The sequence below is a fragment of the Stenella coeruleoalba genome, assembly GCF_951394435.1.
Source record: "Stenella coeruleoalba genome assembly, chromosome: 6".
NCBI lineage: Eukaryota > Metazoa > Chordata > Mammalia > Artiodactyla > Delphinidae > Stenella > Stenella coeruleoalba.
This window is the reverse complement of record NC_137151.1, coordinates 35,111,435-35,255,613: the sequence shown is the minus strand read 5'-3', so window position 1 is coordinate 35,255,613 and position 144,179 is coordinate 35,111,435. Positions and strand designations below refer to the sequence as shown.

The 144,179-nt window shown below is 38.8% G+C and overlaps 1 protein-coding gene across 1 annotated transcript; it reads left to right on the top strand.

Annotated features, from left to right (window-relative positions):
* The first annotated feature begins 73,760 nt into the window (after positions 1-73,760).
* DARS1 (aspartyl-tRNA synthetase 1) lies at positions 73,761-141,055 on the top strand. Its single transcript, XM_079925346.1, has 16 exons — positions 73,761-73,964; positions 75,972-76,029; positions 79,538-79,630; positions 91,152-91,254; positions 111,254-111,356; positions 114,839-114,919; positions 115,917-115,976; positions 117,492-117,603; positions 118,468-118,602; positions 120,720-120,867; positions 133,540-133,686; positions 135,228-135,270; positions 136,654-136,734; positions 138,137-138,248; positions 138,437-138,508; positions 140,425-141,055. The coding sequence occupies exons 1-16, from the start codon at positions 73,899-73,901 to the stop codon at positions 140,514-140,516; spliced, it is 1,506 nt and encodes a 501-aa protein (XP_079781472.1). The 5' UTR covers positions 73,761-73,898; the 3' UTR covers positions 140,517-141,055.
* Positions 141,056-144,179: the final 3,124 nt, after the last annotated feature.

The window sequence follows — 144,179 nt, the reverse complement described above, 5'->3', positions numbered from 1 at the left end:
TTGTCCCCATTTTACAGATAAGAAAATGCATCTGCAGCAGGTACGGGACTTTGTGTACTTCGGCAAAGGAATGATGTGGCAGTCATGAGCTCTTGCGTGCAGAATAAACTGTAGCCCTTGTCAAATTTGATGTTGTTGCGCTATGTAATTACTGGGGCTTTAATAGCCTAAGGCTTCAATCCATCCAGTCATTATGTCAATGCCTACTGGTATTGTAGCTACTCCCTTAACTTTCTTCAAAAACAGAGTTTTCATTGCTTCATAGAGAACTCACTAGAAGACAGATGTCTCATTGGACCCAGATCACCCATTTTGCACACAAAAATATGTTAGCCATCCATCTTCTTGGGCCTAAGGAAGGGCTGGGACTTAGAGAGGGCAAATCAGAGGCACTTGGCGGCAGCAGCAGGACACAAGCCATAAATAGATGCAGGGGGAGTGGAAAGACGGTGCCCCTTTAGCCACAGTGCCTCTCTGCCCTTTCATTCTACTTCTGACCATCCTGCTGGCCTGGCCAAAACAATCATTCTTCAAGGTCCAGCTTAGTCCTATATCTCCAGGGAAGCCCTCCTGGACAAGGGCAGCCCACACTGGTTCCTTATCACATTGACCCTTACCGTTGTATAATTGGTTCACATTCTTCTCTGTCTCTCTCTCTCCTTCTCTCTTTGGCCAATGAACTTCCAAAAGACAGGAATATTTTATACTTATGTATACCTAATAACAATTATTATAAAACTCTTTGGAGTGCCAATTGTTTCCTGGCTTAAGAATATGGAGGGAAACATATGGAGGAGACCATATGGAGAAAGAGAGGTCTTTATCATGGCAACCCTACCATGATAGGAAGCAGATGGTGTTGCTTGGGGACTGTATGACTACAAGCAATCTTCCAGCCATAGAAGGGGCAATATTCCTTCCTTCTATTCCAAGCACAAAATAATAGGGACATCTAAGAGATCTTCAAATGCCTTCATACCCTGGTTTACAGGAGGTTCAGCAGGACCCATTATTAGATTGTATCTGATAAGAGGAATTAAACACAAGGAATTAAACAAAGGTAGTAGACTGAGAGGATTAAGAACATGGACTCTGGAGCCAGATTGCCTGGAATCAAAGGCCAGCTCTGCCACTTACTAGCTGAGATACCTTCAGCGAGCTATTTAATCTCTCCATGCCTCTGTTTCTTAAGCTGGAAAATCAGGGTGATAATAATATCATGTGTCCCTTAGGTTGCTATGAGCTTTAAATATACTTCTATTCATAAAGCACTTAGAACAGTGCCTCATACAAAGTGGCACGATAGAAGTGTTTGCTACTATTTTTCATGTCCCTACCCTCTCTTCTAATGTGTTTTTTTTTTTTTTCCTAAAAGAATAGGGCTTTCATTCAGACTGTTTAACTTTAGTTTTTCATACCATGGTTTGGGTCCAACAGGCTTCCTTAACGTATATGAATCATTTTTGCAAAAATGATCAGCAGAAATGCCTTTCAGCCTGGCATAATGGAAGGAGTCTGGCAGACCTGAGTTCAAATGCCAGTGCTACTCCCTAGCATTTCTGAGTGTCAATTTTTCTATCTGTAAAAGGGAACTAATAATACTTTCTTCATATCATTGTTATAAACATTAGAAATAACGCTGGATAGTAATCAATTGACACATAGTAGGCACTCAATGATAGCAATTTTTATCGTCATTCTCATTAGCATGAATTGTGTTTCTCTCATGTTTCATAGAGTACTAAGCAAACTGCTAGAACTTATTTTTAAAAGATAGTTATTACTTATATTCTTGAGGTTTTAAAATTTTCTACAAAAGAACTCACAGCTTCTCTTATGAAAGCTAACAGGGGCTCTATAAACATGTTATCATGTAATTCTAACGCTTCCTACCAATTAACAATGATATGATAGAGAAATCTAAAAATAATTTTTAAACCGCTTTAATGAGGTATTATTGACACATTAAAAGCTGTACATATTTAATGTATACAACTTGATGAGTTTAGCAATAAGTATACACCCATGGAACCATCACCACAATCTACGCCATAAACATAGCCATCACTTCCCACAGTTTCCTCCTGCCCCCTCTAAAAACAATTTTTTGCATCCTGTTTATATTTTAAACAAATCTCTATGTTTCATTATAATATATGCATTGGAACATGATTGTAAAACCATTTTCAAAAAAGAAAGTCTTGGTTTCAGTACTATCCTTAAAATGGTTATCATATTATAGGCAGTGGCAGGCATCACTATTTTAAATGAGAAACCAAGTACCAAAGGATATAGTGGGAGCTTGTTCAGGATGTACATTGCCTACAGAAAACATTGTGGTGAAAAAGCAATTACTCAAAAGGCTTTTGAAGTTACAAGGGATTTGTTCCCTGGAAATCATTTTCAGAGTTTAAAAGAAAATTTTTTTCCTAATGAACAGCCTTACCTTTATTTGGAAGACTCAATACAATCATGGCATGTTAGAGCTGTAAGGAATCATTCTAAAGGTAATTTTAGGACAGTTGCCCCACTCTAGATTAGCCACTCAGACCCAGGGAGGTGATGAAAGTAGCTCAGGATCAGTCTTTTATTATCTTTCCTACAACTGGTCAACCCTGGACCAGAGTTCTTACATTTGCACTAAACTCAAGAGCTACTGCATCTCTTCTCTGACTGCAAATTTAGATAAATGTGGGAACTGACATACACGCACCCAAGGGGAGAGAATTTATACCTCTGTGGGTACATGAGGCTAGCGAGAAAAAAGGTAAAAGGGTAGCATGATTGAGAAATATTCCTTTAACGTAATTTTGTTTTACCAATGACTCGGACTGCCCATCATTTTTTGACATTATTATCTAAAAACTATCTAGCCAAAAACTCATTTTTTGGTGAAGCCTAAGAGGCTTTGACTAATCAAACATACAAACTCACCAGAAGGCACACACTGAGACCTCACATCAGGTCAGGCAGATTACAGGAAGAACCCCTGAGCAGAGTTGTATTAGTCAATCTGATATATATGGTTATTATGCACGTTTATGGAAAGCCCCGTTATTCACAGCAACTCAAACAGACCAAATCCTTCACAGATGCTGGTGTACAAATTCTGTTCTCAAGTGGACTTACACTGTCCCTCTTGAAGCTACTGAGCGTTCTGCCTCCCAGAGGGAACCAGCAAGTACCCAATGTGGGCAGCTTGAAAATGGCTTTGAACAGGTGCTTCCACAGTCTCTTTTCAATTCCATTTTTCTTGGACTTTGTAAAGGGCTATCAGACACCAGGATGAGAGACACGATGCAAATACAAAACCAGATTTATTCCCCCATTGTCCTGATGTGACCTTCTTCACTGAATATTCCATCTTGTGTATGGAAGCTACCCTCCTCCACAGATTATGTAAAAGTTATTTGGGGAAGGGTGTTGTTGTCAAGGCTGAAGTTGTTTTATAGGTTGGAGAGAGTGACTCACTAAAATTCTTGTTAGAGTCCTGCTCTTGTAGCCTCCTCAGTCTCCTGGGAATAGGGAAGGGAAATGGAAACGATCACCTCAAGGTACCCCAGTTTCCTCGGTGCATTTTCCTCATCATTATTTTCTAGTTATGTTAACTGTGGGGTGTTTTTTTTGGGAATTTATTATTATTTTTTTATACAGCAGGTTCTTATTAGTTATCTATTTTATACATATTAGTGTATATATGTCAATCCCAATCTCCCAATTCATCCCAAAACACCACCACCCCTCCCCAACTGTGGGTTATTTTGAAATATTCATCTCCTACTTTTCTGTGTCTCCTATTAATTAGCTCTATTGTTATTTCACTGTTCATTAGCACCTCCACAAGAGAAGACAGGAAGGGAAATGAAACTCACCTGTAATCAGACAATACCAAGAAGATATTTGATTTGGTCAATACTGGAGGAAAAAGAACCATAGAACAAAGTGACTTTAGAAATCATCCCTTTGTAGTGGTTAAGATGGCTTAAGATGGACTTTTGCTGCAAGGAAGAGAAAACCTGACTTTGCTGAAGAATTAAATTTGACCTTAAGAACTAAAGACATGTGATTTACTTCATATGCACTAAGTCCCCTACATAGGAACCTTCAAGTTCCAAACTTTCAAAAATGCAAACACGGAGCTTACTAACGAAGACCTGATGGACTTGGAGGCCCCGAGAAAGGACAAAGACAAGAGGAAGAAGTAATTGAAGAACCGAAGAGATTCACGATGCAGTAAATGGCAAGGGGATTTCTTTATTTGAGGAGGCACAGGACCCGAATGCAGAACAGTAGCAGATTGTGTTAGTTGGGTACCGAGGCTAACTTTGTTGGACTTAAAAACAAATTGGTCTTACAAACGCGCTCTCGGAACAGAACTCGTTTGTACGTAGGAGACTTACTGTAATAAGAAGTCCATCGGTGAACAGTTCCAAGGTTGATGCAACAGGCCAAGGGCCAGCCTCTTCCCATCTCCAGGCCCCGCCATCCTCAGAGGGTTGGCTTCTCATACTCATGCTTGTTTACACATGGAGGCAAAACAGTTGTCACAATTCCAGGCGTCTCTTTCCCCCACAAATGCTTTCAAGGCAGGAAGCAGAAGGCAGGGAACAGGCTTTCTCCCCATGTCTCTGCCACTTTCTCTAGGAAAAGAACCCTTCTCAGAAATGCTCCAGGACTTCCCAGGTGGCACAGTGGTTAAGAATCCACCTGCCAATGCAGGGGACATGGGTTCGATCCCTGCTCCGGGAAGATCCCACATGCTGCGGAGCAACTAAGCCCGTGCACCGCAACTACTGAGCCCGTGTCCACAACTACTGAAGCTCTTGCGCCTAGAACCCGTGCTCCGCAACGAGAAGCCACTGCAATAAGAAACACGCACACCGCAACAAAGAGTAGCCCCTGTTCGCCCAACTACAGAAAGCTCGCGTGCAGCAATGAAGACCCAACACAACCAAAAAATTAAAAAATAATTAATTAATTAATTAAGAAAAAAAAAGGAAACAGGTCACATGAGCCAGGCCTAGCTGCAAGGGAGGCTAAGTGAAGTCATATTTCATCTTCCAGTCTCTATTCCATACTGAGAAGTAGACAAGGAAAGGGGGGTTTGAAATGATTACAGGGTTAGCCAATCAATAGTATCTGCCGTAGGAGAAAACCATCTTATTTGTCAAATAAGACAATTGAGACCAAGAGAATTTAAGAAACTTACATTTAACATTTTTTGAGTATCCAGTGGATGCTGGACCCAAAGCATTTTTTTGCCAAAGCAAAAAGCTGGGTCAGCCTGACCTGCAGTTCTATGCACGTGTATTAGGTCACACCACAGAGGAGAGGACAGTGCACACTGGTGAGAGAAGCAAGCAAGTTTTCTGCATTAGGTAGATGAAATTACTTTTTTTAAAATGGTGAGGTGTTACTTGATTCTTCTTGAAGAGTATAGACACAAACACCTCTAGGGAATGCCCTGGCCGCCCAGTGGTTAGGACTCCACACTTTCACTGCTGAGGGCCTGGGATCTATCCCTGGTTGGGGAACTAAGATCCCACAAGCCATGGCGTGGCAAAAAATAAATAAATAAAAGATATATTGGAGGAAATTTTGAAACTGCTGGCTAGTAGTAGTACATTGGGATCTATGATCCCTGTGTATTAATGACCATTGTCAACATTGATGCACCTTTAAGATTTGGGGGAATTAAATGTAAATTTCTTCTGTAACAGGTATCCACAAAAAATTGAGAATCTACCATTCAAAAGACTACAAAATAAAAATATGAAAACACTTCACTGTTTTGGAAACATTTTTATCAACCCTGATTTCATGAATGAAGAAGCTAAAGGTAAACAAATTTCAATGACTTGTGTTAAGTTTCAAGGAGACTCAATGACACAGTGCAGATCAGTGATCAATGTCATTTTTGTATGAGCTCATGCAGTAGAGCTTAAGTCATACAATTAAATAAAAATACATATTTTATTTTTCTGGATCATGTCAGCTCTGTCTAATTTCCCAGACAATTCAGGCAAAGGCGGGGACATTCACTTGAATCACCTTTGGAATTCACAAAGTTAAGACTATTTCCTTAATGACCTGGATAACTATAGCTATTGTCCTATTCACTATGGAACTACAAATAGCTTTACATGGAGACTTCTCATGACAACTGTAAATTGTCTAATTTGTAGCTTACATATGGAAATGAGAGTTTCAAAATCATACTCTGGTATGAATATTAACAACCCCAAATTACCAACACAAGCTTTGGCCTAAATAAATGGTCACAATAACCCTACACATCGAGGGCACTGACACAGGTCCCATGACCTAGAAGTGTCCTTATATCCTCCAAGGGAAGGGGGGGATGGTGTCACAAGGTTGAGGATCTGAGAGCCAAAAAAGACCAAGTCCAGGCCAGATCAGGAGCAAATGGGTGGGTCTCTATCTCTGCTCAGACTACAGGCAGTTCCCAAGAGATCCTGTGTGATTACAAGCAACTACAGTAGCAAAATCATTGGCCTTCTACTCCACGGAAATTTTCTCCCACCTTGGGCAGGGCTTGGAGTGAAGGGGGATTTCACTCTCTTCACCCTATTCCCCGACTAAGATGTTGTCTGGTCTAACCAAGCCCAGTTTTTGGAGAAAGACAGAGACCTCTTTGTTATATCCAGGGGAAATCCACATTAGATTTAGCATGGAGGTCCATTTTTTTACTAATTATGTCACTGTGTAATTCTATGCATATGAAGAAACCCCAGAAAAATATGAATTTATAATCATGGTCTTGTTCTGTTGCATACAAATGTTTTTTGTTCCCTAATTCAAACTATTTACTGTAGAGAGATAGTCAATGTTAGGGACAGGAGGGGCTCTAGAGATGATCTACTTAGACTCCATCCTTCAACAGAACAAAACAAGATGCCCTAACGGTGCTAAGAAAACAGCCACGCCAGAACTATAATCCAGAGCTCCTAACTCTTTGATTTTCTTATGTAAGAGATAAAATGCCGCCTTCTCTTCTGTGGCTCTGTTCCAGATCACCCATCGTGGGAGACATGTCCTTTCCTAGAATCCAGAATGTATCTTACTGTGAACAAACAGTTTTATAAATAGTAGTTGGTAAAGGTGAAATCATACTACTACTTCAGATATGTTGTGGTATTTTGTGGGCTTACTAGTCAACCTAATTATTACTATTTCTATGGGGAAAAAATGTATTGAAGGTTCTAAATAACCAACTTGCACATGCTATTTTGGAATAAGGACAGTTCATAAATAGCCTAAGGCTAAAAGCCCTTTAATATAGTTCTTGGAAGTTCTTGCCTCTCGCAGACACCCCGTGACTCTGAGGTGGCAGCAACGATTGGTAGGGAGTTCCCCAGGCATCTTCACTGGGGTCTCTTCTACTTGTGCCCTTCCAAGTGTCAGAATGGCTGCACCTCCTGCAGCAGCTGCGGCACGTCTCCATACCTATCACGGAGGTTCCCTGAGGTACACAGTGCTGGTGCGGTGGACATGGAGATGCACCACCCAGATCCCCATCAAGGAGGGACTTGCCACCCAGCTGCAAGGAGCGTGGCTGGTAGATGGTCTCCTGCTGTCAGCTTCTCCAAGGCCAGCTTCATCTAGCCCGAGACTGTGCCTTCCTGGCACAGTCTGAGTCTAGTGACTGAGGGAGGCAGCAGGATAAAGGCCAGACATACAGATGGGCAATACTGTCTCCAGAGCCCCCCCAGTGGGCTGGCCAAGGTTCTGTTGGGCCTGCACTGCAGTTCAACATTTTCTTCTGCCCAATGCTCTTACCCACCCCCTGCCCTTCTTTTGATGGGTGTTTATTTGTTTTATAAAATACTTTCTTTTTTATAATAGTTTTTAATGTATGGAAAAATTGATAAGATAGTAGAGAGTTCTTATATTCCCCATACCTGGTTTTCTCTATCACTAACATCTTATATTAGTATGATATAGCTTTCACAATTAATGTATCAATACTGATACATTACTATTAACAAAAGTCCATAGTTTTAGATTTCCTTAGTTTGTACCTAATATCCTTTTTCTGTTCCAGGATTACAGCCAGGATACCATTTTAATCCTAGTAAATAACTTGCATCCCAAATTCTATTTTATATGTTTCCAGAAAATCTAATCTGTGATAGTTGGTTGCCTATTCAACAGTCATTCTCCCTTTTTCTTGCTAATATCATTTCAATTTCTTACCAGCAACAGTGGGCCCAGCCTCAGGACATGAATCACAATGGTTCTAATCCAGTAGGGTAATCGCAATCTAATTTGCTGGTGACTGACCCAGGGGTGGTCATGTGAGCCAATCATGACCAATGAAACACAAGGAGACTTCTGCCAGGGGCTTTCTGGGAAGATTTTCCACCCTGATAGAAATTATCATAAAAGTTCAAGGAGAAGGGTTTGTTGTTTTGTTTTGTTTTGTTTTGTTTACTCCACTTCTCTCCCTATCTACTGAAGATTCTGTCCTGTAAGGCAAAAAGGCAATGTAGAGGGCAAAGGCTCCTGGATCTTTCTTGACATCATGAAGCTGCAGAACCAACACTGGAACTGGAATTCTTGTTACATAAATAATAAACGTCCTTACGTTTAAGACACTGCCAGTTGAGTTTTCTGTTCCTTGCAGCTGAAAGTATTTCTAACATGCACTCACTCAGGGTGGCCCAAGAAAATGCCTTATTATAAGGATTCACATGGCTAACAAGGAGATAGAATCTCATAAAACTTTAATAACAGGTCCAGGCCTCACAGAGCCTGAATTAAACAGTAGTTCTGATAGGAATCCTCCCTTGCAATTTTAGAGGTCTTTATGCCAGCACTTGACTCTATGTATCTTTTCTCTTCCTCACAAATACAGCTCACTTAGGGCATCTTAAGTCTCTCTTAATTTAATGATCTTTCAGCTTCAGCTCCCACTCAAAATTCTCAATATATCTCTGTTGAAAATCTTCACGGAGAGAATATAATTGACCCAGCACATCTTTTTCTTCCAGGTCATACTACAGGTCACTGGCCAGTCTACAGATTGTCTTTGGCATGTCCAATCAACTATGCTTGGAGGATCAAGGTCACATGGTATAAAATCAAGCCATATAGAGCTGCCCCTTCAAGAGGACTGTGCATGGGACAGTGGGTTGGTCAGGCACAGTGACACATGGGGTCTGGCAGAGCAGCAGCTGGGAGCAGAAAGTTAGCGATATCAATGCCCTGCACTCTTATCCCTCATCTCCGTCCCTCCCCACCAAATTAGTCCAGTTCTAAGACTTTTTGTTTGTAAATTACTGGAAACCTTCCTATCTCACACAAATAAAAGACAAGATGTCTCCAAATAAACTTTGGTTATTACTACTAGGAAAGTCAGCAAGCAAGCAAGAGGGAGAAGGAAGGGAGGGAGGGAGGGAGGAAAGAGAAAAAGAAAGAACAGAGCAAGGGGCTATTGTCTTTGACAGGCAAACACAAGTGTCGATGACAAAGACTTGGCACATGAGCAAGAGAGGGAGACAGAAAGCACAGCCATGGACGAATGAGGTCCAAGTCAGCTTCCAACTCAGCCCAGAACCAATGGAAAACAGAGACGGTTTCATGGAAGAGAGAAATTTTAATGGGTGACATAAACTAGACTAATCCAACAGGCTCCTGCGGTACAATTCTGACCCATGGAACGCATTCCATGGATTCAGCCGTACCATGGGTCATACCATTCTTCCCACAAGAGTGTCATCTCCTTTCCCTGACATCGGCATTGTGATACATTTTTACTGCACATCTCATCAGAGAGGCCCAAATTAATTCCATTTACAGAAAGGCAAAAGTACCCAATTTACCCCTGAGAATAAGACATACAACAGGAAACACCGGCCCAATGTATCTAAAAGCACAGATTGAACTATGAAAATGGGATTTTACTCCATGACTACCAGAGGTTTCTTGCAAGCATTTGCTTTGCAGAAACCTTGGCTTTCATTCTTCTCTTGATTTTTTTAAGCTGGTCTTTGAACACGACTCAGTAGGTAGTTGGCCCTTTTGATGTTTGGCACTGGCATAAAAAGGATGAGTTATTTAATTTTCTGCAAAGGCAACTAAGCCTGTTCCGTATGTAAAAAGGCAAGCCATTCAGGCATATGTGAAAGCCTTTCTTCTTTGAAGGTTCAAAGTTAACATGTCAACTGAATTCCAAGGAATTGTGCACCAGACCCTGAAATGTAGAAACTTAAGTCAGGCAATTTGAAGTACAGCGTTAAAGCAATAATCAGGAACATTAAGAGGAACTGAAGGACTGCTCGTGGTAGAAAAATGATTTTTCTTTTTTGTCCTCAATTATCTAGGTTGGCTGTCTTCTTACCAAAGAGAATACTGGCAATCCAAAGGAAAATCCAAAAGGAACTGGAGTTTGCTATGCCCACAAAAGCAAGACAAATTAGAACTCTGGCTTGATTTATAGGATAGAACACAGACTAGTGGGAAGGGTTCCTTTAGCCTGAATGGTCCAGATTGGTCACTTGCATGCAATTGAGTTGATGTGTTGTGATACACAAATTTTTATTTGTGTATAAACAAGGCTTGAGGGGAAGCGAACAGCACTCAACAAACGTATTTTTTTTTTAAGGATATTTTTGATGTGGACAATTTTTTAAGTCTTTATTGAATGTGTTACAACATTGCTTCTGTTTTATGTTTTGGTTTTTTGGCCGCAAGGTATGTGGGATCTTAGCTCCCCGACCAGGGATCGAACCCGCACCCCCTGCATTGGATGGCGAAGTCCTAACCACTGGATCACCAGGGAAGCCCCTCAACAAACTTATTGAATGCCTATATGAGCTAGGTTGTGTGGTAAGTGCCGGGAATACAGAAATGAAAAAGACAAACATCCACCAAAAAACCTATTTCGTGAAAGAAGTGTAAAAAGGATAAAGCGGAAATAAATTAAAATAGATGTCCATAGAGTTTACGGATTTGGAGGATGGTTAGGCACCTTGAGTTTTATGAGCTTTCCAAAGCCTCCAGCCTACCTGAATCCAATCCAATCACCTTAACATGAAACTAAAGACCTTCTACAATTTGGTCTCAAATACTTTTCTATTCTTCTCCCCTACCAAACGTCTTCAGCCCCACATCATGCATTTTGGGGTAAACACAACTGTTTTCAAATGCACTGTAACTCTATAGTTTCAGTCAAGCCATTCTCTCAACCTGGAATATTCTCCCTGCCTGCATTCCTCATGTCTCCCTTTCTCCCTGCCACTGTTCCTTCTGCCTTACCACTCCTGCCGGACTGCTGAAGCCCACTGTTTTTAGCCTAATTAAATGCTAAAGCCTCCATGAAGAATATCACTGATTCCTCTTGATCCAATTTCCATGCACCCTTCTGGGCTCCTATTACATTTTGTTTATGCCTCTAGATTGGTGGATACTATTTATACCTAGCATTACAGTCATAAACATAGCTACATCCCTCACTAGATTGTTGTTTTTCTGCAGGGAGTCATGGTCTTATTCATTTCTATAATCCTGCTAGACTACAGAAATAAGTCTCAAACACCATGTCTGAGTACTTACACCAAGCAAGTACTCACACATGTTCTTTAATGTACTGAACTGAGTTGAAGAAGGACAAACAAGATGCATGAATGGGTTCTTAAATAAGCAGAGCCAGTTTGTACAGTCCAAATGGCCTATGAAAAATCATGTACGCCTTTTTTTAGTATCTTTTGTTATTTCCCATATCAGCAGGTTGCTTTTTCCATGGGTTTCCCCCCGAGACTTCTGTATTTCTTGATATTTCTCATTTTTAAAACTTATTTTTGTTCTGAACCAGTCTTCCTTTGTGTCTCTATCTGTACCAGGAAGTCAGGCCACTTCAGGAAAGCATGGACCAGTACACGCTGACAGAACTTCCTTATCATCAGAGCATGCCCCTGCCCCAGACATGTCAAGGAAATGTACATTCTGAAGGAACGTTCACAAGACCGTCAGCTGGATGGGGTTTCTTTATTCCAGAGCATGTCGGTCAGGTACAGGAGGCAAGGCATACGGACAGACAAACCTCAAATAAGGAGCTTCCCATTTGCAACCAAAACTGATTAGATCTCTGCGCTAATTTTAGTTAATTCTTCCAAAGACTAAAAGAGGAAAACAAGGTCTAGAGAGAGGACTGTTTTATGTCAAGAACTGTAAGAATTCAGGATAGACAGAGGAGAAGGAGAAGGGACAACAGGGAAGGTGTCCCTTAAATGAATCAAGTTGCTTCTGGCTTCATGGACTTTTGAGGTTTCAAGGAGAAGGTGGTCAACACTACTATTGGCAGCTCAGAGACAGGGTCACTCATTCAATCAACCGTTCAATAAATATTTGCTGAGTGTCTACTAGGTGGCAGGACTGTTTATAGAACTGAGGAGAGAAGACATGGTCTCTGCTCGCAATGAGCTTTCAGTCTAGTGAGGAGGCCGGATCTTAAATAAGCAATTGCACAATTAATTGTGAGAAGTAGTACTATAGGAAGTGTAGGGTGCTATGAGAATGTATAATGGGGGTGTGTAATCTAGTCTGTGAGGTCAAGGAATGTGGCTCTGTGGAAATGACACTGAAGGGCTCAGGAAGACAAGTGGTATTTGCCAGGTAAAAAAGTAAAGAGAAAGTATTTCAAGCAGAGAGAATGTGAACATAGATGTAATCAGGCCTGGAAGTCAAAATAGGAAGGGTAGACTTGAGGGATGAGAAAAATGGGGTGTGGACTTATATACTGGTAGAACCCTTCTCTGACTGTGCCCACTAACCAGTCTCCCTATGGTGTGTTCTTATAGCACCCTGTCTCTGTCCTCCAGAGTTCATAATTGTGTGTAAGATTTGTGTGTGAGAGTGTGTTTGTGTGTGTGTGTAAGATCAATGAGGGTGAGAATCATTTTATGCTTTATTCACTATTGTAAGCTTGGTGCCACCACAGAACCTAGAACATCGTATGCACTCAATAAGTATTTCTGGAGTGAATGAATGACCAAATGAATAAATGATTGGTATAGTAGTAAAAACACCTCAGAGTGTTGAGTTCCAATTCTGGTTCCAGCACTAACTCTCTATTGATCTTGGATATTTCATTTAACCTCTTTAGAATCCATTTTTTTTTTCCATGAGCAAAATTAAAATGTTGAATGACATCACCTACAAACTCTTTTCCAATTCAAAATTCAAATGTGCCCTGTTCCCACAGGTTTTATTTTTTTGTTCCTTTTCTTGTTTTCATATTTTCCACTAAATAGTGTATGTTTTTCCTCCATACTTATTTATCTGCCTGTTCACAGGCAAAGCCCAGCATTCCAGGTGCTGCCACATAAAGTTAGAATTTGAAAGTTTATCAGACCCTGGTCAATGGAAGCAAATTCTGAAGAGCTGGCCTTTCCTCTACCCCAAATTATTTGGGTTATCAAAAGACTAATATCAAAGCTGATTACTAAGAGGTTCCCAGCCAAGTAGGCCTTTGATTTTCTTTTCCTACTTACACACTAAGATAACGTTAGTTAAAAAAACAAAATTCAAAAGCTCTTTTCACTTATATTTTTGGCTCTTCCAGTAAAACAGACTATCTAAAATGAATTAACTACCAGAGGGGTACCATTACCCCTACTATATCCTATGCTGAAACACACACATACATAGGCAGGATAGAGTCCCAGCAAGGTGCATTTTTTCCCTAGAATTAACATGATTCAATTTCAGGGGTTTATTAACATGTGGTTTTTAAAATGCCTGTCTTAAAAATGAATGTGTATAAGATAGCATATTTATTTTTATATCTGAAAAATATCCCAGTTAATAACCTAAAGTATCCCTAGTGGCAACAGTTGAAATAGCTTATGCTTTCACTACACTGATTATAACAGAAGGAGAGAATATGTTAAGTGCCTAGTTATTTACACTAATCGTGGTCATAATAATATCAAAAAGTTGAATTATGATATTTTAAATACCTAGTCAACTCTACCATTCTTTGGGTATATAAAGCTCTTTTCAGCAGAGAACAAGATTATTTTTTAAATTGGTTTGGAATCCTCTGAAACACTGTTCCTATTTCTCTTGAGTGTTTCCACCCATGAAACTCAAGACATAAATCTACTGCAATTTGCACAAAGAACATCTAACATATAACCGTGTATCAGAAGGAGGAGAGCCTATTCAGGAGAATATGTCTCTTTCCTCTCAGAAAAGAGAGGGGTATATCAGATCTAGTCTTCAAGCCTGCCTCTTAATTATTCTGCCTGAAGTATTTGTTCCTTATGCAAGTAAAGACTGCTTTATTTAACTCAGGATGATCATATTATGAACGCAGAAAGTAATGGCTATTCTGGTTACTTGAAATGACCAAAGACAAGCCTTGGGTGCATAATCTAATAATAGAATAAAAAATATAGTAAAGGGGAGTGCTCAGGTGGGACTTTTATCAATTTTGTGAGAAGTGGTAACATGCCAAAGCTTAATAACAATGTGCTGAAAAGGACAACATCTTAGTAAAATAAAGTGGCATCCATCCTAGTAGAATTCATCTGTTTAGTCCACAGGAAGATTTGTGAGAGCTTAAGCAATTGTCTTCTTGCCAAGAAAACTGGCTTTGTGGTCCAGTTGTTTTCCCATAGAAAAGGGCTTTTATTTTGTATCAAGATAATTTTTATATATTGATATTTCATATATTACAAATTTTAAAATTATTTATTTCTCTTTTGAATCTTACAGAAATACACTTCTAAAATAGTTTAATTGAGATATAATTCACATACCATACAATTCACCCATGTAAAGTGTGCAGTTCAATGGCTTTTAGCATATTGAGTCATGCATCAATCACCGCTGTCAATTTCAGAACACATTTATTACCCCCAAAAGAAACCGTCCATCCCTTAGCCATCACCTCACAATCTTCCCATTCCCTCAAGCCCTAGGCAACCACCAGTATACTTTCTGTCTCTATAGAATTGCCTATTCTGGTTATTTCATATAAATGGAATCATACAATCTGTGGTCTTTTGTGACTGACTGGCTTCTTACACTTTGTGTGTGTGTGTGTGTGTGTGTGTGTGTGTGTGTGTGTGTGTGTATATATATTTTTTTTTTTTTTTTTTTTTTTTTTCGGTACGCGGGACCCTCACTGTTGTGGCCTCTCCCGTTGCGGAGCACAGGCTCCGGATGCGCAGGCTCAGCGGCCATGGCTCACGGGCCCAGCCGCTCCGCGGCATGTGGGATCCTCCCGGACCGGGGCACGAACCCGTGTCCCCTACATCGGCAGGCGGACTCTCAACCACTGCGCCACCAGGGAAGCCCTCAGTATATATTTTTAAGGATCATCCACATTGCAGCAAGTATCAGTACTTTATTTTTTTATATATATAAATTTATTTATTTCATTTTCGGCTGCGTTGGGTCTTTGTTGCTGTATGCAGGCTTTCTCTAGTTGTGGCGAGCGTGGGGCTACTCTTCGTTGCAGTGTGCAGGCTTATTGCGGTGGCTTCTCTTGTTGCGGAGCACGGGCTCTAGGCGCGCGGGCTTCATTGGTTGTAGCACATGGGCTCAGTAGTTGTGGTTCACGGGCTTAGTTGCTCTGCAGCATGTGGGATCTTCCCAGACCAGGGCTCAAACCCGTGTCCCCTGAATTGGCAAGCAGATTCTTTTTTTTTTTTTTTTTCACTAGGGCCTCTCACCATTGTGGCCTCTCCCACTGTGGAGCAGAGGCTCCGGACGCGCAGGCTCAGCGGCCATGGCTCACGGGCCCAGCCACTCCGCGGCATGTGGGATCCTCCCGGACCGCGGCACAAACCCGTGTCCCCTGCATCGGCAGGCGGACTCTCAACCACTGTGCCACCAGGGAAGACCGGCAAGCAGATTCTTAACCACTGTGCCACCAGGGAAGCCCAGTACTTTATTTTTATTGGAGAATAATGTTCCATTGTATGGATATACCACATTTTATTTATCCACTCATCAGTTGATGGGCATTTGAGTTCTTTTCACTTTTGGAATATAATGACTAATGCTGCTATAAACATTCATATACAAGTTTTTGTGAGGACATATGTTTCATTTCTCTTGGGTTTGTCTATAGCCAGAAGTGGAATTACTAGATCATATGGTAACTCTAGGTTTAGCCATTTGAGAAACTGCCAGACTGTTCACCAAAGAAGTTGCATCATTTTATATTCCCACTAGAAGTGTATGAGAGTTCCAATTTCTCTACATCTTTGTCAATACTTTTTATTATCTTTTTTAATACAGCCATCCTAGTGGGTATGAAGTGGTATCTCATGATGGTTTTGATTTGCATTTCCCTAATGACTAATTATGTCGAACATCTTTTCATGTGTTTATTGACCATTTGTATATCTTCTTTAGAGAACTATCTATTCATATCCTTTGCCCGTTTTTATTTTTATTTTATTTTATTTATTTATTTATTTTTGGTTGCACTGGGTCTTCGTTGCTGCGCACGGACTTTCTCTGGTTGCGTCGAGTGGGGGGGCTACTCTTCGTTGCGGTGTGTGGGCTTTTCATTGTGGTGGCTTCTCTTGTTGCAGAGCATGGGTACTAGGCATGCAGGCTTCAGTAGTTGTGGCAGGCAGGCTCAGTAGTTGTGGCGCATGGACTTAGCTGCTCTGCGGCATGTGGGATCCTCCCGGACCAGGGCTCAAACCCGTGTCCCCTGCATTGGCAGGCGGATTCCCAACCACTGCCCCACCAGGGAAGTCCCCCTTTGCCCATTTTTAAATTGGGTTATTTGTCTTTCTGAGTTGTAATAGATATATAATTTTAAAGGAAACTCAATATGTAAAAACACAAATTAACAACTCAATACACATATCTTGATCACCTGCTATGTGCAGTTTAGGGCAGTGTCACGTGCAGAAAGCAAGGAAAAGATGCGTCAAGAAGCTTACAATTATTAAGTCGGGGGAGTGAGACAAATCCACTAGTAAAGGAAAATCATATCAAGTTAGAAAATCAGAAAGGGCTTCGTGGAAAAGTTGGTGGTTATAATGGAACTTCTAAAGTGAGAATTTTGAAAGACAGAGAAATGGGGAGGGCATTTCAGGCAGAGGGAACAGCACAAGACGGGGCACGGGGTACTGGTGTTCAAGTCATGATAGGAGAACAGCAAGCAGTTGTTTGGCTAGAAAATAGAATGAGTAAAAGGCTAGATGATGAGGCTGGGAGAGGTTAGATAGGACCACATTTTAGAGGCTTAAAAACCAGGTTGAGGGGTCTGTGTTCAAATCCCTAAATCAGTGGTTCTCAACTGAGAGCAAGTTTGGTCCCTAAGAAATATTGGCAATATGCGGAGACATTTTTGATTGTCACAACTAGTGGCACTATTATTAGTGGGTAGAGGCCAGGAATGGTGGTAAACATCCTCCAATGCACTCCAGCCCCCTCCAACAAGAACTACTGGCCACAAATGTCAATAGTGCTGAGGTAAGCCCTATGATTACCTCAACTTACCACTTTGAGAGAGTTTTCATGTTGCAGTACACAGAGAATGATCCCAGCAGAGCCCAGTGACTCCCCCACCCCATCAAGTTGAGAAGATGAAGCTGAAACTCTGGGGGGATCAAGATAGCCAGAGTTCCTAATACAGAAGAGAGGAGAACTACACAGAGAGAGAACTCTAGAGATAGGCAGAGGGTTCCCCTTGAGAACTCAGCTAAGTACTGCTAAGCACATGCATATGAGGAAGACCCAAGTTCAAGCCAGGGGAAAGAGCCACCTGAAAGGATTAAAGGGAACAATGCCTAGTGTTCACATAGGGTAGAGAATAGTGCCTGTTATCACCACCAAAAGGCAAGACCTCATGATTCACACTATTCCCACCCAACAAGGTAAAATTCACAATGTCTGGCATCCAGTCAAAAATTACCACACATTTAAAGAAGCAGGAAAATACAACCCATGATGAGGAGAAAATAAAACCAATCAGTTGAAACACAGACCTTAAAATTATCAGACAATGATATTAAAACAAACATTATAACTGTATTCCACATTGCAGAAAGTTAGGTAGAGTCATGGAAGATATACGTAAAAAATAAATAAAACGTCTAGAAATGAAAATTGCAATGTCTGAAATGAAAATATACTGGATGGGATTAAGAGCTGAGGAATGGCAGAAGAAAAGAGTAGTCAACTTGAAGACATAGTGATAGAAACTATAGAAAATGAAATGCAGAGAGAAAAAAACTTAAAAAGAAAGAAAGGAATGAAGGAAAGGGAACCAATGAGCTGTAGGACAATTTCAAGGGGCATAATATACATGTAATTGGAGTCCCTCAAATGGTTTATAGAAAAAAATTTCTGAATAAGTTATAGACAAAATTTTTCCAAATTTGATGAAAAATTATAGAATCACAGATCCAAGACTCTCAAGAAACCCCAAGCATAAGAAACAAAGAAAACTATAACAAGACACATGATAATCAATTGCTCAAAACCAGTGATTAAGGAACAAATCATTTAAAAATCAGAGAAAAAAACCACATTATACACAGAGGAACAAAGATAAGGGTGGCAGCAGATCTTTCATTAGAAGCAATGCAAACGAGAAGACAGTGAAGCAACATCTTTAATGAACTGGGAAGAAAAAAACAAAAACCTGTCAACCTAGCATTCTATACCCAGGGAAAATATCTTTCTAAACAAAGGCAAACTTTTTAAAAAGTTAAACCTAAAAAAGCTGAAAGAATTAATTACCAGTTACCCATGAAGTGGTATAGCATTATTTGAAAGTGGACTTAGATTAGTTTTAAAGAAATATTGCAAACCCTAGGGCAACCACTTAAAAAGTTATTTAAGGAAGTATAATTGATATGCTTAGAGAGAAGAAGAAATGGAATCACATTAAATGCTCAATGAAAGCCAGAGAAGGCAGAAAAAGAGAAAGATAAATGGGATGGAAAAAGATACACCATGCTAATGCTAATCAAAAGAAAGTTGTATTAACTAGATTAATTTCAGACAATGCAGACTTCAGAACAAGGAAAATTTTCAGGACTAAAGAGGAGCATGACATAATGATAAATCAGTCAATTCTCCAAGAAGATATAGCAATCCTTAACATGGATACTCCTAACAACAGAGCATCGTAACACATGAGGCAAAAACTGGTAGAATTGCAAGGAGAAACAGACAAATGTGATAGCTGGAGACTTCAACACCCATCTTTCAGTAATTGACACATCCAGCAGGTAGAAAATCGGTGAGAATATAGTTGAACTAAATAGTACCATCAATCAACTGGATCTAATCAACATTTATAGAATATTTCATCCAACAGTTACCAAATACATATTCTTCTCAAGCTCACATGGAATATTCACCAAGATAGACCACATTCTGGGCCATAAAACACACCTAAAGAAATTTTAAAAAGTAGAAATCATATAAAGTGTGTTCTCAGACCACAGTGGAATTAAATTAGAAATCAGTAACAGAGAGATAGCTGGAAAATCTGAAAATATTTGGAAATTAAACAAGACACTTCTAAAAAGACTAATCATACCAAGTGTTTGTGATGTGCACAACTAGATCTCTTATACGCTGCTAATGGGAAGGTAAAATAGTACAAGCACCTTGGAAAACAGTTTGAGTTTCTTAAAAAGTTAGACATAGACCTGCCACATGACCTACCCATTCCACTCCTAAATATTTACCCAAGAAAAGTGAAAGCATATATTTATATAGAGACTTATACATGAATATTTATAGCAGCTTTATTTGTAATTGTCAAAAACTGGAAACAACTCAAATATCCTTCAACAGGTGTATGCATAAATGACTGTGGTATATCCATACAATAGAATGCTCCTCAGCAATAAAGAGGAATGAATTATTGATGAACGGTACAATCTGTGTAAGTCTCAAAATAATTCCTGAGTAAAAGAAGCTAGACAAAACAAGACCGCATATTGTACGGTAACTTGATGTAAAATACTACAGAATGCAAACTAATTTAGAGCGACAGAAAGCAAATCAGTAGTTACCAGGTGATGTTGGGTAGGAGGGTGCAGGCAGAAACTTTTGGGAGTAATAAATAGGGAATATGTTCATTATCTTGACTGTGGCAGTGGTTACATGGGTGTATACCTAAGTCAAAACTTATTAAATTTTATATTTAAATATGCGCAGTTTATTATATGTCAATTATACCTCAAGAAAGCTGTTTTTAAAATGTATATAATGCAAAGGTTCGGGAAAAACTGAATTCACATAATGTAATTATTTCTTTTGCCCTGAACCAGATTAAGGCATTTTCTAATCTAAGTGTCTTTTTTTTTTTTTTTGGCCGCGCTGCGCGGCACGTAGGATCTTAGATCTCCCATCAGGGATCGAACCCAAAGCCCCTGCACGGGAAGCATGGAGTTTTCTAAGTGTCTTTTACTGGTTAGTTCACCTGGCTATCACAAATCACTGAAATCTAAGAGCATAAATGATAAACCAACTTCATTGCAGCCCATCTCATTCTGTTTTGTTCCATGAATTATTCTTTCAGCAAGCAAATATGTGCTTGGCTGTGAGGGTAGCAAGGTGAGAGTATGTGGAAAGAAGAGTCTCAAAATAAATGATGGTAGGTCAGGAACATTATCTTCTTATATGAAAGACAGCACACTAAAATCTGTTTAGTTGTTTTGCAGCTGCTTAAAACAAGTGAGGCCTTCTAGGGCTCTAAAAAAGCAAATGAGCAAATATTACCCATTCTCTAAGACACTATCTGAGTATCATGAGGTTCACTTTGTATAACTATGTTTTAGATTCTGGGCATGTGGACCTTTACTTGCTTTCATGGCAGACCTAAGTTCCTTTGCAGGTTTTCCCTGGAGATCTGTTGATGACCTCTTTCATTATGGGATTCTCGACCAAAGGGCAGTTTACCAAGCATTTAACTTGCTTCAGCCTGTCACCTGTACATAACATTGAGTTAATCATATTTAAGTCTACACTACTACACTGAGAAGGAAGAGAGGAAGATAAATATATTTTTATAAATACTTAGTAAATAAGGTGACGATACTAAATAAAGCTATGCTTGTAAAAGTTTCTTTTCTTACAGGTAACATGAATAGCATCTCTCCAAAGAACCAGCTTCTTCGTTTCTCTCTTCCATGAGTTGGCTTTTCTTTCTTGGCACCTCTGAAATGAGTGTCCACTGAGAGGTACAATTACAGCCTTGTAGATTCTGTCTATGACAGTGAACACTCTTCACTCTGAACTTGGATTTAACGTGTTGTTGGAACCTCTCACACGGACTGTATCAGAGTGTACTCAGCATCGTTAGTTCTAATTTTTCGTGCATAGATCATTTCTCCCCAACAAAAATTATGAGTTAACTGAAGAGACTGTATCTGCCTCTTTGAGTCTCGAGATTGAATGTATCTAACACTTAGTATTGTTACTTTAAAAAAATCTTCTTCAGAGGTTACATATAAAAGGGACAGTAGAATTTGAGCAGATTATATCATCTTACACCAACATGTATGGAGCACTGCCCCCTTGATGCCTAGTACTGTGCTAGATCTGCAGGAAATACAAGGATATGTCAGGTCATCACAGAAGTTGAACGAGGTTAGATTCAAGAGGGCCTCCCGGTACAAGGCCAAGGGGCTTGGACAGGATAGGGAACCATTAAAGGTCTTTAAGCGGGAGTAAGACAAAATGAAAGACCGTTTTCAGGAAGAATTACCTGACAGAATGATATAGGATGAATAAATTCAGGACAAACTAGAGGCAAAAAGACTAATTTGCCTCTAGTTAAGGCAAATAGTAGGTAAAGATTGAAGCTGTTCAGCTGTGAGATTAAGATGGAGCGGAATGGAAGCAGTTCAGGGAGAAAGGACAACCACGAGCAGAAGGCTTGATAATGGAAACACAACATCCATTAGTTGAGTCCTAAGTATTTTTTCTCTGTTATTTTTATTTTTTACTTATATATCTCTCTTCTTCCAAAATAGAATTTCAGGGAGTTTACTTCTTCTTCTTCCAAAATAGAATTTCAGGGAGTTTACAAAACTTCATGCAGGATGACATAAAATTTAAAATAAGTTGGTCACAAAATTGGAACAAAGGAATGATTATGGTTAGAAAATAAGATAAAGCTAAGGGTAAATTTGTTATACAAAATGCATGCTGTGAGGAGGACACAGTTGGATACTTGAATCATTGTGCAAATAAAGGTAAAAAATAAAGATAGAAAAACACACAAATTCTCAGGATAAGCCCAATAGTTTCTGATACCAAGAACAGAGAAAAATTTCCCTTTGAGGTCTGTAGACAGAAGATACTATGCTTGCTCTTTGGTGAGCAATAACTGTCCTTAACAATATTCTTAGAGTAAAAACATCTAGTAATATAAGCATTGGTATAACACAGGAGGAAAAAAGTCAAAATTAGTGAAAATAATGGCAGTGAGAAGCTCCAAAGCAACAGGATGTGTTTTTGGCTAGTCTGTCTTAATTTGGGGATGGATTTTTTTTAATCTCTAGATGTCATGTTCCCCAAAATATGACCTATATACCATCAATATAAACTGGGGTACTTCATAAAAATGTAGACTCCTGGACCTCCCCCAAGATGTAATGAATCACAATCTTTTGGGAAGGGGCCTCAGGAATTTAATTTTTTTGAAAAACTTCCCAAGTAATTCTTTTTTTTTTTTTTTTTGATATCTAAGAAGTGGATTTATTTAGAGAGACGCACATTCCATAGACAGAATGTGGTCTGTCTCAAAAGGCAAGAACAGCCTTGGGAGAAACACACTCTACAGAGCTTCCCAAGTAATTCTGATGCACACTGATGTTTGAGAACCTCTGACTCGAGCCAAGCTTTTCAATCTATGTGTAGACACGTTACAGGGTATGAATTCAGCAAGCCATGATAAATGTTTTTTAAAATGAAATACAAAGTAGAACAGACTAGAATATATCAGAGTGACCCAAGTTTTAAGTATATGGAATTAGAGTAAGTATTCTTCAGGGTAAATTTTTGAATATACACATATTATTATATGAAATAAATATAACAATGTAATAAATAAGATATATGTTTGTATATGTATATAAATATATGTTACATATATATAGCATAGTGACTATTATATACATCTATGACATCATGATATATATAATTGTCTTAGAGTCACTATGTGTTTTTTCATAAATATACTAGTTAGAGGAATTCTTCAGACAACATTCCCTCTGGATTGTTTTCTCCACTCAGTTTTCATTAAGCTCTGAGCAGCAATGAGTCTGAACTCATACCCGACAGAAGGACCCTGTAGCCAGGTAGGTGTCATGTGTCCTAAACTGTTAGCCCAGCTGGGTAGAAGTGAGTTACATCCGTGAGGAGTTGAGAAGTTAGACAAGAACTAGAAACTAAATAGAAGGCCAGAGACCTCAACCATCTCCCTGAAGGCCAGACCAAGTGTCTCCTCAAGATATAATTGGGGTCCATCTAAAACAGAGGTAGAACGAGCAGGTCTGGGTTCCTCTCTGCAGCTGAACAGTTCTTCTCGTATCTGACCTCCTTCTCTTTCTCTTCCTATGTACAATCTCCCCTCCTACTCAGGAGAGATCTCATCTCTGTGAATCTAGGGCCTTAAAGTTGAGGCATCTATTCCCTGCCATATTTCAAGGCCAAGCTGAAGTTCCACCTTCTCGATGGAAAAGTGGTCCCACTTTGTGGTCCCAAACCACAGTCAGGGTTCCTTTCTCTGAATTTCTACACTCATTTATTCATTATCACAATTTGTCTTTTGTGAATTCATGCATCCACTCAAAACAAATGTTTATTAACCACCTATTATGTGTCGGGTTCTGTGAGGGTAGAAAATTTACATGGCTTTGAACTCTCCACAGCCCTCAGGACAATGACTTGCATATAGTAAGTACTCAACATACATTGTTGACTAAAATGCATTTTTGCTTCCTAATACTTTTTTCTTTTTCTTTTTCTTTCTAATAGTAAGAATAGATGCACAGAAAGAACATGAAAATTTGTAGCAAATTGCACGGCAGGTAGCTGTGCTCACTTTTTCATACCTTTACAATACAAGGCTGCTCTTGTGTGTACAGATGTGACCTTCTTAAATCATATTTCACCAAATTAAAAACATTTATCAGGAATGTATCTGAATACATTCTAAGCATCATTTATCCTAAAAAAGCAAGTCAATTGAATTCATAATGAAATCTTTCATTTGTTTCAATTTGATCTACCTGAGATGCTTAAATGGATACATAATATACTCACTTCTCCCTAGGAATATCCTAAACCAAAAGCTAAGAGTGTCTTGCTCCCCAGAAAAAGAAAAACAAATATCGTATATTAACGCATATATGTGGAATCTAGAAAAATGGTACAGATGAACCTGTTTGCAAGGCACAGACGTAGAGAACAAATGTACGGACACCAAGGGGGGAGAGCACGGGGTGGGGGGTGGAGGGTGGGATGAATTGGGTGATTGGGATTGACATATATACACTAACATGTATAAAACAGATAACTAATAAGAACCTGCTGTATAGCACAGGGAACTCCACTTGACTGTACAGTAGAAACTAACACAACATTGTAAAACAACTACACCCCAATTTAGAAAAAAAAAAGTGGAGCTGGAATAACTGGATAATCTCACGAAAAAAAAAAAAAAGAATGACTTGTTCCTTTCTGTGTTAAACAAGCTTTAGGAGTGGAAGTATTGCCTTTATGCATTTTTAAGCAATCAAAATATCTTCATGGGGGCTTCCCTGGTGGCGCAGTGGTTGAGAGTCCGCCTGCCGATGCAGGGGACACGGGTTCGTGCCCCAGTCCGGGAAGATCCCACATGCCGCGGAGCGGCTGGGCCTGTGAGCCATGGCCGCTGAGCCTGTGCGTCCGGAGCCTGTGCTCCGCAACGCGAGAGGCCAGAACAGTGAGAGGCCCGCGTACCGCAAAAAAAAAAAAAAAAATTTTCATGGGATGAAAAAAATTTTTACAGAATTTCTATGGTTGAATAATTTGAAACAGCTAGGAAACTGGATCCATTAAACCCACTTACAATAAAGCTTTTAAAATACACAATAATATATGATAATTGTAATTTTTGAAAATGTAGCTTTTATTATTTATTTAAAAATCTAACAAATCACCTATAACCCTGTCACCTATGAATTAGTACTTGGAAAATATCCTGCTAGGTCTGTTTTAAGAAGTCTTTAGCTTATCAGTTATCTATGAGAAATCTTTGAATTTACTAGCCTTAAGGATGGGACTTTGTCACCCAGCCTTAGACACAGTAGTAGAATCGAATAGAAGAAAACAATGTGGAACAGGGAGTCTTTCCAAAGAAAATTCATCATATATCTTTCTTAATGAACCTATTAAAATGGGGGAGAGAAATTGTTAACAAAAGGTAACTTTATCACCAAGGCAAGATATGCTATTATTGCCTTAATAACCAAATTACTCTCCGACATTACTTTCACTCGAGAATGTTATATGCTTAATAAGAAGTGCCAGGATGGGATGTGCTCAGCATTTTCACACTCATTTACTACAGTACCTCAGAGCATTATAGAATGTTCACTTGAAATGTAATTTTCCAGCTAAGTTACAGCTTTGCGAGTTAGGGAAACTCAAACTCTCGATTTTGTCCTAGAGATTTTGAAGTTTTATGTTATTATGACTATCTCACATGCCAAGGTAAAGCCAACAGTGTTAACTTACACCCAAGAGAACAGAGTGAAACTACAATCACTGACTGACAACTGACTTACAATAAAAAATCTCCACAGACTTAAACGGCTGCTTTAAAGGAGACATAACTAACGTCAGTACTGGAGAGATGAAAGCAACTCGATCCCTGCGTATTCATGTCAGTATGTCAATGCATATCTATCTGACTATGATGACAATATAAAAATGGAAGAAGGTCAGGATATCTAAGCATGGCATTAAAGTCTAGACCAAATCTGATCGAAGATCAAAGATACTGTAACTACCAGTCTTAACCGCATTCTGTTAAGTTTAATTACAGTTGAACTCATAATTTATTTCCAAGATCTCCAAGACATCCTGGCTAGTACTCTGGAATTTTTTACGTAACCATACAGGGATTGAGATATTTTAAGATTCTAAGCCTATAACAGTGTATTTGTAGATAATTATATGCTGTGGGATGTATAATATGATTCCCTGTTCTTTTGATAACACAGGCACCCGTTGAATGAGAGCCTGAGTGAAAACAGTAATTCAAAGTTTCCTTCCTTTGTGATTTTTTGGTCTAAATCTCACCATTACTTTTTCATTGTTTGGACCTTATTGTATTAAAAGGCAGGGCAAGCCTGATAAGAGCAAAGGAAAGGCTTAACACAGTTTGGAGAAGGCAGCATGGATTTCCTCCAGAACAGGGACCCACCCTAGGGGCCTGGAACCATGGGAATTTCCTACTGAAGGATGTAGCAGTCTATAGCTTAATTTTCACCCTAAGATTAATGGGACCTGGGATATGGAACATTCTCCAGCTCTGGGTAAAATCAAATACCACAAGTTAGAAGTTCAGGTGCATTTCTCTTTTTTATGGATACCAGTATATTGTCAAAGAGACTCACAGACTACATGAGGGAGAAAAAAAATGTTTTTCCTGCAATTCCTATGAACTGTGAAGAATTGAAATTATATGCTTGAGGACAGCAGCAGCACAGAGACTCAGAAGAAAAAAAAAAAAAACACAACTTTTAAGCTACTTCTGAAAACTGATGAATGTCACATATTATGCTCACAGGATATCCTATCCAAAAGGATTTGCTTCTTTCAACTGTCCTGCAACTCACAGCTGTGACTGTCACATTCTTGAGGTGAAGCTATGCTCCATGTCCACTTAAGCTTGATCTGCCTATGAAAGCTGCCAACCACAAATATGCAGGCACTGGAGCATTCTGTCCTCCCATCACTACCACAAACACTTGGATTAGTGCTTGATTTATTAAAGTGATAAGTGATTCTACTACAGCAGTGGTTCTCAAACGGGGCTGGTTTTACCTCCTCGGGGACGTTAGGCGATGTCTGGAAACATTTTTAAGGGTCACAACCTGGGGGGGTTGGGGTGGGTGTTGCTATTGGCAACCAGTGAGTAGAGACCAGAGATGTTGCTAAACATCCTACAAAGCACAGAACAGCCCTTCCACAGCAAAGAATTATCGTGCCCAAAACACGATACCTAATGGTACCTAAGTCGAGATACTCTGAACTAGAGTTTTCTTTTTCTCACAACTGCTCCATGGAGATGAGCATGGATGTGGGTACGTAAGGATGGTAGACGAATGTATTTGCTCCCTTATTTCTCCATCCCTCAAAACACTCTTCTCTACCTTTGTGTAACTGGTCACCATTCAGCTTTCACCAAAATCTATGGCTTCTAACTGAAAGACACCAAGGGTCACTTTTAGCACAAAACAAATGTTTCTCTCTTCCAGGAGCCAAATGGTCTGTGCTAACTTTTCAAGTGTCTTCAACTCTTTTGATGAATTGAGGTTCTTCTCTAGCTGGTGAAGAAAAACAACATGGATAATGGTCTCTGCAGCTGTTGGGAGGTTTGTGTGTTGTGTTTTTTGTTTGTTTGGGGTTTTTTTTGTCTAGATTAGCTGCCCCAGCTACATTAATTCATGCACTTGACCAAGCAAAATGCCTCATTCCTAAAATAGGGTAGTCAAAGAAACCAGATTAACCTGGAAGGAAACATGAAACTGTGGGAAAGAAGATAAGGCTGACCACCCAATCACCTCATTTTCAGAAGAATCAAAGTCTTGCACTGCCAAGGCCACCTGCTAAAGTCCAGAAAAAGAAACACTGGAAGAAGAAAGAAATGCTGATGAGGATGCAATGATATAGGCCAAACTAGAAATAGAGGTTGGGGGGGTCAAGGGAGAGCACATTCTTTTCCCATAACTATTGATACTTCGTAACCATGCTCCCAAATAGAGGCATTTGCATGCCTTCTGTTAAAAGCATTAAAGGATAACCCATGTCCTCCCTTGGTTACAGAGCTCATAGCCCTGTTCTAATCAAAAGGAAGATAACTCTACTTCCAGGAATGTTTGAGTCTGGAAGCAGTGGTCTAAATGACCAGTAAGTCCCTATCTGTTATCACCCTTCACATAGAACACTATGTGCCTGTGTTGCAGAGAATATAGTGTGAGGGGAAAAAGCCAAGCCTTTACCAAAACCCATATACTCTTTTGGGAGGAATGGACTTGAACTTATATTTAGGCTGAGCGACATAAAGGTGGGTCCTGTGCTCCAATAGGTTTTCCAGTATCTATCTCAAAGCCCACCATTAGCCATCCATCCTCCTTGCTAATTACACTCCAGCTACATAAGGAAGTGTGGTTTTTCACACTTGGGATTCTGTTTCCTGGCCTCTTTCCCTTTATCACGCTCTTCCTCACCATCAATCCCACTTTTGTCTTCCTTTCTTTAAGATTAGGCTCAGGTCCCATTTTTAGGGAACTTCCCTATGACCCTACTCTCACCCTTTTTCTGTGCTTCTATGACAACCAGTTAATATCAGCATCATTCTATATAGGCCATTTTCCCGTCTATTCATATTTCCAGTGGATATCAAAAGTTTAGTGCGCAAAATATTCACTTGAGGAATTTGCTAAAAATACAGATTCCCTTGCTCTATGCAGAGATTTGTGTGTGTGTGTGTGTGTGGTATGCAGGCCTCTCACTGCCGTGGCCTCTCCCATTGCAGAGCACAGGCTCTGGACGCGCAAGCTCAGCAGCCATGGCCCACGGGCCCAGCCGCTTCACGGCATGTGGGATCCTCCCGGCCCGGAGCATGAACCCGTGTCCCCTGCATCGGCAGGCAGATTCCCAACCACTGCCCCACCAGGGAAGCCCTATGCAGAGATTTTTGAATCAGTAAGTGTAGGAGAGACCCAGGAGACTGCATCTGTAAATAAAAACCTTCCCTAGTGATCCTGATGCTGGTGTCTACCAACAACACTGGAGAACTCAGCCATGTCTGCACTCCAAGCCCCTTAACAATGAGTCTAGAAGCCATCTTTAATTCTTCTTCATATCCCCAGCACCAATCCAGGGCCAATCCATGGCACAGGGAAAATCCATGTTTCAAAAAGTTGTTGAGAGACTTCCCTGGTGGTCCAGTGGTAAAGAATCGCCTTACAATGCAGGGGACGTGGGTTCAATCCCTGGTCAGGGAACTAAGATCCCACATGTCGCGGGGCAACTAAGCCCACTCGCCACAACTACTGAATCACGCGCCTCAACTAGAGAGACTGTGTGCCACAAACTACAGAGCCCATGCACCCTGGAACGTGCGGGCCACAACTACAGAGCCCACGCACCCTGGAGCCTGCAAGCCACAACTAGAGAGAAGCCTGCGCACCTCAAGGAAGAGCCCGCGCATCGCAAGGAAAGATCCCGCGTGCTTCAACTAAGACCCAACGCAGCCAAAAATAACTTAAATAAATAAATCTTTTTTAAAAAAAAAACAAGTTTTTGAATAGATAAGTCCTGAAACATCTCTGGTTGAGAAAAACAAACATCAAATAAATTTTTTATATGGAGTAGTTGTGAGTGTGAGGCCAGGAAAAAAAATTAGATGAAAGGAGTAATGGAAAATCCCTGAAGTCAATTTCCAGTTGCTCCATATTTTGCCAAGAAACATTACTGCAAGTCTCTTCTTCACTTTTAGCATCAATTCCCATTACTGAGCTTCCCTCTGCTCACCATGCCTGGTGTTACACCAATCAGCTACCTGTGGACTTTTATATCATCTTTATACTGCATCCCACACCCTTCTAGTACTGCAGTCAGGAAGAATGTGTGCTTACGTTAAATGCCCTCCTGTACTTTCTGATCATCCATTCTTAATCGGTAGTGCCCAACCTGAGACAGAAAGTTTTAAATCTCAATTCGAAAGAAGACAAGAAAAGGGTCTCATAATATCATACCACTTTTAGACAAAGACAAAGAATAGTCTGTAGTCGAATAACTAGTAAAATCAGGACAGAAATACAGCTCTGGTGTGTAAAGCAAAGTTTTGTGTGTGCTCTATTAGGTATAGATGTTAGTCATACTAGGAAAGAAAAAAAAAAGAAGTGTGTGTGTATATACGTGGGTGTTCAGTTAAAAATGAGCTTGCCAAAAAAAAAAAAAAATGAGCTTGCCAAGAATTTTCTAGTTTCGTATTAGAGCAAAATAGATTTGATTCTTTGTCCTGGTGTCTCCCATCTTGGTTCAATGGGAGTCGAAAATATTTTTCACCCAACCCTCAGGGTCAGAGTTCTCTGTTACTGGAATGCTATTTTGTTTTCAGGCTGTTTTATGTTAACGGCTTGATTGCCAATATGGTGGTGTAGCAAGGATTTTCATTTTGGAAATCTTAGTACCATATGTCAATAAATACTAAGAAAAATATTCCTTTATGTCTCCTATACACGCGCGCACACACACACACACACACACACACACACACACACACTCTACCAACTCTGGTTTACTCCCCCCACCATAACAAATCCCTTTCCAAACATTCCATCTAAAAAGCTTGCCATTTAAATATGTCTAAATAAACTTTTAGGGTTTCCCTGGCGGCACAGTGGTTGAGAGTCCGCCTGCCGATGCAGGGGACACGGCTTCATGCCCCGGTCCGGGAAGATCCCACATGCCGCGGAGCAGCTGGGCCTGTGAGCCATGGCCGCTGAGCCTGCACATCCGGAGCCTGTGCTCTGCAACGGGAGAGGCCACAACAGTGAGAGGCCCGTGTACCGCAATAAATAAATAAATAAGTAAACTTTTTATTTTGGAATAATCTTAGATTTATAGAAAAGTTTCAAAGAAACTCCAGAGAATTCTCATATACCCTTCATCAATTTTTCCTAATGTTAACATCTTTCATAACCTTGGTCCATTTGTCTAAACCAGGGGATGACAAACTGTAGCAGCCTGCTGGCCAAATCCAGCCTGCTGCCTGTTTTTGTAGGGCCTGCAAGCAAAGAAGAGTTTTTATATTTTTAAATGTTGAAAAAATCAAAGGAAGAATAACATTCCATGACACATGAAAAGTATATGAAATTCAAAATTTAGTGTCCATAAATAAAATTTTATGGGAACACAGCCACGCCCATTCTTGTACATATTGTTTATAGACCTTTACCACTATTAGGGCAGAGTTAACTGGTTGCAACAGGAGACCAGAGAACCCTCAAAGCTCAAAGTTTTACTTTCTGATCTTTTACAGAAAAGTTTGCTGACTCTTGGTCAGATCTAAGAAATTAACATTGTTACATTACTATTAAATAAACCACAGACTTTTAATCACTAGTTCTTCCACTAATGTTTCACAATGCAATCCAGGATACCACACTGCATTTAGCAAACACTTTTTAATAGTGAGCGTCTCTTTACCCACCAGGTGCATGATCCTACTTTGGAAAATATTCCGGCCTAACAAATGGATTTCAGCTGGCCACTGTTTGTTTTTGTTGTTTGTTTGGGATTGCCTACATGCTTTACACAATAGGCAGACAATTTAACGCAACATCTGGGCTAGGAAAGCTGTGAACTCCAAGGTGGAGGAAGAGCTATATTTGTTCACGCGGTCCATGTGCTGGGGCAAGGCAGGGTACTAACTCCGGCCCCTCAAAAAGCAGGCTCCCAGGGCTTTCCTGGTGGCGCAGTGGTTGAGAGTCCGCCTGACGATGCAGGGGACACGGGTTCGTGCCCGGGAAGATCCCACATGCCACAGAGCGGCTGGGCCCGTGAGCCATGGCCGCTGAGCCTGCGCGTCTGGAGCCTGTGCTCCGCGGCGGGGGAGGCCACAGCAGTGAGAGGCCCGCGTACCGCAAAAAAAAAAAAAAAAAAGCAGGCTCCCAGTGTTCCCCCTCGTATGGTGTGAGGCCTCCTCCCACGCAATCCCTGCCCCAGCTCCCTGTCCTTTGTTTCCTCTTCCACAAGCCTGGCCTGTGAACAGCGCGTCTCTCCCTTTCACCCGGCTGCCGGCTCTTTCAATGGGCTCCGCAGGCACAGGCGGGCGGCGTCCGGTTGCCGGGCAACGGCCAGAACGGCAGCACACGTTGCCGCCAGGGCCGAGACACATCCGCACTAGCCCGTCTGCGCCGCGAGCCTGTGGCCTGATTTCTCCTTCTCCATTGTTGTAGCGAACACAAAAGACTACAACTCCAGTATAGTCACGGGGCTTGCATTAAATTACGCGCCAGGCCATTCTTTGGACCACAGCCTTTGTGGGCTGGGATGCGTCCCCTCCCGATGCCAGAACTCCACGCCTGTCACTCGCAGGCTGAAGCGCTTCGCGAGCGTGGGCGAGTTGTCTCCCTCCCTCCCTTCGCCACATCCGCCCACCGACCGCCTTTGTTCCTTTCAGCTGGCGGCCAGGCTCTCGTTTGCCTTTTGGCTGGCATGACATCACTCCAGCGGCGGTCTTGGGCATTCCTCACCACTCGCTTCCTTCTCTCTCAAGTTAAGCGTCGCATATAAAAATCCCAGGCCTATTTGGTCCTCTACTCTTATCTCTTTCTCAACCATCTCCCCACGCCCCCATTCCTCTCTCTCAAGTTCTTGAGGCTGCTGTTGCCATGGCACTCAATTTAAGAGATGAAGGGAGCTTTTCTCTGCTGTCTGCCAAACTCTCCAAACTTCAGAGGCTTAAGTCAGTGCTGAGTCCTTGGGATTTGCCAACGCTCCCCTGTGCTACAGTCTGAAGAGAGTTAACGTTTAATTCACTGCCTCTATTCCCGGATCCAAAATTCGGTGGTGAATGGGGAAGAGAAATTTTAAGTCACGCTTAGGAGCAATTGCATGTAAAAGCTGGAAGGGGTCTCCTCCAAAGGAAGAACATTCCAAGATATGAATTTATTTTTCCTCAACAGTGTAAGATGGACAAAGTGCATCTCATTAGCTATTTAATACCAACTCTTAGTTGCTGAGGGAGAAGTGCATGAAGGTAACGCTAACCTTTCCAGCTTTTTTTAATACTACTGTGTGAAATGCCTGTTGTTCAGCTAGGGTTCCCAATTAACCCTAGGGTCCCTTCCGCAGCACCTTCCCAGGTCAGGAGTGGAGGCAGGCACTTGTCCTAAATCTCAGCACACTGGTTAATGACAGTGTGGGGATCCAGATGTACCTTGCACCTGCACCCTCCGGACATCTTTGTGTTTCTCTCATTATTCCCACTCCCTTCCCCATAATATTTTGCTAAGACCCAGGCACAACGAAATAAGGTAAGTCATGAGAGGGATTCAACCTATACAGTTACAACTTACTTTTTTTTTTTTTTTTTTTTTTTTGCGGTACGCGGGCCTGTCACTGTTGTGGCCTCTCCCGTTGCGGAGCACAGGCTCCGGACGCGCAGGCTCAGCGGCCATGGCTCACGGGCCCAGCCTCTCCACGGCATGTGGGATCTTCCCGGACCGGGGCACGAACCCGCGTCCCCTGCATCGGCAGGCGGACTCTCAACCACTGCGCCACCAGGGAAGCCCTACAACTTACTTTTAATACAGAATTCATATTATGGGGGTGGAAGGGAGAGAGCAAAAGCCTGTATGTCCTTAATATATTTTAACTTTTTCAGTTGGATGTCAAACTTCAGCTACCATAAGTTAATCAAGCAGGGATGATGTGCAACTATTTGTCAACTGATGTGGCACAAGCACTGACCCATCAGAACAGACGCCCTAGCAATGAGCATGGACCCCGGCCAGTAGCCTGCATGGGTATGAAGCCACTGAACACTACTGCTGACACCCACGAGGATCACAAATCCATGCCAAGCAACTGAGTGGGGGGTGAGGGGAGTTCCAAAAGGCAAAGCATTGTCTTTCCCTCCAGTTATTCATTATTTGGTTTGAAAAAAATGAAACTAGCATACATGAAATGATACCAATTGATAGAAGACAATAAAATTAACTATTCATAGCTTGGAATTTTTCTTAGTAATAATAATAGCTAAATTTTTACAACAGCCCTATGAAGTTATTGGTACTATTATTCTCCCCATTTTACATACATGAAATGTAAAGAATTATGAGGTACTTCTCTCTCCAGAAAAAGAAGAGGGAGACACTTATTAATTGCCTGCAGTGTTTCAGGTATGGTTCCAGGCAATACAGTCACTCATACAGATGACCACACTGTAGAAACCTGGATTTAGTAGCTATGTGCAGGACAAATAGGAGGGAAAAAATGAGGCAGTCAAGGTCACTGGGTAGGAGAAGTTTGGAAGAACCTAAGTCAAAGGCTGTAAGAAGGAAACCAGGGTGATGGAGTAAACTAGCTTCAGTTACCTAGCAAATTCAGGAGAACAAATATAGGATAAGCATGTTTTGAAGAAAAAAAGAAAAGGGATGTCAGGGGTATGAAGGAGCTCTGGGAGGAGGGGCCTCGGGCCCAAGCCTCAACCACAGGCTAGAGGTGGCAGTTGTGTAACAGGGCCTTCAAGACAAGTAGATGAAGAAAGGAAAGAAGTGATGTAAGAGGCACTTGGGAAAGAATCTTAGCCACTGATTTATGTGGGGGATATGAGACGAAGGAGTAAAAAGTGATGGAGGTTTCAAATTTGCCGAGGTTTGTTATAATCAACAGCTCTCGAGTGGGTTCCAAGAGTTAACTCAGCAACTCACAGTGCTGAACTCACCTCAGAGTAGTTTACTGACAGAAAATCTGAGCGAATAAATAAATATTAAAGCAGTCCTGGGCACAGAGTAGAAGCTAATTGAATATTTATTGGTTGACTGCTTAAATAAACTGAGGAACCAGGGTATGTGCAAATCCTAAACTTTTCTTTAAATCAGTGTGTTCTTGGGACTATTTTCTTCATATCAGTGGGCCTAGGGCCTTGGGCCCTAGAGTTTCTGCCCTTGGGACTATCTGAAGACACCAAGGCAGGGAGGCGCAAACGAAAGGACCGGGAGACTTGGGCTCCGCCTCTAGCTTGGATGTAACACCTTAGAAAGGTCATTTAGTTACTCTGTACTTGGTGTCCTTGCCTGTTCAACACTGAGGCTGGATTAAATAATCTAAGGTATAAACATTCAAATTTTACAACTGTATATCCACCCAAAGCATCTGAAGAAAAACATGAAGCATTTGGCACTGAGCAGATCTTGACCGTTTTCTCCAAAGGTAACAGAAACGCATCTCACCAAATGGTAAAGGAGATAATCATGGTATTTCTAGGCTCTTTTCCTATAAGAATCGTGGCAATTTTCACAAGTTTGGAGGGACTTTCCCATTAATTTTGATTCCCATGATTTCACACCCATGGAAATTTCCTCAGAGAAGCAGTTTCTTTGGCAGTTCCATGCTCACGATCATCTTAGTATCAATGGGAATTCTGAGATGTCAGCAGGGCAATAGGCCTCTTCTGGGCAGTGGGAAAAAGGAGCTGTCTCCTTTTATTACCAAAAATAAATACAGAAGACACAAAAGATTTTCACTACACTTGTCACATATGGTGGAGTAAGTTGAAGATGGAACTAAAGTCTCCTCCAAAAAATAAAAGGCTTTGTGTGTGTTTCAAAGGCATTTTATGTTGCATAACATGGAATTAGCCCCAGCTCCAGCCCTTTGAGGTTTGCATATTTATATAAATATATTGTCTAAAACAAAGAATTTTGAATTCTGTCTTATATTTAACCCCACCCCCCGCCCCAGGAAATTAGAACACACTGGGAAAAAAAAAAAAAAGCTGAAAGGAAACATTGTTTGGGGAGAACTTATCTGTAAACAATGAAGTGCCTTCAACAGTAAACAGTTCCAACAAATTGTACCAGTGGTCGAGCTCACTGTGTTTAGTATTTGCTGTACTTTTAAAATCTAGACTTAGCTTTGATTCATGCCTGTTTAGCCCCATGCTCTTCGCAGTGTGATCCATGGATCAGCAGCAACAGCACCACTTAAGAGCTTGATAGAAATGCAGAATCTCAAGTGCCACCCAGACCGACTGCACCAGAATCTGCATTTTATCCATAACCCAGGTGATTCTTATGACCAGTGGAGAAGCACTGCTCTAGTCTACAGAACCCATCCAGTAGAAGTGATGTTTAAAAGTGGTTTGCTTATTTTGAAAGGGCAGTTTTCTGGGAAAAAAGTTGTAGAAATTATTGGCTACATCTGTCACTAATGGGACTAAGACCCTCGCTAGTGTCAGAGAACAATAAAATACGGCATGCTATCAGTAGTATAAGAAAATGCCAAGAGACCTACTATCGGTGAGGCTTGCATTTGGGGCAGTTTTAGGACTCCTCTACCCACATTCTCTTGACACAGCCTTCCTGTGACCAAATACACACTTTTGAAAGATGACTAAGGTTAAGAGTGCAATCTGGCCACAGAAAGGAGAAAAGCTCACTGACCCATGCTGGCCTCTGACCTTGACCTCATTAGATAACCAAATGAGCTAACCAGGCATGGACATCAGAGAGCATTATGTGTTGATTAAGACAAAGCATAAGAAGAACCAGCAAAAGATCAGTTACACAGATGTCTCTACCTTGATCACCCATATTTATTAACACTATATATACATATTTTTCCATCTTCTGGTATTTTTCCCACTGTATTGCAGATCAGGGACTTGAAGACAACAAAAGGTTCTTCTCTTTCATAGCTCTCTAGTCCTTTCCTTCAAAGCACTTAAGACAAATTTATAAATTTATTTTTGTGTTTATTCTTTTTTTTTTTTTTTGGGGGGGGGGCAGTACGCAGGCCTCTCACTGTTGTGGCGTCTCCTGTTGCGGAGCATAGGCTCCGGACGCACAGGCTCAGCGGCCACGGCTCATGGGCCCAGCCGCTCCGCGGCATGTGGGATCTTCCCGGACTGGGGCACGAAGCTGTGTCCCCTGCATCTGCAGGCGGACTCTCAACCACTGCACCACCAGGGAAGCCCTGTGTTTATTCTTTTATGATAGTTTCGACCACTAAACTCCCCAAGGGAAGAGACCTTCCCCCCTCTGGTTCACCCAACACTTAGCAAGATCCCTGGCACTTAGTAGAAGTTCAAGAAACATTTGTTGAGTGACTAAGTGAATGGATAGTAAATATGGATCATATCTCTAAAACCAAATCTACCTAAGCTACCCTGCAACATTCAATAAACATTGAATATTCTATTATGCTAGGGGTTGGATATACAAATTTGCCCTGCCTTTTAGGACCTTATATTCTAGTAGAAAAAATAGATTTATAATAACATTAACAGCTAACATTTTAGTCAGTGTTCTAAAAAATGTTATACTACTAATTTATTGATTCCAACAATTCTAGGAGGTAGATATTATGACTGTCTCCATTCTGTATATGTGGAAACTGAGGCTCAGAGAGGTTAAGTAACTTGCACACATCTAGTACAGGGTGGACCTGTATGTGAACACAGGTGGTCTATGTCCAGAAACCATACTCTTAATTAAGTACTTGGGTAACCACCTTCTAATAAGCTATGAGAAGTGATCAGAGAGGTATGCACAGAATCTAAGGAAGAAGAGGCGGGACAACTAGTTCTAAACCCAGCCTGTGCTCTTCAAAGTAATAACCAAAAGCAAGCACTTGCTGCTGATGAAGAATTTGCTGGGAAGGTCTATGTGGCAGATGCAGCCCAGTGCTCTCCAGGGGTTAGAGTCAGCCTGAAGTCAGTCTCACCTTCCCTCATCTTGCTCTTTTCAGCCTTGGTAGCCACAGAGATCCCAATCCAATAAAAACACATATTAACCTATACTGTGAGCTTGGTGCAGGAACTGAGCAGAGGCTTCAATGGTTTAAGGGATTCAGAGGAAGCCTGAACAGGATATCAATGACATCCAGATTCAGAATTTAGGACACAACAGGATAATCACTTCCCCAGGCACAATGCATGTAACTGTTTTCTCTCTTGGTCATCTCTCCATCTTTATTCTCCCTTTCTCCCCTCTCCGGAGGGGGACCTATCTCCTCCAGTCTTGACATGCATTAGGGTCTTTCAAGTGGAAGCACTTCCTCTAATTCCTGATAGGTTATGAGTGTGACCTCAGGTTCTGCTTTGTGTGTTTCAAGCTGAGATACCATCAGAACTCACATTTCCCTTCCAGGGCTCCACAAATTACTCTGGTGTGTGGATTACATAAAAATATAACTCTCAGTTCCTCGAAGTAGTTTAACAGAATTTGGAATTTAGGGGAATTTATGCACTCTGGAGCAATCTTTAAATAACGTGTTAAGTTCTAAAAGGGAAGATGCACTTTACTTCAAGTCTTCTCTGAGGTAGCTATCTATAATTAGCTCCTTGGTCACTGAACTGATAAAGCAGGTATCTTTTTTAAAGGATAAGTCATAAGAAATAAAATAAACCTTCTACTACATCAAAAGTTACTTGCTACAGTCTTTACACACTTTGCCTCTTTCTACCTTCCGCCTCTGTTTTTGGATAACTGCACCTCTCAATATGTTTTTGTTTGTTTCTCTTTTCTTATTTCTTTTATACTTAGAAGGTACCTCAGTGTTTTATTCAAAGGAAAATCTCTTCTGACAGCAATTCCACTTACTCTTTGGTGTTTGGTTGTGCTTCCCTCTTCTGCTCTTTTTTACTGGCGCCTCCCAAATTCTTTTCTTTCTCTACTTCTCCCTGTCTGCATGTTTTCCCACCACCACAGTTTATCTTCTTTCTCCCCCTTACATGCCTGGATGGTACAAAATCGAAAGGACAAGCTGAGGGTGTTTTTCTATGTTGTTACATCTATCCATATTCTTTCCTCTCTGTGGATATGTTATCACAGAACTTGGTCATTTCTTGGAAAACACTGCCAACAGCTTGCAACTCAGCATGAACCATCTCCATAATCCCCATTGTTTTCAAAAATATAGCCATATCAATTTACAGCCATATCAAATGGAACTGATGGCCAGTGTGAAGGCCAGAGAGTGGTGAGCGTGCTCTCCTCACTGTTCGGCACCCCTCCCTGCAGTGGCCTGGATGAAGGGGGCCTATCAAATGAGGGCACACTGAGTGGGAATGGCTGGGGGGTGGCGCAGCAGTGGTAAAGGTTCATATTAGAAACTGTTCTCTTTCTCTCATTTGCTCTGCATGGCCTGTCAGCAAAACCTGACAGCTTTAAACCCGGCACGAATAACTAACCACTTATCTGTGATTTTCCAGCCTTGTCTACTTTCTGTGTACCTGAAACATTTTTTCTCTCCCTGATTTCAAACAAGCAGTATTTTCAAGGCACAAAAATTGAATATGTAAACCCAATGAAATTTGGTAGAAATATTAGTGTAGTCATACAATGTTTCACTATTAACCTTCTGCGGCATGGCATGGTTCGAGTATTTTTAATACTTGGATAAGTATTCAATTTTACTTCCTAATTTTAACATTCTTAAAATAATTTCTTCCTAAATCTAGCTTTTAGCTAATGCTTGCGAATAAGAGTGATCCTAAACTGCCTGGAGTTTTCATTACCTTCCTAACCAACAGTGCTATCACTGTGGTTTAACTCTTCAGCCCACCAAAGGCATAAACAAGAATATCCAGCAATTCTACTTTCATTGTGAAACACCAATTTCATTTACATCCAAAGAAAGTATGGATGAAATAAATCCAGTTGAGTGGTTGGCCGGAGGTGGTGTAGTTCTGACTAATACATCAAGTTTTCTGCTAGTAATATTTCTAAATCTATTACCTTATTAATATAAAATATAATTGATAATCTCCTATGTGTGCTGTAACAATAGAATTCAAGTTGGAAGCACGTTTCTATCGTAGGTCTTCTGCACTGTCACTGTCTCTTTCAACAAAATGCCCACATCCGACGTGTGATGTTGAAACGCTAAGTGATTTGTAATTCCTAATAATAACTTTCATTTTGTTAATTCCTTTCTGCCCTTTAGCATCCTTCAAAGCTTTAATGATCCATATAATTAAATTATAACTCAGAATGAGAACTTTCTAGAAATATAATATATAATAATAGAAATACAGGTTTTGTTTAAAATCAGAGCAATGTAATTGAAAGACAAAAGGTTAGATTTGATTGAAATTAGTGGAGCCTGGGCCTGAAACAAGAAGTGCTTCTGATAAAGAAGTGAGTTGAAGATGTGTGAGAGGACAGAGAACCACACCCCAGGGGCCAAGGTCAAGATTAATTCACTTTCTAACCAAGACAGATGAGAATCATTGCACAGGAGCCCACGGAGATGAGGGCCATGCATCAAACCCTGATACCTATGGATCTCAAACGCTACAAATGGCCACTGAAAACTCATCAATTCCGTTTCAGAGGGGGCAGTCTTAATGAACAGCGAGCAGGGCTCACACAATCACATAGTTCAGACTTGCGGGACTTTCTGTCCAAGGAGTAAATGGTGTCAGACAGACCTACAAGGGACCTACAAGGGAAAAGACCTACAAGGGAAAAGAAAAAATAAAACTGGGTTTCATCATCATAATATGTGTGGCTATTCTGTCATCTGGAAAGAAAGAACAGCACAACTGCACAGCTAACACATTTGGATGAGGTTCTGCTGTCCTGGGAGGAAAGGCAATGTCTGACTGAAAAGCGTGACGAGTTTCAATCTGGATTCACCACTTTCATATTTTAGAAAAGGTGAAAAAGGTGAATGTACAAAGTGAATGTGAGCGGGCGTGTGTGTGTGTGCACGTGCATGCACCCAACCTCACAGTTGAATATGTTGTGAGGATTCTTATTTGCTAGACAAAGCAAATCAGCCATGCTGTTCCAGGTGGTCAGAGGACAAAGAGCTCATCCCCCACCCCACCCCCCTACAGGCGAGGAGAAAATGTCTCCTAGCCATTACAGTGCAGGAGGCACTTGAGAGGATGATTAGCCTGGTCAGGTCCATTCTAGCATAGCATTTTAGTAGAGCACAGCTGTTAGAATTTCTGGACTAGTGCCTCAATGTCTTCTCCCCAGACACTTAATTTAAGAACCCTACCAGAGATCAGGATCTCTAGATATTCAGTGCTATCCACAGATCAAAGTATTTGGCCACGCAACAGCTCTAGCTCCATCTAGCAGTTTTCACAACATCTCAGCTCTGACCCATTATATGCAATGCCAATAACTCATCTGATCTCGGAATTGTGAAGTAGTAGTCAAAATTCAGATTAGACAGAGACTGCCCTTTGGGTTTCTCTTTCTACCCCTTAGAGACTTTTACTGTATCTTTCTTATATCCCTTTAATCACACTTTTCTGAAATTATAACTGTTCATAGCTCTACGGCACTTTCAAAATATGAGGGAAGAGGTTTTCCTGGACAACTTTCCCAAATGTGGAGAGTCCACACAGAGGGGTAAGTAACAATTTACAAAGTACCAGCTCACTTTGGGTTGGTTCATGCTCCCTTTGACCAGCTGCATTTAAGCCATGTGAGGCTCCCTCTCTTAGACTCGAAGCCCAGTCTGAATCATTCTGTTCTGTTCTGATAATGGCAGTGCTGCCCACATAATTGGTCTTCCAAGATGACATATATTGGACTATCTAAGAATTACTGAAAGCCAGTTCGCTGAACTTCCAGTCCTGTCTGGAACCCAACCAGGGTTGGAACCCTCTGGCATCCCAACCTTGTTAGGGCCTTTTCCATACCTCCTAGATTTTCTCCCCTCCCCTCAGGAGGCAGACATTCAAAAAGAAGTGCTGGGAAACAGCCGAGACAGAGGTATGCATGTGCCTGAAGGAGCTTGGAAAAGAAGAAAAATTTCTCTGTGAAGCAGGATGCCAGTAAAGAGGTTGCACTGTGTTTAGAATGCCAACTGAACAGGGTCCTCGGGAGAGGGATTTTTTAAATAACATGTTTGTATTTATGTATAAATGTATTTATGTATATTGTATTTGTATATGTATATGTACATATACAATATACATAATATAAATATGTATATTGTATACATATTTATGTATATTGTATTTGTATATAATATGTACATATACAATATACATAATATAAATATGTATATTGTATATGTATTTTAAATAACATGTATGTATTTATGTATAAATATATTTATGTATATTTATGTATACCATGTGATACTTAAAGTTAGTAGGGAAATGCCAAATGAAAGGCAAATATGCCATACATTCCATATACTCCAATTAAATATTCCCACTGTAACTTGTTTGTCCTGTATTTTATACACAGGAATTTAGGACAATATAACCCCTTCCTTTATAAACAAGCAGTTTTCCCTTCTGGCCACCACACCATAATACAATTGTAACCCTAGCGTGTGGGATGGGCCCCGTGCAGCCTGCAGCCTCCCCTTCCTCACGACTCTGGGAGCTTCCTCCGCACACCGTGCGTGCTCTAAGAGTTTGCTTCAACTTTGCCTGTTTATAGCACTGCAGGAGGAAGAAACAAAGCAATTGTGAAGCTTGTTAAGAGGCAGTTCATAGGATATTAAAGATGACCTTGCCACTTCCAGTTCTATTTATTCCACTTCCTTCCAAACCGGGCAAATCCTTCCTTTCAGGGCAAGAGCACTGCTCTGTGGATGCAGTCTGTGGGAACGGAGAAGAGTTCAAGCCCTCAGAGGTTATTCATTACCCAAGTCTGGAAATATAGTATTTCCCATTTGCTCACGTTAGGTCTGTAAATCAATGCTACTTGGCAGAGGGAGAGGACCTTTGTTTGGTGAAAGGTAATTTTTGTTGTTGTTTACTGATAAAAATAATTCAGTGAGGCTTAATTTTGCCACACTAGGAAGTTAAAAAAAAAAGAGTAATGGTCCCCCCCAAAACTATAAATACATACATATACACATGCATGGATTCATACATACCTATACGGTAGAATCCATACTACATGGATTCTCCATATTTATAAGCATTTTTTGGGACTTCCCTGGTGGTGCAGTGGTTAAGACTCCATGCTCCCACTGCAGGGGGCCAGGGTTCGATCCCTGGTCAGGGAGCTAGATCCCACATGCATGCCGCAACTAAGAGTTCACATGCCACAACTAAGGAGCCAGCAAGCCACAACTAAGGAGCCAGTGAGCCACAACTAAGGAGCCCGCCTGCTGCAACTAAGGAGCCCACCTGCCACAACTAAGACCCAGTGCAACCAAATAAATAAATAATTTTTTAAATAGATTTTTTTTATATAAGAATTTCTTTTGTGAACTTGGCTGTAGCATAACCAGCAAATACTAATCACCCAAGTACCTAATCCTTGACACAAAGGGAACCACAGTTCACAGTTTGGTGTCAGCTGACTGCAGTGGTATTTTGGGTTGTAGTTTGTTGCGTTCTTCAGGAAGTAAAGGCATTTCCTGAAGGCCCACAAAAGCCAGCAGGTGTATTGGTAAGTATTAATACAACATAACATGTAGGTACGGGTTGTACCAGGTGGGGACAGAAAATGCCTTAGCAAGACTTAATTTTGACTATTTTGAACAGTAGTTCAGCTGCTCAGCTTATTAACTTCCTCACTGACAGTGTCAAGGCATTTTCACCATCAACATGAACGGCATTTATGCTATCTATTGAGTCTGGGAATGTATAAATAAATGTGCATCACTAAAACTCAAATTCATTTTTCTCCCACTGAAATTATTTTATTTTTATTTTTCCCCTCAATTATCTGGATAATCCTCATCACTTCATTTTGTTGTAAATGTGCTGTCTTTAAGACCTGCTGATTAAAACAGATGTTATTGGGGATGGTACAGGAACTGATAACTGATCAGAAGTGCTTACTTTCCTTTGCAAAGGTCTTCATCGATTCCCCTTCTTCCACTAAATGGGGGGGGGGCAGGGGCGTATGTGTGAGGATGGGTGGGAGATTGCAGTTTGCTTCTTCATCCTTGACTCCCCTCTCAGACCTTTCCTTTCAGTCCTGGTCTTTACTATTCTCATCAACGTGGCTCAGATGGAAGACATCAGCCCCCTGCCACAAAAAGGGAGGCACCAAAGAGCATCTTTTGCACTTGCCAAGTTCATCCCATGCCTGTGGAGATCATTAGAATCAGCTCCAAGTGCACTTCTGCATTCACTCACTCACTTAGTCATTCATTCAACAACCATACCCACCATGCTTTATAACTATGGGGGATATAAATCTGAAGAAGACTGGACCCTGTCCTCAAGCTGTTCGAAATCTAATGGGGAAAATAAAATTTATATTCAGATCATTCTAATACAAGACAGAGGGTAAGAAGGGCCTCCTATAGCAAGATAACCAAATTGCCATGAGGGTACAGAGAAGGGAATAAATCCTCCGTCTGAGTGATGTAGGAGAACATCATTGTAACATCATGTAAGGCAGCTTACAAAACTGAGTCTTCAGCATGTGAAACCTCAGAGATTAAGGAAAGGTCCTCAGACAGCGTGAAAGGCATGAGCAATGGCAGGGAGGCAAGAAAGTATACAGGGTCAGTTCGGGGCACAAAAAGCAAGTGGCCCTGTTTGGCAGGTGTACAGAATATCGGAAGAGGAGGAAATGAAGGGAAAGGGATTGACCTTGGGGAGACCAACTTACACTCAGGAAGATTTTTTCCAGACCATGGTTTCTAGGTTTCCAGGTGAGTGGACCACCACTATTTCCTTCCTACTATAATGCAATATCTTTTATATATATTACCCTGTTTAGGGGCATTTATTTCTTTACTGGTTCTTCCCAATAGTAAACAAAGCACTGAGGAATATTTTGGTACATGAGTATTTGCACATATCTGTACTGTTTCCTTAGAATATATTCCTAGAAGTATTGATGAGCTGTAGCACATGGACTGTCCTCCAGCTATGATGAACCAAGAAGTACTTCACAGGCAGAAGGAAAAGGCCTGTTCCTGCCATCCTCCCCAACACTTGGGAGCCATTTAAAATCTTTATCAATTTGATAAGCCAAAAACAGTTATTGTAGTACTGTTCAAATTTTCATCTTTTTAGTCACTAATGAGGCTAAATATTTTTACCAAATATTAGTGGCCACATAGCCAACATATAAAATCCTTTAAATTGGATTTTATTAGTAAGAAGTGAACTAAAAAGAATGCATCAGATTCATTTTCATTTTGCTTCCTAAAATGAGATTGTAAAACTTATTGATCTCGAAACTACACTGCCTGGAAAATAAGGGAGGGCGCCCTGATTTTCACATTGATTGCATCTACCCCCATCTTCTGTCTTCATCTGACTGTGAACAGCTGGCCTTTGAAAATTGGCCATGAAATAATGCACTGCACCACGGCCCCAGTTGTACGCCTTATCTTAGGCTCTTTGAACCTTGACCTCCTTTGCTTCCAGCTCTTTGAAGCCTCATTCAAATTTATTCTTCTCTAAAGGCATGTATCATATTTTGCTTCATATAGGTACTTATCTTTCCCTTCTACTAGGTTATAAGCTTCCTTGAGAGCAAGTTACTTGGTCATATTCAGGTTCTCCCACAATGCCTAAAATCTGCCTCCACTATTTTCAAATGGAAATAAATGTAACAGCTTAAAAAGTATTTCCTTTTCTTGAAAACAATTTTCTTTTGTTGTCATTGGGATCTCTTATTCTTGGAAAAACTCCTCCACACACACACAAAAATCTCGAAAAAGATATCACCAAATTAAATAGCACAATGAATTAAACAATGCTTTTAATACATAAGTAACACCTGAGGAGGATATTTTCTCCTTTCTAGAAACTTTCCCCTTTGTGGGTCAGCTGTAACTGAATCACTGAATTATTTTGTATTCCAGTAGATGTAAGTACATACATATTTTTAAGGTACTTATCTTTTGATTCACAAATAAATTCGGATTATTTTACATATTTAAGGAATACTGAATTAGTTTCTAAACAATGTATGTTTTATTTTTCCACTGAAAAGATTCACCTCTGTTGAGCACAGGGTTTCTGAAAGGGAATCTTAATAGCATACTTAGCAGAGGAATAGTTGCCAGCTGACCAGCTATTGATTTAATGTTCCATCATTTCCATGGTTCAATCACGCCTACCATGGTGAATCAGATAGAGCATCGTCAATGAACCAGTAAATGAGCAATTTCCCCCACCAAAGGGATATGTTTCCTGGGTGGCAAAGGCATACATAACTTATCACAAACAATGTGAGGCTCCACTGCAGCATTGATTTACCTTGAATCATCCAGCCTTCTGTTTTCGGTAATGGTTTATTCTTCTAATTGGCACTCGCCACACACCAGTTTTCTGTTTAAATGTCTGGGTATGTGATCTATCTCTGCTTGAGGTCAGGGACCATTTCTCTGACACTTTATCATTTTCTATGGTATATACAGGGTGGTCGATAAATATATGTCAAAAGAGAATCATATGTGAACACAGAATAGAGACAGAGTTTGCGACATGCCTGTGGTTCTCAACCCTGGATTTCCACCACGGTAACCTCGGGATCTTTTTCAAAACTACCCAGGCCCCATGCCAGAGCTGTGGATTCATTTGGTCATCCTACCCAGACCCTATGTTTTAAAGTTTTCACAGGTGATTGTAATGGACAGCTAGGGCTGAGAATCACTGCTATAAGCCATTGTGATACAAGAAGGCAGGCAGGCAGATCAGCAAGAGGTCTAATCCGTAGGACCATTTTGTTTTCTCTCAGAGCAGTGCTTCTCAAAGCCTGGTCTCAGGATGGCAGCCTCAGCATCATCCTGCAACTTGTTAGAAATGCAAATTCTCAGTTCCTCCCCAGACCTAGAGAATCAGAAACTCTGTGAATGAGGTCCAGCCCTCCAGGTGAATCTGATGCCTGTTTGGGAACCACCACAATACAGAAATATGTTGAACTAAAAATGACCATGTTGTGAATGTCTTAGGGAAACTGACTTCAAGAATATTCAACTCAAAGCTTCAGGTTATGCTTTATGAAACAACTCTCTGGTCGATAATTTATCTAGGTATTATTTTCGGCACATGTGAAAAACAATCTGTAAGACCTGACAGTGGAAATGACTGCAGATGACATTCTTTACAGAGAAACACTTGGCCTGAAGGAGGGAAGCAACCACATCTCATCCAGCTCCTGTCCCATTGCTCTATGCTTTGTGGTGGCCCTCAATGCTTGGGCAAGAGATCTGTTACTCAACTTCAGTTTCCACTCATTGTAAAATCAAAGGCAGAAGGAAATTCAAACCACGGGTCCAACTTTCTAACCAGGTCTGCAGAGCTCCTCAAGAAGCCAGGGTCAGAAGTACGTGTTCATTTGCTCCCAGAGTTGGGATGTGAATGTAGAACGAGAACGTCCTCAACCTGTCTTCCAAAATGTGCTTCCCCATGTGCTTCCTCAAGGGCTCCACAATGGATCTGACTCAGCCTCAGAGGGGGAGCAGCCCGAGGGGTAGTGGCAGTTGGTGATGGCTAAGGGAAGTGACAAAGGGAAACTTGGGGGTGAGTGGCAACAGCAGAAGTGGTGACTGGCAGCACACGATGCGGTGAGGGGTGATGCCTTGACTGTCACACCCCACCATGTCAGGCACCTTCTTTGCCACACCTTTATCTGGGATCTATCAAAGGGATAGGCAGATTTGGTTTACTGGTTTTAAAATGATTACAGGCCTGACATAAAATAAGATTGGTTATTTGGACCTGTGAGCAGATTTCTCCAAGTACAATCCTTGTGCTGCCCACACTGAAATCATTGGGAGGCACTTGCTGAAGTTGTAGCTTCCTGGACCCCACCCCGAACCTACTGAATCAGCATTTCTGAGGGTAGGAGGTCCAGGAACCTTCACAATAAACAAGTCTCTCAGGTGGCTCTGATACAGGAGGGCCTCAAGAGCTGAGTTTCACAGAGCTGCCCAAACATAATTTTGTTGATTTGAAATTTGAAGTTACTTAACATTCAATGATGACTCTATGCGAGGAACTGCAGAAGATACAGAAATGTCTTAAGGTACAGTCCCTTACAAAGAGGAATTAACCACAAGAGTAGTAGTGGTAATAGTGGTAGCAGTAGCAGTGGCAGTAGTAGTGATAGATAAACAAATACACATTAAATTGTAACAGGGTAGAATGAGGTAGGGAAAGTGCCAAGGAAGGCCTGTGAGCATTCAAATTAGAAAGATTAAAACTCAGAGTTCAGGAAAGGCTTTGGGAAGGAGGTGGCATTTCAGATTTGAATAACTTTTTTTCCTAAAATAGGAATACATGTCCAACGGTAGGCTGTGTTAACTTGTAGACGTCTGAGATCATTCTCGGGAAAATGGGGAGGATTTCAACAGGAAGGGGAAAGATAGGGATTCCAGGTAAAGGGAACAGCATAAGCAGTGCTGTGCATTGACCAATATTTTTGCCTTCTCTGAATTTGCTCCTAATAAGAATCCTCAAGGGCCTTGGAGTTAAGAAGCTGGGTTCCCTTTCAGGCTAGCTGATGCTAATTTACATTTATTGTGTCCAGTGATTTTTTTGGTAAATTTTTCTGGTTCCATAATGTGTATAAAATTGGGGTATCAAATAGTTAAACAAATAATGATAAAGCATAATGCTAATTTAAGGGAAGAGTATAGCTGTCTGCAGTTGACTTTAAAATGCATCCAAAAAATAAGGTAGAATGATAGAGGGATGGATAGATGAAGAGATACATGATAAACAAGCTTAATAAAATGGTAAAGGTAGAATCTAGGTAACGGGTATATGGGTATTCCCTGTAAAAATTCTTCCAACTTTGCTGTGTGTTTGAAATTTTTCATAACAAAACTTGGGGCGGAGGGGTTGGGGTGGGGATGTTCTGCTTCCACAGGTCGTGTGACCTTGAGCTAGTTTCTACTTCACTGTCTTGGCTTCACTTTGCTCAGCTATCAAGGGGGTAGAACTACTTAATCTCCAAGTTCCCTTCTGGTTCCCAAATTCTCTCATTCCCTCTGCCCTTCTGGCAGGGAATAGAAGAGTTACTACCACAGAGAGGCAGTCATCTAACCTACCATGACTCAGCTCAACTAACAAAGGTAGTTAATCTTCCTCCTAGCATGGCAGGGCTGACTAACTCAGACCCAGACAGAGTTACACCGCCGTCTGTGGTTCTAGAGCAGGTGCCAAGAGAGTCGGACCTTGAAATGTGTTTTGAAACCGACCACCTGTTACTGTGATTGTGTGGCTGTTTTCCTGGCTTATGGGATTTTACTTCAGCTGTTGTTCTCAGGCGAGAGTTTATTTCCTCTAGGAATCACCTCGTTCACTGGCCCTAAACTTAGCATTTGTGCGCAGGGATCTTCCGGAGACTGATTCAACTCTGCAACACTGAGTATTCTGCCAAAGGTCCCGAAGTTACTTGCAGACTTGAGTAACAGATTTCTCAGCTTGGGGTGGTGGGGGGGGGGGGTGTTGAAAGAATTCACTTTCAAGTCTTTTGTCACAGATAATCATATTTTTGAATTTTGCTTCGGGGAGAAGCATTGAAAGGAGATTTATAGTAGCTCCTGACTTTTTTTCTTCCTGCTAACAGACGGCATTGTGCTGAGTCAGTACTTCCCTGGCCTTCATTGCTTTGCTGAAAATTCTTATGCCTATAAAATTTTACTGCAAGTTAAAAACTTGTCAGATGAAGATTCGATTGTTCTCTGACAGACTGAAGGGAATGATACAGTTTTGGAACTAGAATGGACTTTAGTGATTAACTAGTCCAACCCTTCATTTTAGAACTGAGGCACGTGAAGCTCTGTGACATTACTATAAAGAGACTTGCTCAAGGTCAAAAACCTTGTTAAGAACTGACCTAGAAATCTACTTATATTACAGAGTGTAGTCTATAAAGGAAAAATAACAACAACAAAAAAAGCTTAAAAAGCTGTGCTTATAAATATTAAGTTATTTTCTTTAAAAAAAAAAAAGGTCATGGTGCTCTAGTTTCCTATCGCTGCCTAACAAACCACCACAAAACTGAGTGGCTTCAAAGAACAATGTACTATTATCTGTCATGGTTCCGTGAGAGAGAACAACGCTTGGCTCCTCTAGGCAGTTCCCACTTGGGGTGTTTGGTGCTGTTGCCATCAGATGGTGACCGGGGCCGGACACCTAAGAAGGCTTCCTTACTCACACGTCTGGTACCTGAACTGAGATGGCAGGGAAAGCTGGGGCTGGTCAAACATCTCTTTCTCTCCATGAGGACAGGCTGGGCTTCTCACAACCTGGTGGTTCCAGGGAGTCAGATCTCTTACATGGCAGCTGGCTACCCCCCGGAACAAATATTTCAGGTGGACATTGTGAGGCTTCTTATGAACCAACTTCTGCTACATGTTACTGGCTACATAGGACCAGCCTAGATACATGGGAGGTGGATTATAAAAGGGCATGAATACCAGGAGGCAGGGCTCATTGGGGACCATCTTTGGAGACTACCTACCACACATGATATCACCACTACTCTTCAGAGATAAATGTTTTAATATTTTGCAAACAAAGAGTGAGAAGTCATTCTAAAACCTATGGCTTATGCTAGTGTAACTCTAGGGACCACATGGGATAGGTAGAAGAACATAGAGTTTGGAGTTAGAAAAGCCTGAATTCAACTCCAAGCACTATCATTTACTAACTGAGACCTCAAGCAAGTAATTTAATTTCTTAGAGACTTGAGTTTCAACATGTACATAATTAGAATAACATTTACTTCAAAGTATTATCTTTAAAAACTAGATAAATAATGGGTGTTAAAAGCTCTTTACACATAATAGTTGCTCAATACATTTCAGTTCCTCTTACCCTCAGCCATGTTTGGAATCCAGAAATCTAGCCAGGTATTCATTGAACGTATGTTTGTTTGTCTGACTGACCAGGTTCTGTGCCACAAGGTGGTGATTCAAATGTTAATAAGACATGTTCCCTTCCTTCAAGGAGGATCCAGAGGCAATGCTTAGATTTTTGGCTGGGACATAGACTGTGTCCAGGAGGAAGAATGGGTGACGTGGTAATGAATTTGGTTTTGGACACTCCAAGTCTGAGGAGTCTGCAGGACATTCAGAACAGAATTATTCCACAGGCAGTTGAATTTAGGAGTCTGGAGTTTGTGGAGTTGGTTGGGCAGGAGAGAAAGATTTGGGAGTTACCTGACAATTTGGAGAAGTTCATCTTTTCTAGGCTAGCCAGGTAAATAAATGATGTCTGAGGTTGAAAAAGATTGCTTAAACAGCTGTAGCTTTGGGCTTGAAAATTGTTCTTTTTCTAAAATTTTCTTCTTAATTAGAAGATGTAAGGAAAGGAAAGGAAGCAGAGCAGTTGGTAAAGGACTGCAGGAGTACACCAAATAGGTCATATACCTTACAACACCCTCAGCAGAAAAGAATTATTTTTTAATTCCTGAATCTCAAAGTAAAAAAACCCACCAAACCTTAATTGATGGTCCATTTAGCTAATTCCATAATAATCACAACTAAATCATATACCAGAAACAGCCCATTGTCATTGGATTTGATTCTCCCTAGCTTATAAGGGTAGCAAATAGAGTTAGGGTCTAATAAAAGTGACATAATTATTGAGACTTTGGTTTAACTATTTTCACTGAAGACTAACCATTTGCAATTACTCTTCTCAAGACTCTGTAACAGCAGCACATTAGAAATGAGGGGCTATGTATTCTAACTCCCATTCCTCTATTCTCTAGCATAATCGGTTATCAAACTATTCGGAGTTTCAGATTCTCCTAGGAAGTTTTTTTCTTTTTTTAATTCGGGATTTCAGAGCTTCAGCCCCAGTGATTCTCATTCAGTAGGTCTGGGGTAGAGCCCAGGTATCTGCAATTTTAACAAGTTCCCCAGATGATTCTGATAAAACCACAGGCAAACAGAATCATTTCTTAGGGCTCAGTTTCCTCACCTATAAAATCTATAAAATGGCAATGACACCTGCCTTGTCTACTTCTCAGGGCTTTATTGAAGTCCAGAAATATGGTGATATATGTGAAAGGGCTTTGAACATTGCAGGTTCTCTATACAGGTAAGATGTTGGTATTTTCTGGGGCGGTGCATCAGAATCACCTGGAGGCCTTGTTAAGACAGATTGCTGGATTTAACAATTTAATTATAAGTTGCTGAATCAGGGTTTCTGATTCAGTATGTCTGGGGTGGGGCCTTAGAATCTGTCTTTCTATCAAGTTCCCAGGGGGATGCTGATACTGCTGGTACGGGGACCAGATTTGAGAACCAGTGATCTGGAACTCAAAAACATAGCTGTTGAGTTGGTTCGGAGGCTTCCTCCTCTTACCTTAGAATTGTCTGGGCATAGGTGCTCACTGTTCATGATCCCCAAAACTTTATTCATTAATAAATATTTAGGGGAATTCCCTGGCAGTCCAGTGGTTAGGACTAGGCACTTCCACTGCCAGGGCCCGGGTTCGATCCCTGGTCGGGAAAGTAAGATCCTGCAAGCCATGTGGCACAGCCAAAAAATAAGATTTTAAAAAAATAAATTAAAACAAAATAAGTAAATATTTACTGAACACCTTTGATGTGCCAGGCGTTGTTTTGGCGCTGAAAATACAACCCTCAACAAAACAGACCCAAACATGAATTAATAAAATGATTCCAGATAACAATAAGTGCCAATAAAAATGTAAAACAGGGTAATGGGATAGAGAGTGGCTGGGTTGAGGGTGGTACTTCCTATAGAGTAGCTGGGGAAGCCTCCTCTAAGGAAGTAACATTTAAGCTGACACAGCAATGAAATAAAGGAGTTAACCACATACTAAGAGGGGGCAAGAGCACTCCAGGCAGAGGGGACAGTGGGTGCCAAAGCTCAGAGGCCAGAACTAGTGAATGATCAGTAAAGTGGGAGGAGACTGGAGGAGCAGGCGGGCTAGAGAATGTAGGATCCTTCAGGCCTTGGTGGCATGAATTAAGTCAGGTCTGTAGTGTGATACAGACCAGCCCTTCCCAAATTTTAATTTGCATGCAGATCACTGAAGATCCCCTTAAATGCAGACTCTGACTCAGTAGTCATAGGGTAGGGCCTAAGAGTCTGCATTTCTACCAAGCTAGCTGCTGTTCTTACTGCTGCTGGAATCCAGACCGCACCTTGCATAGCAAGAGCACAGAAGAAAATGTTATGAAGTAAATAGGTTCTGTCACCCTTCATTGAGGGAGAAGTGGTATTTTCCCTGGGAGTATGGATGAAAGTTAAAGGGAATGGTAGGAGATGGGGAACTGAGGAAAAATCATGATGTTGGGGAATTCCAGACACTAAAAATTATTCAGAAGGATCTACTGTGTACAGATAAAAAGTGTAAAAGACTGTCACCAAAATAAAGAATCTAGATAAAATACGAATTCTCTTGGTAGTTTATTTAGAAACAGCTAGAATAGATTTCCAGAATGAGTTTGCCCAAGCTGCGTGCTGCTGCTCCATCCTAGGCCCCCAACAGCCCTGCTATCCCCCTGCTTGCAAAAGTAGTGACGGTTTCCACTGCCTCTGCAATGTTCTGCGGCTCCCCGTGACTACCGCCCACAGCCAGAGCTCACAGCTGCCTGCCACATTCTCTCCAACCCTGCTAACCAGTGTTGCCAGCCCTTCTCCCTCCATCCGCTTGGAAAGGACCCAGGACTTGGCTGGGGTGAGAGGGGAAGCAGAGGACTAAGGACAGCAGGGAGAAGAGGGTACTGAAGATGCCTGTTGCCTCTACAGGACTGCCTGCTGTGTAGCCTTGGAAATAACAGTCAGAATCTGCTTCCCCTCTTCCCCACCGCTCCCGCTCTCCCGCAGGGGCGGGAACTCAGTAGTTTTATGTTATAAGCCATATGGCTTTTTCTTTTAAGGAATAATCTTCCTCGAATGCATACAGAAGTACAGCACAGTAAAAAAAAAAAAACAAAAAAAAACTTAAATAAAATCGGATGCCTCTTTGCGTAAACTTCTATACCATACGATAGATCTCTTGTTATCATAAGCACGTGTTTCCCCCAAATTTCCTGTTTTTTAGATGATTTGTGAATTGAAAATGTTGTCCATGGAAGGAAAGCCACATTATTGAAGCTGTAAACAATAGAATGACTATGGCTTTAATCCTTTGAATAAGGCTTTGTTTCCCATTGACCGAAAACTTCCTAAAGGAAGGAAAGCTAGGAACATTCAGGAAGGATTTGTATTTTATTCTACAACAGCTTTGTGAAAGGGGAAAATCATTTGGAAACCTTAGATTCCCTTTCCTGGTTGATGGGCATCAGAACACACAGCCGTACTGGGCTCTGGTTGCAGACGGTAGCTCCCTGCCCACCAAAGACTTCCTGACCCCAGTGCCAGCTTTGTTTTGTTATTGTCACACTGACACCAACAGACATTCATCCTGTGCCAGAGTTTCATATATTCCCCGGACACACTAGGAACAGGTGCACCCACTATTTATCTCAACTTATTTACACAGATCAAAAAATGCTTCCCTAACATAGTCTGTTGCATACTCCATAATTCATGGATTATCTGTTAATTAAAGAGATGTAATAATAACAGTTGCAAGATTAGTCATCATCCATTGAACTCTTAAATTACTTTAAATCCCCTCCCCCAGGACTGTATTTTCATTTACTTTATACACCAACACTCATTTTCTTTAAAAACTAAAGTAGAATCAGGGAACTATACTCAATATCTTGTAATAACCTCTAGTAGAAAAGAATCTGAAAAAGAATATATATATTCAGCCATATATATATACATATATATATATAACTGAATCATTTTGCTGTACACCTGAAACTAACACAACATTGTAAGTCAACTCCAATAAAATTTTTTTTGAAAATTAGGACATATTACAAGAAACGAGCAAACATTAAACTTAATAGTAAAATGTTGACGCTTTCTGTATTAAAAAAAATAGTGTTATCAATGAGCAGAATCCTCCTTACAGTTTAGGGGGGAGGGTCTGCAGATAAGAGAAGCTGGCCTTAAATCCCCAAATGCTGATGTGGCCATCTCTGCATTGTGTGGATTCTGTGCCGGAGGCATAAATTACAGAGCCCAGCGCACGAGCTGTCAGGCCTCATTGCAGAAGCCAAAAGGGCCTCTTGGACACCTGCCCCTTCTGAGATTCTGAGTGATATCGGGGATTTATTAATCCCCACTGAGTGAAGAATGCCACACACACCCCTTGTGGGCATCAGCCCTTAGGGCTTTGCGTCAGGTATGTGTCTGGGGACGTAATTTAGATATTCGTCATCTTGAGAATTACATTGCAGGTAGCAAATCCTCATTATAGGTCTACTCCATAAGTGACTTCCCAGAGACAGAAGGTGCAGCTGAGGTTAGCCTTTGGTCTTTGTCAGCTCTAATTAGAGAAGGCAACACCTCTTCATCCACATGGTCCTGCCTTTACGGCATTACCTGTGGCAGCGGGAGCAGCCAGCCTCCCACTCTGTTAGGGACACACTGGGGAAAAGAGACTGGCTGAAAGACGGGATCCATTTCCAGTGCTTTCCAGAGCTGTGCCTGCTTTGTCTTACGTCAGGGAAGGCCTCCAAGTTACTTTCAGTAGAAGAAAAGATTTAAAAGCCTGTTTCTATATTAGAGTTTTTTAGTCTTTTGTCTAAGCATGGACCCTTCTGAGGGTCTGTTGATAATTATGAATCATTTCCCCCCCAGAAGTGCACATACGTGTAGACACACAAAATGTTGCATACCATTTCAAGGGGGTCATGGACTCTTGGAGACCAGGAAACCTTAGATTAAGAACATGTGATCGAGACTGAGATACTTTTTAAACTTATAGAAGTTAGTTTCATAACCATACATTTCATAACCACTTTTCTAAAATAAATTGTGGCAGTTGTCTTTTTCCTGAGTGAACACTGTATAGCAGAGCATGAAACACCAGCTCCAATCTTTGCAGCTTATACTCCATTCTAAGGTCGCATGGTAGTTCATGGTTATCCAGATGTCTGTATATACGGTGTATGGAAATAATAGGTACCCTGATGGTTGCTTGGTATACATGAAGCCAAGAACTTTGCCTATGGGACTTATTTATTCCTCACAACAACCACACAAGGTGAATATCACTAATCCATTCTACAGCTAAGGACATTGATGCTCAGAGAAGAAAGCAAACTTTCCCAAAGCCACACAGCAATTAAGCAGCAGAGACGAGGCTCTGGCTCCAGAAACTGTGTCTCCAAAGGCCTTCCTCTGAATATGGCATGAGATCACAGGCCTACCCAATTTTATAATTAGCTTTTTTATTTCCCTCAGAGTTCTTGAGGCAGTTATCAGGCAGACAGGGAGGAGAAGGACTTTAAGGCTACTTGAAGCAAAACCACACCCCTTCCTTGCAGTGCCATCTCTAGAATGGCTGCCTAGGAAGAACCTGAAGGCGGTCGTCCAGTTGGAAAGTGGCACTGGGACCTCATCCTAAGGCTGCAGTCACATAAGAAACTCAGAAGCTTCTTCCCACTTTAAGTCTGGCTGGCACGGCTTTGGCTGCCCCTGGCCTCTGTTATAAGAAGAAGTAGCTGTTCCCTCCTTCACTCTGAAGGGTGCTGAAGGACTCTGTGCTGCACTCCCATGCGGCTCTCCCCATCCGACTGTAAAGAGCTCCGCCCCACGCCGGCACCACCTAGGTCCTCCCTGCCAGCTCTGCTTCTCTGCCATCTCCTCAGGGTCGCTGCTGCCTGCCTGTCACTCTGCTGCCCTCTCTGGTGGCCACATGGGGATGAGGAACCTGTGAAAACTGAGCAAATAGGCTATCCTACCCTGAATTGCGAATGTAGAAATAGTCAAGCATTTAGACTTTTCTAACATTACACTTTTCCAAGTGTAAGTGGCAGCATGGGGCACAGCCCAGAGTCTATTATAAGTGAGTGAGGCAATCAAAGCCTGAATGGATTTTCTTAATTAAAGTACAAGGATCAAGTAACATAAGTGAAAGAAACTCCACTCACCTAAGTCACTTTAGGGATAACCTGATGAGCTTGAGGCATCATTTGTGGGAGGCAGTATATCACAGTGGCTAAGTATGTGGCTCTGGAATCTGATGCTTGGGTTCTGCTGGTGATTCCATCACTTGCTGTTGGACTTTGTACAACTTACTTCACCTCTCTGTGTCTTGCTTTTCCTATCTGTAAAATGGAGATAATAATAGCACCCGGATCAAAAAGTTTTCTGGAGGTTAAATATATTAATAAATATATTATACTTAAGACAGTTCCTGGTACATGATAAGTATTCAAAAAGTGCTATGACTATTATGATTATCATTTGGCCATTTTCGTAATCAATGAAGGGTGAACTATTTTGTCCATAGAGCCAAAAGGAGATTGTGAAGACCCAGAAAGTAAGTTATACTTCTTGCAAAGGTCTGAAGGTGGTGAGGTAAGCAAATGAACTTGGTGCAAGGCCTTAAAACAAGGTGGTTAGAGCCCCAGTGGTCCAGTTAGGTACTGCTGCATTACAAACCACCCAAAAATACAGTGGTTTAAAAAAGGAACAATTTATTATTTCTCATGTTTCTATGGGTTGATCAGGCAGTTCTAGTTCAGAGTGTTGGCTAGGGTCCTGAGATGTCTGGAATGTCCAAAATGGCCTCATTCACATCCCAACTGGTAACTCAGCAAGGGTTTTTGGTCAATGTCTTTGGTTTTCCTCCAGGAAGCCTCTTCTCATGGCTTCTTGGGCTTCCTCACAGCATGGCAGCTGGTTCCAAGAATGAACATTCCAAGCCATGAAGGTAGAACCTGCAGATTTCTTAAGGCCCAGCCTTGGAGGTTGCACAGCATCATTTCTGCTGTATCCTATTGGTCAGAATAAATCACTGGCCAGTCTAGATTCACAGGGAGTGAAAATAACCTCTACTTCTTCATAAGGGAGTAAGTAGCACAGTCATACTGCAAAAGAACATATGGGATGAGAGATATTGTTGCTGCTATCTTCAGAAACAGGACCTACCACAGCTCAGGGAATAGCAACTAGATTTTCTTAACAACGTTTGGACTGAGTGACTCAATTAGGAAGACCAGTCTGAGTTTGGATCAGAGTTACCCATTGAAAGGAGAAGTAAATGGAATTAAGTGTTTTAATTTAGTGTAACTTGTTTATAAGCTACTTAAAGTTCCTTTGGGTCTAAAGTCATATTCAGAAACATTAATGAGAATAGATAAAGGACATTAGGCTAGAAAACATAATTATCAGTGAAGAACATTTTTAAAAGAAAAAATATTTTACTTAAAGAAGAGGTAGATGATAAAACCACATGCTCCCTGAATAGTGACAATAGTGAACTTATAGTGAAAAACTGTATTATGTTAAAGTGAACAAAGCAGAAAGCAAGGGCACCTGAATAATGAACAGGAACAAAGAGCAAGAGGCCCACGAGAATTCTATAATTGCTATTACTGAGAATTTGATTGTTTCCCTACCTCCTACCTCATGTACAGTTCTTTTAAAAGTGTAATATACTTTATATTTGCTTTGTATTTTACATTTCACTTTATTGCAGGGAGGGAGTTTAAGGCCTTTATAGAATTTCTGGATATTGCTACAGTCAAACATGGAATTACAAAATAGATTGGAGATAATCTAGCCAAATGAATTATTATTTACCCTGAACTCTCCAGTTCCCCACAATTGTACAAAGTCTGGTCTTTGAGATAATTTGATAATGGATAATGTGGAAAAGGCAACAGCAGAAAGATTTTGGTAGATTTTTCAGTGTTGGGGAGAAGAGAAAACAATAAGGAATGGCACCAAGATTTGGGGCCCAGACAATAAATGAATGGCTATGTTTCCTAGAGTGATTAAAAAGGAAAATAGAAGGGAAAGTGGATTGTGTATTGCAGGGGAAGATTACAAAAATAAGTTTGCGGGGCTTCCCTGGTGGCGCAGTGGTTGAGAGAACGCCTGCCGATGCAGGGGACACGGGTTTGTGCCCCAGTCTGGGAAGATCCCACATGCCGCGGAGCGGCTGGACCCGTGAGCCATGGCCGCTAAGCCTGCACGTCCAGAGCCTGTGCTCCGCAATGGGAGAGGCCACAACAGTGAGAGGCCCGCATACAGAAAAAAAAAAAAAAGTTTGCGACTGAAAGAATATTTTAAGGCAAAGTAGCAGCTAGGCAGCATTTTCAGAACATACTGATATCCCTGGCTTACTTCTATTTGGGAAAGGGCTCCCACTCATTCTCTTTATATGGGACTATAACTTTTTATTATTCATTTTACTGTTTGTCATTTATTGAGTTGTTTCTACGCAATGTATTTACAACTCACATAAAATACAGAAGACAATGAAATATACAGAAACAAGGTGGGGAAATGCAATTCACCCAGTGAAAATATCATTAGTATCTAGTGACAGCTGCACACCGTAAAACAATTGGAATCATCTCAGAAGACAAATGAAAAACAAGGGAAATGTGTATCTAGATGCCTCAATGGAAAAAAAAAATTTTTTTTAATAGAAGGTAGTTTTAAATGGGCCGTCAGGGAAAAGGGATAAGTTGTCTAAGTGAGAAACTAGACAATCCATCAAGAACAGAATGCAAAGAAGAGAAAAAGGTAAAGTTCTCATGGGAACAGGATATAAAATTGATGACAGTGGGCCTTCATAGAGGATGAAGAGAAACATAACAATGTGTGCTATGTATTATTTGCATAAACTCCAAAGAACTTGGCACCATCTATGTTTTTCACATCATAATCATAAACCAGTAAGTAAGAAAAAAAGGGTTTCAAGCAGCCAAACTGGGGGTGGGAGTATTCAACTTTACTCAAGGGAGTCCTCAGGTCCTCACTATACAAATAATTCCAATAAGCTTGGCTAGCATCTTTTTCCAAACCCAACCATTTAAAATGAGATTCAGGGCTTCCCTGGTGGCGCAGTGGTTGAGAATCTGCCTGCTAATGCAGGGGACACGGGTTCGAGCCCTGGCCTGGGAAGATCCCACATGCCGCGGAGCAACTAGGCCCGTGACCCACAACTACTGAGCCTGCGCGTCTGGAGCCTGTGCTCCGCAACAAGAGAGGCTGCGATAGTGAGAGGCCCATGCACTGTGATGCAGAGTGGCCCCTGCTTGCCACAACTAGAGAAAGCCCTTGCACAGAAACAAAGACCCAACACAGCAAAAATTAATTAATTAATTAATAAACTCCTACCCCCAACATCTAAAAAAAAAAAAAACACAGAGTGCTGACCTCCACCCTCAGAGTTTCTGATGTTAGAAGGTCTGAGACAGGGCCAGAGACTACATATCTAACAAGTTCCCAGGTATATTAGTTAGCTTGGGCTGACAAAACAAAGTACCACAAACTGGGTGGCTTAAAAAACAAAACTTTAGAAGACAGCGGACTAGGAGGACATGGAACTCGTGTCTCCGCACAACTAGGGCACCTACCAGGCACCAGGCACCGGTGGGGGACCACAGACACCTAAGAGGACGGGAGGAATCCCCAGCGACTGGCTTGCAGGATCTTGGTTCCCAGGCCAGAGGTTGGGCCTGAGCTCCTGTGGTGGGAGCTCTAAGTCCCAACCACTGGACTAGCAGAGAACCTCAGACACCAGGGAATATTAATCGGACTGAGGCCTCCCAGAGGTCCTAATTTCAGCACTAAGACCTGGCTCTAACCAACTGCCTGCAAACTCCAGTGCTGGACGCCTCAAGCCAAACAACCAGTAAGACAGGAATACAGCCCCACCCATCCAAAAAAAAAAGAACAATGAAACGAAAAAAAAATATGTTACAGACGAAGGAGCAAGGTAAAAACCTTCAAGACCAAAATAAATGAAGATGAAATAGGCAAACTACCTGAAAAAGAATTCAGAGTAATCATAGTAAAGATGATCCAAAATCTCAGAAACAGAATGGAGAAAATACAAGAAACATTTAACAAGGATCTAACAGAACTAAAGAGCAAACAAACAGTGATGAACAACACAATACCTGAAATTAAAATACTCTAGAAGGAATCAAGAGCAGAATAACTGAGGCAGAAGAAAGGATAAGTGAGCTGGAAGATAAAATGGTTGAAATAACTGCCAGGGAGCAGAATGAAGAAAAAAGAATGAAAAGAACTGAGGACAGAGTCAGAGACCTCTGGGACAACATTAAACACACCAACATTCAAATTATAGGGGTCCCAGAAGAAGAAGAGTAAAAGAAAGGGCCTGAGAAAATATGTGAAGAGATTATAGTCAAAAACTTCCCTAACATGTGAATGGAAATAGTCAATCAAGTCCAGGAAGCACAGAGAGTCCCATACAGGATAAACCCAAAGAGAAACACGCCGAGACACATATTAATCAAACTATCAAAAATTAAATACAAAGAAAAAATACTAAAAGCAGCAAGGGAAAAGCAACAAATAACATAAAGGGAATCCTCATAAGGTTAACAGCTGATCTTTCAGCAGAAACTATGCAAGCCAGAAGGGAGTGGCAGGACGTATTTAAAGTGATAAAAGGGAAAAACCTACAACCAAGATTACTCTACCCAGCAAGGATCTCATTCAGATTTGACAGAGAAATTAAAATTTTTACAGACAAGCAAAAGTTAAGAGAATTCAGCACCACCAAACCAGCTTTACAACAAACGCTAAAGGAACTTCTCTAGGCAGGAAACACGAGAGAAGGAAAAGACCTACAAAAACACACCCAAAACAATTAAGAAAATGGTAACAGGAACACACATATCAATAATTACCTTAATGTAAATGGATTAAATGCTCCAACCAAAAGACACAGGCTGGCTGAATAGACACAAAAACAAGACCTGTATATATGCTGTCTACAAGAGACCCACTTCAGACCTAGGGACACATACAGACTGAAAGTGAGGGGATGGAAAAAGATATTCCATGCAAATGGAAATCAAAAGAAAGCTGGAGTAGCAATTCTCATATCAGACAAAATAGACTTCAAAATAAAGACTATTACAAGAGACAAAGAAGAACACTACATAATGATCAAGGGATCAATCCAAGAAGAAGATATAACAACTGTAAATATTTATGCACCCAGCATAGGAGCACCTCAATGCATAAGGCAAATGCTAACAGCCATAGAAGGGGAAATCGACAGCAACACAATAATAGTAGGGAACTTTAACACTCCACTTTCACTAATGGACAGATCATCCAAAATGAAAATAAATAAGGAAACACAAGCTTTAAATGACACATTAAACAAGATGTACTTAATTGACATTTATAGGACATTCCGTCCAAAAACAACAGAATACACTTTCTTCTCAAGTGCTAATGGAACATTCTCCAGGATAGACCATATCTTGGGTCACAAATCAAGCCTTGGTAAATTTAAGAAAATTGAAATCATATTAAGTATCTTTTCTAACTACAATGCTATGAGACTAGATATCAATTACAGGAAAAAAACTGTAAAAAATACAAACACACGAAGGCTAAATAATACATTACTAAATAACCAAGAGCTCACTGAATAAATCAAAGAGGAAATCAAAAAATACCTAAAAACAAATGACAATGAAAACATTGTCAAAACCAATGGGATGAAGCAAAAGCAGTTCTAAGAGGGAAGTTTATAGCAATACAATCCTACCTCAAGAAACAAGAAACATCTCAAATAAACGACTTAACCTTAAACCTAAAGCAAATAAGAAGGAAGAACAAAAATACCCAAAGTCAGTAAAAGGAAAGAAATCATAAAAAGCAGATCAGAATTAAATGAAAAAGAAATGAAGGAAACAATAGCAAAGATCAATAAAACTAAAAGCTGGTTCTTTAAGAAGATAAACAAAATTGATAAACCATTAGCCAGACTCATCAAGAAAAAAAGGGGGGCTTCTCTGGTGGTACAGCGGTTGAGAGTCCGCCTGCCGATGCAGGGGACGTGGGTTTGAGCCCCAGTCCAGGAAGATCCCACATGCCACGGAGCGGCTGGGCCTGTGAGCCATGGCCACTGGGCCTGCGTGTCTGGAGCCTGTGCTCCGCAACGGGAGAGGCCACAACAGTGAGAAGCCCACGTACCGCAAAAAAAAAAAAAAAAAAAAAAAAAAGAAAAAAGGGAGAAGACTCAAATCAATAGAATTAGAAATGAAAAAGAAGTAACAACTGACTGACACTTCAGAAATACAAAGGATCATGAGAGATTACTACAAGCAAATATATGCCAATAAAATGGACAACCTGGAAGAAATGGACAAATTCTTAGAAAAGCACAACCTTCCAGGACTGAACCAGGAAGAAATAGAAAATATGAACAGACCAATCACAAGCACTGAAATTGAAACTGTGATTAAAAATCTTCCAACAAACGAAAGCCCAGGACCAGATGGCTTCACAGGCGAATTCTATCAAACATTTACAGAAGAGCTAACACCTATCCTTCTCAAACTCTTCCAAAATATAGCAGAGGGAGGAGCACTCCCAAACTCATTCTATAAGGCCACCATCACCCTGATACCAAAACCAGACAAAGATGTCACAAAGAAAGAAAACTACAGGCCAATATCACTGATGAACATTGATGCAAAAATCCTCAACAAAATACTAGCAAACAGAATCCAACAGCACATTAAAAGGATCATACACCATGATCAAGTGGGGTTTACCCCAGGAATGCAAGGATTCTTCAATATATGCAAATCAATCAATGTGATACACCATATTAACAAATTGAAGGGTAAAAACCATATGATAATCTCAATAGATGCAGAAAAAGCTTTTGACAAAATTCAACACCCATTTATGATAAAAGCTCTCCAGAAAGTAGGCATAGAGGGAACCTACCTCAACATAATAAAAGCCATATATGACAAACCCACAGCCAACATCGTTCTCAATGGTGAAAAACTGAAACCATTTCCTCTCAGATCAGGAACAAGACAAGGATGTCCACTCTCGCCACTATTATTCAACATAGCTTTGGAAGTCCTAGCCACGGCAATCAGAGAACAAAAAGAAATAAAAGGAATACAAATTGGAAAAGAAGAAGTAAAACCTCATGTGAGAGAAACACCATTATCCTCATTTTCTGGAGAAAACTGAGAATTAGAGATGTTAAATGACTTTCCTCAAATCACACAGCTGGTGTAGTGGACACTATTGCCTGTACAATTACTACTATGATCTGTTCCTACTCACAACACTTCTGACACCAAATGTAGAGGTTTGCCATACCAAGCAACTTCCTGAAGACATCAGTTGGGTGTCCTGCAATTCAATTCAATTCTGACACTATCTGGAGTTAGCACAAGTTAAGGGCTCAGTTCCACAAGGCTGCCCCCTACTTCAGATACCAGTTGTAGGTAGTGGGTTCCCAGGTTACCCACACTTCTGTCTCACGGCTACAAATCAGTGGTTCCTATGACCCCCTCTTCAGTTTTTGTTTTTGAAATTACCCTTCACATTTTATATATTTTTAAGTTTATTATTATTTTGGCTGCATTGGTCTTCGTTGCTGCATGCAGGCTTTTTTTTTTTTTTTTACCTCTAGTTGCGGTGAGCAGGGGCTACTCTTCGTTGCGGTGCGTGGGCTTCTCACTGCGGTGGCTTCTCTTGTTGTGGAGCACGGGCTCTAGGCATGTGGGCTTCAGTAGTTGTGGCACGTGAGCTCAGTAGTTGTGCCTCTCGGGCTCTAGAGCGCAGGCTCAGTACCTGTGGTGCACAGGCTTAGCTGCTCTGCAGCATGTGGGATCTTCCCAGACCAGGGCTTGAACCCATGTCCCCTGCACTGGCAGGCGAATTCCTAACCACTGCGCCACCAGGGAAGCCCACCTCCTCCCCAGTTCTGATAATTTGCTGTAATGGCTCACAGAACTCAGGGAAGCATTTTACTTACTATTACTGTTTTATTACAGAGGATATTATAAAGGATCCAATTGAACAGAACCGGATGAAGCAGTCCAGAGGGCAAGGTCCAGAAGGATCCTGAGCACAGGTGCTTCTGTCCCCATGGAGTTGGGTTGCACCACCCTCCTGGCACATGGATGTGTTCACCAACCCTGAAGCTATCCAGACCCCTTCATTTAGGATTTTTATGGAGGTTCCATTAGTAGGCATGATTGATTAAATCACTGGCAGTTTGTGATTAACTCAATCCCCAGACCCTCTCCCCTCCCCAGAGGTCCGGGATGGGGGGTGAAAGTGAAGCTGGAAGTTCCAACCCTCTAATCATCTTGTTGGTTCCCCTGGCAACCAGCCCCCATCCTGGAACTACCTAGGGGCTTTCAGCCACCAATCACCTCATTAACATACACTCAGGTGTGGTTGAAAGGGGCTTGCTATGAATAACAAAAGACACTCCTATCACCTCTATCACTCAGGAAATTCCAAGGATATTAGTAGTTCTGTGCCAGGAACCAAAGATGAAGATCAAATACATATTTCTTACTCTGTCACAATATGACAGCTGTCTACTCAGCATGCATTCTCCATTTCCTCCTTTCTAACAGAATCTGATTTTGTTTAGTATCCATCTCTCTCCCATCTATCCATGTGCTTCCACGGAGGCAACACTCCCAATCCAACCCAGTAACTGGTTCAGGCATGTAATCTAATTTTGGCCAATTAGATGTGAAGGAAAGTTTCATGCAGGGATTTTGAGGAAAGGTTTCCGTGTTTAAGAGAGTACAAAATCCGATGCTGTCATGACTGGATGTGATGCCTGAATTAGCTGCAGCCATCCTGCCACCAGGCTAAGGATGAGACCTGCAGAACTGAGAAAAAGAAAGAACTGCTCAGTCCTTGATGACATTGCTGAGTGGCTGGATCAACCAAACCTGAGCTCTCCCTTCCTCTAAACTCTGTACTATATGAGCAATATGTTCCTTACCGTTGGACACAGCCTGAGTCAGGTTTCTCTTCCTTGCAGCTAAAGGCATCCTATCTGATTCAGGTGGGAAAGAGGGGTGCTAAGGTTTGAATTACATGTAGTCATGAGAGAAGTAATAGCAGAAAGAAGGACAGCAAGGCTGGCGCCAGAATAAATTTGCAATACAAGAACTCAAAAAGCTTGGCAATTCACAAAAGGACAAATATTGCATGATTCCACTTATATGAAACACCTAAAATATTAATAGTTAAAATCATGAAAACAGAGACTAGCAAGATGGTTTCCAGGGAATTGGGGAAGGGGAAATGGTGAGTTGTTTGCTGATGAGCATAGAGTTTCAGTTTTACAAGATGAAAAAGTTCTACAGATCCATTATGCAACAATGTGAATATAGTTAACACTACTGAACAGTACACTTTCAAAAGGTTTAGAGGGTAAATTTTACATTATGTGGTTTTTTAATCACAATTTTTAAAAACAGCTTAGCAAACTGGAGTCATTTAGGCCACACTTCAGAGGCCCTGAAGACATTACTCTGTTGTATAGAACACTGGCATTGTTCCTCTTTCCTTAAATCCCACTGGCTGTTTCCATGCCTAGAATGCTCTTTCCCCAGATAATGTTCATGGCCACATCTCTCATTGCCTTCAAATCTTCAAATGCCACTTTCTCAATGAAGCCTACCATGACCACCATATTTAATATTGCAACCCACCGCATCCTCCCACCCCTCAGCACTCCCATTTCCCTTACCTTCTCTACTTTTTCTTTCTTTTCTAAAAAAAATTTATTATTTATTTATTTATTTTTGGCTGTGTTAGGTCTTCATTGCTGCACACAGGCTTTCTCTAGTTGCGGCGAGCGGGGGCTACTCTTCGTTGTGGTGCGTGGGCTTCTCATTGCAGTGGCTTCTCATTGTGGAGTATGGGTTCTAGGTGCACGGGTTTCAGTAGTTGTGGCATGCAGGCTCAGTAGTTGTGGCTCGTGGGCTCTAGGCTCAGTAGTTGTGGCACACAGGCTTAGTTGCTCTGCAGCATGTGGTATCTTCCTGGGTCAGGGCTCAAACCCATGTTCACTGCATAGGCAGGGAGATTCTTAACCACTGTGCCACCAGGGAAGCTCCTCCTTCTTTCTTATTATCACTTTCTAACATGTTATAGAACTTACTTTTTATAATTATTTTTTATTGTCTGCCTCTCTCCTCTAAAAGGTAAGATCTACAAAACCTGGGATCTTTATATTACTTTGTTCCCTGATGTATCCCAAATGCCTAGACTAATGCCTAGCACATAGTTGGCACTCAACAACTATTTGTTGAGAGAACGAATGAACATTAGTCATCGGCTAAAAGTGTTATATGCATTGAGTTTATAAAATAAAATGTGAAAAATGACTTCTGTGCTAAGATGGCAGATCCAGTTCTGCTCCTGCCCCTAGTCCTACAGAAACTAGAATCAAAAGGATGGGAAGACAGAAGGGGAAACCATGCCCCCAAAATTCAGGAAGCTGGAGAGCAGACAGAGCAGTGGTAACCAACTTTGCAGATGTGAAAAGCTGAATCCTAAGGTAGTAGTCAGGATAGCTGAGAATCAACCTAATTTATATCAAAGAAACCTCAGAAGACTCAGGACAAGCAGCACCAACTACCTCTGCAAATGTAGGTGGGGAGGAGAAGTTACAATAAGGAAAACTACATGAGAAGTATGATTCCTATATCCCTCCTAACTCCACTCTTTTGGCAACAGTTCTCTTCCACTCTGACATGATGTATTCTCTAGAGAGGGTGAAAGAGTAGGTCCTTGGACTTTAGGAACTGGGTGCTGCACCAAAACTAGGGGGATTCAGTGACCACATGCATGTCGAATGCTGAATATTCCCAGAACATTGGCAGACCTTTACTCTTCAGGCAGGAGATTAGAAGAGTTTTATCCTGAACAATCTGACCAGAGAGGGGGAAAGATCTAAAGATACTGACACCTAGGGTCACCGATTAAATGGCCCAACCAGATCATTACACAGTAAAACCTGAAAATGGCAAACCCCAGTCAAATGCTCAGAGCTTCTAATTAGCTTTTTAGTCCCCACTTTTAACATGAACTGACAATCAAAGATTCACCCATAAACAAATGAGTGAATGAATGGACGGATGTTACAACATCACAATATACAGGACATACAAATTAAAATAAATAAGGATTCACCAGACAGCTAACGTGGGTCTCTAACATGGAAGATAGAGACCAAAAACAAACAAAAAGCAATTTGTAAGACATGGGCTATGCAGAGAGAATACTTTAAAACTTACCCCCCAAAATCACCTTATTAATATGCTCAGAAAGATGAGATATTGCATTCAGGTAAAAAGATCAGGATTCTATTCTTTTAAAACAATTTCAGAGAACAAAATGGTACTTGGGGAAATTATATACATGATGGCAGAAACGAGAAAATCTCAACTGAAAGATTAGAAGATAAAGCTGAAGAAAGCTCCCCAAAAGCAGTTCAAAAAGGCAAGGAGATGGAAAATGGAGAAAAATGATAAGAAAATAAGATGACCAGCTCAAAAAGGTCAATATTTGAATAATAAGAAGTCAAGAAAGAGAGCAGAGAGGAAATGAAAGGGAGAGAATCATCAAAGAAAATTTTCAAGAAAATGCCCCAGAACTAAGTAAGTGACTGTTCAGATTGAAAAGCCTGCTGAGTGTCCAGCACAATGTTGAACTTAGACCCACAGGATGGTACACATTGTGAAATTCCAGAGAATTAGGAACAAAGCAAAGGACCAGTGGTAATTTACATAGCAGATATCCTGCAAACTTCTTTTTCCCAGGGGAAAAAGCATCACATACAAAGGATTAGGAATCACAGTGGTGCTTGAAACCTTTTAACAGCAACACCTAGAATGGGTCCATGGGTCCCATGGTCATTTTCCTGGTCCCTAAGTGCATAGTTTGGAATGGACACATTTGGTAGCTGGCAGAAGCCCACACTGGTTCCTGACAACACAGGAACACACAAGACAAGCAAGGCCAAGTTCAAACCCTGACGGATTTGCTCAGTAAAGGTATGACAACCACTTTTATATTTAAACAGTTTGCTACTTACTTACAGTAAAAAGAATAGCCAAAGGTGCCACCCCAGCTTGGTCCTTGTCCTACACACCAAAAAAGGATAACACTGAAACACTGAAAGGGACCAGATGATTGCAACGTGACTCATGGGACACCCTGTTGCTGAGGAGGCTGGACTTCAGCTATGGAGTTTTACACTGTGTAGCTCCACTGGTGAGAGGCGGGTGGCTGAAAGTCCCATACTTGATCAGACAGCCTCCCAGAGGAGACAGGGAAGCCAGTGGGAGACGGCTTCTCATCCCCTTGTTATAGGAGGATCACAAGGTGTTTTTCCAAGACAGATTAGCTGCACTTCAAGTCAGCCCTTGCCTATGTGGCTTATTTGGATACATGCAAGGAGGTCAGGTGACAAGGCAGAACTGTTCCCTTACACCTCCTTGGCCTGTGGGTTAAGGGTATCATATTGCAGAGAGCTAATAGGAAAACTCTTCAGTCTGCTTCCCCTGTCCCCAGCCAGGACAGTAAATCATAGAGTATCACATCCCCAGGGGGAATGGCAGTCTCTGAGTGCAACCCTTGAAGACCTGATAGCTGATAGTCCCCATCATATTCCTGTTTTCACCAGTCTGGCTCTGGCAAAAAGCAGACCAATCCAGGAGGTTGACAGTTGACTACTGCAAATTCAACCAAGTCGCAGCTTTAGTTGCAGTTGTATCTTCACTAGAGCAGATTCACAAGACCTTATGATATGTGGCCACTGATCTGGCAAATTTTTTGCTCCCATCACTATCAGGAAGGAGAGCGAGAAGCAAGAGTATTGCCCCAGGGCTATGTCCTAAATAAGAATAATCTATCAAGGTAAGGGGATCAAGGTAAGGAAGAAATTCACATAGAGGCTTCACGGGCAATGGAAAGATGGAAAGTTAAGATTCCTACCCTAGCTAAGGGACACTATATGGGAGTTTTACTCAAATTTCTGACCATCAGTTCATATATTAGGACTATACCTAATGGAGGGAATAAAAGCTTTAAAAAAAATCCTAAAATGGAACAGTTTCATAGACCTCCTTCTATGTTGGAATCTCATGAGTATGATAGAATGTTTCCTTGATCACAAAGGTTCAGCGCTGCTCCCTGAGGAGTGAGTAAATTATCCTGCCCTGTTGAACTCAAGAATGGCCATGTGACTTGTGTGGCCAATGAAATAGAAGTAGAATGTGAAATATGTCACCTTCAGGCAGCCACTTTAAGAGCTAGGTTCTCTTTCACCTGTCTCTGTGATCACGGAAGCATGTGTCAAGACGGAGCATCTATCAACCTAGATCCCTAAGTGACTACAGGAGCACAGCCCCTTTGCTAACCTACTACAGACATAACATGAGCAATAAATAGGTTTTGTTTTAAGTTGCTGAGATTTGGGCGTCAGTCTGTTAGTAACTAACACAGCATGTCTAAGCAATCCTGACCAGATAAGAGGAGGCTCTCCCTTAGAGTCTGCTTATCTGCCCAAAGCCCAGATCTTCTTGGCCTTTGCAGTGGACATTTGTAGTTGCCTTTCCAGGATCCATTTCCCTGTCCCATAGCTTCTGACAGTGGTTTCCACATGATTCCAGTAAAGCTAACTCTGTCCCAAGCTCCAGGGGAAATTCTACCTAGGCTAAACCAATCAGAACATTCCATTTCCCTGACCATAAGGATTAGGTCAGTAGTGGACACGTGCCCTTAACTGGCCCATTCAAAGTGAGTCTTAGGGCTCTTTCTGGGAATGCACATACTTACCAATATTACAACGATTTTCACATTTCTTTATCATTAGTTACACACTGTTTAAGTGGAATATGTATTATTGAGAACCAGGATCCTAATTTATCTTTTTATTGCCAGAACCTGGCATAATGGTTGGCACAAAGTAGATGCTTATAAATAATCATTGATCAATTAAAAGGGGAATAAAATTTACTCCTTTTCTTTAAACTTCACTCCTCAAATTTCAGGGCCACCTATCTATCTGCATAGCCACATTCAACTATTTGCATCTCTGTCCTTTCCTCCATCCTGATTTAAGAATAAATGATATGCCCAATGTTGGCCTTTCAAAAACCTACTGGTAAAAATTTCCTTCTCATTTGCCTGGGATATGTATGGCATTTGTATGGCAGATCTCTTCTGGGCTCCCTTCTGCTGAGCAGTGTGAGCACCAAAATCCCCACACTGACTGAAGTAACTGTCTGCCTCTTTGTGACTGTACCATACAGGCCACGTGCTACTGCAGAAGTCTCAGTTCCATTACCAGTTCATGGGTTCTTCCTAAATGGGTCCTTAAAATGCCCAGAAATAATACCAAATACCAAACAACCTCCAGGACAATTCTAACCTTTCCCGCTCTCCTCAAATCACCGATCTTCCTTTTCTCCCTCCCCTCGAACCCCTAACCCCAACATTCATAACTTAGCTTCCTCCAGGGAAAACAGAAGTCATCACATGGGAGTTCTCTCATATTCCTAAAAACAAGTATCTACAATATCCTATCCTCACCTCCAGTTGTGATAGAGGAAGCGTCCCTCCTCCCCTTGTCCCACCTCCTGTTTTGAATCCTAACTCTCCCTTATAAAAAAAAACTTACACCATCTCTCAATCCTTCTCTCTCGCATATTCATCTACTTTTTCATGAATCCTTCCCATTAGTTTTTTTTTTTTAAGATTTTTTTGATGTGGACCATTTTTAAAGTCTTTATTGAATTTGTTACGATATTGCTTCTGTTTTACGTTTTGTTTTTTGTTTTTGTTTTTGTTTTTTTGGCCCCGAGGCATGTGGGATCCTAGCTCCCTGACCAGGGATTGAACCCACACCCCCTGCATTGGAAGGAGAGGTCTTAACCACTGCACCTCCAGGGAAGTTCCCCCATTAGTTGTTTTGTTTTGTTTTGTTTTGTGCGGTACGCAGGCCTCTCACTGTTGTGGCCTCTCCCGTTGCGGAGCACAGGCTCCGGACGCGCAGGCTCAGTGGCCATGGCTCACGGGCCCAGCCGCTCCGCGGCATGTGGGATCTTCCCGGACCGGGACACGAAGCTGTGTCCCCTGCTTTGGGAGGCGGACTCTCAACCACTGCGCCACCAGGGAAGCCCCGCCCCCCCCATTAATTTTAAATGCACTCAAGTCTTCTCTTACAAAAAGCTTCACTTGACTTATTCCCCATTAGCTACAACCTATATTATTCCTTCCCCTCTCATCCAATCTTCTCATTATCTCCTGAAGAGAGGAAAAGCATTGAGGTATAGTGGTTAAGAACATGGATCCTGGCACCACACTACTTGATCTGAAACACATTGTTTAATGGCTCTGCGACCATGGGCAAGTTACTTCACCTCCCTCTGCCTCAATTTCCCCATATGCAAAAAGATTATAATATCATCTCTCTGGTGTAAGCATTAAATGAGTTAGTATTGATATATGTGAAACACCGACAACAGTGCTTGGCACAGTAAGCACTATATAAAGGTTTGCTATATTCCTTTTACTTTTATTTCTTCACTTTCACTCACTTTTCAGCCCATTCTGATCCCATCACTTCACCATGAAGTGTTTACTAAGAACACCAATGACGTCTATGTTGCTAAATCCAACTATTTTTCAGTCATCATCTTACTTAAGGTCTAGGCAGCAGTTGACAATGTTAACACTCTCTTCTTAGAACATTCTCTTTCCTAGTCCAGGGCTTCAACTACCACCTACCCGCCAGTGTCTTGCCCATCTTTATCTGGAACCCAGACCTCTCTTCTATGCTCCAGATCCCACAAAGCCAGAGGTCACCTGGATATTCTCCCCTTGAAGGTCTCAAGGGCATCTCATATGCACTACATCCAAAACTGAGCCATGGCCTTTCTCTCCCTAACTCCCTCTGGCTTAAATATTCTTTAGGCCCCTCTTCATTTGGCTGACCCCTACTCCTACTTTAGAGTTTAGATGAAGCATCACTTCCTCAGAGAAGCCTGAGGTGAATGCCCTAAAAGAAACTTTCATAGCACTTGGTACCTCTACTTCATACCTGCAATTAGATGATAAGCTACACAAGTACAGGGACCATGCCTGTCTTCTCACTATTCTATCCCAGGACCTGAATGCAGTAGCCTCCAGAGCCCTTTCATTTGCACTAGGCTCTATCTGCACTCCTGAACAAGTATAAAGTGTGCCACTTTGTGCCAGGCTAAGACTACTAGTATAGTTAAAACTTGACAAAGTGCAAAGAAGCATAGCAGAGGAAATAGTATTTAACCAAGCCCCCAAATTACTTTTAGTTGCAATAAGAGGCTCATGGATGGCAATTTTTTTTTAAGCCTAACTTGGGGAGATTCATCCATTGGACAACCAACATTTTGCATCGCCTCTAACTGTGCAACAGGTCCAGGCAATCAGAGCAATTATGTGTGGGTTTCCGCCATTGTGTTTACACCTATCACTTGGGTACCAGTACCCAAACCTACCTTAGCAAGCCAACTGCCTATAACTCAGCACTCCTGTGTCCCAGTACATAGCAGCTTTTTGCGACGAGGTCTGCCATGAGTCCAGGCAGCTACACTGTCACTGGGGAGTCTTGAAGGCGGAGAAGTTCAAGGGAGGAAAAGTCGAGTTCTGAGCATGGGTGGATGTTTTAGTGAACAAGCCGCTCTTAAAGCACGGAGAAGTAAATAATAGGGCTGAAAGACAACACAGTAGACTTCGCAGGTATGACAGGGCTGAAAAGTGAAGGCTTACAAGGGCGCGCCTCCTGGTACCGTGGGACCCGTTGCCTCAGAGTCAATCCCGCGAGACTATAATTCCCGGGGATTCCCTCTTAACTCCAGGCAATCACCCGTATGGGGCGGGGAAAGAAGAGAGACGTCGGCGCGCAGCCGTCCGCTTTACAGCACTCCGGGATCTCGAGAGAACTGCGGTTCTCGCGATCTTTCCGGAGCCGACCCTCCACAAGGATTCCGAGTGCGTGTGCCGAAACGGGAGGGCAGGGAGGGTTCTGACTCTGCGGGAGGGAGAATCCCCTTTGGCCTGCTCTACGGAAGCCTGCGAGGGAGGGCGGCGTTCGCTGCGTAGTCCAGTTGCCCAGATGCCCAGCGCCAGCGCCTGCCGCAAGAGTCAGGAGAAGCCGCGGGAGATCATGGACGCGGCGGAAGTGGGTTTCCTCCTTCCTTGGGCCTGGGAGGACAGACCCCTGGGCCAGACCGCGCTGAGGGAGGGAGTATGGTGAGCGGGGCCCTAGCCTCTGGATCCCTGTCAGCACTTTGCGTGCAGGCCGCGAGCCTGGGATCCGGGCGCCCAGAGCCCTCACCGGGCCTCCAGGGCCCTTGTCCGAGCAGCGTGGCCAGACCCACTCCGGATCGCATTTCTCACTGGGGCCCCTGGGAGACCTGGCCTGCAGGAAGCGTGTCCCGGGACTGGGGGATGGCGGGGGGGGCGCCGTAAAGTACCAACTGCCCCGGAAGTAGGAGCGGCGGGGTGACATTTAACCTCCCTGAGTTAGGCACGTCCTTCGAGTAATCCATCTCTTCCCCGGAAATTTTTAATGTCCACTAGTAATCGATTTTTGCTCTGCCCTCGTGTTGCTAATGTTTTTCAAGTAATGACAGTACTTCGTAAAACGATCTGCCAGCATGTTTTAATGACCATTTTCCATGTGACAGCTTTAAAGAACACTTGTCATTTTTATTTTCTTTCTTCCCCTAAGTAACCCAAGTAAGGTAGGTAGGGAAGTTTGCAGAGAATGCGTTTGAAGTCTTTGAGATGATGTGACCCAAAATCATCTATGTAATTCATAATACCCTGCGGTCCTTCAGTGCTTTTCGGAAGTGAAAGTTTGAAACCATTCTACAAGTTATGTGTGCTCTTAGTGAAATTGGGATCCCTACCTGGCTCCTTATTTTTCTTTTGAGGAAATATGAATTTGTGATAAACTGCGTAAGGCCATTTTAAGAACATTAGATGGAATAAGGGATGCTGAAATATGAACAGTACTAATAAGCGACCCCCTTTTTTCTGTTCACCTGCTGTAACCTATTTATGCTGCCCTCCTGCTACATTGTGTGACTGTATCTTTCTGTTAGGGCTGGAGTTATCTTCGTCTTTAAGGTGTATTTTTTTTATTTCGCAAAAAAATGAAAAAACTTCATTAAACACCTTAACATGTTGTCTGGTTTGTTTTGGTATAAACACAAAATCTAATATCTTCCAAATCTAAAGGAGAGGATTCCAACAAATAGCTGTAGTGACAGAAACTAATTGTTTCATCCACATCCTAAGTTACCTTGTAAATTTTAAGGAAACCATTTTTGTGTATTCTTGATCTGATTAGTTATATAAACCACCTTTGCAGATAGTGTAGGTCTATGTATAAGGTAGACATTGTGGCAGAGTTATATAACTTTATAGCTAGAAGGATCTTAAGAGATCATTTTCTAGATAAAGTAAGATTAAAATAAAAGGCCACTTACCAATTTAATAAGTATAGTTTGTTAACAACAATCTGGACTCTAGGTCTCCTTTCTCCTGTTCCTGACTTAAAATCTGTAACAAGAATTTTGGTGTCATACTGTCAGTGTTGAACCACTTAAACCTGAAATCATGAAGATGGTTTTTAGAAACAGGAAGCTGGTGAATTTTTTTGATGATGTTTTACAAAAGGAAAGTTGTAGTTAGCTTATATCCAGCATCTCTGATTTCTAAAAACTGGACATCTGGTACTCAGAAAGCCTACCCCTAAATGTTTGTTCTCTTTGAACATCTCTTCCTGTAATAGGAAGTTAATAAAACTGTGGTACCTCATCCTTCTCCCTTCACAGAGGAAATTTATAACTCTGCTTTGAAGTAGTTTATAATCTCCTTTTTGAAGAAAGTAGTTAAGATGTGTTGTACATGTGTGTAAATTTTATTTGAGAGTGCTATTTTGTATGGTATATCGATCCAGGAGTGGTGATCTCCAAAACAAATTAACCAGAAGCTGGGTCTGTGGAGTGCATATGTAAATGATATGACAGATTTCCACACTTTAAAACTACTACTCTGAATTGATAAAATGGTCCTGAAAGTTTAAATGAATTCATCTATTTCTGTTATTTGTATTTCTGTGTTTACTATGCTATTAGTGTTTAAATAAAAAGTCATAATGTAAAAATGTTTTTTGTAGGATTATGCAAAAGAAAGATATGGAGTATCTTCAATGATACAATCACAAGAAAAACCAGGTTAGTAGTTACGTGATTAAAAAAAGTTTTTTTTTCTTTTTAATTCCAGGAAAGTTCTTTATGAAGTTTTAAGTAAGGTTGACATAACTGAAGGCATAGTTCTGAAAAGCTTAAATGCCAAGCATATGCCATAACCCTGCACAGACATTGTCAATTTAGGGTCCCTAATCTCGATAAGGAAGAAAATATGTTAAATCAGTATATTTTATTTTATTTTATTTATTTATTTTTAGTATATTTTAAATGGTAAATTATATTACAAAGGTATTCCTAGGTAGTCATGTAAAAGATTTGACTCTGGCCTAGGAGATAAAAGATAGATAGTAGCTGCCTTCATCATATGCAACCTTTTTTGCACGCTTTGTGAAGCTACCTCCTTTACTTTCCTCCTTGACTTTATTATATTTCTTTGAAATTGACTTGTTAATTGTTTCTCTCAGACCTGTAGGTTTTCTATTTGTAAACATTTGTCTTCCTTTTGTTTCTATTTTATATATGCGATTTCAACAAAGTTATCCTACTCAACTATTTAACGATCATTTTTCTTTTGTTAGACACCCCAAATTATGTCTTTCAAACTTTGGTACAACTGCAGACCTCTAAGCTCTGGCCCATTGGAAGCACTAAGTACTTCTAATTTAGATGCCTGCCTGTGAATTTGATGCTTTGAAAATAATATACCCCAAGTCAAATTTAATTGTTATTTTTGGATTTAATTTATTGCGTGATCACAAAACCACTTTTCCTTCCCAACTTTGTTGGAAAAGTGTGCAGTGAAAGGGCAAAATAGGTTGCTAAGAATAAACCATTTCGAAAGATAAAGATAGTGAAGTAAAGTAATTGAGTATAAAATGGGATACAAGCAATATAGTATAGGAGAGGACTACCCCTGCCAGAACAAGCAGGAGGGGTCATATGAGACTCTTTTTCGGCTTAACTGTCTTCCTGAACTGGACTTCCTTGATCTCTAATGCAAAAAAATCTTATTGGAATTTGTCTCTTACATAAGCCCCAGTCACCCTTTGCCATGATTACTATTCCTATTTAGCTAGCAAATCCAGACTACTTAGAGTCTTCCAGTTACAAGCTCTCCCCACCAAAAGGAGGATAAACTACCTACGTAATCTGATTACATTAACTAACAGTAAAATTCTGTGCTTAGTTTTACCTCTGTTAAAATCATAATACATTGTTCAACATAAAGTTTTCTTTCCTGTCTGCTTCCATGTCTCCACATTCTTTCATTCTAATACCAGTGACTTAACCATGGAGGAGGTAGTAGTTTTTCAAACTGAAACCCTACTGTCACTGATCTTTGCCTCCGCCAGTCATACTGGTGGGAGTGTGACATGCGCCTCAGGTATGTGTGGATATGTTAAAGATTGAGAACCCCTATGCTAATTAATTGGAATGACACATGAAAGAAGGGCCATTACTCTTTCTTTTCCAAAGTACTATTAAAATTACCATAATCATGCCACTTATTTATAAGTCTATTCTTTTAGACTTATGTTTTTCTGTTTTGTTTGGTTTTGAGTTTTGATTGCCTAGTAAGTCGTTTGCTTTTTCAATCTTGGCATTTTCAGATCTGTCTTTTAAAATTGCTTTGTCTGTCTTTTCTCTTTCACACTTGGTTTTGTCTGAGTTTACACAGCAGACATGGAAGTTGGCTTAACTCATAAGGTCCATGGACAGAGTTTTGCAGAAATCCTCTTGTGATGCCTAATGCTTCAAAATTTCTCATTCACTCTCTTTGCTTTTGGTGATGAAATCTATGGTATTCTCCTGTAAATCAGGGTCTCTCTAAGCTACATCTTTACTTCAAGAGACAAATTATAAATACATTTAGACAAAGTAGGTAAAATATATTTATAATTTGATTTCATTATAATATCCCCCACAAAGGTATTTTTAGTATTATAGTAACTAGGATTTACTACATGTCATACTGACAAATTTGGTTACAATTAGGCACCATAACCCTTGAGAATAGTGGTCTTTTATCATTCATGATGTTGTAGTATCATTTCTATTAAAATATTTAAAATTAATACTTATATCTTTTTCTTTAATATTCAAATTATTGCATATTTAGAACAATAATAGAATAATTTCTGGATCATTTTGGGATCATGATTGCCTTGTATCACTATCTTCACATCGTAGTTTTTCACAGTTTTCCTGTTTGGGGGATGCTAGATAGATGTAGTACTTCGTTATTAGCATTGGGGGGCATAATTGTTGGGGTTCACCGATAGCCAGAAGGGGAATTTATTGGTTCACATACCTGTAGGAAACAAAGTGTGAGATGGCATAAGGCATGATAGGATTTAGAGGTTTGAGCATTATCTGTGGGGCTTTCTGTCTACTTCTTGGCTTTGCATCCATTAGGCTGTTGACCTCATTCTCTCATCCTGCAAATTCAGGTAGTAGGAAAGATGGTGGCTGCAGCCCTGGGCTTACACCATCTCAGCTCAGCGACCCCAGGGAAGACAGGTTCATTCCCATTATCTGTATATTAAGTACCAGAGAAGGACTTTGATTAGCTCAGTTTGAGTAACATGCCCTTCTCTGGATGAGTCAGTGTGTCCTGGGGAACGAGGTACTGTGACTGTCCAGGCCTGGCAGAGAATTCCCCCATGTGGCTAGCTGACTTACATACTATGGCAGGCAAGCAAAAATACCATGTCCACTTAGGCACAGGCAGTTCAACACAGGCTGTATTTGGCTTTATAAGTCATTGAAGTGTTCAGGAGATTTGCATTTTGAAATTATCTCTTTGACTCCAATGTAGACTGAATTAGGGGGTCAGGGGATTGCCAGTTAGAAGGCTTTTGCTAATTTGAAAATATATGTGCACCCTTATGTTCACTGCAGCATGATTTACAATAGCCAAAATATGAAAACAACCTAGGTGCCTATCAACAGATTAATAGATATAGAAGATGTGGTCTATATATTTAATGGGTACTACTCAGCCATAAAAAAAAAGATGAAATCTTGCCATTCGCAACAACATGGATGGACCTTAAGGGTATAATGCTAAGTGAAATAAGTCAGACAGAGAAAGACAAATACTGTATGATTTCACTCATATTTGGAATGTAAAAGTAAGTAAATAAATAAATGAACAAACTAAACCAAACAACAAACACATAGATAAAGAGCAGAGTAGTGGTTACCAGAGGGGAAGGAGCATGGGGGGAGGGTGAAATGGGTAACAGGGTCAACTGTATTGTAATGGATGGAAAGTAAACTTTTGGTGGTGAGCATGCTGTCATGTGTATAGATGTTGAAATACAATGTTATAAACATGAAACTTACGTGATGTTATAAACCAGTGTTATAAACCAATTAAAAAGAAAAGCAAAAGAAAGAAGTGTTGCTAGATATTGAGAATCATTTAAGATAATACCAAGTACTATGCTAGCTATCAAATCAAAATAATTTTGATCTTGATCTCTTTGTAAATTCTGAATTACAAGATTGTTTCATTTATTTGCTGCAGATCGAGTTTTGGTTCGAATTAGTGACTTGACAGTACAAAAAGCTGATGAAGTTGTTTGGGTGCGTGCAAGGGTTCATACAAGCAGAGCTAAAGGTAAGATTGATTAAATGATTACAGCTTTTTTGGTAATCATTGAATTTTTTGTTTTGCAGATTTCTCACAGATCAAAGTAAATCTTTAAAAACAAAACAAAAACACCTGCTTTCCTTCTTAAATCACTATAAACTATTAGTCCATGGTTAGTTAATTTTAGGTTCTTATAAGACATCCTTAAAAACAATTTAGCCTTAAAACTCAGATGAAATCTAAGACTCTAAGGTACTTTTCTAGCACCTCTCAAAAGTTTAATTTTTTGAAGTAAAGAGTTTTTTCAGAAGTTTTTCATTTGTTAGTATTCTTACATTTGTAATATTTAGATAGGGAGAGAGTTAGGAGAAAGATAAGGCTAAGACTGGGTTGTCTAGTACTCACTGGCTACATTTAGCTATTTAAATTAAAATTAAAATTCTATATCTCAGTCACCAGCTGTATTTTGAGTGCTGGTGGCTCCTGTATTGGACAGAAAGGACAAATACAACATTTTTTTTTTTTTTTTTTTTTTTTTGGCAGTATGCGGGCCTCTCACTGCTGTGGCCTCTCCCATTGCGGAGGCTCCGGACGCGCAGGCCCAGCGGCCATGGCTTACAGGCCCAGCCGCTCCGCAGCATGTGGGATCCTCCCGGACCAGGGCACGAACCCATGTCCCCTGCACCAGCAGGCGGACCCTCAACCACTGCGCCACCAGGGAAGCCCACAAAATATTTTTATCATTGTAGAAAGTTCTCTTGGACAGTACTAAGAATTTAGCATTAACAACAAAGGAGAAATATTAGGGGAGTTTAGACAAACCTCAGTTCCTTATGGAAAATTGTCCTAGCCTAGTGTTCCAAATTGTCTGAAAGTATTAGTGACACTTATATTGGTTTATAACTTTATACTTTTCACACAGTTTTTCACACTCGATCATCCCCACAAATTTGTGAAGTAGGCAGAATAGGCACTGTTATTCCACTTTATAAATGAGGAGACTAAGGCTCAGAATGATAAAGCTCCTTGCCCAAACTCCTATAGTAATTGGTGGAATATGAAAAGAATTCAGAAGCTTTTTAGGACACCTTCTGTCTCCCTAGCAGAGTTAATTACTTCTGTACTATTTACTGCATTCTGTGGTACAGCATTTCTTACTCTGTGTTTTAAAATATTTATTATAGAATTAATACAGGCCCATTATTTTTTAAATTCCAACATTTTATACATATATATCTTACTCTCTCAGGATCACTACTATTAAGAGTTTATCGGGAATTCCCTGGCAGTCCAGTGGTTAGGACTCTGCACTTTCCTTTTTCTTCTTTCTTTTTCTTTTTCTTTTTCTTCTTCTTCCCTTCCTTCCTTCCTTCCTCCCTCCCTCCCTCCCTCCCTTCCTTCCTTCCTTCCTTTTCTTTCTTTCTTTCACGCATGCTATGCCAGTTCTTAGTTGCAGCACGTGGGATCTTTGTTGCCGTGCGGGATCTTTTAGTTGCAGCATGTGGGATCTAGTTCCCTGACCAGGGATTGAACCTGGGCCCTCTGCATTGGGAGTGCAGAGTCTTAACCACTGGACCACTGGGGAAGTCCCAGGACTCTGCACTTTCACTGCCAAGGGCCCAGGTTCAATCCCTGGTCAGGGAACTAAAATCCCACAAGCCACATGGCGTGGCAAAAAAAAAAAAAGAGTTTATCTATTCTTCCAGTATCCTCCCCCAAATAGATGAATACTGTTGGACTTTGAGAAGAATGCTAGTTGATTTGCCTTCCTGAAAGGTTGGGCCATTTATTTGACCAACAGATAATCACATTGTACTGTAATCCTTCATTTACTTGTCTTTCTCCCATTGGATTAGGAACCTTTGTTCTCCAAACTGGCACCTTGTTTCCTAAACATAGTTATTTAGCAAATTAAAAGATAGAATGCTCTCCAAACTGGCACCTTGTTTCCTAAACATAATTATTTAGCAAATTAAAAGATAGAATGCACGCTACATGTAAGCCTGAACCAAAAATACTTCCCTTCACACTCATCCAAAAAATGGAACAGTTTGAATATGAGTAAGGACAACTGCAGTGAGTTGAGACACATCAGATATGTTTAAATCCCTAAGTTTATAATAATGCTAAGGCAAACAAACAGAAAACCTAGTTGGTCATCAATGGAACAAGCTCATTATTTTCAAATCTGGTAAATACTAAAGTGGAAGTATCATTTCTGTATGAATTGTATATCACTGGCTAACCAAATGGTAGATACGGGGAAGTGTCTCTTTAGAGAAGTGTCCAGCTAATAAAATGAAGAATATTGGAACATCATCATTTTGCCCCCAGTGAATTATCTAGACATTGATCATCAGTGATTGCTAACGACATAATAGAGAGACAACCAGAAATATTTTATGTCTATTTATGAAAGAACACAATACCACCCAATGAAGTAGTCTTGCCCAAAGAATTGTTCCTGAATCTCATTAAGCCTTTAGCAATAACCAGCAATTTACAAGACAAAGGAACATGTTAAATGACAATGGAGGTGCAATCAGCACAGTCTAGTAGTAAACTACTAGGCAAAAACGACCTGGTCTCTTCAAGAAATAAATTGAAAGGGAAGGGGGTACCTATGGATTAAAACAGATTTAAGATGTCTCTCAACCAATCACTTATTTGGATCCTAATTTAAATCTACAGTAAAAAAAAAAGACACTGAGACTTGGATATTTGAACATTGACTGGATATTTGGTGTTAAAAAATTTTTTTTTCAGTTGAAATAATAGTACTGTTGTAACATTATTTTTAAAAAGATCTTCTCTCTTAGGGATCCTTACTGAATTATGTATGGATGAAATAATAGAGGGTTTGCAGGGGTTTGCTTCAAAATAGTACAGGAATTGAGGGATAAGTGGATTGGGGCAGAAGTTGAGGAATGAGTGGATTGGAGCAAAGCTGAAACAAGAATGGCCATGAATTGATAACTGTTGAGGTACGTGAGGATTGTAGGTAGGTGTTGATATCATTTACAAATAACGATCATTTTGTCCTTTTCTTTCAAATGTTTATCTTATTTCTTGTTTCTCTGCAATAATCAGTGGATTCTCCAGTATTGCAGGGATTCTCACAATGAGGAATTTTTTAAACAGTGGAGATATAAATTCCTGCTGAGTTATTTCATGACTTTAGGTGTTCTGCATAAAATGTCATTACAAAACAATGCCAAAGTTTAAAAAGTAGGTCAAAAGAAGTTTTCTTCTAGTCCAAGTTTTCTGTTATCAGAAGCAGGTATTAAATTTTATCAGACCTTTTCCAGAAATTATTTCCCTCAAAATATCATGCTGGAAAAAAAATCATGCTGAATATATTTATACAGAGATTCATTATACGATTCTCTTTGCTTTTGTGTTTGTTTGAAATTTTCCACATAATAAAAAGTTTAAAATACAGTTGATCTTCATTATTCACGGATTGTATATTTGCAAATTCACCTACTTGCTAACATGTATTTGTAACCCCAAAATCAGTACTTGCAGTGATTTCACTGTCATTCACAGACATGCCAGACATTCGCATGAGCAGAGTGGTAAGAAATTTGAGTCTCCCAGTGCACACATTTTCAGCTGAGATTAAAAACAGTGAAGCTCTGCCTTGTATCAGCTCTCATAAACAAGTGTCCTTTTCACAGTCTATTTAATGCCACGTTCTTCACAGCCTTGTGCTTTTTGTTGGTGATTTGACTGTTTAAAATGGCCCCCAAGCATAGTGCTGAAGTGTTTTCTAGTGTTCCTAAATGCAAGAGAGTCATAATATGCATTATGGAGAAAATACTAGTTGTTAGCTAAGTTTTGTCCAAGCATGAGTTATAGTGCTGTTGGCTGTGAGTTCTATGTTAATGAATCAACTATATATATTTTAAATAAGGTGTCTTTAAACAGAAATACATACAGAACAAATTTGTGTATTGATGGACTGATGAAAATATTATAACCAGACATTCACAGAAACCTCACCCTATATTTCCCCTAGGAGCAATGGCTCAATATTTGCTAATTTATTGTTCTGGTGACTTTATAAAACATAACTACCACAAATAGCAAGAATCAACTGTATGTAATTCTAGTGATTTACAATAATGGATTTCTTAACATTGAACCATTTTTGGATTCTTGGAATAAACTGAATTTGGTAAAGGTGTGGGTAGTATTCTTTTAGCTAAGTTTCAATAATATGTTTTTTTTGGAATTTTGCATTAATCTGGTTTTCATAATTTTTACTTGGAAAATTCTACTTTGTTTTTAAGTTTGTATGTATGTGTATGTGTGTTTAAGTTGTAAGTTACCCAAGTAATACAAAGTATTTTCACATGAATTTTTCAGAGTACAGAAATTATATTCCTTTTTCTTCTCTACTGCCTTATCTTTGTCCCAGCCTTTTCTATTAATTCTTAATAATTTGTTCGTTGTCTTTCCAAAAATCTTTCTTTTTAATGCACATATGTGCACGCACACACACACACACACACACACACACACACACACACAAATACATAAAGGTTCTTTGTTTTGTGTGTGTTTTGTCTTATTTTATGTAGATGATACCGTATTTTTACATGTTACTCTGCAACTTTTTTTATTTTCAATTAACAGTGTTTCTTGGAGATACTTCCATGATATTAGTTATAGATCTACATAAGGCAGTGTTTCTGTAGGATAGATATCTAGAAGTGAAATTGCTGGGTTGAAGGGTGGGCATATGCATATTAAAATTTTCCAATACCAGATTACCCTCCAAAAAAGCTATACTCAATGATACTCCCACAAGTATGTGACAGTACCACTTTCTCCACTTTCTTGCCAGTAATGATTGTCAATGTTTTTTATTTCTGCCAAAGAAGATTATCTGAAAAAATGAATAAAATCTTTGAGTTTGCAGAACACTGATTGCTGCTACTCCCTTCTTCCTTACATGGAAAAAATTATACCAATAAATATGACTTATTTGGAATCATTCATGTGTTCTAACTCCAGAAGTAGTATCACATTAAAATTGGACTTGGACAGACAACCTATGCTGGCAATTTCAAGTAAAGCAAAGTTCTGAAAAAACCATGAATAAGGAAATGAAAGTGTCAAAATCATAGTGTCAAAATTATGACAACTAGAATCCTGTTAAGCAAAAAAAACAAAACCTAGTCTGTTTATATAACAAATATCTGTATATTTCTCCTCAAATTAAGGGCAGTGTTTTACACATTTTTAAAGATTAAAAATCAGATTTCTTACAATAGGTTTATGCTTCACACCCATAAAATCAAGAGTTTTATATAGGAGCAAGGAGAAATTTTTAACTCTTAATGATACCTTAACATTAGTTTCTTTCGATTTTGAAAGCTTATGAGCATATTGAAAAAGTAATTGAAATATCTACGGTTCCTTTCAAATTTTATACATACTACATGGAAGTCATTGGCACAAGATAATTCTATTTCAATACTATTCTTCCTAAAAACTTAACATATACTTCCAAAATAGCTACTTTATTTAGGTAGTCAGATAGTTTAGGATTTTTAATACCAAAGGTCAGAACATCAACTTATAGCCATACAAGAATATTTCAGGGAAAATAACAAATGGAAACTACTTTAAAACATTTAGGTCTTTGCTGTTTATTCCATAACTGATTAACATAAGCGATGAAGGAAAATGTTAATCTTGGTTATTAGGAAGTGAAGGTACATTATCTAAATAATAAATTCAGGAGCTTGGCAAGCTAAAAGACAGTAGGAAGAGATGAAAACATAAGATTGCCTCACATCTTTGATAACTAGTTCTCCCACCAAGGCTTACTTCCTTACTGAGCCATCACCAAAATGGAGATGAGAGTAAACTTTTTTGTTCTGGCAACCTACCATGTTTGTTCTTCAGCTTAGAAATAAAGATTGCACCTGGTGCTGTAAAGGAAGGTTTCCAACTTTACATTTTTCTAAAACAGACCTCTTGCGTAAATTTAAGAAATAAACTGCCTCTTTAAAAACGACTCAAAATGCAACACAAATTTTTAACTGCTAAGGATTTAAATTTAAGATACCTAAAAGCAGTGAATTCATTCAGCTGTTTTGAACATTGAGTTTCATTTCTTTTCTATAAACTCTCTCCTGATTGGGGAGTTCCATGAAGAAAGATGAATAATACGTAGCAGATGATTAACATGTCTTATAAAGTTCCTTTACTAACTTAAGCAGTGAGAACTCTTTGCTAAACTGAGAAATTACATAATTGCTTCTTAGAATAAAAAACAATATATGGCTATAGTAAAAATTAACTTCCTATATATAGAAAGATATAAAATGAAAAATAGAGCTACATTATGATCCAGCAATCCCACTCCTGGACATATATCCAGAAAAGATGAAAACTAATTCGCAAAGATACATGCACCCCGATGTTCATAGCAGTACTGTTTACAGTAGCCAAGACATGGAAGCAACGTAAGTGTCCATTAGCAGATGAATGGATAAAGAAGATGTGCCAATACATATATATATATCAATACATACACACACACACACACACACACACACACAATGAAATAGTACTCAGCCATAAAAAAAGAATAAAGTATTGCCATTTGCAGCAACATGGATGGGCCTAGAGGTTATCATACTAAGTGAAGTCAGACAGAGAAAGGCAAATATTATATCACTTATATGTGGAATCTAAAAAAAAATACAAATGAATTTATTTACAAAACAGAAACAGACTCACAGACATAGAAAACAAACTTAACAGTTACTAAAGGGGAAATGAGAGGAGGGATAAATTAGGAGCATGGGATTAACAGATACACACTACTATATATAAAATAAACAACAACAATTTACTGTATAGCACAGGAAACAATAGTCAATATCTTATATATAACCTATAATGGAAAATAATCTGAAAATACATACATATAACTGAATCAGTTTGCTGTACACCTGAAATTAATAGTGTTGTAAATCAACTATGCTTCAATTTAAAAAAAAAGAGAACAAATGGAAGTCTCACAAATCTAGCTCCTCTGTCAGATCACAATCTGTTTCCCCCCAAAATAGCCACTGTTGTTTCTTGTGTATTCTTTTAGGAAAAAGTGCATTTACAAATATGAGCATATCCTTTGTTTTTTAAATTTACATAAAAGGGATCTCTCTCTCTCTCTCTCTCTCTCTCACTCTCACACACACACACACACACACACACACACATTGCCCCTTGTTATCACTCACCAATGTCTGTAAGAAAATGCCTTGCAAGACATTGAATTGCAGTGTATCACTGACCAGAGACAAAGAACAATTTTGTTTACTAACACCTTTCAAGAACTTGGTGTCAAAAATACTTGATAAGAGGTAGTCTGAGTGGACAGCTCTGTTTACCAGGAAACCAGTACTAATTTTTTAAGTCTTTTAAAAGTCTTTCTGAGTGTACCATCGAGGTTCTAGTATTTATTTATTTATTTATTCTTAATAAATTTATTTATTTTTGGCTGCGTTGGATCTTCATTGCTGCGCACAGGCTTTCTCTAGTTGTGGTGAGCGGGGGCTACTCACTGCGGTGGCTTCTCTTGTTACGGAGCACCGGCTCTAGGTGCACGGGCTCTAGAGCACAGGTTCAGTAGTTGTGGCATACGGGCTTAGTTGCTCCACGGTATTTTCCCGGACCAGGGCTCGAACCCATGTCCCCTGCATTGGCAGGCGGATTCTTAATCACTGTGCCACCAGGGAAATCTCAAGGTTCTAGTATTTAGAAGTGCTTTGAACACGGAAAACTTGGGACCATAGCACTAGAGTTCACATCTGTTGCAGTACTGAAGACTACATAAATAGAGAGTAATAATAGAACCTCAGTTCTTTTATTTAAATAGTTCTTTTATGAACATCTTTGTCACTAAGACTTTCCATACTTAATTTCCTTAACATATATTCTAAGAAATGTATTTCTTGAATCAGAGAACATTTTAAGCCCATTTTTAATGCCCACTGCCAAATTGATCTCTGAAAGCATTGTACAAGTTTACCTTGTTATCAACAAGTTATGAAGGAACGGTTTTCACTTAATTCTTCCAAGCATTGTATGATATTGTATATTTTTAAATCTTTACTAGTATGAGCGGTATAATGTGTCATCATCACTGTTTGCTTCAACTTGCATTACTTTGGTTTCCAGTAATATTTTTCTCCTTATGTTTACTTACTAGGTTTTTTTCTTTTTCTTTTAGAGTATTTGTTCTAGTCCATTACGCATTTATCTATTGGGATCTCAGTGTTCTTTACTCATACATCTTTAAGATCTTTATGTATTAAAGATATTAACTCATATAGGTTATGTGTCATTCAGCAATTATATATATTTTTCCCAGAGTGGTTTTTTTGCTCTACTTAGAAAGTCCTCCCCTTTTCTATTGTACAGTTTGATATTCAGTTCCAGTTTTTACTCAGTTTTTTAGTTTATCTCCTGAATGCCATCTAGAATTAGAATCTCTTTGCTCTAATAGGGTCTGTTCTCACTTCTTATGCTGCATTAATCTGGCTGTTTCTGTACATTTTTACTTACTGTAGGTTTATAATATAATATGCTGAGGTCTCACCTCTCCACCCTTTTCCTCCCATCTATTGGCTTTTTTAAAAAATAAGGTTTAATTTTTAGAATTACATACAATAAACACATTAAACATTAAAAGAGAACAGTGAACATTCTTTACTTTACCCATAACCATTGATTTCATGATTTCTTTTCCCTAGCAGGCATGTCAGGTCTTAGGAGTGCATTTGCTTCTATGTTTAGCCTCTTGAACTTCCCAGGTTCTACTCACTGCTTGTGTTGAATCTGGAACATGGCCACGATTTTCCTTCAACCCTTACGTTTCTTTTGTACCTACCTCTTTATATTGTTCTCTTAAAAAATAGTTTTTCTGATTTGGAAAGTAGTACATGGTTATTGTAGAATGTTCAGAAAATATGAAGAACAGAATAATTCCCTGTGATTTCCCCATCCATTAGTAGCCACATTTTGGTGTTTTTCTTCCTATACCATCAACTTCACATTTTGATGGTTTTTTCTTACACAGTCAATTTTAATATCTTTCTTATAAAAAGTTATGATTGTACTCTTTGTATGGCTTTATCACTATTTTCACATAATAGTCTATCATGAGTGTCACAAATATTTACTTTGTGTTCCCAGCACCCACCATAGTTTTTGGACATAGCAATTCAGCTGTGAAACAGAAATGGTCATCAGTCTTCAGATAAGTAGGTGGCAGTGGCAGTGGTCCTATTAGTAATAGTAATAACGATTAATATTAATTAATAACATTAATTCACAGTTAACATTAATTGGGTATCTGTCACAACTCTAAACTTATTACTTATATAATCTTCAAGATTATAAATGAAAACTCAAGAAAACTCCATGAGTAATATACTGTTATTTTCTCCCATTTTGCAGATGAAGAACTGAGACATAATTAGTTTAATATTTTCCAGTAGGCCCCTTCATAGGAAATGATAGGATATGATCCTATGTCTTTTGATTAAAAAGATTTTACTCTTTACCAAACCCTTACACTAAATGTCACCCCTTAGTGCTGACCTAAAGATATTTTCCTGTGCTCACCCTTTATAAGTACTATAGAGCCCTCCATTCTCTCTCAAGTTCTTTGTGTAGCACTGGAGTTCATCACAAGATTGCTTTGTAGTGCAGCCAGGTCAGTGCTTCCTCTGTCTGCACTATTAGAGCAGCTAAAGTACTTACTAAATCATGCACGTTACCTTCCATTTCATGCTAACATTCTGTTCTAAGTGGGCTAATATCTGGCTGTGGTTTCAGTAGTTCTTGGGATAATGTCATTTGATTCATTTGCAGATTTCTCTATCCATTCAGCATCTTAAAATCCCTTTGAACTTGTTCAGTTCATGTAACTTTCTTTTTTAAGATTTTACTTAGCGACTGGATCATACTCCAAAGGAAAGGGAAAATAAAATCTATTTAGTGGTAAAAATATGTCAATCATATATGACTTGGAAGTCCATAGATTGTGTCTGTCTTGGCACTCTGTTTGCAACCTTTTTTTAACCTCACAGTTGCTCTCAGATTTGCATTTCAAAACTGTATGTTGAAAGTATTAACTATAAGTTTGCTTACGTTTTTGCTTTTTTTTGGTGGGACCAGGGGAGGCAAAGCTAATTCTCAGTGTAAAAATAATTCTCAGTTTAAACAACAAAACCTTTTGACGTTTTGAAAGACAATCTGATGAAAAAAGTGGTCTGGAAAAGATTTAACGTGTTTTATGAGGAAGTAGTTTCCTAAAACTTGATCAGAGACTTTTAAAAAGGATATACTTTGGAGAAAAGACCTGTCACAAAGATGGTGAGTGACTGGATCTGTTATGAATATTATTTTTCAAAAGGTTAAGAATAAGGAATGACAGTTGCTTATGAAAGGAGGGGGAGTCAAGAGGCCCAGTATTATGTAGAAATTAAACTAGTTATAGGGCATAAAGAGAATGATCTTTTATAGACAAAGTAAACTACTTGGAGTAGGGCTTCCCTGGTGGTGCAGTGGTTAAGAATCCGCCTGCCAGTGCAGGGGACACGGGTTCGAGCCCTGATCTGGGAAGATCCCACATGCTGCGGAGCAGCTAAGCCTGTGTGCCACAACTACTGAGCCTGCACTCTAGAGCCCACAAGCCACAACTACTGAGCCCGTGTGCCACAACTACTGAAGTCCGCGTGCCTAGAGCCCATGCTGCACAACAAGAGAAGCCACTAAAATGAGAAGCCTGCGCACCGCAACAAAGAGTAGTCCCCGCTTGCTGCAACTAGAGAAAGCCCCTGCGCAGCAACGAAGACCCAACATAGCCAAAAACATAAAAATTTTTTTTAAATTAAAAAAAAAAACCTACTTGGAGTAAAAAAAAAAAAGTGGAACTATTATAAAGGATGAAGAATTAGGAAGACGATAAAGGAAAAATGAGAAAAATAGAACAGGAAATAAGCTAGCCTGTTATTCTAAATGCTCTTTGAAATGTACTTTGGTAGGAAATAAAATGAACCACCCCCGTAGAATGTTTATGTTCTTGTGACTAAGCACTTTATTACTACTTTTATGGTTGCATCATTGAGGCTCTTATGATGGTTAGCATAGTACCTTTGCCTGTAGAGTATACTAGCTATTGAATGAATGTTGAAAGTGATCTGAAGTTACTTGAAATTTGTTTAATAAGTCCCTACAATGACAAAATAATTTTCTTGGTTGATAATATTTTTTGAAATTGGTGCTTTGCCTACACCCTCATAACAAGCATTTTAAAAGCGTAGGAGAAACTTGGGTTTCTTTAAAGCTTGTTAACTGAGTATGGGAATTTTGGCTGTCAAAGCCAGATACCTATGTGTATGTCCCTGTTGGGGATGTAGATTTGGGCCCAATTATAAAGTAGAGAAGCATTTTTCTTCTTTGTAAAACCTGAAGTAGCATGTCCTTAATACCCTTATGTACTTTCTGTCTTCTTCAGGGAAGCAGTGCTTCTTAGTCCTACGTCAGCAGCAGTTTAATGTCCAGGCTCTTGCAGCCGTGGGAGACCACGCAAGCAAGCAGATGGTTAAATTTGCTGCCAAGTAAGTAAGCAATTATATCCTGTTGTCAGAATAAACAGTGGTGGGAACCGGGGCTCCCAGGGCTTTGGACCATTTTCATGCATTAACATCAACGCTTCCTTTGTTTAAAAATGTAGTTATTTAAATTGTCAGTTCAGTGTTGCTGAATACATTAAAGTTATAAAAGAGAAAATATGGAGCACAGACTTGAAATTCATTTGGAACTGCTGAAGCAGCACTCTATACAGACAAGTCACATTTACTTTCAAGTAGAGTTACAAAAAGCCTGGCAGCGTCAACACTGCAAAGCAACTTTATTTTGTTGTGTGTGTTGAGCTTCATTTCCTCCCTCCCTCCCCTAGTTTGAGATTTGCATGTTAAGCAACAAGTTTTCTAACTAAATAATAGAAGTGTTTAAAATAAAAGAATGTGATTTTGCAAATGATTCCATCCTGAAGAAGTAAAACAAATGCGCTAACATGTTACAGCTTTTAACTTTGACACCAAAAAGGTTTAAAAAAAAAAAAAAGTAAAGTTTGCTTTTTTCCCCCCATAAAAGTATTATTGTCTGGCTCAGGGTTCCTATAGAAGCTTATTGTTTTGTTCAATTTACAAGGGGCAGGATACAGAGATAGTGTAGTGGTTGTGCCTGCTGGAGCTCTAAAGTTATAAGAGTTGGTGATGTGGCTAGTTTTATTTGCATGTTTTTCTCAATTTAATTGAAATTTTATTTCCATGATGATCAAAGAAGACTCAGAAAAATGGAAAATTTTAAGTAGTAGAGTACTTCATAGGCATAAATATTTTTTAAAAGAAATTCAGTTGAGTAAATGTTACATTTTTTCTATTGTTTTTTTTAACATCTTTATTGGAGTATAATTGCTTTACAATGATGTGTTAGTTTCATGCTGTATCACAAAGTGAATCAGCTATACATATACATATATCCCTGTATCTCCTCCCTCTTGCATCTCCCTCCCACCCTCCCTATTTTCTATTGATTTTTATCTCTGTTATTTATATATATATATGCTTTCAAAGATGAGTTAATATAGATAGAATTATCAATTTTAGAACTAGAAGGAGAGTAAAAACTCATCTAATTTAATATCTTAATTTATGGTTGGGCCTTCCCTGACTCCCTCAGCACAGTGGTTTACATATAATGGATGCTTAGCAACTGGTTTTGGTTAACAGATTTATTTATCCAATTTAGTTTTATTGTATCATAGCAATACCTGCCCTCTGGTTTAAAGACTCCAGTGCCATGAATTACATCAATTTACTGATGTGCTCAGAGGTCTCAGTACCATTAACCCTACCTCTCCCTATCTCCCAGTCCTGCTGCCCAGAGACGGTCACTTTCATTTCTTCTACCTGTATCATTTGGTGATTAGGTTTGCTGTTTTAATACCTAGTCCTTAAGGGTATATGCTTGTGGGGTGCATTTGTCACCTAGCCTTTTCAGGTCAATCTGTATCCTATGAAGTGGGACATAGTAAATGTGGTCCCTAGAAATAAACTTTGTCTACACAGAGAGCCCCTGAAAACCACAGACATATATGCTAAATTATATTCACTATACTGGAAAATACTGAGGAAAAGTCAACTTCGAGTCAACAAACTTTATGGCTTCTGTCTTTTATATATTAAATTGGTTCTGAAAACTAATATATGAAGCTGATAGTTCATATAGAATATATTTTTTTGTTCAACTGCATTATAACCTCCGTATTACATTCTTAAAGGATTATCGTCTGAAAGTCTTTTGGAAATCCCATTTACCCTTAATCACTAAGAGGCATTCTACTATCAAGAGAACAGTCAATTCATTTGATATCTCTAGAGGCAGACACGTTAAAGTAGTCCACAAATAGTTATTTCTTATTTTGGATCTTCTCAGAAACTCCTGGGACTTGACTGACAGCAGTTGACCATATCAGATGTCAACCAAAGCTTACCAGCTGGAAAAGATACTTGCGCACAGAACTTAGTTCACTAATGCCCTTATAATATATGTTAAAGAATGGCTTTTATCTAAAAGGGATAGTGTATGCATGATCTTTTTTTTAGAATAAGGGAAGAATTTAGATAATTTAACCTGGATTTCATAATCTTGAAGTGGATGGAACTCAATCAAGATCTAGATCTGATTTTAATCTCTTTGTTTTGTTTTTGTTTTTGGCTGCGTCACTTGGCGTGTGGGATCTTAGCTCCCCAACGAGGGATTGAACCCAGGCCCCGGCAGTGAAAGAGCCAATTCCTAACCACTGGACTGCCAGGGGATTCCTGAGATCTGATTTTAATCTTAATTCAGGTTTAACAATTAAGTTGTGACTTTGATTTCTTTTTTAAAGCAAAGAACAATGTAGCTATTTTTAGTTCATTTAAAAAACTGGACTTTATATAATTAGTAATGTGTGGGAAAAGATGGTTTCATAATAGAGCTGTTGCATATTATAAAGCCTTTGACTGGTTATATACAGGCGAATGGACCCAGTGTGTGTGTGTGGCGGGTGGGGGCGGGGTACGCGGGCCTCTCACTGTTGTGGCCTCTCCCGTTGCAGAGCACAGGCTCCGGACGCGCAGGCTCAGCGGCCATGGCTCACGGGCCCAGCTGCTCCGCGGCATGTGGGATCCTCCCGGACCGGGGCACAAACCCGTGTCCCCTGCATCGGCAGGCGGACTCTGAACCACTGCGCCACCAAGGAAGCCCCCAAAATGGACCCAATTTTATACAATAGGTTTAACATGTAGAACTTAAGTTACAATTATTTAACTTTTGGCACTACTCATATGTTAAGGTATCTGTCCTGAGTTATTAACAATAAATGTATAATAGTTTTTGCTACCTTGTGAAAAAGGAAAATTCTCATGACTCCCTATGGTGAAAAATGATGAGTTTTTAATTTTTGTGGCTGGTTGATAAGATAATTTTCTTAGGAACATGATTTGTTGCTCCTGGTATGTCAGTCAGCTTGTCTTTATGTGATTTTGCTCTACTTCTAGGTAGTTCAGAAATCCTGATCTTCCTTGGTAACAAGTCTAAAGCACATGTCCTTTCTGTTAGAAAGGCAGTAGTATGATCTTATATTCAAAGTACCAATTTTTAAAGAAGAAAATCAAGAGCAGAAAAATTTTACTTTGAAAATTACCTGCTCTATTTATAAATAATAATAAATCAAGTGAAATTGTAGTATAAATTCTAAAGAACTTTCAGAACTTTTAGGAAAAAGATGTGTTGGTTTTTTTCTTCATCCTTCAAAATCCTTTTCTTAAAAAGTCCATACTTGGGCTTCCCTGGTGGCGCAGTGGTTGAGAGTCCACCTGCCGATGCAGGGGACACAGGTTCGGAACACGGGTTCATACCCCGGTCTGGGAAGATCCCACATGCCGTGGAGCGGCTGGGCCCGTGAGCCATGGCCGCTGAGCCTGTGCGTCCAGAGCCTGTGCTCTGCAATGGGAGAGGCCACAACAGTGAGAGGCCCGCGTACCGCAAAAAAAAAAAAAAAAAAGTCCATACTTGCCAGAAGTTTCTTTCTAAGTGCTATTTTTATCTAAAATCTTTAATGGCTTCCTACTTCCAACCATGTTCAATATTAATTCTACCTGCTGGTTCCCCCTGTTATTTCCCACTATTTCTCAATATACATGCTTCAGATTGGACAATCTCTCCATGTCTACAATGACCTCTTTTCTAATTTTACTTCTTATTTTAAAGGCTTTAGTTTTACTCATTAAATCCTCATTCTTTGTCATTTAGCTTATTATTAAGCCCATGTTCTTCATGATCCTCACTGATTGGTTTCTCTTTTCATTTCTCTGGGGTCCACAAATGTGGTCTTGGGAGATTGGAAGTTTTCTATATTTTTTTAAATTTTAGTGTACATTTTGGTGATTATCTTAAAGTTCCATAAGGATACTATGCCATATCATTTTATAGGCTAACTTACAGCAGAGAACTGCTGTGTAAATTGTGTTCATGCCAACTGAAGCCGATGATATCCATGTTCTGTACAAATGAGGATTTCACTGTAGTTTGAATAGTGACATGCTGACAAGTTGGGTTACTAGGTGGTACTTGGTAGTTAAGAAGTATTATGAACTTTAAAAGCCTGTGCCGCTCAAGCACATTTATTGAATCCTATTTTCATCTATATAGGGGCAGCATATAACTAATAGTACAATAGTTTCCATATAAGGAAAAATGTTTCTATTTCCAGTTCTAGTATTTATCAGATTAGATACCCATTTGATTCAAATTTCAATTAACAATACTACATTATTAACTTTCACTGGAATAAGATAGTTTTATAAAATTATCAGCTGATATTTTATTTAAATTGTCATTCTTGGTTGCTCTTTGCAGAACTTTGGTTAATTATGAGGCCAAATTATCCTGAGTCAACTTCAAAGTTAATGTTTTATGGAATTATGAGCAAGCATTCTTCATATTACTAGTATTAAAATAAAAATACAGAAAATTAAATCTAGAACTGGATATGAGGCTACAGCTTTATACAGTAAACCAAATGTCAGCAATTTAGTTTTAACAAACCTTAAATTAATATTGTTGATTTGAATTTTGTTGTTTTTAATATTTGTTTCAATTTTCTTTAAAAATTCGCTTTGAGGAGAGTTCCCTGGCTGTCCATAGGTTAGGACTCCACACTTTTACTGCCGTGAGCCCGGGTTCTATCCCTGGTCTGGGAACTAAGATCCCACAAGGTGAGCAGCATGGCCCAGGAAAAAAAAAAAAGACTGTAAAAATTCGCTTTGATTTCAAGTTAAGGGCTATAACCATAAGGCATTTATTTCTACTAGTTTTATACTTGTAGGTATTTAAGTAACATGATAAAACTAATTTAAGTGTTTACTGAGGGTCCCTGATATTGCCAAGAGAGGCCACTGATCTATGCCATATTTAGTTGTGCTTAATTCTTACCAAGCTTATTTTGAACTTAAATTCTTGGGGTTTTGGTGAAGAAAACTGGGTTCACAAAATAAGTCATCATAGAACTACTAGGATGATTTAAACCTTTAACTTCTACAACGTGCCAATGGGCAATGGAATGTAAGAGTGGCCCAGAGACTCAGCTCCTCACTGACTAGGCACATGACTTCATAAATTGTTTACTGTATGTTAGTCTTTCTTCATTCTTTACAGCTAAGACCCTTCTTTGAACATTTTTATTTCTACTTGCCTGGGAAATATTAAAGCCTGAGATTAGCTGTGGCACTAATTCACTGTAATTGAAAGAAGTTACTTGACATATAAACCAAGTTTGTGCCTGTCTCGGAATTGGAATACAGATTTTTATTGTGAAAAGGTGGTTTATTATTTCAAAAAATATTTACACAATTGATGTTTTACGGGTGCTGTTTTGATTTAACTGGCAAATATATGGTTTCTCATGTTTGGGCATTTTGAGTTCTTTGCCTCAATGAATTGTTAGTTTATATCATCAAAGCATTTTATGTTGGTACGTTACTTGAAAAACTAGTATGTAGCAACTTTATAGCCTGTCCTCTTTTCAACTAATCTTTTATTTTACCTTGCCCAGGATTTTAAAATTATTAATTTGAATATGGGTAGCTATGTAGATCTGTGGAGCTCATTTCTCATTGAGTACAGTATATTCAACAGATTATTTCTGACAACCAGAAACCTAATAAATTTGTTGCCAGTTTTGCTGAAAACTTTTAATACTCAAGTTTCTGTGTTTAAATTTTAATAGTTTTTGTTGCTATTAGAATATGTAAATATGAGAAAGAAAAGCTTAGAATATGTCTTTTTCACCATTATTCATTTTTGAGGGGGAGAGGAGAAGGGGGTAAATAAGAATCAAATGGAAATCATTTTGAAATATATGAGCTATTGACTGCCTAAAATTATAATTTTGGTCATCACCTAGCTTTCACCAACTCTCAAGTTTATCTGTACTATTAATAATAACAGTCAGCATATATCAATATAGAATAGGATTTTTTACATATTTTAGGCCTTTATTGTGACAATCTAGTATAAAAAAGCACTTTGAGGGGCTTAAAACTGTGGTGCCTAAAACAATGTAAAATAAAAGGTAAAAACACTATTCATACAAAGCGTATGCTGCTAACCTCCCATCATTATCTTGTGTATATTGAGTAGATTATATAAATTATGATGGGGTACTCTTCAGTGACCTTATATTTTTTAAATGAAAGGCCATGGAAAAAAGCTCCCCCATACACACCTACACTTGGACTTTTATTGCATGTGAAATAATTATTTTTAATATTTAAGAAACTTAATCTACAATTAAAATTTAGTATGATGATTGCCCTTACTTTATCTTGCCAAGCTTTCCAGTATCTACCATGAATTTTTATATTTATGGGGTGCACCCCAGTAAAGGTTCAGTGCAGTGGTCACCAGTAGCTTCCCTATCTCATGTACAGGGGAAATAACAGATTTGATTGTAACAGTAGCAGCAATAATAGCTAACTATTACTGTATACTAAGTATGGAGCTGCAGAGTGCCATACTTGCATTTTCCCCCTTGGTCCTCATAGCAGTACTGTGAGGTGTGGATACCATTTTGTCTTTTTTTTTTTTTTCTTGTCTATTCATTTTTTACAGATAAGAACGTTGATACTTAAAATACTAAGGTCTCTTTGACTCTAGGCTCATGCTTCTGTGTCATCCTGCCTCTCTAAGATTACATAAGGATATTAGTTCAAAGCCCTCCACATTATATGTAGCTCACTTAGAATACAACCTTAATGTCATTGAAATACGTTGGTGACTGGAAAAGGGAAACCCTGTTGCTTTTTGCCTCAAAAATATCTTTTCTAGAGTGTGCAGTTTATTCTGGTATATATCCTCAAGGAGTAGATAGCTGTTTTTTTTCTTGAGGGTGATAATGACTTTTAAATACTGTCCCCAAGTTTTTGAGAACGAAAACTGGTGAAAAATAATAATTTTGGTTTTAAAAAGTATAGCTGATAATAAAGTAATAAAAAAAGATTTTTGTGTTGTCATAAATTGATGCTAAAAACAGTTCCAAAGAAGGAATGAAATGTTTTTCTAACCATCAGTAATGCTAATGAGCTTGTCTCCTCTAGCATAAAGCAGTAGTTGCCTTCCTAAGGAATCACCCCATTGTTAAAAAGCATGCAATAAAAACAGTGGGGTGGGGGGAAGGTAGTTAGAAAGTAGAGTTTCATGTTTGCAAAGACAGTTATTTTTCTTGAATAATTTTAATATAAAAATATTTGATAGCTATAATTATAAATATGAAACCTAAAGCTCACTAGGCAAGTTTACATCTTCTTTTGCTTAATCTGTTGCCTTTTCCTTATCATCATCAGCACTGCCACACAGTGCATCTTATACATATTCTTATCGCTCTTGCTGTGAGAAGTAAAACACAAAGTCACTCAACAAAGCAGCTGTGTGGTATATGCAAGTGATGTGGAAATAAGACCACACTCAGAATTTAAAATAGGAATTTATCCTTTACCAAGATTCTGGACTCAGGAAGGAAATGAAAGAGCTTGGCTGTATGGATAACTGATACTGTTCCTTAACATATCACGCTCTTTGTAACACACTTGTACAAACTAAACTTCTGTCTGCTAGAATTGCTCTGTTGTCAGCAAAGGAGGAGATCTTAGACATTGAGGTATGGGTGCCCTTTTGGGTTAACTTTTTGTAGAGGTGCTAATATTCAGTCAGTTCTGTTATTGTAATAAATGCATTCCTAAAAAAATACTGTGCTATGCAAAAGTATGAAATAAAAACCTTAAGGTTAGTGCAGAAAATAGGTAAATAGCACAACAGTCAAAAAGTTCAGGGACTTACCTGGCGGTCCAGTGGTTAAGACTCTGCACTCCCAATTCAGGTGACATGGGTTTGATCCCTGGTCGGGGAACTAAGATCCCACGTGCCACACTGTGCAGCCAAAAACAAAAACAACCTTCATCAGTGACATAGTTTTATAAAAAGAACCTAATTTTATTAAAAACATAGAATAGTTTTATACATATTGAATGGTGGAGAAATACATGAATACAATAAATCTCTCACTATCTTTACAAAGACATACTGTTTCTGAGTGGAAGTGGGTATCAGAAGAGTTGCAGCTTGGAAATTATTATCAAGTGCTACAAGGAAGGCTGTCTGAAATTGGAAGGAAAGTTGGACCACCAGATGGGGATGGGTGTGGCTTGTAACGCAGGTAGATGTTTGAGGGGTGTGTGTTTTATGTATTCCTGTGTGGCTAAGTTCACCTGAGTACAGTTGTCTGCATTGACCTAGTGTTTCTCACAGGTGAAATCTGGTATAGGCAAACACAAAATTCTCATTATGCTCAGATTGATACCTAATATATCAATTGTGTTGGGATTAATTCACATTTTCAAAACAAGTGTTAAAGCAAAACTATACTCTTAAAAGAGATAATGATGCTTGTGCAGTGAGTGGGTCCAAATATAAGAGTCTTATCTGTTTGCTGACTGCTTATGTGTGGAGGTGAGGAAAAGAAAGAGGTGGAAAATGACTTCAGAGTTTCTAGTTCGAGAAACTCTGTGGAAAAGATACCATCAATCTGGAGTAAATTCCCAGGATGGGCTGGGACTAAACACAATTCACTCTCTGGAGCTGGATGGGCTCAGCTTCCCTTAGAGCACTTGGCCAGGGAAAGTGTGGATACTGAACAGGGGTGGGGTTCTGTTAGCAATGAAGAAGGGGAGAGGGATTTGGATAGACAGCTGTAGTATCTCCTAAACTTGCTTACTATTTTGAGTAAATTGGAGAGAAGTTCCAACCTTTTGAGTTCATGAAAAGCCCAAAGATTGAAATAGGTTGTTTTACTGAAACCCTTTTATTTTTCTGGCTGATAGGATTCTGCTCCTCCTCTTCCGAGTCATCCTCTCATTCTAAATGTTCTCAAGTGACTATATGGAACAAGTTGGCCTTAAAATTCCTTACTTTTCCTCCCCTGTCTTCACCATTGCTTCACTTTGACAGCTCACTCCTGTGGCCACAGCTTGGATTTTGCCCCTTAGAATTTCATTTTAAACTCCAGTAGCCATTCTCTCTAACCATAATTTCCACCTTTCTACCTCTAATGCCTCCTAATCTTCTGTTGGACCTCATCAAGGCTTGTATTTTTTTTATCAACCTCCCCATTTTCTCCTAGTTTTGTCTGTCCCCTTTTGACCTCACACAACACCAGTTCCATTCCTACAACTACTCTCACTGCATCCTTATCCACTGTTCTCTGTCTCTTTGTTTCTTTTGCCCTGCAAATGCCCTACTAACTCCCTGCCCCATATACTCTTGATCCCATAATCTAACACCAAGCTTAAAGAGTGTATTGTGTATTTGTGGCAGAACAGTTGATTTTTATTCCTCAGCTGGGACCAGTAGAATATATTCCACTTTTGTAATGAAAATAGAGGTTTATAGGCCACCTCTTTTCTTTGTTTCACTGAACTCTTCAGGATCTCATTCCTCTTTATCCCTTAGTTTCTGAGTATAATTATAATAAGAAAATAAAAATTTGGAAAATTCTGTGAGTTTCATTGCTTAATATATTATCAGCCTTCTATTATGATTAAAAGCAGCATATGGGGGCTTCCCTGGTGGCGCAGTGGTTGAGAGTCCGCCTGCCGTTGCAGGGGACATGGGTTCATGCCCCAGTCCGGGAGGATCCCACATGCCGCGGAGCAGCTGGGCCTGTGAGCCATGGCCCCTGAGCCTGCGCGTCTGGAGCCTGTGCTCCGCAATGGGAGAGGCCACAACAGTGAGAGGCCCACGTACAGCAAAAACAAAACAAAACAAAACCAGCATATGAACAGCAACATATAAATGCTAGTGGCTTCTATTACTTATTAAATAAAGCAAAAATTCTTACTTATAGATGTTTTTAGCTTACTTTAGAAATTTGAGGATCAGTGAAACATGAGATAATTCAAATGAATATTTAGTAACACATTCACTTCGGGAGGCTAGCAGTTTAGTTAGTAAGCCAACTAACCATTCTGCTAGAATCTTTGGTTTAGGAAACAGCATAGCTAGAAATACGTTCATGAGGAAAAGGCCATTTCTAATCCTCATTTAATTTTCATACTGTCTTAGATCTTTTTTTATATTAAATGCTTGTCATTATCTTTAGTGCTAGGGGAGTGCCTAAGGACTGTTTATTTATTCTCAAGGTATTTCCGTCTTGAAGGGCAACCCAAAGAGGCTGGACATTTAAAACATGTGAACTCCTACACAAAAAAGTGGGAGAAATAATGGTATTTATATGTTAATTCCACGAGGCCCTACATTTAACTCTATTCCCTCTGGCCATATACCAGGTGGAAAAAAGCAAGGACTCCACTATTAAAAATATCAAATCAGATAGTTCCAGCTGGGGTTTCCTAATCATTTAAGAGGCAAACTATGAGGTCACTTTTAATATCTTAAATAGATAACTATCTTAGCATTTACTTTAGATATTAAATCTGAGGTGTTTATCTTTCCCTTACTGACTAGATTGTACCACTAGCAGTTTCTAGCTCTTTAGTATTTTCCTTAAGAGCTACATTAAAGCTTAATATGGGGTCAGTTTTCCCAAAATTATCTTTCCTAGGAAAAACCAATTCATCAAAATACTAATCCGAAAAGTTGACTCACTAATTGGATTTAAGTGCCACAGGACTCTTCAACACATTATTTTAATCAGTTTGTTGGAAAGATCAATTTTCTTACGGTTAAATGCATACAGAAATGAAACAACTAAATGAGTTACATGGGAAGGTTGGCACATCTCATTCCCTAGAGATCTTTAAGAACGGATTCTTAATTGTATTCTCTGAAATGGTTTGAGGTCTTTAAATGAAATTTGTCTGGAAGCAGGAAGATGGGATACCTATCCAGGCCAGTGTTTGTGGATCCCCATCTTTTGTTGACATTAATGTTCTAATGTTTAGTAGCTGGTGTTTGAGCTGAGGCAAGAAGTCATCCCTTTTTTCCTTTTAAAATTATTGTTTATTTAGTGCCATTTAAAAATAATGAGCAGAATAGTTTGTGTTAGTTATGGTTGAGCCTTGAAAAGACAAGTGTTTTTTTTTTTTTTGCAGTACACGGGCCTCTAACTGTTGTGGCCTCTCCCATTATGGAGCACAGGCTCCGGACGCACAAGCTCAGCATCCATGGCTCACGGGCCTACTCGCTCCACGGCATGTGGGATCTTCCCGGACCCGGGCACGAACCCGTGTCCCCTGCCTCGGCAGGCGGACTCTCAACCACTGCGCCACCAGGGAAGCCCAAGACAAGTTTTTTTAAAGGTGGCCCTGTAGGCCTTTTTGTATTGACTGCTATTAAGGACTATAGTGAATGTAAACTGTATTCACTATAGTGAATGTAAACGCAGGTTTTTAAGTTTAAAATTAAAGTGTTGTAAAAGGCTACAGTTCGTTTGAAGTGCAGGTGTTAAAAACTGAATTTTGCTATTCGTGCTTATATAACATCTCCCACCCCTAGCATAGCGATGTTCGGATTCTGAATAAAAGGCTTACTCAGGCTGTAATATTTGTATATGTATGTATTTTATTTTCTTTTTCTTCATATTAGTCATTGTGGTTAGGTTATTTATTGGTCCTTGTGAGTCACAAGTATGTTTCTCATTCTCTAATGAGTCACCTAGCTACATACAAGTTTATTTTCTTTCCTTTCTAGATCTTTCACCTGAAAATAACTATTTTACTTACTTGGTAGGTTAAATTTTCAGTTTATACGTTAATTTTTAGAACTGTAAATATCAAAATAATACTCAGAAGAAGGTTCATTGATTTAGAAAACTTTTATTAGCACCTGCTCCAGTCTAGACACTCTGCTAGGCTCGGGTATTCAGTGACTCTGTATATCACATAAGGAACTTAATTTGGGGACAGGACAAAAATAAACAACTGCATGCAGAGGCATGTTACAGGTCCTATGATGGAAGTATATGTATATATCATCCACAATTGAGGCCCAGAGGGTGGTGGGCATTTGGGTACCCCTTGAGCATCATGTGGATAAGTTGGTGAACATAGGCGAGGTTATTATATTGTTCTGGATTGCAGCTCTTTGAACAACTGTACCTAGATAGTTTATACCTCTTTGTTGGAATGAGGTACTTATCTATTGGATCAGAAACAGAACTATATTGGCCCTGTCCAGTTCAACATTTGTATTGAAAACTTTGATAAATATGTGCTTTAAAAGTAGGTCTTGGGGGCTTCTCTGGTGGCACAGTGGTTGAGAGTCCGCCTGCCGATGCAGGGGACACGGGTTCGTGCCCCGGTCCGGGAAGATCCCACATGCCGCGGAGCGGCTGGGCCCGTGAGCCATGGCCGCTGAGCCTGCGCGTCCGGAGCCTGTGCTCTGCAACGGGAGAGGCCACAAGAGTGAGAGGCCCGTGTACCGCAAAAAAAAAAGTAGATCTAAAATCTGGTGTCAAAAGTTCCTAGTTTATGGGATTAATTCTTCTAAGCTAAATATAACTTTAAGTAATAACTTTATTCTCTTTTATGCAAAGATTCTGATGTATATATGTTGAGGCTGGCAACAACAGAACATCAAGATACATCAGCGTTACCAGAGAAGGCAGTATGATTCTTGGGCATTTTGAAAACTATTTGTGAAGGGCCTGTTATTTTCAGTTTCTTTCACATAAGCTATAAAGGAATCTGGCAGCTCATGAGCTTCTAAAAATGAGAATGCATTATTTCAAAGTGAGCTGATGTTGCATTCTGGAGTATTTAAAATTTGGTGCTAATTTGTGAGTCTGTAACAGAACTGTCGAGTGCAGTAATCAGTACATGATCTTACTAGCTGTGTGATCTTGGGCTAATTACTTGACCTTTCAGAGTCTCAGTTTTTTCAACTATAAATTGTTAGTAGCACCTACCTTCACACAGGAACTGGAACATAAAAGGAAATTGCCAAAGTGACATGGGAATAATAATACTTTAGGTATTTGTATCTATTAAGATCAATTTCGTTTGAGCTGTAAAAATAAAACTGCTTCTTCAACCTTAAATACGGAGAACATGAACAAAACTAATGTAGAAGAATGACACAAAATTTATGATGCATTCCATATTTTTTGCAAATGAGAAAAAATGTGGAGGAGTATGGTAAACAGTGATTATAGGAAGAGGGGGTTGGGTATATGATGGGGAACTTAAAATTTTAAATTTACACGTTATTTAACATTGGAATTGTTAACAATAAAAAAGTATATTCTTTTACAATAAAAAATAAGTTTTTGAAATAATGTTTAGAAAACACTGTTTAAAAAATAACTTAAAAATATAAGAACAAACCTTGCCATTTTCCATCCCTCACTGGTGAGGGGTAGTGTGAATTGGGGGTGATTATTCTTTGTTCTCCAAGAGGACTTGTCAGAGTCAGAACCTCCCACTGGGACCCAGTGACAAAAAAATAGATGAAGTACTTCTTTCCCAGATCTGTTTCTCCACCATTTGTATGCAAGATGGTGACCGCTTTGACTAGAGTCCCATACTGTTAAATTCCTTTTCACCTATAAATCAGCTACCCGCACCAACGGCCTTTTCTCAGTCATTGTGATTCTTATGCCCTATCCCAGTGTTCTCCAAAGTGTGATTTGCTCAAGATTACCCACTGAAGGAAAGAAAATAATTAAACTTGTTTCTTTCCTTTCCTTCCTTTCTTTTTGATCTAAAAGTGTAAGCAAAAATTTGAGTTTTTCTAATAGTTAATTTATAGATAAACACTGGGCCTATCACTTGGATTGCATCTCAGAAGGTCACATGTCACCTATAGCATGTGAGGCCTCTGAAGGAAGACTGCAGGATTCCAGTAACACAAAGGAGCTAACACTGGTACCCCAACTCTCTGGTTCACTTTCAGCATATTGTAGCCAATTGAAGTTTACTGTGCCTGGCTAACTGGTTTGGGGGGATTATATTTATTAAAATAACAGACTGACCCTCAGAAAATGGACAAAGGATTTCTATCAGGAGACTATAGAATGAAGATAAAACTTAAGACATACGCACAACAAGAAAATGTTAACACTGACACTTACAGTGTGGGATCTTTGTATCAGCCATATTATGAAGTGGTGATGGTGGTGGTGTTTTACTGATAATCCAATCAGATCTGACAAGATTTCAGTACTCCCCTAGCTAGATAGAAATTATCAGGAAAACTGTATGAAGTATGGATTTGCTATTGCTAATTATGGATCATTATTGCTAATTATGAATCTCTCCCCAAGTTTATATTTGCCTAAAGCTAATATTTACATGTATATAATTTTAAAATAAAATATATACATATTGAGGTGCATACTCCCCATTTTTTTTTACTGGTAAAGTAAATCAAATTATCAAAAATGTTTATATGGCTTCCCTGGTGGTGCAGTGGTTGAGAGTCCGCCTGCCGATGCAGGGGACATGGGTTCGTGCCCCGGTCCGGGAAGATCCCACATGCCACGGAGCGGCTGGGCCCGTGAGCCATGGCCACTGAGCCTGTGCGTCCGGAGCCTGTGCTCCGCAACGGGAGAGGCCATAACAAGTGAGAGGCCCGCGTACCGCAAAAAAAAAAAAAAAAAAAAAAAATGTTTGTGGATAGCTGCTCAACCCTATAGTTGATATATTAACTATCTATAGCTAAGCTGCTCAACCCTATAGTTGATATATTAACTATCTATAGCTGTCATTATTAAGTGTATATATGAGGTTAATGTCTGTCTATTAACCCTATAGTTTATATATTTAAGTATTCTCTCCTTTTTGAAACATGTTACTTCCTTGAACCTCTAATGCCATTCATTTAGTTTTTTGGTTTTTTTTTTTAAGTCTCTTCTTCTCTCCCACCTAGAGTTCTGTCATGATCTTCAGCATTTCTGAAGGATAGTAAACAATAGGTAAAAGTGAGATTTGCCCCCCAAAAACTGATTTGTGTGACAAAACCAAGAAGTAATTCCAGATAAGTTGTTTTAAGATTGTTTTAGGCAGTGCTGATTTTGAAATGTGTTTATAACCCCTATGTCCTTACCTTGAGTAGTCAATTTGAAGAGGCCAGTATTGGATAAATTCTGCTGTATTTGATAAGAAATGGATAAATTCTGCTGTATTTGATAAGAAATCAACCCTAATGTTTCATAGTCAAATTTTGTGTATCTGTTTTTTTTAAATCTCTTTACAATGCATAATACCCACTGTAGGTTTGCAGTGTGTATGTGATGATATACCACATTAAAGAATAAGGCAGTATGCAGTAGTGCATTATTTTAGACTGTGAAGCTTACTTCCTTCAAGTTCTGAAACTATTTTGACAACTTTAACAGAATCTTTGAAGCCTGTTTTTTTACATTCCTTTTTCTTAATGGCACAAGGCCACTATTGTGAACGTCTATTACTGTGCTAGATTATAATGTGTTGTTTGCCACTTTCATGTTTTTGTTTGTTTTGCTTTGTTTTTTAATATATATTCTTCAGCCGTCAGCTGTTACTTAATATAACAGTTGTGCCTACTTCTAATAGTTCCAACAAACTTTTGTTTAGTTTGTCGCTTCTTATGTAATATAGACATGAAAACTTACAATCAAGATTGATAGAACTACAGATAACAGAAGTATCCCTGTGGTTATTAGGGAGGCCCTAAATAGTAAACCGTATGGCACTCATGTTGGAAAGATGGTATTTTATTCCTTCAGATAACTGAGTACTGTTTGTTTTTTTCCCCAAGTGGCGTGGGGTTTTTTGTTGTTTTTTTAAAATTTATTTTATTTATTTTGGGCTGTGTTGGGTCTTCATTTCTGTGCGAGGGCTTTCTCTAGTTGCGGCAAGCGGGGGCCACTCTTCATTGCCATGCGCGGGCCTCTCACTGTCGCGGCCTCTCTTGTTACGGAGCACAGGCTCCAGACGTGCAGGCTCAGTAGTTGTGGCTCACGGGCCTAGTTGCTCCGTGGCATGTGGGATCTTCCCAGACCAGGGCTCGAACCCATGTTCCCTGCATTTGCAGGCATATTCTCAACCACTGCGCCACCAGGGAAGCCCCAAGTTGTGTGTTTTATAATTGCTTCAGTAATTCATACATTATATCATTTGTTTAAAAATTGAAAAAGCCCACAAACTTGATAGCCCACTCAAAATATTTTTATAATATACTTTATATAAAGAATGGTGATTTTTACATTTTTTTCCTAAAGGCAGTTTACATTCAAAGTAAACAAATGAAATTGAACGGTTGACAGTTCCTAATAGATGACATAAAATCTTTTGTGCTTATTAAGGCATTTTTTATATCAAGGCTCTACTAATTTTATTTGTAGAGTGGTTCCTTATATGCAGGGGGTAAAAGGGTGTTTGGAAAATGAAAGAGGTATAAAAAAACGCTGTGACAGTGTGTTTTGGGAGGTGTTGGTAATAATAAAAATAGCTGACTCAGCTCTTGAAAAGATATGTTTAATTTACTTCATCCATTTCTCCTACTATAAAGTAGTTCCCAGGAAGCTCCCAGGAGCTTCCACCATGGATTTTTTTTTTTTTCCTGCCATATGGTCTATAAAAACCGAAGGCTTTTAGTTGCCTGTTATACATAACAAGACATAGTGACATATTTGTTTCAAAATGTAAAACAGACTTTAATAGGATCTTTTTATGGCAGCAGTCAAGCTGTAGTCTATACACAATATAGTATTAAGCCATCTTAACACACAGTGTCAGTTAAAATCATGTTAGACTTTTTCTACAACGTGGAATTTTATCCTTCTATTGGCAGTTAGCTTATTCAAGTATTCCAGTACCTCTTGTATTGAGTCTAATTATACACACACGTATACACATAAAAACCGCATAATCTTTTACTAGTTTTAACTAACAAGTTCTAGTCTGACCCTTTTTCATAAATTTGACTCTTTAATTTTGTCTTAACGTTTTTTCCTCTGAATTCATTCACATCAATAGGGATAGATAGATATAGATGAGGATATAGAGATAGAGATATTAGAACTAAATGATTTTACCAAGATCTAAGTCTGCTATTCTATTAATAGAATATAGCTGCTAGAAATAATATGGAAAAATACTGAGATTGGAAGGGCAAAAAAATTAATTATAGGAATCTTCTATATCTAGTTAAAGCCTACCTTCTTTCTGATTTATGCAGTAGAGCAATTTGTGATAGCAGAAGTTTAGCTTTGGCCCTAGCTTAGAAATATGTCAGGTTTTCAGAAGTTCTTTTGTCAGTTGTTTAGTACTGGAAACAATGTTTAAACTAGTGGTAGTTTTCTAGTCTAGCTGATGAAGTATTTTAGCACATAATATTGAATTAATGAACTAAAGGTAGTCTTAGTTTCAAGTTTCAGGTTCTGGATAAAAGGCGTCATCTGGTTACTTTTGAGAGAGGAAGAAAAGAAAATTTTGTTTTCTTTGATTGGACTGTTAGCTAGCCTTGGGCAATGTATTTGACCACATTCCAGCTTCTTTTTGGAAGGACACTCGCTTAGTGCTCAATCCTTAAGAGTAGATGTGTTTAACATGAAGTTGACTTGAAGAAAACTTCCTGATAATGGAAGGCCTCTTACTAGCGAGTCCAAGGGGGTGAGATAAGAGAACCAAGTGAGTCAGGGACATAGCTGGACTGTCTCAGGGTGGGGCTCTAGTAGGGGCAGGTCAGATTACTCCATGAAGCAATACACTGATCAGTAAGGAAGAGAAAACCTTCCTCATAGAAACATGTGAGATAAGTAGCAGAATTCTCACAAGATCTGAATTATATACTCAGGTATTAAGCTTACCCATGCAAACAGATGAAGCAATGGTAGGTGGCAGGCATACTGAAGAAAGATTCCCAGTATTAGAAGGCCCTTTTATCAATAAACTGAAGCAATGGTAGGTGGCAGTCATACTGAAGAAAGATTCAGCGACCCCAGATTCCCAGTATTAGAAGGCCCTTTTATCAATAAACTGAAGCCTCTTGATCCCCTCATGTCTCAGAGGAGTCTTATTTTAGTTCACCAACCACCTCTTTTACCATAATAAATTTTGAGTTTCTTCAGTACACAAGATTTTTAGCTAGATATTAGGTGATAGGTTTACTGCAGAAGATTTATGAGAGTGCAAGAGGTATGTGTACCGTTGATTTTTTTTTTTTAAGGTAGTTGGTAACAGACATTATAGAACTCCAGGCAGTGTAGCAAAGTGAAAATTTTTCTGTCTTAGTTTACCATTTTTCACCTATTATCTTCATTATGATCCTTTTCCAACCCAAAGGTTTGTTGAAATGGATTGTAGTGTTCTCCTGTGTAAAATAAGTATTGTTAGATTTCTGGAATCTTGTCAAATCGCACCACAACTACTAAGGACCCAGTTCCTTTTCAGAATGAATAGACTTTTTCTTAGGAAAGTTATATCTTGTTGTTGCTTTGCTTTGTTTAGATTCTGGTCATCCATCTTGCAGGATTTTAAGTAGGGACTTGAGCCATGAGACCATAACACAAAAGTTAACTGGGCCTTATGACAGCAGGTAAACAGGGAGTCCAGGACAGATTTTCCTAATCCATTTTTGCCCTTTCTGTTACGTCAGCTGCCGCAGGAAGTCCACTCTCTCCCAGTTGTCACTTTAGCATTTTTCTTCCTTCCTTCTCTTTTCAACTCACTTCTACAGCTCCAGTTACCACCTGAGAGGTTTTTTTTTTTTTTAGTAAATTTATTTATTTATTTGTTTATTTATGGCTGCGTTGGGTCTTCGTTGTGGTGTGCGGGCTTCTCATTGCGGTGGCTTCTCTTGTTGCAGAGCCCAGGCTCTAGGCGCATGAGCTTCATTAGTCGTGGCACGCAGGCTCAGTATTTGTGGCACATGGGCTTAGTTGCTCTGTGGCATGTGGGACTTCCCAGACCAGGGCTCCAACCCGTGTCCCCTGCATTGGCAGGCGGATTCTTAACCACTGTGCCACCAGGGAAGCCCCTGCGAGTTTTAATTAATAGTTTTACATGGGGAATTGCCTTTGGCCTATTGAGCTGCCATCATACCGACATCGTTCTCCAAGATCTGAAAGTTAAATCTTATCCTTTTCCACAAATGTACTATGACACAAATAATAAATTATCTCAGAATTTGAGTGTCTGGTGTTCAAAATTCAAGTTTGTTATAGAATTAAACTGGTCAGGAGATGCATTTATTTTATTCTTAGTATATATTAAGCTTCATATAGATATTCTTAACTAGAATTACACAATCCAATAGGCTATCTGTCACAAATCCAATGACAGTGTGTACTCAGAAACTACAGGCAATGAGGATTTAATCGCAGCACCCTAGTGTCCTCTTATTACCTTGAAATCTTTTCAGTTGACCTTCTTATTATTTAATTCCATTACATACCAGTAATTGCATTTACTGAAGCCAGTGTTTCTCCTTATAGGAAATGCTGATCTTAGTAAATTTCAACTATAGGCAGGGAAATGTTCTTTAATAAATAATTGAGGACTTCCCTGGTTGTCCAGCAGTTAAGACTCCAACCTCCCAATGCAGGGGGCCTGGGCTCGTTCCCTGGTCAGGGAACTAGATCCCGCATGCATGCCGCCACTAAGAGTCTACATGCCACAACTAAGATCCCACACATGGCAACGAAGGTCCTGCGTGCTGCAACTAAGACCCGGTGCAGCCAAATAAAATAAATAAATATTAAAATTAAAATAAAATAAAATAAATAATTGAAAGACTTTTTCACAGTTCAGTGCTGGTCCTGTTACCACTGATGTCTAGAGTATTTTATACATGGTAACTAAATTATGGAATCTGGAAAATCATCTCCTCAAGAAATCTCACAAGGTGTGCTACATAGTAGCTTATTGTAAATAGGTTAAAGAGACTGGCTTTATCTCAGGTGGCTTACTATGTTAAAGAAGAGTTTAATATATTCAGCTTCACTGTTGCAACACCAAATGAATTCTGACACCTCTGATGAGATGATTAAAGTTGGACATTTTTTTCTTTCGACAGCATTAACAAAGAGAGCATCATAGATGTGGAAGGTGTTGTGAGAAAAGTGAATCAGAAAATTGGAAGCTGTACGCAGCAAGATGTAGAGTTACATGTTCAAAAGGTAATTTTTTTCAAAATATAAAATTGTGTACAGAAATAGATGAACTAGTTCTTATCACTAGTCACATCAAGTCTATATGTTCTTTTTTTTAAATTAATTTTTGGCTGCATTGGGTCTTTGTTGCTGTGCGCAGGCTTTCTCTAGTTGCGGTGAGCAGGGGCTATTCTTCGTTGTGGTACACGGGCTTCTCATTGCGGGGGCTTCTCTTGTTGTGGAACACGGGCTCTAGTCTAGGCGTGCAGGCTTCAGTAGTTGTGGCACGTGGGCTCAGTAGTTGTGGTTTGCGGGCTCTAGAGCGCAGGCTCAGTAGTTGTGGCACACGGGCTTAGTTGCTCCGCGGCATGTGGGATCTTCTGGGATCAGGGCTCGAACCCGTGTCCCCTGCATTGGCAGGAGGATTCTTAATCACTGTACCACCAGGGAAATCCCTATATGTTCTTAATAATTAGAGTTGATGTAAAATATTGAGATTTATAAATTGCTTACTGACTCGGTTAGCTTTTGTTATATAACAAACCACCTCAATACTTAACGACTTAAAACAACAAAAACATTTATTTGCTCATGATTCTGTGCAATTTGGAAATGAGGGTCAGCCTATCTGGGATGGCTCATCTGCACCACATGACATTGCCTGGGGTCACTGATATTTCTGGGACATCTCCCCGTGGCCTCTCCTCATCCAGCAGGCTTGCCCAGGCTTGTTGACATGGTACATCTACCATAGTCACATACGGAAAAGTATAAAACACATCTAAAAAGCTTTATTCACTATTATGAACCTATTTTGCTGTGAACTTTCTTTTAATGATGTACTTCTGAAGGTTGATTAGTTATACTAACTCTTAATCATTATATTTCCTTATAATCATTGTATTTCTAATATTTTATAGTATAAAGAAGTCAAGAGACAATACTATATTGGACTTACATTCCAGCAATAACTTTTTCATACAAGATTTATCCCACATCATTTTCTTAGACATAGAAACTAAAAATGCTCACCATCATTGACCTTTAAAATCTTATAAGTGAACTCACATGTATTTAATACTGTTGAAATAATCCTGCAATTTTGAACCTGCAGTCTCAGATCCAGGTCTAGTTTATATCTACAATATTCATCATTGAATTTCTCTTACAGAGTAGTCCTTTCCCACCCTTACCCCTGTGTGTGTGTGTGTGTGTGTGTGTGTGTGTGTGTGTGTGTGTGTTTAGGCACGCGCGTGAGCGAGCACACATATATGGGATAGAACAGACAGACAGATGCAGAAAGACAGATTCATCCATACACAGTAATTTGGGAGTAAGGTTGTATTTAATTGAAATTGACTGTCTTGGAACTCTTCAAGACTTAGAAAATCTTGTATTTTTTACCGACCTAACTTGCCAAATTACTTTGTTCTCTTTGTGTAAGTCTTATTTCAAACTAACCCCACCATGAAGTCTGCAACGTAGTGAAGGCAAACTGACCTAAAGGTGTGCTGACCAAAAAAACAAACCCTATCTTCGAATAACATGTTTTTCAACACTTGAATAAATAAGATTTTAGTGAGTAGAGCAAGTAAATGTATTTTTTTTTTTAGATGTTAGGGATAGGAGTTTATTAATTAATTTATTTATTTTTGCTGTGTTGGGTCTTCATTTCTGTGCAAGGGCTTTCTCTAGTTGTGGCAAGCGGGGGCCACTCTTCATCGCGGTGCGCGGGCCTCTCACTATCGCAGCCTCTCTTGTTATGGAGCACAGGCTCCAGACGCAAAGGCTCAGTAGTTGTGGCTCATGGGCCTAGTTGCTCCGCGGCATGTGGGATCTTCCCAGACCAGGGCTCGAACCCGTGTCCCCTGCATTAGCAGGCAGATTCTCAACCACTGCGCCACCAGGGAAGCCCAAGTAAATGTATTTTTAAAATATTCTAATTATCTAGTGTTTGGTTCAACCTTAATAAATGTTAAATATAAAGCCTAAAGAGCTTACCCACAAATTTTGCCTGAATAAAAATAATTATAAAGTATCTCACAAAGCATAAAATATTATATACTAAATAGAATTTTATAATAAGCAGTGACTCTCTTTTATCATTTATTCAGCCAGCAGTTACTGAGTGTATACTTTGTGCCAAGCACTATGTGAAGTTCTGGGGATGAAAGCGCTCACGACCTAATGAAGGAGATGATGAATTTCCAGTAGTTAGAAAAATGAAAGAGGTAGCTGTCCAGTTCTCCAGCTTTGCATTGGAGATCAAGTTTCTGTTAACTCATCAAAGGGAAGCATGACAACTTAGGTATAGGGGGTGGTGACAAATAATTCTATTTTAGTGCTATGAAGAGGACTGGAGTATCCTTCTGACACCTTTTCTTCAAGTGTCTGAGCTGAATGCTAAATGTGATTTACCAGCTGGAAGAATATAATTTCCTTTCTGGAATTAACTAAATAAGGTCTCTTTCCCTCTTGTGCTTTAGCAGGTTTTCCAGGCATAGTTGGGAATAACTAATAGGGTAACATGTTTTTTTAAGAGTGGCTAAAAAAAACCCAAGCTCATTCTTTATGACCTAACTGATTTTTTTTTTTTTTTTTTTTTTTGCGGTACGCGGGCCTCTCACTGTTGTGGCCTCTCCCGTTGCGGAGCACAGGCTCCGGACGCGCAGGCTCAGCGGCCATGGCTCACGGGCCCAGCCGCTTCGCGGCATGTGGGATCCTCCCGAACCGGGGCACGAACCCGTGTCCCCTGCATCGGCAGGCGGACTCTTAACCACTGCGCCACCAGGGAAGCCCCCTAACTGCTTTTTAGCACTAAAACGTGCAGTTAGTGTGAGTTAGGGATTTTAACACCATAAAGGAACACTTTCTACAGCAGCTCCCAGCCAGGAGAGCAGCAGGAAATGAGCTATAACATACTTGATGAAAGAAAGCATTGAGGGATATTTAGAAAACGAATGAGGAAAGGAAAGAGAGGTACAGCAGAATTGAGCTGACTTTGGTCCTAGTGGTAGAAATGGCCAGATGCTGTTAACAATTATAATAACTTATTTGTTAATGGCTCTTTCAAACGAGCAAAGTGTTTTTTTATTCATTATTCCATTTGATTCTTACCGCAGACCTTATTTTACAGAAGACTGTTGAAGCGCTAGGTAAAGTGATTTGCCTAACAGCAGCTTTTATGTGACAAAGAGATGCCTTAAGCCAGAGCCCTCGACTCCAGTTATTACTTATTTAAGACATTGGTGTGCACCTTAGAGTTTACAAAGTATTTGTACCTATGTTATCTCATTTGACTATTCCAGCAACCCAGGGATGTACACAGAAATATTATCCCCATTTTATAGGTGAAAAAACATGTACCATCTTTGATTTCAGCAAGTAGTTTCAGTTAAAGATGTATGCAAACATTGTTTCTCATGTTAAGTCAACTGTAGATTTTTTTTAAACACAAGATAACAGGTTTTGTGTGTTTTTTGATATTTTTGGTAATCTCTCACTTTCAGATTTATGTGATCAGTTCAGCTGAACCCCGCCTGCCCCTGCAGCTGGACGATGCCGTTCGTCCTGAGGTGGAAGGAGAAGAGGTGAAAATTACACTTTTGAAATAATGTGTTTCCTCTGTATGTTTAGTTTGCAAAACATTGAAAACTTGATGTGCTACTTTTGTAGGAAGTGTACCTATGAATTGATTTGAGCTTCATTTTTATTTAAACGTACTCTTACATTAACAATTCTCAAACTTTTTGGTCTCAGGATTCCTTTACATTCTTAAAAATAATTGACCCCACAAGCTTTTGTTTTTATAGGTATACCTATCAATATTTACAGTATTAGAAGTTAAAACAAAATTTTTAATATTTATGACATTATTAAAAATAATATAATTAGATTATGTGTCTGTGTATTCCTATATAAATAATAAAAACAGCAGTAACATTTTATGAAAAGTATTTTCAAAAACAAAAAATAATTTAGTGTCAAGAGTGACATTGTGTCACATGTCTACATTGTTGGTAATATCTGGCTCAATACACAACAATTAGATTTTCATATCTGCCTCTACATTCATTCTGTTGTGATAGCCACATCATGAAGCCTTTGGAAAATTTCTCAGTATAGTCAGGAAAAAATGAGAGTGAAAAGGTATTATTATGAAAAATAAGTGTGACTTAACAGACTCCCTGAAAGTGCATGGGGTACCTTCACTGGTGCCCTGAACATACTATGTCAGCTTTTATCTGTTCCTTCACTCTTCAACTAGCAGGTAAAATCCAGGGATCAATGAAGGTGCCGGTTGTTAATTATTCTGATATCCCAATAATGAGTCAAGGGGTTTGGGGGCAGGAGGTGGAAAAAAAGCATTAACCTCAATTCATTCTCATTTCTCTTCTTTCCAGCTCTTCCTTTTAAAAATAACTTCTCTCTAGCTCTACTTCTTGTATCTTGGATCTTTGATTTGGGGGTATAACATGAACACACGTGAACACACCTATTCTTACTTAAAAATTAACATGGCTTCTGCAAGTGTTGGTTGTGTCCTTAAAAAAATTAGTAAAATCTGTTTTTTCATCTTTTTTTTAGGAAGGAAGAGCTACTGTTAACCAAGATACAAGATTAGACAACAGAGTCATTGATCTTAGGGTATGCCTCATTTGTTTATTTAGTGACATGATTGTGCTGACATCAAGGTGGGCAAGGATACCATACCTGACTCAGGTTTATAGAAAAAATCGGCATTTGCCTGTATGTAATATGATAATACAAGAAGTAATTTACCTTTCTGACTGACTCTTCCCCTAAAAAGAATTGTAGGCAACAAGGAGAGTTGAGTAATAGTTCACAAGATACTGACTTGCTTCATGTTAAAATGACAAAGGAACATGAAGCTAATAAATGGTCTTGCTTCCAGGTAGTACCTGTTTCAAACAAGGTAGTCAGCAAGTGAAAACATAACCATTAATACCACTACAAAATTGTGAAAGAAGTTATGTGTACATTTTAGAACGACCAGGTGGAGATTAGTAGTTAATGCCTCAACTCTTTGAATTTGATCTGAGCACAGAGTTAATAATAATAACAAAGAAGTAGTTGGCCCTGGTGGTTTATATAGTAATCTCATAGGTCTTCTGTTTCCCTTTCTGGTTTGGTAACAAGTGAAAGAGTTCAGTGGTTTCATCATTGTAGTAAAACCAATATCATCTCTCTTTCTTAATGTTTGACCATATCATCTCCTTTACTTAAATAATCTACCTAAAACTTAAATGCTTTGTCACATTGAGTTCTTTCCAACCTTTCTGCCCTTATTGTACGCTCAATGTTTCACCTGATTATTTGCTTTTTGTCTGCTTTTACCTTTTCCATTTTAATTTATAGTATATAGAAAAGGCTAGCAATAATCAAGTCCTTTTGGTACTGCCTAGAAACCTCAGGTTTTTCATAATTTTGGCCACAGTACTTAGACGTCCTACTGTATTTGCTATTTGCTCACACAAGTTATTGGTTGTGCCTCTAGAATTTGGCCTGAAGAGTATTTTTCTTTGACCCACATTTTTTTTTAAATTTAAATTCATTGTCATCATTGAAAAACGGAGGGTTTTCGCATTAAATCTAGATGGCTTTTCTCAAAAAGTTGGAGGTGAACCCATCAATACTGGACCCATGTAGCAAAATTAGCTAGTACTCTATATTGAGCATTCTGTTCTCTACCGTGCTCTGCACCACCCAGGAAGTACCATTCATTCATTCCATTTGTTATTTGTCTGGCCCTTGTAAGCATTCACCTTTTTAACCCCTACTTTGACTTTACATTTTGGGAAGCCTTCTATACATAAGTAGCTTGAAATCATTTACACACCTTAGATTATGTCTAAACTACTATCTAATTTAACTCCAAACCAGTTTTTTTAATAGACTCTCAGTTTAGCAAAGTCAAGAGTTGGAGAGGTTGGAAATAAAGGGCAAAATTTGCATTCTCCTTCTATAATATGAAAAATTCCAAGATATATCCTTATATTGATTGTCATGTAACCTAACTTTTCTCTCATATAGTGAATTGTTTTCTCTCTGAACTTTCCAGGCAGGTGACCTGATTAGAAAATGCTCCATCTCAGTTAATGTGTCAAATTGATTTAATTAGGTTTTTTTATTGTCTTATAGACATCAACTAGTCAGGCAGTCTTCCGTTTCCAGTCTGGCATCTGCCATCTTTTCCGAGAAACTTTAATTAACAAGGGTTTTGTGGAGATCCAAACTCCTAAAATCATCTCAGGTATGCTTTAAGATATTTCTCTTAGTTTTTTAAAATAAATTGCTTTCCCCCAAGTTGATTCATATTAGGTTTTGGTTTTGGTTTTTTAATTTGAGACTCCCAAGTGTCCCTTGAGGTTTATCGCCATGAGACTATTTTGAAGACTATGCTATATAGCAGCAATCACACATCACTAACACCAGTAATACTAAATCCCCTTATTTCAGGAGTCATTATGTGATAATGATTATAAAATGAGGCAATAACACATGAAGCAGTATTTTTATTAATGTAAGGTACACCAGAAACTACTTCCCTTATGTAGGTTTCTTTCTAACTGGTATTGCAGTTGTTTTTTGTATAAACTACATTGTAAAATTACTAAATACTACAGATGGGAAAATCTCATTAATTCTCATTCTTACATGAGAAACTTATATTAATCATTCTTAATCATTTAACCTTTTTAGAGTTACTTAAATAACAAGAAAAAGTATGTTATAATTTAATTATAAATTAAAAATTGAACATTGCATTATTGATAATTAGAAAATTATTAAGAATATCATATCTTTTTTTGTTTAAAAAAATTTTTTTACAACTCCAGATTAGCTTTAATAGATTTGAAATTGATGCAGAAAGAGAGCATATATATCCAAAGAAGTAAAATGGAGATATAGCCAAAGAAGTAAGTCTGTCCTAAATATAAACTGTTTAGAATCAGGTATAAGACATATATAGATTATGGTTTCTCTGCAATTCTTGATTTTCCAGTTTTTTTGTTTTGTTTTGTTTTAGTGAAGTACTTGAATCAGAAGTATAAACTTTTTACTGGAAGTTTGCGTTGATAAGCTTACGGTTAATTATAACGTGTTTGCATTTCAGCTGCCAGTGAAGGAGGAGCCAATGTATTTACTGTGTCATATTTTAAAAATAATGCATACCTGGCTCAGTCTCCACAGCTGTACAAGCAAATGTGTATTTGTGCTGATTTTGAGAAGGTTTTCTGTATTGGACCAGGTAAGGTTTTTGGCAGTTACGGTTTTCTCAAAATTCATTAATTGTACCATAGTAATGGTTTTAGAAACACATTTTACATAAAAACATTTTGAAAGCTTAAATCCTTTTATATGCTGACTACATAAACACTAGACTTTGAGGTAAAAATGACAAGGTACTTAGGTAGACATTCTAAATAATATATTTTGTTGTCCTTGATAGCTCCTTTACTACTGTTGTAAGTTTACAAATGTGCCACTGTTTATTTCACTACCAATTTTATTGCAAAGCTGTTCTGTTTTACTATTACTGTTTATACTGTTCTTAGTATTGATAATATGCTAAAGTCCATTAGAAATTACTACAAATGTCTGATATTTAATAGATTATATTAACATGTTTTTTAAGATATAGTTGTTACAAGTCAAACATGGACACATAATCATGTGGCAGATTCTTTTTTTTAATTAATTAATTTATTTATTGGCTGCATTGGGTCTTTGTTGCTACGTGCGGGCTTTCTCTAGTTGCGGCAAAGGGGGGCTACTCTTCATTGAAGTGCGTGGGCTTCTCATTGCGGTGGCTTCTTTTGTTGTAGAGCACAGGCTGTAGGTGTGTGGGCTTCAGTAGTTGTGGCTCGCGGGCTCTAGAACGCAGGCTCAGTAGTTGTGGCACATGGGCTTAGCTGCTCCGCGGCATGTGGGACTTTCCCAGACTAGGGCTTGAACTCGTGTCCCCTGTATTGGCAGGCAGATTCGTAACCACTGTGCCACCAGGGAAGTCCGGCAAACTCTTTTATGAAGCTAATTATAAGCAAAAACTAGCTTTACCTCATTCTTTAAAACTTACCAAATTACTTTATATATGTAAGTTTTTTGATAGCTTAATAAAAATTAAATACCTGCTAATAGAGAAACTGAGATCATTAAGTTTCTTAATTTTCTGAATTCATTAAACAATTATATGTTGAACACCTGCTGCATATACAGCCTTGCTCTAGGTTCCATGTACATAAGAGAAGAATCAACCAGCACTTCTCAAATGTTAATGTGCACATGAATCACCTGGGGACCTTGTTAAAATGCAGATTCTGACCAGTAGGTCTGTGGTGAGGTTTGAGATTCTGCATTTCTCACAAGCTTCCAGGTACTGCTGATGCTGCTGATTTGCAGAGAGACCATGCTTTGAGTGACAAGGGAATAAACATTGTCCCTGCTTCCAAGACAGAATGAGACATGCATACATAGAGCACTCACAGGGAGTAATCAAGTGATTTTCACAGCAAAAAATCAGATTGTGCTGTACAATCAGCAGATTGGCGTTAATTATATAGTGTAGATAGTGTAAAAAAAGGGAGAAGATGGAATTTGCTAGAGTCACCATAAAAGAGAATTCATACTGAAGTAGGTTCTAAGGACTGAGTGGGAGATATAGACAATGGAGATGACATTCTAGTCAGAGGAAGCAGGATGAGTAAAGTGCATGGGAGAAAATAAAAATAAGACTAGTTAATATTAAGAAATGGGAAATACAGGGTAGGACTAAATTATGAAAGCATAAAGGTTTTAGACATTTTGTCATTTTATGTCTTATTACAGTAGTCATTTGGGAACCATTTGTTAAGTTACTGAGGAAGGATGTGTTATAGGAATATCAGTCTTGCAGTGGTATGAAAAATGGAGCAGAGCTAGAGTCAGGAAGACTGGAAAGGAGGAAAGTGCAGTGAGGATAATAAGAACTGGACTGAGGTAATGGCTAGAGTGTGTATAATGTTACTTCATTTGCACAGATTTCATTTAGCTTGAGTCCAGTTTTAATAACATTGAGAACTCACTATATTGAATCTATTTTAATTATTGAGAAGGCACTTCAGGACCTTGCATTCCCTTGGGATTTTCACTAACCTCATTTATTAATTTACATTTGTTACAGCTTTTACGTGACTGTAGGAATTTGTAATGATCTTGCCGTCCATGAGAATGCTGAAACAGATGTCTTATCAAAGATTTTTCCAACCCTATAATGATAATGAAAATAGTGCCATTGGAGTACTAGTAAATAGGATTTGATATTTGAATCCCAATTTCTCCAAAATTTTAAACAACATGTACTATGCATTTCTTTTATTAATGTTACAGTATTCAGAGCTGAAGACTCTAATACCCACAGACATCTAACTGAATTTGTTGGCTTGGATATTGAAATGGCTTTTAATTACCATTACCATGAAGTTGTGGAAGAAATTGCTGACACTTTAGTACAAATATTCAAAGGACTTCAAGAAAGGTAAAAAATATATATTTTATAACCTTAGATGGGTATAATTTTCAAATTAGTTTAAGTTCTTCAAAATAAAGCAATTCTGAAATATGTAAACTAAGTTTTTATTGGGAACAGGAAAAAAAAGACTTGCCAGTTGGTTGATCAGTTGATTAGTGGAAAAATCCACACTCGAAATAGTAACTTCTGAATCCTAGCCAATTGGGACTACAGCTAGTTAACCTAATCTTCGTGGAGAAGTTTACCAGATCGTGAATTGCCTAACTATATTTGTTTTTTCCTCTATATTGACATCCTGAATTTCTCAGAAATAGAGCATATGTTACTTTTATAGCAGTTTATTATTTGGGAGGTAGTGTGGGGTTCAGAGCTTGGATTCAGCTAGATCCAGGTTGTGGGATCAAATCCCAACTCTGCTATTATCTGTGTGGGCATTGTGCAAGTTAACTCTGTGCCTCAGTTTCCTCTGCTGTTTTAAGTGACGATAATATTACTACTTAACTCAGAGGCCAAGAGTCCCTTTAGTCTTTCAGTTTCTGATCTTTACTGAATCTGTGTAAATTAAGCCTGTGTCAGGAATGTTAATTCTTAGATCAATTAATATTTACAATGAGTGCTCAGTAGAGATTAGAAACTAGTATACTGAAGGGACTTTCAGCTTATTTGGGCCTGGTGAATTGACATATTTATAGAAAATTATTAGGCATGTTCTGGGTGTTCAGAAAATTGAATTGTGTAAAATGTTCACTTCAGGTACACCCTCTAAACTGGCAGAATAGTTTCTCGCTCAAAAGGACATTGAAAGTTGTTTACTTGTGATGTTTACAATAGAGAAAATAAGAAAAGAAGATGGAAAGCAAGTTAACTGGGATCAAGAGAGTCTTTTCTTTTTTTTTTTCTTTTTGCCATACTTGTGACAGTACTGCCAGTATTAAGTTGGATATAACAGATTTATCTAGCACTTTGATAGCTGACAAAGGACTATATTTGAAATTTCTATTTGAAGGCCATTGATTTAACTATTAGTTGATGTATTTGGATATGCTTCATTAATACTTAAAGAGTTCAAAAATATTTTGAAACTTTTTTACACCATTGCAAGTCTAATGAGTAATTTCAAGAACATAGAAATTAATCATTGATCTTATAAAAATACTGTAGCATAGCACCAGTATTTTCCAGGCATTCTATTCATTGCGTTGTACCTTTGATGAATAGTTAATTGTAGACAGCCTTTTTTTTTCCCTAATGACATTTATTGTTTTCTTCCTGATTTTGTTAATACAAGCAATACATATTTATTGCAGACAGCTAGAAATAAAGGCATAAAGTAAAGATTAACAGTCACCCATAATCCCACCCCCCAGAGATAACCAGCATTAACATTTTGATGCATTTTTAAAAATTGAGGTGTAATTGACCTACATCACTGTGTTAGTTCCAGTGCACAACACAGTGATTCCATATTTCTGTACATTACAAAATGATCACCATGATATGTCTAGTTACTATCTGTCACCATACAAAGCTTTTACAATATAATTGACTATATTCCTCATGCTGTAGATTTTATCCCCATGACTTTTTTTTTGGAACTGGAAGTTTATTCTTCTTAATCCCCCTTACGTATTCCAGTCATCCCCCAAACCCCCTTCTTCCACTGTGGTCTGCTAGTTCTCTGTGGTGTCTGTTTCTGTTTTGTTATGTTTCTTAATTTCTTTTGTTTTTTAGATTCCCCTTATAAATGAAATCATATGGTATTTGTCTTTGTCTGACTTACTTCGTTTAGCATAATACCCTCTAGATTCATCCATGTTGTCACAGATGACAAGATTTCCTTCCTTTTATGGCTAAGTAATATCCCACTGTGTATATATACACTACATCTTCTTTATTCATCTGTCAGTGGACACTTAGGTTGCTTCCATATCTTGGCTATTGTAATCATAATGCTGGAGTAAACATAGGGGTGTATATATATTTTTGAATTGGTGTTTTTATTTCTTCAGAAAAATATCCAGAATTGGAACTGCTGGATCGTACCTATTTCTGATTTTTTGAGTAACCTCTGTACTGTTCTCTATAATGGCTGTATCAATTTACATTCCTACCAACAGTACACAAGGGTTCCCTTTCCTCGACATTCTCACCAAAACTTATTATTTGTTGTCTTTTTGATAATAGTCATTCTGACAGGTGTGAGGTGATATCTCGTTGTGGTTTCGATTTGTATTTCCCTGATGATTAGCAACATTGAGCATCTTTTCATGTGTCTGTTGCCCATCTGTGTGTCTTCTTTGGAAAAATGTCTACTCAGATACTCTGCCCATGTTTAAATTGGGTTTTTTGGTTTTTGATGTTGAGTTGTATGAGTAATTTGTATATTTTGGATATCAACCCCTTATCAGATATATCATTTGCAAATATCTTCTCCCATTCAGTGGGCAGCATTTCCATTTTGTTAATAGTTTCCTTCACTGTGCAAAAGCTTTTTAGTTTTATGTAGTCCCATTTGTTTATTTTTGCTTTTGTTTCCCTTGCCTGAGGAGACAGATCCAAAAAAATATTGCTAAGGCCAATGTCATTGAACGTACTGCCTATGTTTTCTTCTAGGACTTTTATGGCTTCAGGTCTTACATTTAGGTCTTCAATGCATTTTGAGTTTATTTTTGTATATGGTGTGAGAAAGTCCAGTTTAATTCTTTGACAAGTAGGTATCCAGTTTTCCCACCACAATTTATTGAAGAGGCTGTCTTTTCCCCATTGTATATGCTTGCCTCCTTTGTTGTAGATTAATTGACCATATAAGTGTGGGTTAATTTCTGAGCTCTCTGTTGTCTTCCATTGGTCTGTCTGTTTTTGTACCAGTACCATACTGTTTTGATGATGGTAGCTTTGTAGTATAGTTTGAGTCAGGAAGCATGATACCTCCAGCTTTGTTCTTCATTCAAGGTTGTTTTGGCTGTTCAGGTCTTTTCAGTTTCCATGCAACTTTTAGAGTTATTTGTTCTAGTTCTGTGGAAAAAATGCCACTTTTATTTTGCTAGGGATTGCATTGAATCTGTAGATTGCCTAGAGTAGTATGGTCATTTTAACAATATCAATTCCTCCAATCCATGAACATGGTATATATTTCCATTTGTTTGTATCATCTTCACTTTCTCTCATCAGCGTCTTATAATGTTCTGAGTACAGGTCTTTTACCTCCTTGGTTAGATTTATTCCTAGATATTTTAATCTTTGTAATGCAATTGTAAATGGGATTGTTTTCTTAAGTCCTCTTTCTGATAGTTAAATATTATTGTATAGAAACACAACAGATTTCTGTATATTAATTTTGTACCTTGCAACTTTACTGAATTCATTGGTGAGTTCTAATAGTTTTCTGGAGGCGTCTTTAGGATTTTCTATGTACAGTATCATGTCATCTGAACCGGTGACAGTTTTACTTCTGTCTTTCCAATTTGGATTCCTTTTATACCTTTTTCTTGTCTGATTGCTGTGGCTAGGACTTCCAATTCTGTGTTGAATTAAAGTGGCGAGAGTGGGCACCTTTATCTTGTTCCTGATCTTGGAGAAAATACTTTTAGCTTTTCACCATTGAATATGATATTAGCTTTGGGCTTGTCATTATGGCCTTATGTTGAGGTATGTTCCCTCTGTACACACTTTGTTGAGAGTTTTTATCATAAATGGATATTGAATTTTGTCAGAAGCTTTTCTGTATCTGTTGAGATGATAATATGATTTTTATTCCTCAATTTGTTGGTGTGGTGTATCACATTGATTGATTTGTGGATGTTGAACCGTCTTTGCATTCCTGGGATAAATCCCACTTGATCGTGATGTATGATCCTTTTCATGTATTGTTGGCTTCAGTTTGCTAGTTTTTAAGGATTTTTGCATCTATGTTTATCAGGGATATGGGCGTATGATTTTCTTTTTTTGTCTGGTTTTGGTGTCAGTGTGATGCTTGTCTTATATAATGAGTTCGGAAGTGTTTCTTCCTCTGGAATTTTTTATGAATAGGTTGAGAAATATATGTGTTAATTCTTCTTTAAATGTTTGATAGAATTCACCTGTGAAGCCATCTGGTCTTGGACTTTTGTTTGTTGGGAGTTTTTTTTATTACTGATTCAATATCATCATAGTCAGTTGGTCCATTCATGTTTTATGTTTCTTCCTGATTCAGTCTTGGGAGATTTTATAGGAGATTTTATAGGATCTCTAGGAGTTTGTCCATTTCTTCTAGGTTGTTCATTTTATTGGCATATAGCTATTCATAGTAATCTCTTACGATCCTTTGTATTTCTGTGGTGTCGATTGTAACTTCTTTTTCATTTCTGATGATATTGATTTGGGTTCTCTTTTTTTCTTGATGAGTCTGGCTAAAGTTTTAGCAATTTTATCTTTTCAAAGAACCGTCTCTTAATTTCATTGATCTTTCCTTTTTTTTTTAAGTCTCTAATTCATTTATTTTTCACTCTGATCATTATTACTTTTTTCCATATAGTAACCTTGGGTTTTGCTTGTTTCTAATTTCTTCATGTGTAAGTTTAGCTTGTTTGAGATTTTTCTTATTTCCTGAGGTAGGCTTGTATCGCTATAAACTTCCCTCTTAGAACTACTTTGGCTGCATTCTGTAGATTTTGGATTGATGTGTTTTCATTTTCATTTGTCTCCAGGTATTTTTTTATTTCCTCTTTCATATCTTCTGTAACCCATTGGTTGTTGAGAACCATATTGTTTAGCCTTTATGTATTAGTGGGTTTTGCAGGTTTTTTTCTTGTAGTTGATTTCTAGTCTCATTGCATGTGATCGGAAAAAATGCTTGATAGGAATTTAATCTTAAATTTACTGAGACTTGTTTTGTGGCCTACCATGTGATCTATCCTGGAGAATGTTCCATGTGTACTTGAAAATAATGTGCATTCTGCTACTTTTGGATGGAATGTTCTATATATATATACATCTGTTATCAAGTCCATTTGGTCTAATGTGTCATTTTAAAGCCAGTGTTTCCTTACTGATTTTCTGTCTGGGTGATCTGTCTAGTGATGTAAGTGGGGTGTTAAAGTCCCCTACTGTTTTGTGTTATTGTCAATTTCTCCCTCATGTTTGTTAATACTTGCTTTATGTATTTAGGTGCTCCTATGTTGGATGCATATATATTTATAATTGTTAGATCTTCTTGTTGGATTGATCCCTTTATCATTATGTAATATCCTTCTCATTTCCATTTGCATGGAATATTTTTTCCATCCCCTCACTTTCAGTCTGAGTGTATCTTTAGATGTGAAGTGAGTCTTGGAAGCAGCATATTTGTGGGTCTTGTTTTTTTATCCACTCAGCCACTCTGTGTCTTTCGATTGGAGCATTTAGTCCATTTACATTCAAAGTAATTATTGATAGGTATGTTCTTACTGCCTTTTTGTGACTTGCTTTCAGGTTGTTTTTGTATTTCTATTTTGTTCTTTCTTCTTTTTGCTTTCTTCTTCCCTGTGATTTGATGACTATCTTTAGTGTTAATATGAATTCCTTTCTCTTTTGTGTGTGTGTATCTGTTATAGATTTTTGGCTTATCGTTACCATGAGGTTTATATATAGCAACCTATGTACATACATTATTATTTTAAGTTGATGATCTCTCAAGTTCAAATGCATTTCAACAACCCTGTGTTTTTACTCTCCTCCCCCACATTTAATGTTTTTGACATATTTTATGTCTTTATTTTGTGTATTTCTTAACTACTTATTGTGGATATAGATGATTTTACTACTTTTGTCTTTTAACCTTCCTGCTAGCCTTATATGTGGTTGATCTACTACCTCTACCATATATTTGCCTTTACCAATGAGAATTTTTCTTTGTAATTTTCCTATTTCTAGTTGTGGCCTTTTGATTGTTTGTTTTTGGCTGCTCTGCGCAGCTTGCAGTACCTTACTTCCGTGACCAGGGATTGAACCCGGGCCCCCACAGTGGAAGTGTGGAGTCTTAACCATTGGACCGCCAGAGAATTCCCTAGTTGTGGCCTTTCTTTCCCCATTTGAGAAGTCCCTTTAACATTTCTTACAAAGCCAGTTTTGTGGTGCTGAACTCTTAGCTTTTGCTTGTCTGTAAAACACTTTATCTTTCCTTTAAATTTGAATGATAGCCTCCCTTGCCAGATAGAGTATTCTTGATTGTAGGTTTATTAACTTCAATTACTTTAAATATATGGTTCCATTCCCTTCTGGCCTACAAAGTTTCTGCTGAAAAGTCAGCTGACAGTTTTATAGGAGTTCCTTTGTATGTATCTAGTTACTTTTCCCTTGATGCTTTTAATATTCTCTATCTTTAATTTTTGCCTAATTACACTGTGACTTGGTGTGGACCTCTTTGGGTTGATCTTATTTGGGACTCTCTGTACTTCGTGGACCTGGATATCTGTTTCCTTTCCAAGGTTACGGAAGTTTTCTGCTATTGTGTTTTCAAATGCATTCTCTGCCACTTTTTTCTCCTTCTGGGACCCCTATAATGTGAATGTTAGTCTGCTTGATGTTGTCCCAGAGGTCACTTAAACTGTCCTCATTTTTTTTTAATTCTTTCTTTTTTTCTGTTCAACTTGAGTGGTTTAGACTACTTTGTCTTCCAGTTCACTAAATTGTTCCTCTGTATCAACTAATCTACTGTTGATTCCTTCTAGTGTATTTATTTGTTACTATATTCTTCATCTCTGTTTGGTTCTTCTTTATATTTAATAACTGTTAAACTTCTCATTGTGTTTATCCATTCTTCTCTCAAGTGAATTGAGCATCTTTATGACCATTACCTTGATTTTTTTTTTTTTTTTTGGTCACGCTGCATGGCTTATGAGATCTTAGCTCCCCAACCAGGGATTGAACCCAGGCCCCTGCAGTCAAAGCACCAAGTCCTAACCATTGGACCACCACCAGGGAATTCCCTACCTTGAACTCTTTATTGGGTAAATTGCTTATCTCCACTTCACTTAGCTCTTCTTCTGGGGTTTTATCTTGTTCCTTTGTTTTGAAAATATTCCAGTGTCACCTTATTTTGCTTGATTCTCTGTTTTTATTTCTATGTATTAGGTAGGTCGATTATGTTTCCTGATCTTGGAGAAGTGGCCCTATGTAGGAGACATCGTATAGGGCCCAGCAACACACTCACCTCTGTTCACCAGAGCAATACGCTCTAGGGGGTGCCTGCGGTATGAGCTGTGTAGGCCCTTCTGTTATGGCAGGGCTGACTTCTGTGGGCATGCTGGTAGGCTTGGCTGGCCCCCAGCCCAGTTGGTTGCCAAGCGCTACCTAGTGCAGAGCCTGCTGGTTACTGGTGGGCAGCACAGGTCCCAGGACTGGTGCTGGCCCACTATTTGGCAGGGCCCAATCCTGGGCCCTCTTGTGGGCAGGGCCAGATCCTAGGGTGGCTGGGGGCTTGGGAGGAAAGGGGTCTACAGCTACTACTGGCCTGCTGGTAGATGGGGCTTTATCCTTGTGTGGTTGGCTGCTTGGCCTGGGGCTTCCCAGGACTAGTGCTGACTGGCTGGTGGCCGGGCCTGGTCCATGTGCTAACAGGCTAGAGGGAGGATTCCAAAATGGCGCTTGCCAGCACCAGTGTCCTCACGATAGAATGAGCTCCCAAAAAAGGCTGCTGCTAACATCTGTGTCCCCAGGGTGAGTCCCAGTTGCCTTCTGCTTGTTTAGGAGGCTCTCCAAGATCAGCAAGTGGGTCTGACCCTGTCTCCTTTCAGATTACCACGTCTGCCCCAGGTCTCAGAGCATGTGAGATTTTACATGCACCCTTTAAGTGGATTTTCTGTTTCCCGTGGGGGCTTCAGTTCTCCCAAATGCAAGCCCCACTGGCCTTCAAAGCCAGACATTCTAGCGGGCTTGTCTTCCTGGTGCAGGATCCCCAGCCTGGGGAACCCGATATAGGACTCAGACCTCTCACTCCTTGGGGGGAATTTCTGCAGTTGTGATTATCCTCCTATTTGTTGGTTGCCTACGTTGGGGGTATGGTTGTGGACTATGCCACATCTCTGCCCTTCCTACCCGTCTCTTTGTGGTTCCTTCTTTATATCTTTGGTTGTAGAAGATCTCTTCTGCTAGTCTTCTGGTTGTTCTCATCAGTAGTCGCTCTGTAAATAGTTATTTTGGTGTGCCCATGGGAGGAGGTGAATTCAAGGTCTTCCTACTCTACGGTCTTGGCCAGTCCTCCCAGCCTTTTCTTTTAACCTTTGTTCTCTGAAACATTTCAATAGAGTTTATTTTAAGCAACTTTTCATTCAGATAGTCAACAGAACGACAGATGTTTCCCTATAAAACAAAATATCTTTTGAAACTATAATGAAGGAATAGAGCTTTTCTCATTTTCTTTTTACATTTATAATTCAAGGAGGTTTGTGAAACTCATTTATTTTAGGTATTGACATCTTCGCTACTTAATATTGGAATATGAAATTTCCACTTTGGTTTTTGTAACAACAGACCAAGCATGAATTGGGCCCTTGGGATTAAAATCAAATCTCTACTTACAAATTAGAGATTCAGACACCATTATCACTGGGCTTTCTCAGTAGACTTAACATGGCAACTTGGAAATAAAAGTCTTCTTTCTGTCTTCTATATAGCATTTAGGAATTTTAAGTTTCTATGTCAGTTGTAAACTGGGTTATCTGGCTTTTGTCCTATCCCTCTCCTGTTTATCGTTAGTACTTATCTCTCACAGAAGAATATACAAATGTATTTTAACACATCGTTGACTCGGGGATTGTTGCAGAAACCAACGCCTGTGGCCAGCGATTTGTTATGTAAGTGAATATTGAAACACCCACGTTTGAGTAAATATCAACTTTTTTTGCACTTAATGTATTTTTTTAATAAATTTATTTATTTATTTGTTTATTTTTGGCTGAGTTGGGTCTTTGTTGCTGCACGCGGGCTTCCTCTAGTTGCAGCAAGCGGGGGCTACTCCTCGTTGTGGTGCACAGGCTTCTCACTGCAGTGGCTTCTCTTGTTGCGGAACGTAGGCTCTAGGCGTGTGGGCTTCAGTAGCTGTGGCTTGCAGGCTCAGTAGTTGTGGCACACGGGCTTAGTTGCTCCACAGCGTGTGGGATCTTCCCGGACCAGGGTTCAAACCCGTGTCCCCTGCATTGGCAGGCAGATTGTTAACCACTCTACCACCAGGGAAGCCCTGCACTTAGTGTATTTATTTGAAACTTTGTACATGTCTTACTAAAGCATTCTAATATTTCATTAGAGTGTGATAGGCAGTATAGCAGTCAACTCTGTGCAGGGGAACAGAACATCTATTACAAATATACTGTGTTTCACTGCGCTTTCCCCTGGAAGAGCAGTCTCTACACTTTCTGGCGGCATTTTTTTTTTTAGTCCTGTGGGTATTATTTCCTCTAGAATATGTGCTTTTACCTGATAGTCAACAAGGTGGATCTTTGTGGGGGGCTCTTTTAGAAATGCCACAGAAAGACCAGGTACAGGACTACCACTATATTCACCAGAATGGTCACTTACCCATTCTCTAGCTACTGCTAACAAAAATTGCTTGTAAGTCATTTTATTCTGTGCATTAATGCTACAGTTAATTTTAAATGCATTGAATAAACCACAATTACTCAAATAGAAACCCACTTTCTTATACCATTTTTGAGTTTTCCAGAGGATATTGAAGTTTGCCAGATACTGACCAGATTGATCAACTCCTTTAATATATTTATTATGCTCTAATATTCAGGTGGGCTTAGTTATCTAATGGCCAGTCCTCCTGTCTTCCTTTCCTGTAGATGCTGTGTAGGCATCATGAATAGTTGTCACTGTGTGGACTAGCCTCTTGTCTTTCCGTAAGAAGAATCACTTCTCCCGTCCGTAAGAATGTCATTTCTCCCCCTGTAGATTTTTAGATTTCTCCTTTAATTGGTGTGGTAGACCACGATTCTCTCTTATAATCCCACAAACTCTGGTTTTATTTTTCAACAATATTTCAGATGTGGACACACTGTTTTAATAATTGTCTTGGTAAACATGGTGCCATGAACCAAGGTGATTGTAGGACCGATAATAGTTTCTTGCAGTTTCTTTCCTTCACCCATGTAAATCCAAGGTTGCATATATATCCAGTTTCACTTTTGCTAACCATCCTGACCAAAGTTCCATATTTTGTTAAGTTTTCCGTGATGATAGGTTTTGAATCTGAGTCGTCCTATCCACTTTATCATTGCCTCCTCAAGTGATAGCTCTTGTTTGGGTATATAGATCAATTGAAATTTTGGTAGAAAATAATCCAAAAAAGTTTTAACTTTTGAAATTCTGTCTGCAGGAAGTAGAGTTTCTGAGTTATTGTTAAAGTGAAGAAATGTCATTATTTGTTCAAACCTTCTTCTTGTCATAATCTTTGGAAAGATAGGTGTTTCAAGTAAGGGATCAGTCGACCAATATTCTTTCCAGTGTGACTTTTTTATTTGTCCCATCAAAATTATTAACCCAAGAAACTTCATCATGTCACTATTGGTTACATCTGTCCATTTTAAAGCCTTATCATATGTTTTATATGATTTTTCATTCTGTGTACGATACAAGTTTGTTTGAGAAGCAACCAGCTTGAAAAAATTGTTACCAAAAATTAATTCTGTTATTTCACTAACACTTTGTGTGTTGTTACATTAATAGTTACATCTAACACATCTGTAAAATGTTATAATTTTCATGAAATGTTGTCTTCAATCCACTCTTCTGTAGAAGCAAAGGAGCATTCTCTAGCACCTTGAGTTTCATTTTCACTTTCCTTATTAGGATCAATCACTAAGGTTTTTTGTCTTTTTGTTGGTCTGATATTCACGTCGTCTAAATCAGAACTACATTCTGAAGAACTGTCGTCTTCTGAGACACTAGTATATATGTCGCTCGGACAGTCAGAAAAAGTATCTGTATAAAATTCACTGAAAAATTCTTCTTCACTCAAAATTTTGTGATGTATCATTTTTGAAAATTTTATGGTAATAAACTTGCATTTATAATATACACAAGGTTGGAACAAAAACCTAATGGAGCAAAATGTGAATGATAATGACAATCATAAGCTGTCCTTGATCAATTTTAAGCTCTAACAACTTCGCACGGTGATGTTAATTGTATCACTCTCTAAAAACATATTGATACGTCTCTGGTCAATGACATATGGGTAACAAAAGATGTATTAATACATCTCCGGTCAATAATGTGTTAAAATATTGATATTCATATTTTTGTATTACCATTGATTAACATGAATAGGGGTTAATATCCAAAGCAAAGCAATTTAAAAATTAATTATTGGGGTCATCTTAACCCTACTTACATCAAGATTTGAATAAATCAATGGCTAAAGTTTATTACTTCCATTAAAATTTTAAGACTAATCAGGAAGTAGTAGTGTTTTTATTTCTACTGTTTTCATAGAATGTAAACATACTTTTTTCAATTCTGTTAATCATGGAAAATTCTAGATCTCTTACAAAAGTAGAGAGACTAGCCTAATGAAACCCCATATACTCATCACCCAATTCAACCATTGTCAGTCCGTGGCCAATTTTGTTTTACCCATTTCCCCCCTGCCCTCTTATTTTGAAGCAAACCTCAGCTATCATTTCATCCATAAATACTTTAGTAAAAATATACCTTTTCAATCTTAGCATCTTCCACAGCAGCAGTTTAGTGCAGTAAACATTTGTCTTGTGCCTCTTGTTTAGAAGGTAGACAATAAACATACTATAGTGATTATTAAAATGAGAAAGAAATAGGCACTCTCCTAAACAAACTTATGGTATAGTGGGAATGGGGGAAGATAAGTGTTCATTAATTTGGTCTTCCTTGATGATAACAAGTGTTATTAAAGTATTAAAAAGTCAGATTTTTTAATGCCTCATAAAATGGGTATTTTATGTTTCTAACAATGTGAGCTGATATGAATTATAAAAGTTTTTTATCCTTTAATGCCACTGTGATGACAAATGAGATTGAGAAATGGTGCTAAATATTTTTTAAGTATTTAAATTTCCTTATTTAACTTAATTTCTTGATAACAGTTTTTTTCTGGTACATACACTGTTTCAAAGCATGATTTTATGTGACATGAACAGATATTCAATACCTATCAGATATTTTTTCTTAGCTGCTGTTTCTACTACTGAAGAGCCTAAAAGTCCCTGAGGCAATTTCTATACTGAGGCTGATTTTACATGAAAGAGCTTTGCTCTAAAAGCATTTCCTTGTGAGCTGTCTCTGAATTCAAAATTGTTATCAGTGGAACCGTGGAACTAATAGTATATAGGCTCTTGGGTCCATGTCACCTGCCCGCTTGAGTATAGGCTCCCGGGACAGCTAGGAGATCTGTGGCAATGAGCAGGTTCAGCTGGAAAGGGCATGTTTCTACCCCAGAACCTGTTCAAGTTGTCCTTTCCTTATCACTGCACATATAATAACTCCCATGAAATGTTAAAAATGTTGCTTCTTTGTTTAAGAAAAAAATGTGTATTGAGTGTGTGGAAGAAGAAAAGCTGTATGTTCCTTATTTCACCAGTATTGGTTAAAAAATTTTTTTACATTTATGTATTGCCACAGTGACCTCATGTGGGGAAAACATTTATTTCACACATTTTTATTAACTCTTAATCATTGTACAAATAGGTTTCAAACTGAAATTCAGACGGTGAATAAACAGTTCCCATGTGAGCCATTCAAATTTTTGGAGCCAACTTTAAGACTGGAGTATTGTGAAGCATTAGCTATGCTTAGGGAAGCTGGAATTGAAATGGGAGATGAAGAAGATCTAAGGTTTGTTTGTCTTTGTGATTTTTAAAACTTTAGTAATTAGATTTAAGATACAAAAGAATAAATATATTGATGAATGATGGTTTTTTCACCCAGTTGATAAACTTCAGTTTTTATTAATTTTGGTATATAGTATCATGCTTGTTTTGTTCAATGTGTGATCTGAAATAAAATGTTATGTTTAGGGCTTCCTTGGTGGCGCAGTGGTTGAGAGTCCACCTGCCGATGCAGGGGACACGGGTTCGTGCCCCAGTCCGGGAAGATCCCACATGCCGTGGAGCAGCTGGGCCTGTGAGCCATGGCCACTGAGCCTGCGCGTCCGCAGCCTGTGCTCCGCAATGGGAGAGGCCACAACAGTGAGAGGCCCGCGTACAGCAAAAAAAAAAAAAAAAAAAAATGTTATGTTTAATGTGGTTTGCCTAAGCTTCAGTATTTTTGTTTATAAACACCATTTTTGTGCATTTTTCCCCCTGCTTCATATTTGTAATGCTTTAAAGAAAATATAGGGCCTTTCGCCTGTGATTTTATCATCTAATATGTGAACTCTCTTTTTAAATCAGTGGTGTTAGAGGGTATAGACAACAGCCTAAATCTGTCCCCATACAGGATTAGCGTGTGAAACTTTTAAAGATCTCTAAAAGTTATACAAGTCACTGATCTTTGATATAACTGTATTATATTATCTAAATTCAGATCAAACAATTTATAATTTTGAAATTAATTATATAGTTTAATAAAGATTAGAGATTTCTGTCTACTTATCTTTTATTCAAGGGTTCTTAAGTTAAAATATTTAAGCCAACACAATAATTCATATCAATATAGGAAGGGAGGGTTTTTTTTTTTAGGGTTTTTTTAAAAACATATTTCGCCCAAAACCCTTCATTTACCTTTATTTGTTTAACAAATATATAAGTGTTTGTGTGTACACATATGTATATATATTGTTTTAATCATCCTGTACATTGCTAGATGACATTTTAAGGAAAACCATAAATCCTATAATTACTTTAAGTTGGATAATATTTTTGTAAGTATTTTGGAAATTTTACTTAAATAGGATAGAACTTAAAGTAGCAAAGTCCTGGCTATAGAAATGTAATTGGTTTATATATATACACTGTTACATTTTACTTGGAAGTACTGATTTTTGTTTTGTAAATCTTTGATAAAGAGTAAAAAAGGAGAGACCATTTTGGAGTAGAACCATTTAATGGCAAGAGAAGCCTATGTTGGTATGGTAAACTTTCATTATCTGTAATTGTAGGAAACTACTTCATCCATGCTATTTGTGAATCAGTGAATTGCTAAATTCTATTTATTTAAATATTATTGAGCAGCACCTACTAACTGTACCAGGTGCACTCATAACTGGTTTCCAGTAGTAGTTGCCTTTTTAAAAAGGAGCAGAATAGACAACTATGTATTTTGGCTAAATTTTTTATCCTTTGAGAACTTCAAATAGAAGAGGTTCCTTATTAACTTAAAACTCTTTTAAGTTGCTGTTTGATCTTCAGACATCTGATTTCCTGTTTCTTTTTCAGTACACCAAATGAAAAACTGTTGGGTCGTTTGGTAAAGGAAAAGGTAAGGACTCTTGTACATGCTGGATTTCTTTTTATAAATTTGAAACATACCCTGGAACTAGAGAACAGTTGCAAGGGGGCTAATCTTCCTAGAATGGTAATATTCCAGAATAAATAAAAACCAAGGGGGATAATACATTTTTTTTAATTCTTAGGAAAATAAAAAGTACTCAGACAGGCTTTGCCCAAATGGTATGATTAGCTCAGTATTTGATTTTTGTATAAGTTGTACTGAGGTACCTCTAAAGTGATGTCTAGGTCTGATTGTCAGATTAGTTAGAGAGAACCTCAAGATGATTTTAAATTATTTAGAAATGGTCTTCCCTCACTACCCTTGCTAATTCATGGGACTAGAGGGTGAATGAATTTCCTTTATGCCTCTTACATGAAAGCTACTTTCCTATCTCATTTTCTAAAATTCCAAAGAGGAGAAAAACTAAACTTAGTGTGATCTTTAAAGAAATTAAGAAAATTGTGTAATTGAATAAAAACAGTCCTTGAGCTCCTCCTGCTGGTTGCACTCAAAACTGTTCAACTGACTGGGGAACTAGCCTGTTTGTGAAACTGCATAGTACTGAGTTTATACCTTTAAAATGATGTTTCAGTAGGGCCATTTCTAATTTGTCAGCTCTGTCGACATTCTCTCTGTGCTCCAGTTTTAGGAAAAATGTTTAACATCAAAACAGTTGAAACGTGACTGGTTTCTTTTTAACTAAATGTAGGTCACATATTCTTTCTAACAAAAGTGTCATAATTTCATGTTAATGTTATTTATTTCAATTGTAGTTTTCATCTAAGAAAACTACCAAATTAGTATCTAAAATATTAGATATCTAAGTGAAAATTTAAATTACTGGGGGGAATAATCAAGGTTTTTTTAAGATGAATATAGTAAAAGACGTCAGTTTTTCCCAAAATAATTTATAGATTTAATGTAGTTTTTGTAAAACCCAATGAGATTTGGGATAATTTAACAAAAATAGTTATAAAATGCATCTGAAAAACTAAATGAGCTAGAATTGCAATGCAAAAAAATGAAAATCAAAGAAGTTTATCACAGCATAATTTTCAATGGAGGAGAAATTGTAAAGATATTACATGTCCAAAAAAAGAAAACGAAAAATGCATATTTGAACTATGATCGAATAGTCAACAACTCCTAAAAATTAAGTATATTGGAAGAATTTATAACATGGCAAAAGACTGTAGGATACAGGTGTTACTTGAAAGAAGCAGAATAGTTACTGTATATAGAGTGTAATTACAGTAATTTTGAAGAGCAAAACATGTATAAAAAAAGACAGTTAATTGAAATGGTAGCCTTCTTTTTACTTTAATTAAACTTCTTAAAAATCTGTTTTAATCATATTTATTCTTTTTATAGTATGATACAGATTTTTATATTCTTGATAAATATCCATTGGCTGTAAGACCTTTCTATACCATGCCTGACCCAAGAAATCCTGTAAGTAATTTGATTTTAAATAACCTGTTTGGGGGAAGAGGGAAAACTTTATTGTCACTGTGTCAAGTTGTACGATGGGAATAATGGTTTTCATTAGTAACTTGCAGTTTTGATGGACACGTTTTTATATGTATTGCTACTAGTTTCTGTCAGTCAGGTCAAAATGATACTGTGAAATTTGAATATTCTAGAAAATTAGTCTGCAGAACCTGTATTAAAAATAATTTTCATGTGTTTCTTTTTTTAATTTATTATTATTATTTTTGTGGGGGGCTGTGTTGGGTCTTCTTTGCTGTGTGCGGGCTTTTTCTCTAGTTGCAGCGAGCAGGGGTTACTCTTTGTGGCACTGCGTGGGCTTCTCATTGTGGTGGCTCCTCTTGTTGCGGAACATGGGCTCTAGGCGCGTGGGCTTCAGTAGTTGTGGCGCAGGTGCTCAGTAGTTGTGGCACACAGGCTTAGTTGCTCCGCGGCACGTGGGATATTCCCGGACCAGGGCTCGAACCCGTGTCCCCTGCATTGACAGGCGGATTCTTAACCACTGCGCCACCAGGGAAGTTCCTCATGTCGTTTTTAAAGATATATGAGGAAGTAACACTATATAAACAACAAATACTATTAATAGATTTGAAGACTTTACCAAATCATTTTATTATTGACCTTGAACTAAGAATTCACATTCTATCCTGGTAGTTAATCTAAATAATGTCTTGTGGCATTTCATTGTTTTTCCTCTGCACTAGTTCCCCAACTTTAGTGGGCATCAGAATCACTTGGAGGGCTTTTAAACCACAGATTCGTGGGCCCCATCACCAGACTTTCTGATTAGTTGGTCTGGGGTGGGGCTTGATAACTGGTATTTCTGATAAGGTAATACTGAAGCTACCAGTCCAGGAATCACACTTTGAGAACCATTGGTTTATTGAAAGACAAGGAAAGAAGTTAAAACCTGATAAGGAATAGTTTGAGCTATGGTGAATTGATGTTCAATTTACTTTCCTTAAAATAATGGCGTTTTAAAAGTTAAAAGGACTAACACCTGTTGATAATTTGAAGTTCCAAAAGTGATCTCAAAATCATACCACACTTAAAAAATTTCAGATGGTAAAGTGAAATAAGAATCAGCACTACTTCTTGAAAGAAGATATAATGTTCTGATTTGTTGTTGGAAGGTGTGGGAGAAGGGGAACATAAAATCTGATAGAGGCAAGGAAGAACTTATTATTCAACCGTCACTAGTTTAATCCTGTTTTAGAGAAACAAATCATGTTTATTGGAGCAGGTTCCATCATTAATTGTAGGAAAAAATGGACTTGCTCTTCATGCAACAAAGGGTGTTTTTCCACATATGTGTGATAGGGTGATAGCCACTTGAGTGGTATTTTTTTGTTTGTTTTTCCTGCAGAAACTGTCCAACTCTTATGATATGTTCATGAGAGGAGAAGAAATACTGTCAGGAGCTCAAAGAATACATGATCCTCAGCTGCTAACAGAGAGAGCCTTACATCATGGAATTGGTAAACAACTTAAATATATTGAGGAGGGCCGTGTATATTCTGAAAACAATAAATTTTAAAACCCTTTAAAGAATTTTCAGAAACAGTCATTTGTTTTAATCTTCATTGTACAGTAATTGCTTTTGCAATTTTTTAAAGCTAAATAAGATGATAAATTATGTGGGGGTTTTTTTATGTTTGTTTTTTAGATTTGGAGAAAATTAAGGCATACATTGATTCCTTCCGCTTTGGAGCCCCTCCTCATGCTGGTGGAGGCATTGGTAATATTTCTTTGTATTATGACAATATTTCCAACCCAGATTTCATTTGTCAAAGTGTTCATTCAGTTCTAACGAAATTTCTTCAGCATTAGACTCCAAAAAGTAAATTCTGTATATTGTTATTGCCTACAAATAAGTTCACAAGTGCGAAGTGTAATACAAATTTGAATTATAAGAATTTTTTAAGTGAGTTACGACTAAATGAAAATTTGATTTTGAGTATCCTCTTTTCTTTCTGTACCCATGAGTTCATTCAGGTTAGCCCAGATTAAAGCTCTCCCTCAGGTTAGTTCAGATTGCTACTAAATGTTTTTGTTGAAATGTAACATTTCATTGGCTTTTAGAACCACTTCTAGAGTATATGTAAGATGCTGCTCTGTGATTGAAAATGAGTAAATATTTAACTTACTCAACTTTTGGATGTCCGTATCAAAAACTCTTAAGTTTTCTATTGTTTGTTTTGGGGTTTTTGGTAAACAGGTAATATACTTACAAAAATTTCACATTCAAAGCATATAGAAGAGTGTACATTCACCTCCCTACAGAAAACTATTGTTTCTAGTTTCCTCTTTGCCTTTGCAAAGATAATCTTTAATATGCAAAGCTACATGCACTTTTTAAAATACATTTTTTATACAAATTATAGTATACTATATAAACCATTCAATACCTTGCATTTTTCACTTACTATATTTTGTAAGTTGTTCCTTATCAATACTTGAGCTTTTTCATTCATTTTTAATCACTACATAGAATCCATTGAAAGGGTGCATGGTAATCTTGTTAACCAGCTTCCTATTGATAGAAATGTAGGGTATTACCAGCCTTTTGTTATTACAAACAATGCTACATTGAATATATACATAGTTTAAATTTCAGTGGGAAATTTATGGCTATTTTCTCTTAGAATATTGAATGATGCGCATTTTGCATGATATTTTACAGACTTTTGTAACTATGTAAATTTTCATCGTGCTTGTGAAGAAAGACACTTGAATGGTTATCAAAATACTACCTATTTTTGTTAATTAATATTTGAGTGGAAGATGGGATATGGTGATTTCTTTTTTTTGATTAGTGTTAGGTTACTATAATACAAGGTTCAGATTTACATCTGCAGATGTTTTTGAGTAAGGAATAGAAATATAAGTATTAATTATTTTATTTATATTACTTTTAGATGTTAAATGTATTAAACTTAAAAGTTGTTGATATATAAAAGTATTCTTTGACGTTGCCTTCTTTGTGGGATGTATTAGCCTGCTACAATTCAGTGAACTAGATATATCATATTGCACACAAAAAGTTTCATTTGCTAGTTTTGCTGTGTTTCCCAGGTGATACTTGATCTTAATTCTTGTCAGTAATATAGTATTTAAGTCACATGTCAAAATCAGACTCTTCTACATTCAAAACATTTAGTACAATAATGTATTATAGAGTCTTTTATGCTAGGAACCATCATGTTTCATGTGTATTGAATTATAATAAATTTCTGGTAACTTCTGTTAAATCAAATTTCCGTGAACAAGTTTATGACTTTCATCTTACACTGATGGCCTGGACTACATAATTAAAATCTGGTCTCATTTGAAAACATAATAATAGGCTTATAAAATATTTTTTGTTTGTTTAGATCATAAATTTTGGATATTTACATAGATTTTTGTAGTTCACATTTCACGGAATCCATACAGCTTAAGAATATCTCATTTAGTCCTTCCCACATACAGCATCATGTGTTTCTGAATCAGACCCAAAATATTCCATTTTAAACTCAAAATAATAGAAGTCATTTTTCTTCCTAACAAGGAAAAGCATCTTGTTGATCAGTGATATTATTTTGGTAGTTTTCAATAGGTAAGACCCTGGGAGATTTTCAGAAAATGAATTAATGATTATTTTGTTTTCTCCAGGGTTGGAACGAGTGACTATGCTGTTTTTGGGCTTGCACAATGTTCGTCAGACCTCAATGTTTCCCCGTGACCCCAAACGACTTACTCCTTAAGGAAACTGTTGCTTTTTATTCTTTCCAGTACCTGCTATTAATCAGGCTGTACCTTAGGTACTTAAAATATGCAATAAAATAAATGTCTTATCCAAAGTGCCATAATTACTTTTGGACTAATTCAGTATAGGTTACTTTAAAAGAGAAGATTTTTATAACTTTGGACATGCTTCAGTAGGAAATGGTTGAACATTTTAATGAAAAATTCATATTGTTATGTTAAACGTTCATATATTGCATTACTACAATAAATGTTAACAGCAGTTTTAAACAGTTAATATTGTGTAAATTTTCTTTTCTATATTGCAGTGGCTACAATATTAATGTCTTACATTTTCAATATTTGGTCTTATTTTTTTAAATTCTGATGTTGAGGTAAGAATTTTAGGGGAGTATCTGAGATTTTAATGAATGTATAATTGGCATATCATGGAAAATTAGGCAGAAAATATCAATTCTTAAAAATTGTGCTCAGAAATGTAAAGCAGGTGAGAATACTGGTTAGAAAATATACAATATAATACATTGTTAAATAATCTAAACCTGAATTTCAATAAAATTTTAAAGCTAATTATAGTTGTTTCTGTGTAACTTCATGGCAATGTGATTTTATAACTGGTTCTTGGCATTTATAATTTGGGAGAAGAAAAAAAATAGACATCCCGTTTATGTAAATGATTAAAAGCAAATGAAAACTGATATATGCATAACATGTATTAATCAAGAGGTAAATTCAGATGGGTGTAAGGATACAGTTCTTAAAGCTGAAAGCTTGGGTTGCTTTAATAGTTTATTTCACATAGATTAAAAAATACTGCAGAGGGGCTTCCCTGGTGGCGCAGTGGTTGATAGTCCGCCTGCCAATGCAGGGGACACGGGTTGGTGCCCCGGTCCGGGAAGATCCCACATGCTGCGGAGCGGCTAGGCCCGTGAGCCGTGGCCGCTGAGCCTGCGTGTCCGGAGCCTGTGCTCCGCAACGGGAGAGGCCACAACAGTGAGAGGCCTGCATACCGCAAAAAAAATTTTTTTTTTTTTAAATATTGCAGAATTTTCTGTTTTTGTTTTTAACTGGTACTGGCATTTCGTGAATGTCACTAAAATGCACTCCCACTTCCCTCCCAAAATGAAATTTCTGTTTAAGAATTACAGTTAGAAACACTTTTCCTCTCGAGTTTTAAATATGTTGATGCTGATGTTAATTTTATGGTGAACCACGCATAATGGTGAGGAACAAAATAATGTAATGCAGATATTTCCTACAGGAAAAGGAAAAATAATACAGAAAAAAGTAAGAGGTTCAGAAAGGTAGAACATTACCCTTGGATCATAAATATCTGCCCATTATTTTTTTTATTTTTTAAATTTATTTATTTATTTATTTATTTATTTATGGCTGTGTTGGGTCTTTGTTTCTGTGCGAGGGCTTTCTCTAGTTGCGGCAAGCGGGGGCCACTCTTCATCGCAGTGCGCGGGCCTCTCACTATCGCGGCCTTTCTTGTTGCGGAGCACAGGCTCCAGACGTGCAGGCTCAGTAATTGTGGCTCACGGGCCTAGTTGCTCTGCGGCATGTGGGATCTTCCCAGACCAGGGCTCGAACCCATGTCCCCTGCATTGGCAGGCAGACTGTCAACCACTGTGCTACCAGGGCAGCTGCCCATTATTTTTTTAAAGTTAATTTATTTCACCATCTAGATTATGAGCTCTTTGAGAGTAGAGACTCAATTTTTATATCTTTCTTTCATAACCTACCAAAGTATCTTGAGTTTGGTAGGCACCCCAGAAGTGTTTAATACATTTAAGCTACACCAAGAATAAAATGAACTATACCTATTTTTTTCTGTATTGCATAATCCCCAAGCCCCAAAATAGTATAATAATAACAGCCCTAGAGCTATTCTTCTCAAGTTCATAGAATTATAGCTTCTTTCAAAATAAATGGTTTATAACATCTTAGAATGATGTAATCTTTGTATGTAATTTTTTTTATAAAGCATTTCAAACATGTCAACCAGATTAGAGCATGATAAAAAGGACACCCCTATACTTGCCACCAGGCTTTATCAAATCTTAACATTGTCATATTTGCTTCAGATATTTTATTTTCTTTTTTAGAGAAAAAGTAGTGGATACAGTTAAGGTTTCCCATTTACCCACCCTGATCCTATTCCTTCCTACCTAGTGTAACTACTATATCAATTCAGTGGGTTTTTTAAAACTCTTTTCCATGTTTTTATATTTTAACTAAATATTTGTTTCTATAAACATTGTCTAGTATTTTGCAGATTTATTTGATATGTGTATTCTGGGATTTTGATGGAGTTACCTTGAATTTATAAATAATTTGAAAAGACTTGGAATTTTCATCTATTCAGTCTACTAATGAGTGAACATGGTATATTCCTTCCTTTTTTGTTATTTTTTCTTTAATTGTGATGTTCTTTAATATCTTTCAAAATTACTTTTTAATTGGGAATTCCCTGGCAGTCCAGTGGTTAGGAATCCATGCTCTCACTGCCCAGGGCCCGGATTCGATCCCTGGTCAGGGAAGTAAAATCCCACAAGCTGCGCTGCACAGCCAAAAATAAATTACTTAATTAAATTAAATAAATTACTTTTTAATTTTTCGTTTATGCTAGAAAACCTTACCATTTTTTTTCTATTGGAAATGGGACCTTGTTTTTCTCTTTTTTAAATTGTTAGGCATAAGAACACTATCGGTTATCAGTTTTTATTTACTTTTTTTATGCAGCAACATTCCTGAACTCTTATTAGTGCTATAGTTTCTATTGAGTGTCTTGTATTTTCAAAGTAGACAACCAGATGTGAGGAAGGATAGCATAGTAGTAAAAAGTATGGATTCTGTGGCTATACTACTTGGATTAGGGTTAGGGTTAAGATCCTGATTTTACTGTTTACTAGCTATGTAACCTTGGGTAACTTGCTTATCCTCAACTTTCCTTATTTTCATAATCCTATCTCATGGGACTACTGTGGGAATTAAAAAGCATGAAACTCTTAGAACACCACCTGGCACATAGAATAGTGTCTGGCAAATAAAGACAGTTTTAGCTCTTCCTGTCTAATTCTTGTGTCGTATTTACTTATTGTATTAGTTAAGCCCTTCAGTAGAATGTTGAATAAAAGCAGTGATGTGGGTGTGCTTTTCTTGTTTCTGAATTTTTTTTTTTTAAGTTGAAGCTGGGATCCATGTTCTTTTATTAATTTATTTTTTTTCTTTGGCTGTGTTGGGTCTTGTTGCTGCACATGGGCTTCCTCTAGTTGCAGCAAGCGGGGGCTACTCTTCATTGCAGTGTATGGTGCCCTTTATCAGGTTAATGAGTTTCTGTTAAGAATGAGTCCTGAGGGCTTCCCTGGTGGCGCAGTGGTTGAGAGTCCGCCTGCCGATGCAGGGAATGCGGGTTCGTGCCCCAGTCCGGGAGGATCCCACATGCCGTGGAGTGGCTGGGCCCGTGAGCCGTGGCCGCTGGGCCTGCACGTCCGGGGCCTGTGCTCTGCAACAGGAGAGGCCACAGCAGTGAGAGGCCTGCGTACCGCAAAAAAAAAAAAAGAATGAGTCTTGAGTTTGTCAAATACTTTTTCTGTATTTGCTGCAATTTTTTTCCTTTAGTTTTGAATATGACAGATGATAGTAATACAAATTCC

Bases quoted from the DNA above. Each gene is read 5' to 3' on its own strand.
- DARS1 (XM_079925346.1), top strand. From the start codon at position 73,899: ATGCCCAGCGCCAGCGCCTGCCGCAAGAGTCAGGAGAAGCCGCGGGAG. The intron at 76,030-79,537 runs GTTAGTAGTTAC...TATTTGCTGCAG, and splicing joins ACAATCACAAGAAAAACCAG to ATCGAGTTTTGGTTCGAATT. The intron at 138,509-140,424 runs GTAATATTTCTT...TGTTTTCTCCAG, and splicing joins TCATGCTGGTGGAGGCATTG to GGTTGGAACGAGTGACTATG.